The 144,179-nt window shown below is 42.4% G+C and overlaps 1 protein-coding gene and 1 non-coding gene across 2 annotated transcripts; one reads left to right on the top strand and one right to left on the bottom strand.

Annotated features, from left to right (window-relative positions):
* Window positions 1–24,395: 24,395 nt before the first annotated feature.
* Window positions 24,396–133,843, top strand: LOC124798808 (lachesin-like). Its single transcript, XM_047262338.1, has 9 exons — window positions 24,396–24,481; window positions 53,448–53,563; window positions 62,538–62,723; window positions 71,471–71,657; window positions 78,208–78,339; window positions 86,132–86,251; window positions 107,151–107,327; window positions 118,954–119,228; window positions 133,805–133,843. Exons 1-9 carry the CDS (start codon window positions 24,433–24,435, stop codon window positions 133,841–133,843), a joined length of 1,281 nt encoding a protein of 426 aa, XP_047118294.1. The 5' UTR covers window positions 24,396–24,432.
* Window positions 76,998–77,069, bottom strand: Trnap-ugg. Its single transcript has one exon. It is a non-coding gene; the product is annotated as a tRNA-Pro (tRNA).
* Window positions 133,844–144,179: the final 10,336 nt, after the last annotated feature.

The following is a 144,179-nucleotide window of genomic DNA, read 5'->3' as shown; positions in this document are numbered from 1 at the left end:
AAAGATAAAAAGCTTATACAATATTACGAATATTTTGAGTAAGTGCTGATGACGAATTGTATTTGGAAATGTACTGAAACTGAATAGCTTGGACGATATTTATTCCTCCTCAGCGAAATATTTGCTGCGATGAACTCTTTTGAAAAGTTGAAAGAGTTCCAGCACTGGGATTAAGACCCGGAACCTTGCCTTTCACGTACTGTCTGAAAGCTTCAACTCTCAACTCATGACCGTGGCATTCCATTTACGGACTTTGCTGCTACTTCCAATAACAGTTCCTGGTCTTTGCTTTAACATTTTCATAAATCTATAAAGGAGGTTTAGACGTACCCAGATGAACTGTTTACTCATATGTCTACCATCCGCTAGACTCGGAAAGCAAACGTACAGTATTAGAGAAACAAACACAAATTTCCACAAAGTTGTTCTCATCACTATGACGGTTATGAGAAAATGTATACTTGTTATGTACCACATCAGCTTTAATTAGCGAAGGTACGACTACATAGTACCAAATAAAATTTGTGAATGGTTTGAGGATTTCTTGTAGGTGAGGACGTAATATGTTGTTTTAGATGAGGAGTCAAATGACATGGAAGTAACTTCAAGCGTGCGTCGAAACGTTGGTTGCGGCCCTTGTTGTATGCAAATGACTTGTTACACAATATTGACAGGAACCATAGACTTTTAACGGGTGATGTAGTCTCTACCCGTATATACAAACGTAAATGTCCTGACTGATTTATTGACTCTTCTTCGCCAGCCCAAACCGCTGAAGATAGAAACTTGAAATTTGGAGACGGTGTTGATCTTATACTGTATGGGGGTGAAACAGGGGATGACAGATTTTTTGAAAATATGTCATTATTGACGCAATTTTGAAGCTAAAAGTATCAAAAATTATTTTTAGTTTCTGGTCACATATAAAAAGAGTGTTTCAGCATTTTTTGGAATCTGAATGGGGATGAAACAGTAACTAAAAGTTCCTCTTTTTTTTTAAACTAATTCATTGTTTTATAAAACTACTAAAGCATTTTGAAAGCTGTATCTATGAAAAATGGTATTCGACGTCTGAGTTAAAAGTGACAAATACTTGTTTCAGTGTTTGTGGAAATGCAAAAGGGAATGAAAAGTTTTATGAAAATATTTTAATATCAAAGCATTTTTACAATTACATATATGAAAATTTGTATTTGGTTTCTCGATTACAAATTTTAAAAAATATGTCCTCCTGTGGTTTTGTAAATTCAGCCCCTAAGGAGGTGAAACAGGGGATGAAAGATTTTTTTGGAATCATTTGATTATAAAAGGTTTTTCAAACCTAAATTGAAGAAAATTTGTATTTGGCTTGTCGCTTAGAAACAAATTACATGTGTTTCAGTGTTTTTAGAAATTCAACTCCGGATGGGGTGACATAGGATATGAAAATTTTTATGAAAATATTTCATTAATTTCAAAACTTTTTTAAAGCCAAATCTATGAAAATTGGCCTCTGACAAGTTACATTTTAATGTAAGAAATGAAAAGTTTCGATTTTCATTCTGACAGATTCAAGAAACACAGAATCAAAATTTTAAATTAAATAAGCAACTAAATTAGTACTTTGCCCGTCCACCGTTCTCTGCTTTTGTCGAAAAGTGATAAATGGTTCAATAGTGTCCAAAATCACAAGTATTCTGCTATCAATTCTCATTTTTTGAGATTCTGCTCAAAAATCATGTTGCAATCGGAGACCGTAACTTTATTTTGGCATTACGAATAGTTACTGCTAAAGGGTGAAAACTGAAGTTGAAGACTCTGTTTTTCGTGTTAATTTGTGCGTTTTCGAGGGCTACAGGCAGATAGAGGCATATTACGTAGACACAGGCAGCAGATCAGGTACTTTCTATTTTTATTGCATACTATGAAAACATTGTTGTCAATTTTTTAATTTATTACTGTTACCATTATTTCATACGAATGGCGGACAAATCTTTAATCTTTTAAAGCAAATGAAGCGCTGAACTTCATTGCTAAGTTACTTCTTAAAAATGTTTCCACACTAGGGTTGGTACCATTGTGCTGTACAACGGTTGTCCGGCGACGACGGCGAGTAACTACCGTATACACCAGGAGCGGCAACCCTTGCACATTGCACGTGCAGGGTTACCTTAAGCCACGACACACAGCAACGAGGACATTGTCTCAACACTGCTGCACTAGTTCTTATGCCATGTGTTTGTTTCTCTTTTCTGTCGGAATAGTTACTGAAAAAGCAGCGATCGCTTTTGTCGTTTTCTATAATAACGCAGTATTTCGAAACAATACGAATTTGAGGAATAAAAATTACTCCTTTTGTAAAAAAAATTGTTTAAAAGCAAAAATTTAACTCTACCGCATTGGCTAATTGGTATTTTGATTGTTTTACTCGGTTATTATTAAAACAAAATAAGTACCGAAAAATACCAGTTATTCAGAACTGAAATACCGGTATCAGTTTTAACCGGCTGCTTTTTCCCATCCCTAATTTGGACTCTCAAACTACACCATTAAGCTAGCTAGAGGGCCATTTACAAAAGGTAAGCCACATTGAGTAAGTTTTGTAGCGGACGATTCAGTTTTAAGCCGGTACACGGAATTATACCGGTGAAAAATGGCATAAATATACCTTTTGTAGTGCTAACCATCTTATTTTATACTGACAAATTGGCAGGATCGCTGTCATACATTAAACGGGCCACACAAACAATATCGGAAAAATCGGCCATTGTCCAATTGGCTGTTTACTGACAGCTGTCACGGTACGTATCATATCCATATCGACTTGTGACTGGAGATCCACTGTAGCGTTGGATAATTGCGCACGAGTGCCATATACACAAGATTTCGCATGACTTGAAGTTGTTACAAGCAAATTTCTCTATTTCTCTTCTGTCCAGGTCTTGAAGGAAGTTGGCATACTGTGTCACACTCCTATTGCGAGTGGGGGGGGGGGGGGAGGTTGGAGGGGGCGAAGGGGGGTGGGGGGAGGGCGGCTGCCCGCCTTCTACCATTCTTGATAGCAACCCAGTAAAGGGTAAACTTACAAACAATAGAAGGTTGGCCATTAAACTGCACTACCACGAAGACAGAACCTAAAAACTGGAAATTAACATGAAGTGCAAATCATTATTCAGCACAACCATACAAAGGAGGTGGGAGAATAACGCCTCTAGATACGTTACACAGTTATTTCCTGATTCGAATTTTGGACGTCGATTGTTTGTGAGAAGATTGTGATAAGCCTCTTGCAATAAAAGAAATGTCGACGTAGAAATTCCGACAGTGGCGGATGGCGGATCGGCAGAAATGCGGTATACAATTTCGCCATACTGCTGCTCACGTTGGTCAATATCGAATGAGATCGTACAGCCACGTCAGCTATATGGAAACTGCCTTGTTTACAACAAAACCAGCACCCTAGTGGGTAGTGCAACATGCTCTGGAGCATCACATCGGTAGACACAGCCATTGTAAGTAGGCTGTTTAGGTTCTTATATCGGTAACGCCACCTCCACGTAGCGCTCTGTATGAAAATCACTGGCTGTGCTCCGTGTAGTCTGTGGTTGGTTTGCATTGTTGTTGGCTATTGTAGTGTTGGGCAGTTGGAGGTGAGCCGCCAGCAGTGGTGCATGTGGGGAGAGAGATGGCGGAATTTTGAGAGTGGATGATCTGGACATGTGTCCATCAGAGACAGTACATTTGTAAGACTGGATGTTATGAACTGCTATATATATTACGACTTTCGAACACTATTAAGGTAAATACATTGTTTGTTCTCGATCAAAATCTTTCATTTTCTAACTATGCCTATCAGTAGTTAGTGCCTTCAGTAGTTAGAATCTTTTATTTAGCTGGCAGTAGTGGCGCTCGCTGTATTGCAGTAGTTCGAGTAACGAAGATTTTTGTGAGGTAAGTGATTTGTGAAACGTATAGGTTAATGTTAGTCAGGGCCATTCTTTTGTAGGGATTTTTGAGAGTCAGATTGCGTAGCGCTAAATATATTGTGTGTCAGTTTAGTGTTGATCAGAATAAGTAAAGAGAGTAATGTCTGAGTACGTTCAGTTTTGCTCAGCTGTTTGAAAAGCAAATAATGTAAGAGGTTAATCAGCACAGTCATTCATTAATTTTTCTAAAGGGACGTTTCACCATCTTAGACGACACATCCTTTAACCCAGCAGCAGATAGAGACACGTCACAGGCTGCGCCCGTGGACAGCACTGCCTTCAGGGGTAACACCACGTTCTCTTTCCAGACGATTCATGGGTCTGCTTACTGAAGCACAGTGGGCATTTTCCTGGGAAGAGGCACCGCGGACGACGATCGTTGCAGACTGAATTCATCATCATTATACTGGCCTCGCACATGGCGGGATACGTACACTTAAACTTATAAATCTAGCGGCATTACCGTTTGGGATAGGAAAAGTCAGTTATGGTGCAATATTTCTGAGCACACAAGTTACAGCCAGTCGTGGGCCTGTTGGCAGTGAGTTACGCCACTAGCGGTTGCGAAGTAGAATAGAGGCCACAGGGCCATAGACCCACTGAAAAAAGTAAACACAGTGGTTTGCATGGCGCAAGTTACAGGCAGAAGCGGCCAGCTGGCCTACCTAGGTGTTATAAGTACATGGCTCAGAGTGGCGTGTTAGCAAAACAGAGGAGCACAGCTGCGTATAAATAGGCGCTGCTTCACTAACAAAGCTTTCAAGTGTGGCAGCTCTCCTGGATGGTGGGGTGTGTCACACCACCAGCTACACGCAGCAGGAAATGTGGCGCTAGCATTTCAGTCCACGGCAGATCGCAGGTTCGACACTCTGAGGCCAATGCAGGGTCCGCAGCCAGCCAGCAGCTAGCCATGCCAAGGCTCGCTACTGCGGGCAATCTTGTTGGCTCCCAACTAACGCCATAGGCATCCAGAGGCGAGGGCCGCAGATTTGGACGCCGGATCGCGAGTGCTCGATGTCGCCGCAATCTTAGCTATGCCGGTGAGGAAGCACGCCATGGGCGGCGTTGAGGCAACAGGGGTGAAGACCGCTGAGTCGACTACAGACGCATCCTGACATCGTCACAACTCTGAGGCCATACAATTCCAACACACAGCTGTGGGTTACACAGGTCGCTGAGGTAGCCATTCTGCGCCAAGCCATTTTGCAGACGGTGAAGTGGTGTGTCCTCAGCATTGTGGGACCCGGTGACACAGACCGAGAAGAATAGGGGTACTGTAGCTGGAAATAATAAAGCACTTGCTAAACTCGGAATAGTTTTAATACGGCGCATCCTGACAGCCCATCCTCATCCAACATTCCCTCTACATAAAGAAGGGGCAGCAGTATCACGAGGAAGAGTGATACCTGATGTGTTTGGAAGCGATACACAACAGGGTTGTGTATTGCTCTGCCTGGTTGTTAGTAAACCGTATTCATGTCATAAAACTACCTACAAGGGACGTCTCTCGTCTAGAATAGGAATTTGTATCCAAACATTCGTACACAGAGCCATCTCACATTTCTAACCACTGCTACGACGGCGTGTGACTGTATTTCTCTTGGTATGTCCACAACAGCGCTTGCAGTCTTGGAGGGGAGCACCTCAACAAGCCAGTCACCTCAGCGAATAGTTGACGTGTTTAGTATACGTGCGTCAGTATTGTCATACAGCAAAAATGAACGAAACCAGTGATGTTTGGAACGTTTCAAATATTATCGAATCCAAGCTAAGAAAGCGTTAACCACCATAAGACACTGAGCGAGGTGGCGCAGTTGTTAGCACACTGGAATCGTATTAGGGAGGATGACGGTTCAAACCCACGTCTGCGCATCCAGATTTAGGATTTCCGTCATTCACCTAAATCGATCTCGACTAATTTCGGGATAGTTCCTTGGCACAGCCGTTTTCCCTCCCCACAATCCGAGCTTATGCTCCGCCTCTAATGACCTCGATGTCGACAGGACCTTCAACCATATTATTCCTCCCTTTCCCAACGTAAGACGGTGTGGGAAAGGATAACGATACTTTCACAATGTTTTTGGTGGATTTGCTCAACTAAAGTTAGATTAGATAGCATAGTGAATGGAGAAAACGACTTTCTAGACGATAACGTGAGTAATAATGTCTAAGATTGAAATGCTAGTGGCAATGGCGGGAATAGTGACTATGATCTTCCACCAGAAAAAAAATGTAATACAGTTAGAATTTTAACATCATTTTCGGAAGAACGTCTTGAACTTGTTTATGATGATTATGGTACACGTCCATGTAAAGATGCAGCCTACAGCTCTTTATTATTGAGAAATAATCTATAAAAAGCACACCTAACATCAAAGTCATATTTTATTATGTGGAGAAAAATAGATGTAATAAACATACATTACGAGGAAAATAGGCAGTCAAAGAACTAGAGGCAAAGCAACATTCTATCCCAATTTCACATAGCAAGGAATGCAGGAAAATATGTTTATTACTGGCACCTAAAATTTTGGGCAATTCAAAAAGCAAGAGAAATTAGGCACACAAAGTTTACATGTTATACAGCTTTCACAGTGCATGTAAAGAACGAATAAAATTGTGCCGTAGACCCATCACTACGTTTGTGACTGGCAGACATGGACGGGAAGACAAAAATATTCGCCAATCTGGTGCCTGTTATGTAGAAGAAGTAAACCAGAAAACCGCACGATTCCAGGTACAGCCGTACTGCATTTGAAACAATGATCAGAATGAATTTAATTATGAACTAACCTCTGGCGTGACATTACATAAAAAGCAGAAAAATTAACATTTGCCTTTGTCCAGTCTGCACACAATATAACTTACAGAATAAGTGTTGGACTTCCAATGAGTGGCCACTAACAAAAAGCTGTATGGAATTACATTTTCTTGGAGAAATATGAGTCTCAACTCGATAAGGATAGAAGCTGAAGCAATGACTATATTCCTTCCGACAATATAAAATATGTGCAAGAAGTATACCAGACTCCATGAGAACGCTCTGCAGTGACTTCGACATCAAATTAGAAAACACAATTTTCAAAATGAAAATACGTTCTATTGTTCACAACCAGCTATCTGCTCCAGTGCATCAGCCTATGCTTCATTATTTCAGGCAGACAGCTGGCTACAAAACTCCCGCACATACTACTGAATTCAAGAATGTAATTCAAGTGCCGTTTGATTTTGAAGCTCAAGAATGTGACTCTCAGCACTCTTCGGATATTGATTTTGCCAAGTGTGCGTATTGTGATTCTGTATACTGTTACATATATTTGGCTGAGGAACCTCTTATACACTTTTAAAGTCCGATAACGCGCAAACTAACAGTATCATAATGAAATGCTTTCACCGTCCTAGTCACTGTGGTATGTAAAGCTTCTAAGTCTAGCTGGAGCACCAAATTCCTCTATGGAGCTGCAAACTTCGCTTTTTAGTGAGAAATTCGTAAATCTATCTTGTTTCGATCTTAAATTGAACAGAATCACAGCAGTAATGCAGCGTAATTGTTATTAACTAACTGAACCAAAGTAACTCGCAAAAGAGACTCTGAAGAAATCTACATCTACATCTACATCTACATTGATACTCCGCAAGCCACCCAACGGCGTGTGGCGGAGGGCACTTTACGTGCCACTGTCATTACCTCCCTTTCCTGTTCCAGTCGCGTATGGTTCGCGGGAAGAACGACTGTCTGAAAGCCTCCGTGCGCGCTCTAATCTCTCTAATTTTACATTCGTGATCTCCTCGGGAGGTATAAATAGGGGGAAGCAATATATTCGATACCTCATCCAGAAACGCACCCTCTCGAAACCTGGCGAGCAAGCTACACCGCGATGCAGAGCGCCTCTCTTGCAGAGTCTGCCACTTGAGTTTGTTAAACATCTCCGTAACGCTATCACGGTTACCAAATAACCCTGTGACGAAACGCGCCGCTCTTCTTTGGATCTTCTCTATCTCCTCCGTCAGACCGATCTGATACGGATCCCACACTGATGAGCAATACTCAAGTATAGGTCGAACGAGTGTTTTGTAAGCCACCTCCTTTGTTGATGGACTACATTTTCTAAGCACTCTCCCAATGAATCTCAACCTGGTACCCGCCTTACCAACAATTAATTTTATATGATCATTCCACTTCAAATCGTTCCGCACGCATACTCCCAGATATTTTACAGAAGTAACTGCTACCAGTGTTTGTTCCGCTATCATATAATCATACAATAAAGGATCCTTCTTTCTATGTATTCGCAATACATTACATTTGTCTATGTTAAGGGTCAGTTGCCACTCCCTGCACCAAGTGCCTATCCGCTGCAGATCTTCCTGCATTTCGCTACAATTTTCTAATGCTGCAACTTCTCTGTATACTACAGCATCATCCGCGAAAAGCCGCATGGAACTTCCGACACTATCTACTAAGTCATTTATATATATTGTGAAAAGCAATGGTCCCATAACACTCCCCTGTGGCACGCCAGAGGTTACTTTAGCGGTTGTAGACGTCTCTCCATTGATAACAACATGCTGTGTTCTGTTTGCTAAAAACTCTTCAATCCAGCCACACAGCTGGTCTGATATTCCGTAGGCTCTTACTTTGTTTATCAGGCGACAGTGCGGAACTGTATCGAACGCCTTCCGGAAGTCAAGAAAAATAGCATCTACCTGGGAGCCTGTATCTAATATTTTCTGGGTCTCATGAACAAATAAGGCGAGTTGGGTCTCACACGATCGCTGTTTCCGGAATCCATGTTGATTCCTACATAGTAGATTCTGGGTTTCCAGAAATGACATGATACGCGAGCAAAAAACATGTTCTAAAATTCTACAAGAGATCGACGTAGGATTGTTATTTCTCGTCCTGTTCTTTCGAACTAAAATGATTCTGATGAATGAGGAGGACTTTAGAAGAATGGAAACCTACTTCGACAATAAGAGAAAAATTAAATGGATTAAATTATGTGTTCAAGTATTATATTTGCAAGCAGAAACACATCCCTTGAAATTTATCTTATCTGGTATATTTATATATTTGCGATACGGTATGCCTAAAAGTCCCGTATTCTTACAGCAGGCAGTACCGATCAGAAGTAGAAACTAAGTCCTTCAAACATATGTCCAGTACCAAATATCTGGTCCCATTTCTAAATCGTAGGATTCACATTGTTGCTAAAATTTTATTCTACTTAAACAAAAAATCTCTTTGAGCTTTACCGCAGTCATCAGATCTATTACAGGAAAATATAAATAAAGATGTTTCAGAAATAGTGAAACATGAAGTTTATCCTATTACATAGAAACAAAGCTAAGTTCGTTAGATTAAAAAGCAACCACACAGAGGTCACACTGTCGTTAGAATATATATACTTAAATAACGAATAAAAGTTACAAATCTTCGAGCTGATGGAAAGACTGGTGACAGATCTTTAACATACAAATATTAATTTAGAGTACGTAGATATCAGAAAGTGTAAGTTCACACAGTTCTGGGTTACATGTAACAGTAATTTTAGTAAAATTATATGAGAACATATAGTGCAATTGTTAGCGTCTAAATACAAAACAGCATAAAATAATTTTGCTTTCGATGTAACAAGAACATCATGTTTCACTCTTACTTCTGATTTCCTCTTAAGCGGCCGCAGTTTACTGTGTGATGTAACTGTGTGCAGACGTTCTTTGCTCATTTCTTGTTGGCTTTTTTTGTCTCTGTACTTAGTCCTCTCACAATGATGCTCTTGTCATATATGGTACAGCTGTGTCCTATATTAGCCATTGCGTACACAACACCGACAATGAATAGTCGTAGGCTTGGCAGAGTTGGGCTGGGTTGTTTTGAGGGAGGGGAAGAGACAGCGAGGTCATTGGTCTCATCGGATTAGGGAAGAACGGGGAAGAAAGACGGCCGTACCCTTTCAAAGGAACCATCCCGGTATTTGCCTGGAGCGAGTTAGGGAAATCACGTTAAACCTAAATCAGGGTGGCCGGACGCGGGATTGAACCGTCGTCCTCCCGAATGCTAGTCCAGTGTGTTAACCACTGTGCCGCCTCGCACGGTCCTGGCAGAGTTCTTACGTCGGAGGAGCGAGGGGTGCAACAAATTGATGATCCTGACACAACGGTGCGGCGAACAGGACCCGCTAAAGGCACAAACCACGCTCTTGGGTGGTCATTGCTGCATTACCTTACAGCGAGCGGAAGCTCTGAGGCCATAAAACGACAAACAAGGTTGCAATTTTGCCAGTGGATTCTAAGACGGAGAGCTGAACTTCCACGGTTTACAGCTTGCTTATTATTTACGTATTTGGTGGAATTCAGACAGATCTTTATGCCACAGTTATTTTGTTCATCATCAATTTACGCTTTTCAGTGCGTTCACTATTTTCAGAAAATGTCATACGTTGAAATAACAGTACGAAGTAACTAAGTGAGAATCGAAATGTCATAAACATTAACGTAAGCAGCCCTAGAAACGTACATCGACATGAAAGATCCACAGACTAAACACAGTGGCTTTACATTGGTACACCCATCTCTAGGCAAGTCAGAAGATAGTTGACTTATTACAGGCTGAAACAGTTTACCGAACACAACTTCGATGTCAGCACTTAATATAAAGTAACACCCGAAACCATTACTTCTCAAAATTTATGACAATTCAGCAAGGTACATAAGACACTGTCAAATTGTTATTTCTCATATACCATGCGTATTGTAAAATTGTTCTGTCAAGCAGAGCATGAGCGAGCATACAGAACTGCTTACGAGCATCGGAAGGAATTGTAGAATGAGAGATTTATATATTGAAGCACTATACCTTGTAAATCTAGAATTACTATTTTTTGTTAACTACTTATAACTATAAAATTTTGTCAGCCCACTAGGCCAAGTTTTTATAAAGCAAGACATATTTTGGTAATCAGGTAAGTTGTGATAAATCTATTCTCACGTCGCCAACAATAACTTGGAGCCAACGAAGCTGCTGTAAAGCGATATAAGTAGAATATATCAGTTCCGTGAAGGATTGAACTACGCTATTAGCATTAACATTTTTCATTGTAACTTTTATATGGGAGTCTGAAGTTGACTGGGCAAGAGTATTATGTAACAGTCTCCATTCATTTGTTTACGAGCAATACAAACCCGTGTACCCTCGCGTATTTCTCCTCACGCAGAAGCTGCTGTGGCATTTTCATAAGTTCTTCACGCTCATTCTACATAGCCAATGTTAAGGACTGACTTACGTGGACTATAAATGAATACCAGAACAAATTTTAACTCTGCAGCATAATGTATTCTGTTTTGTAAGCTATTGGCAGATGTCAAAACTATGTACCAGACAGGAATTCGATCCCGGGACCAATGGCTTTCACGCTCAAAACCTCTTAAGTGATTTAATTATCCAAGCACTTCTTATGACCCTCCTCCCCGATCTCACCTCTCACAGGTTTACTTCCACAGATACGAGGGTCGTTCAATAAGTAATCTGGAAATTTGTCGTAAGTTCCTATGGAACCAAACTGCTGAGGGCATCGGTCCCTAGGCTTACACACTATTTAACTACTACTAATTTGCGCTAAGGACAACAGCCCCCCCCCCCCCCACCCACACACACACACACCCAAGACCGAGGGAAGACTCGAACCTCTGGCGGTGGAAGCCGAGCGAACCGTGTCAAGACACCCTAGACTGCACGGCTACCCCGTGCGGCCAGTAAGTAAAGCCCCACATTAAAAAAAAAGCCATTAATATACATAGAAGAATGTCCTTGTTTGTGCTTCACATTTGATGTTTATTCTGTGGGCCGGTGAAGTTTCGAACCGTTCTGACGGATGGCAGAGTCGTAGTAAAGCGTCAAAATGGCGCCTAGAAACGACTCACATTATAAGCTGCGTGCTATTATTCAACTCTTGTATGCAGAAAAAGAAACCGTGGTGAAGATCCATAAACGTTTATGTGTAGTGTATGCCGATGCTGCTGTTGATAGGAATACAACTGGGCGGTGATTAAAAAAATTACAGCCTCAGGAAATACAGAAATATATCTCCATGATCAGCCAGGGTCGGGAAGTCCTGTCACAGCCACTGCTCCAGACATGCTGAATCGCACAGATACAATTATTCGTGCCGACCGGCGCATCACAACTCGACAAATGGCTCTACAGTTGTCGGTCAGCATTGGACGTGCGTCTGCAATGATCGACAATCTCGGATATTCACGCCCACACACAAGTCTGAGAACTCGGGAAAACATCGCGATCGCCATATTGGGTTGGCCATCATTGCCTCATACACCCTACAGTCCAGACCTGGCACCCTCTGACATCCATCCCATTGGGCCGCTTCTCTATGGGGAACACACTTTGAAGATGACGAGAGTGTCAGTCATGCAATGAAAACATGGCTACACCTACAGGACAAGAGCTTTTACCAGCAGGGAATACATGCTCTTCCACAACGTTGGCGTACGGCCATAGAAGATGATGGAGACTACGTAAAAATTAGGACATGGACAAGACAAGTTGATGTATAATGTCACCAAATTCTGACTCTTAACAATAAATATTTTCTGAGAAAAAAATATGGGGCATTAGTTATTGAACGACCCTCGTACATCTTCTCGCACATTCCAAATTTCACACAAGTTCTCCTACACTCATTGCAGCATTATCATATCCGAAATACAGATTACTACGGAGGAATTGTATTCAAAACGAATTTTCACTCTGTCTAGGTTTTCATGTTGATTTGCTCTTCTTGAAAGATTAAAACTCTGTGCCGGCCTGAGACTGAGACGTTAGCTTTTCACGGGAAATGCCCAACGGACTGAGATTTCAATATTCGCATGTAGTCATGGGTTACAGTGCATCGTATAAAGACCGTCATTCCGCCACCTCTTACTTCCGGTACTTGTTGATAGAGGCTTCTTCATTTTACACGAAGAAGAAACCGGACTTTTTAAGCGTTTTTTTTTTTTTTTTTTTTTTTGCTTTGAACTTGTGACTGGTTTGATGCAGCCCGCCACGAATTATTCTCTCGTGCGAACCTTTTCTTCTCAGAGTGGCCCTCGCATCCTACGTCCTCAATTATTTGCTGGCTGTATGGCAACCTCTCTCTTCCTCTGCATTTTTTGGCTTCTACAGCTCCCTCTTGTACCATGGAAGTCAGTCCCTGATGTTTTAACAGATGTCTCACCATCCTGTCCCTTATTCTTATCAGTGTTTTCCGTGTATTCCTTATCTCACCGATTCCCCGGATAACCTCCTCATTTTTACCTCACCAATCCACCTACTTTTCAACATTCTTCTGTAGCACCACATCTCAAATGCTGCGATTCTCTTCCGTTCCGGTTTTTCTACAGTCTACGTTTCCCTACCATAGAACGATGTGCTGCAAACGTACGTTCTCAAAAATTTCTTTCTGAAATTGTCGCCTATGTTAGATACCAGTAGACTTCTCTTGACCAGGAATGCCGTTTTTGTAAGTGCTACTCTGTTTTTTACGTCAACCGCTCTCCGCTCGGTAGCCTAGGTAGCAGAATTTCTTAACTTCATCTTCATCCTGATCACCAATTCTAATGTTAATTTTGTCGTTGTTCTCATTTCTGCCACTTCTCTTTATTTTCATTTTTTTTTTTTTTTAGTTACACTCAGTCCACATCCTGTACGCATTAGATTGTTCATCCCATCCAACAGATCCTCTAATCCTCGTTCACTTTCACTGTGAATAGAAATGTCGTCAGCAGATCTTAACATTGACATCCTTTCACCTTGAATTTTATTTCCTCTCTTGAACATTTCTTTTATTTCTGCCGTTGCTTCTTCGATGTATAGATTGAACAGTAGGCGTGAAAGCCTGCATCTCTATTTTACACCCTTTTTAATCAGAGAACGTCGTTCTTGGTCTTCTACTCTTATTCTCCCCTCTTGGCTCTTCTAGATATTGCACATTACTCGTCTTTCCCTGTTTCTCTGAATTTCGTACATCTTGCACAATTTGACACTATCGAACGCTTTTTGCAGGTCGACAAGTCCTATGAACGTGTTTTGATTTTTCTTTACTCCTACTTCCATTATCAATCGCAACCTCAGAAATGCCTCTCTGGGTTCTTTACCTTTCCAAAGGCCAAATTAACACGTCCTCAAATTTCTTTACCATTCTGCTGCATATTATTCTCGTCAGCAACTTGTATGAGCTGTTAAGCTGATTGTGCGATAATTCTCGCACTTGTTGGCTCTTGTTTATTCGGAATTGTATGAATGATGTTTCTTTCGAAAGTCAGATGTATACTGCCAGACTCACATTCTATACAACACTGAGAGCAGCAGCCGACTGTACTCCTCTAACTAAAACGTAAAAACAGTATCGAATCATAATGTTGTGCTGTTGCACTGTGCTACGACAGCAAATTCTAGAAAAATATGAAACCTGATACATAAAACTTCGTAGGCCCCGGGATGTAGAGGGACCCTCTGAAAACAAAACATGCGAACATTCTGTAAAAATATGGACTTTCGTATGGTGCTTAAAGCCCCTGGATGTGTTTTTAAAATTCGGTGCTGATGAATTCTTCTGAGAGCTCGGGTAGTGTTCCCATAATGTGTTTAGTGCTCCTATATTTCGTTCATTTCTTCAGGATTAACATTTGAAACCTGATACATAAAACTTCGTAGGCCCCGGAATGTAGAGGGACCCTCTGAAAACAAAACATGCAAACATTCTGTAAAAATATGGACCTTCGTACGGTGCTTAAAGCGCCTGGATGTGTTTTTAAAATTCGGTGCTGATGAATTCTTCTGAGAGCTCGTGTAGGGCTCCTATAATGAGTTTAGAGCTCCTACATTTCGTATGTTTCTTCAGGATTAACATTAGGCGTACCTGGTACCTGATTCTATGTGGCACCTGAGTAATCTAATAAAACTCTTTTGTTCGTGCAAAGACTGCGGGATAATGTTCCGTATTTACCCTGCAGAATCCTTTGTCATTGAATAGGTCACATTCCTGGGATGTATGTTCATTCATATGAAGGAGAAATTTTCGTGAAGTGGGACAGTGCCATATCAAACAGAGATGGCTCATTCAACAATAATATATATTTAGCAATAGCATCAGAGTTACACGTCATTCCACTTGGGCGGGGTAAGTTCAGACCTCATAGTTGGAAACATTCTTCCGTTTAAGTTATTTGATCGTTTCTTAACCTTATGTGTTTGTGCCTGTCTTCGTTGCACTGGCTGTGGTGCTAATGTTAGCCATAGCAGTTACAGATGCCTCCTACATCAGCTATACCAATCGTATAGATATCGATTATTGATTTCGTGCAATGTGGACGATGTAAACATTGAGATGGAGTCCTGCTATTCGACGCAGGATGTGGACAGACACGGTATTTTCTCATGCTTTAGGCAGTGGCGGTAATCAACAGCCCTGTGATATATAAGCAGGACATTATTCACAGAGTCACTTTGGTTCTGAGTAATGTTTTATTTGCTTTTAGTGAGAACAACTGTTTTACAATTAAAATTTGTGTACAGATCTAAGCATAACAACAACTTCTTTGCATATTACGTAATATAAATTTAATTATAAATCCAAAAATTCGGATATGTTTACAAAATGATGATGATAGTAAAGTAATAAAATTGTTAATGTATCTTTGTCCCTGCAAGAATACACGACATACTATCATGTGCTTACTGTCATTGAGAAGGCTACATTTATGGCTTCACGACGTGATTTGCTTACCATAGTTTAACCATTGCATATAGTTTTTTGTTCAGTACAATTTTTATAAAAAATTAAAAAATTGCATAGCTTTACTATTCTTTAAATATTCACCGACACTTCGACAGAGAGAACCGCACGACTCTGATGTCACATTTTCTTCCCGTTCAGCCATGTAGGACATGGCTTCAGTTCATGTTGGACTCCTGTATGCCCTACACCAACCAATATTGTGTATTGGGTGAAACTTTGGTCTAATGTCACCTGTTATATGGCATGCAACTGTATGGTGCATATGTTTGAACCTACAATAAGTTCTAGGATATGTTATATTTGTTCCTGATTTTCCTATTTTGTAATTTTTAGCTCTGAAGATAACTATGTAATATATCTGCGATAGTAAAACGACGAATTTTGTGAACGATTAATGTTCTTTTCTTCATTGTCAATAATTAAATACACAATCAAAATAAATTCCACAGCTTGCGATCATCATTCTATGCCAAGATTTTAAGTAGTTTGCTACGATCTCAAAGATGCTGATATAATTTGCCCATAAGTGAGTTGTAATGAATTTTTGTAATAAAGCTTTTAATTTCAGGTATGAATTTTGTTGCTATTTCTGTCATTTAGTGCATGCTAGTATTAAGTGGTTTAAAACATCTTCTTCTTTATTTCCTACACTCGTTTGAATCCTGAAACTTTGGTACCTTTGACTTATTTTGTCCACGAAATCACGCTTACCTGTAAAGGTATTCTGTACACAAGCATATACGCATCTTCCACTTTTATCGGATGTGGCCTAGATCTTTTTTGCACGCTTCCAGTAATTGCTCACATGGCAGTATAATTGTACTTCTACAGAAGTATTTGCTGTTTATTGGCTCATGACGTTCACATGCCTTTTAATGTACATGTTTTACTTCAATGCTGACGTTTCTTGCAGTATGTACAGAGTATCTTATGCCTAATTAATAGTTTCCATTTCCTGTTATAGTGTTTATATCCACTATACGGCATATGTTAGAGTCTCTTAATAAAAGTTTTCAGTGAAAAGCTTTTTAATGCCAAAAGGAACAGCTTATTGCCAAAAGGAATAGCAAATAGTATTGGTAATACACTGATGTCCAAAATCAAAGCAACAAACCGAAGTTTTGCAGGGTTGCGTTTATTTTGCTACGATACAGTGTAATCAGGTGATAGTAGAAACAAGATAAAGAATACAAAAAGTAAACAACTGCAACAGGCATAAGTGTAGACAAAAATGTTCTTCGTTTTTTTGAACTTAACGGATTTACACACACATTCCGGCTACTGGTTAATACGCTCAGCATGGGGTGTGATCACCTCTGGCAGCAATGGAGACCTGACAAACGACGGGGCGTGCTATGAATGATGTCATCAATCTCATGTTGCGGCAATAACGCCCATTCTTCCTGCAGCGTTGCTTCCTAGTCTTGGAGAGTGGTTGGTGGATGCTAACGTAATGCAACCCGTGTCGCTAGTCCATCCCAGGTGTGCTATATGGGATTGAAATCGGAAGAGCGAGCAGGCCATGCCATGAGTGCAATATCTTCCTTTTCAAAGAAAACATCAACTACGCGTGCTCTATGAGGTTGAGCATTATCGTCCAGCAATACGAAATCTCGGCCCACAGCATCTCGCAACAACCGCACATTAGGTTCCAAGATCTCGTCACGATAACTGACAAATCTTAAACATTGCCGATCCACCCGTACAATTTCATGAAGAGGTGTTCGAGTGCTCAACATAATCCCTGCCCACACCATTAGGTATCATCCTCGATATCTGTATCTTACCACAGTGGTTGGGCCCCGAAGTCATGTACCACGTTCCCTCCAGATGCAAATCCGTAGAACAACTGTGTAGACCGAATCGGGACTCATCTGTGAAAAGATCATTGGACCACCGCTCGACTGTCCAGGTGGCCACGTTGACAGCTCCACTGTAGACGTTCCCTTACGTGAAGACGCGTCAGAGCTACGTATACAGCAGCTCTCCGACAATAAAGGCCACTCTGCCAAAGCCTCCTGTATACCATTTGCTTTGCTGCAACGCGTCCGGTGAATGCTGTGACGTCAGATGCAAGCTGCCGTGCAATACTAAGGCGGTACCGTCATGCCATTACAGCCAAACAATCGTTCTCTCGTTCTGATGTTACACGTGGTCGGCCCCGTCTGGTCTTCGGGATTCGGTTTCGATCTCTACAAACTGTCGCCACATCCGAAAAACAACAGAACGATTCACATTAAGCCATCGTGTCTCATGAGTTTGCGACTGACCTTCCATTCTTCCCATGGCCCTCTACCGCAGAGAGCCTGGTTGGCGTCTTCTCTGTGCCATACTGCACCGTCTGTGAAAGTGTACACAGCGACTGTAGATGTGCGACTATCCGGCAAACACTACCCCGATTGGCAGGTATCCTGACGTCATCGTTGGTGTGGTTGCCTGCTGACCAGAATGCCATCTTCAGTGCAGGCCACGATCGTACGGACATTTGTTGACAGTTTGCATGATTATATCGTGAATTAGACACAGGACAGGATGATATAGTACTTTGTTGCTTTACTTTTGGACTCCAGTGTATTCAGCTGCTGCATCTGACCCTCGCATACACACAATGTATCTTCCTTTAACGTTCATCAGGGGGGAATAGAAATCATAACCCGTTTCTTCAGGAAACATGGAATAGTCTGCGTATATTTGAACATAATATGCCCAGTCGAGTTCTATCACACCCATAACTGTCTGATTGTCCTATTCAGTGTTCGCCATTAAGGGTGTATGAGAGACATTGTTTACAAGCTAGCCCACAGGGATAATTTTATTCTTGTACACCGTTTTCTAGAAGAGCTAGAGCTAAGAAGTGTTTTGAGCTGTTATGCATGCGTGCAACTTATTTTGCGCTGGAATAGTTCATAAAACTGCTGGATTCTCCTGGTAATCAAGTGGCGATTATCTGTGTCCTGATGTATGGTAGTGAGAAACTCCATGCCAACAGCTATCATTATCAGCATATCCTCTGGACATCCTCTAGTGGATGCAATCTTTCGATGCAGTACGTCCTTCATCTATAGGCATACATCTCGCCTCTGCATCTTTTCATAGTTTATCTGGTATAGTTCCAAAGTAAGGTCTACCCACCTCGAATGTGGAAGCAGCATGTCATTTTCTTCTACAAGGGTCATATCAGTTGGCGATGGTGACATTGAGCCCAATACAGTTCTCACTGATCAATAACTTACACTGTAGCTTGTCCAATTTCTGTAGAATATTTTTCGAAACACTCCCAAATAATAGGAGTCCACAGCGAAGTTCCGACTTGCAGAGGATCAGAAGGAATTCTGGTTTAACTCCGCACCATGTGTTTGTGACAGATTGAAGTAAAATTTGCTTCTAGTATTATACTACAGACCTAAATGACAAGAGTCATGGGATACTTCTCAATATCTTGTCGAACACTCTTTTGCCTGGCGTAGTACAGAAACTCGACGTGACGTAAATTCAACAAGTCGTTGGAAGTCCCCTACAGATATACTGAGCCATGCTGCCATAATTGCGAAAGTGATGCAGTGCAGGATTTTGTGCACGAACTGGCCTATCGATTATGTGCCATAAAAGATCGTTTTGGATTCATGTCGGGTGATCTGGATGGCCAAATCATTCGCTCGAACTGTCCAGAACATTCTTCAGAACAATCGTGAACAATAGTAGCCCCATGAGGTAGCGCATAGTCGTCAATGAATGACACACTTGAATGACTGCAAATAACCTCCAGGGAGCCGAACATTATCATTTTCAGTCAATGATCAGTTCAGTTGGACCAGTCCATTCCCCATAAACACAGTTCACATCATAACGGAGCTACCAATAGCTTGTGCAGTGCCTTGTTGACAGCTTGAGTCCATGGCTTCGTGGTGTCTGCGCCACGCTTGAACCCTACCATGAGCTCTTACCAACCGACCCCGGCAGTCATCTGATCTGGATGGCCAAATCATTCGCTCGAACTGTCCAGAACATTCTTCAGAACAATCGTGAACAATAGTAGCCCCGTGAGGTGGCGCATAGTCGTCAATGAATGACACACTTGAATGACTGCAAATGACCTCCAGGGAGCCGAACATTATCATTTTCAGTCAATGATCAGTTCAGTTGGACCAGTCCATTCCCCATAAACACAGTTCATATCATAACGGAGCTACCAATAGCTTGTGCAGTGTCTTGTTGACAGCTTGAGTCCATGGGTTCGTGGTGTCTGTGCCACACTTGAACCCTACCATGAGCTCTTACCAACCGAAACCGGCATTCATCTGACGAGGCCACAATTTTTCAAGTCTGGTGTCCACACCGATATGGTCACGAGCCCAGGAGGCCACTGCAGGCGATGTCGCGTAGGTCGTCTGATGCCATAGACTATTAACGCCAAATTTCGGCGCACTGTCCTTACGCATATGTTGGCCATAGCTTGCACATCGATTTCTGCGGTTATTTCACGCAGTGTTGTTTGTTGGCACTGAATATTCTAAGCAAACACCGCTGCACTCGTTGAAGGTCGGCGGCCACTGCTTTGTCTGTGGTGAGAGGTAATTCCTGATATTTGGTATTCTCGGCACAGTCTTTACACTGCGGATCTCGAAATACTCAATTCCGTAACGATTTCCTAAATCGAATGTCCCATGCATCTAGCTCAAACTACCATTCCGCTTTCAAAATCTTAACTTCCGCCTTCGCCCATAATCCATGTGAAGCTTTCCATGTGAATAACCTGAGCACAAATGACAGCTCCGCCTATGCACTACCGTTTTATGCCTTGTGCACGTTGTGCAAGCCTATCTGTATAAGTGCATATCACTATCCCATGACTTTTGTCACACACATGTAATCTGCTGTATATACTGGAATTTTACTGACGGTTTATTAGGATTTGGCAGGATAGTGCACCGACTTTCAGATAATTTATAGGAAAAGTAATGGATAGCAGGTGTTAAGCAGTGCTCGATTTTCATCGCTAATGAACAACATGTTGCAAAAATTTTAAAGCATAAAATCGGATGATAGCATAGCTGTGTCGAAATCGGTCATCCAGTGACATGTTTTTTTAGCATTCTTGGCTTGTGAAGTTTTCTTCAGTTATGTTCTGATTCACCTGTCCGCTGGAGGTCCACTCTGTAAATACACAAGAGCACGTATTACGATTGGAAATTTCATTAATAAGTGCCATTTTTCTCTACGCCTTGTGGTTTCCGCACAACCATTTTAAGAAACTCCGGAATTAATTATGAATAACACTGCACAGTAATGTAATTTTTGCGATCTGCCGGCCGAAGTGGCCGTGCGGTTAAAGGCGCTGCAGTCTGGAACCGCAAGACCGCTACGGTCGCAGGTTCGAATCCTGACTCGGGCATGGATGTTTGTGATGTCCTTAGTTAGGTTTAACTAGTTCTAAGTTCTAGGGGACTAATGACCTCAGCAGTTGAGTCCCATAGTGCTCAGAGCCATTTGAACCATTTTGCGATCTGTCCCTCAATTGCTAAAAATAGAACCCCTGTGGGATCACTTCGTCAGCCGTCCGTCTTCAGGAACGGGGAGAGGAATCAATTTAGAATTTATGGCAAGTCCTAAAGTGCACGATCCCTGTGCAGTATAAAACGTTTAAGCTTCTAAGTCAATATAGTCACAAAGTACGGCTGTTAATGTCACATATTTCGGTCATCACTAACTCACTCATCAAAACCAATAGTGTATATACCGTTGACCTAAAATCATAAAATTCGGAAGAAGCATGGTTTTACAGTACAAGTAAAGGAAATAAATCAGAAAACTGTTAGTTTATAATCACATCAAACAGAACTTATAATTTTTGCATTTTGTTGTCCATCTACTTGAGACCTGTGTAGAGGTATCAAGTTGAAATTCATGTCAAGTACTAATGTTTATGGTTCCCTGATGGCGTAGATACGCGTCTAAATCAATGCAATCAAAGATTCGGGCATATACATTATATGTTTTGATACTTGCAAACTCGCTCAGAAAAGCCTATAGATATCGTGTGACGAGGGCCTCCCGTTCGGCAGACCGTTTGCCGGGTGCAAGTCTTTAAATTTGACGCCACTTTGGCGACTTGCGCGTCGATGGGGATGAAATGATGATGATTAGGATAACACAACACCCAGTCCCTGAGCGGAGAAAATCTCCGACCCGACCGGGGATCAATCCCGGTCCCTTAGGATTAACTTTCTGTCGCGCTGACCACTCAGCTACCGCGGGCGGACAGCCTATAGATGAGCTAACTAGATAGAAGTTGCACCTGGTAGTCAAGTATGGAAAATAGTGTGGTTTTACGTTAGTCTTCCTATCCTTCCGATGGAACTCACCTCATCGTGGTATATGGTTGGTCATTCACAATCCGATCCCGACCACCAAACGCCTCCATCACATTGATTAGTCTTAGTGGTCTTTGCGACACATGTCATCAACGAGATACAGTACCACACAGAATAGTCTCTTGCGCACGTTAACACTGGCACCGGACTCGCCGACAGATGGCTTTCCTTACCCGATCAGCTGAAGCTTTTTTTTCGATAGACTTTCTTCTCTATTTGGGCTTTTTCGTTTTCCCTCGGATGAAGATTTATTCAATCGTATGGCTTCTCAGACACCACGCCCACTATAAAGTCGGGTGTGGCAACGATCCTGACCCCCGTGGTTTTCGCCAAGATGTGGTCAAAGCGCATTGGTGGCAGGGACTTCCACGTTATCGTGCTTTATTTGCAAATATGTTGCACCTTGTCTTCAATCATCAAGGTACTGGACAGTTTTCCCCCTTGCTCTGGAGCCTTCTCTCATTGTGTTCTTCCTAGCGAAAATAATAAAAATAAAGAAAAGAAATAGAAGAAATAGAAAAACCATGCCAATACCACGTGATGAACCAACGGGAGGGAAGGAGGGATCGTCACCAGGCACCGGATGCAACTCCTGCCTACCTTATCTTTAACCCAGACTGAAGCTGACTGTGTCTGTTCTTTCTGCAATGTAACATAACATAAAAACAAAACAAAACATCGACAGAAATAGAGCCTTAGCTAAAAACAAGTGGCAAAGCATACTTCGGGAAACAGAAAAGTTGACTTAAAAAAAAAAGAGGTAGAGCACTTGAACAGGAAGAGGTCCCTAGTCTGAGTCCAGTGTTAATCTGTCAGGATGTTTTAAGGCATGTTGTTGAAAGCTGACATTATTTTCAGTATACCCTGAAAGCCTACATATGGAGTTTCAAAAATGTGCTTTTATTGGCATTAACTGTCCAATTGAGATTATTTTTATTTATTTGCTGCTAGACTAGTATTGGACACATGCTGGCCATCAGCAGCATCTTATGTCTAGTGTATAGTGTTTCCTATTACTTAACGTGACAGCTACTTTTCTGTGTGACTGAACTTGCCTTATGTACTGAGATTTTCGAGAAGAAACCAAAGAAGTCTGTCAATGACAGTTGTATGATCATCAAATTATGTAGCTGTGTTAATCAGCATATTAATTTAGAAAAAAATGTACTTGGGTGCTTAACACCCAAAGATACTGAGTGAGTTGTTCATTTTATACATTACATAGTTTAATTTATACAACTATGCCAAGTAACAACAATTAAAGAAGCAATTTAGAAAAGCAATGAGGTACGTGCCTGGCAACTGAGAAGTCACGGGATCGAATGTTCGCCGGACAACAGATTTATTAGCTTTCTTTCTAACCTAGCACTTACATCTCAACTACGTGAGGTGTCGCCAGAAACAACTCATGGCTCTCATTTCACGTTACACTCTAGGTCCCGTTTCCACAGTTGTTTAACTGTTGTAGGTCAGGGACACGCAAGTCGTCGAAGTGGTGTTCGATATAAAAACCTGCACCAGGCCATTGATCCACACGAAATTATTATTATTATTATCTATATACATAATTTAGTTTGCATGAAACCGTCAGAGGTGCGTCCTACTCACACTCGTCCGTTTTTATTTCTATTAACTTACTTTTTGGCTCCGTAAGTGTTGTTCGTTTCTTTTTCCCTTAAACATAAGCTCCAACAACACATTCTAAAATTGGAATGTAAGTAAAACGTTTCCCTAATTTTGAGCTCTATCTGTAACAGAGACAACGGCCTTGTCGCAGGGGATACACCGGTTCCCGTCACATCACCGAAATTAAGTGCTGCCGGGCGTGGCCGGCACTTGGATGGGCGACCATCTGGGCCATCATGCGCTGTTGTCATTTCTCGGAGCGCACTCAGGCTCGTGATGCCAATTGGGGAACTACTCGACCGAATAGTAGCGGCTCCGGTCAAAAAGAAAACCATCATAACGACAGGGAGAGCGGTGTGCTGACCACACGCCCCTGCTATCCGCATCCTCAGTGAGGATGACACGGCGGTCGGATGGTCCCGATGGGTCACTTGTGGCCTGAAAACGGAGTGGTTTTTTTTATCTGTAACAGAAATATTGGACGCTTTTTATACACTCTTTTTATGTGATTTGCTGTGTTGTTATGTCCTGTCGTAACCAGACGAGATGATGTCGATGCTCATGACGGTCTCTCACGGAGTGAGCAGGTGCGCTGACTGGTTCGTTTGTCTGGTGTGTTCATAGCATGACCGGCGCGCCTCTGGTGGCCACTCCGCGGGGCCGCGAGCCGTGATGTGGGCGCTGCTCTTCCTGCTGGCCGCTGCCCTCGCCACAGTAGCAGGTGAGTGCACACAACTCCTTCCTTAACACTGTTTGGCAGCGAGGCTATACAGGCAGGAGGCGTGTCTGGCTTTGTGATCCAGAGCATCTCTTTTTCATAGCATTAATTCTGTTATCAAGGTCCCCGTTCTTATAAGGTAGTAAGTTAGTTACTGCGTCCATGTATGTGGCGTAAGCCCTTCATTAACTAATATATATCCTCGATACTTTGCACTTGACTCAAAAGAACATTTGTCGAGGCGAGAACGGAGCTCAAAGGTAACCATTGTAATTATCAACTCATCCAAATAATGTACCCAACTGGAGATAGCTGGGAAGAGTTGTTCATGGTACGAGGTGTGTGAGAAAAGTAATGAGACTTACAACACTACGAGTAATCTGGCAAAAGTGTGTTGTTCTACTTGTGCGTTCATCCCTTCTAGATGATCAGTCCGAGTTTGAGCTCCGTACGGGCATCGCGTGATTTTTGAGAGCACCGTCAGTGAAGTTGTGTTTTTGTTGTGTATTACGAAAATGAAACAGCAAAATTTACAGGATCGTTATGCCATCAAGTTTGTGCTGTCACTGACAATTCGCAATTTTTCACAAACACCACTTTTATTAATTTCGAGTCTCGGTCCGGCACACAGTTTTAATTTGCCAGGAAGTTTCATATCAGCGCACACTCCGTTGCAGAGTGAAAATCTCATTCCGACAACTTTTATTGACGTAAGTTCACAAGGTTGATCACAGAACAACAAACGAAAGATAGCAATAACGATGCCAGTACAAGTCTCTTAATGCAGGCAAACTAAAGCTCACGCCTAATTTTCCACGAAGGCTCGTGGTAACACCCACACACCCTAGTAACAGTCCGATTCAGAGACGAAGACGTAATCTTCAATGGTTGCAGTACACCAGATCGGCATCCGGCGTGAACTGAACTTCAGGGCTGTTCTAGCCCCTAAATAGATCTCTCCAGCCAGTCAGCTTTTGGTGTAGTGATACTTCCTGCAGACCGTGGCTCGAGCTCCCCCTGCAGGAGGTAGTGCTCAGAATGTCTGTTTCCATTATCATGTATGTAAATAGCCATTGTTTACCATGGTGCTTTCGGTACGCCTCGGGCATAGACAACCTCGTCCTCTGTGGTGTAATATGGATTGCCAGCCCTCAGGAGCTACCTAGGCTCCGGTATAACAGTTTCTGTGTCAGACTTGGGGATCACTAACTCTGACCTTCGAAAAATTGAAACTGGTGTATGGGGAACATTCCTTATCAAGAGCAGAGGTTTTGGAAGGCCGAGAATACATTGAACATGAACCTCCCTCAGGCAGATCTCTCCTTTCAAGACCGGCGAAAATGTCGAACGTGAGCGTGTTCTTGTGAGATCAGACGGACGTTTAACAATAATAATAATGGGCGACCTGTTAAACAGTTTCACCGTATATCAAATTTTCACAGAAGTTCTGCACACGCAGAAGATTTGTGCCAAAATTGTGCCAGAAAACCTTACAACTGAGCAAAAGGACAATCGAAAAAACGTGTGGGTCGATTTTCTTGAGAGGATTGCCAATGACCATGAATGGTTCAGTCGTGTGAAGGCAGGTGATGAATACTGGATTTCTAGGTGCCATTACGAGACAAAACGGCAAAGTGAGACATCTCGACAGAAAAAAGCTCGAATGTGTAAGTCAAATATCAAAACAAAGCTGATTTGCTTCTTTGACTGTAGGGCCATCGTTCATAATGAATTTATTCATACAGGACCAACTGTCAACCAAGTGTTTTACGAAGATGTCCTTGAATGGCGCGGGAAAAGCTTGAATTCACTGAGACCGGACGTAGCACACAAGTGGATGCTGCATCATGACAACGGAAATTTTTCAACTCAAAAGGCACTCCTACTGTTCCACAGCCGCCCTTTTCAAGTGATCGGAGTCCTTGTGACCTTTACGACTCCGGAGAAAGTGATCGACGCGTTAAAAGCCCTACCAGCACTGCGAGAAGACTGGGAACAACGACACCGCCTGTTTGTAGCTGCCGAAGGGAACTACTTTGAAGGGGACAAAATTGTTGTTTGAAAAAAATTAAAAATTTTATGGCTAGAAGATCAGTCTCATGACTTTTTTCACGCACCTCATATGACTTAAATACTGTGGGAGCACTGCCTACTCAAAATGACAGTCTAATGATACGTCAAGAATGGGCTGTTAGTCACTAAAAACAGTTATGTCTGATAATCTACATGTAATTTAAAATAGGACTCTGCGAGCTCTGTCTTGGAAAAATAATGGCCCCAAGCCATTTTTGCGAACAATTCCTGTGCCTAGGAATTGGATACACATCCTCGAGGGCGTGCTGAAAAGTAATTCCTCCGAATTTTTTGTGTGAAAACTGATAAAGCTTTTTAAACAAAATAAAACTGTTAACAATCTACATGTTTACGTCCTTCATGTACACAAATTTATTTCTCAACATAGTCGCCGCGATGGCGAAAACATTTCTCCGAACGAGAGACCAGTTTGTTGATTCCGTCACCGAAGAATATTTTTGTCGGTGGATCTGCGACCACACCTGTGCTTGCACCGCTTCATCACTATCCAGGTGAACTCCTCGAAAGCCTGGAAACAGTTGAAAATCGGATGTAGCCACGTCGATAAAGTATGGAAGATAATCGATGACAGTGAACCCCACGCGTCGGATTGTTTCACAGTCGCTGCGCCCGTGGTTGATCTGGTATTGTCATGCTGAAGGAAATGGTACCCCATTTGTGGACAAAGTTTCCCAATTCGAAACTCGATTACAACAAGCAGTTTCTCTTGCGCCCTCTTCGTTACGCTACACACCGCCATGTTACACGCTGTACTTCGCAACACTCTAGGTACACATGAATTATAAGGATGTTGGATGTTAATACGATTTGTTTTATTTGAAAAGCTTTAAGAGATTTCAAATACAAAATTCGGAGGCATTGTTTTTCAGCACGCCCGTCTACAAAGGAATTAAGGTACAGAATGAAAAATACCTGAATGTGTTTTTGCTTGCAGATTCTTTTTCTAAAGAATGAAGGTGATCTCCGAAGATCGGTACAACATCTGATCGAAATATGCAAGAAATATTAATTACAAGTATCTACTAATAAAAGCCAAATTATGACATTTCGAGGAAAAAAAACTTTTGGACATTTCAGGTTTAGAACAAATCTCTAAATCTCTTACTTATGCTGTGCTACAAATTTTTGATTTTGAGTCTGATATTGAAAATGAAATGCGCAAAGTCCAAGCTGTATGTGGTGTCATTAGGGGAAAAAATAGTCAAGCAGCAGAGATGGAGTGTATGTGGAGGAGGCAGTATTACTGAAGACGAGACTTGACTAGAAATGAAGATTTTAGAACAAAAATAAATATTTTCAAGATAAACGAAAAATTCAACAATATCGTGAAAATTAGAGATGCCGCATGAAAATGCCAGGTCACGGAATTCGCCGAAAGATCCTGGACTACAGCCCAAATGAAAGAAGAGGAAAGACTCAAAAAAGATGGGGATCATTTTAGTATTGGTTAAAAGCAGTCTTGGTTGCAAATTTAGTTCAAATGTCATTCGGTTTGGCACCACTTCGGCAACTTGCGCGACAGTGGGGATTAAATGATGATGATTAGGACAACACAACACCCAGTCCCTGAGCGGAGAAAATCTCCGACTCAGCCGGGAATCGAACCCTAGCCCTTTTTGTCGCGCTGTTTTGTTCGATATAGTTCGTTGCGTTTGTTCTAGGCGGACGTCACAAGACATTCGTTCAAGTTGATCGATGATGCATTGACTCAGTTTTTCTTATTACAGAGAGCTCGCAGCCCTCTGACCGAACACGCAGAGCTACCGTGCCGGCGGCCACTCAGCTACCGCGTCCGGACAAGATGATGCTGATATGTTAATACGTAAACTTGAGCATTGATGTTAGACTCAAAATTACTGTAAAGTGATCCACTTGGCTTCTTAACTACTACCATGAGACCCAATGGCTAGAAGATATAGGGGACATCAGTCCCATACCTTGCAAACTGTCTAGCTCCTCTTTAATTTGACCTTTCATGACGAAAGGCACTAGATGTACTCTACAGAACTTAGAGGTTACTGATTGCTCTGAGGATACGTGGGCTTGGAACCTTGTTGCACAACCCAAAGCAGGTTCTAGCATATGCTGCACTGCGTGTATAACGTATTAAGTCCCTTGAACGGAGTCGCAGTTGAAACTAGATTTATTTTGTCTTGAATTTGGAAGCCAAAAAGTGCAAAAGTGTTTAAGCTAAAAATGTTGGTAGTTGTCTAAGGATTTACTACCAGCAGGACTGGTTGGTGATCTATGTTATTATATTTAGCTTGACTACGAGCTGACCCCGCAACGGGGTCGACTGTCTCTTGTCCGTCACCACGCTGCACTGAGGATACGGCAGCTCTGGGGAGCCGACGCTCCAGCCGGTCCGTGTCAACATTAATAAGAGACAAGGACGCCTCTGTGTCCAAATGGAATTCTGCCGTCGCTCCATTAATTTCCAGCTGGAACATGAGTTTCTGCATCCCGTCTGCTGCTGCTGCTACTGGCACCGGCAAATTAGCGTGCGGTGTGCCCGTCGGCGCTCGTCGTTTTCTCCCGCCGCCAAGGCACTCTTGTGAGATGCCCCAATTTCCGGCAGCAAAAGAGTAACGGCACGGAACGGGAACGGACAGTGACATCGGACTGAAATCTTCATATGATTTGCTTTCACTAACTTTTCTCGGACTATTTGACAACGACAGGGAGTAAAATTTTGTATGAGCTTCCGATCGCTTTGGAACACGCTAACGGCGAACACAGTGCTTCTTTTCGTGCATGCCTACCTGTGATGGGGGGGGGGGGGGGGGCAGCTGATCGCTAACTACTGTTGTAACTACGGAATTCCGCTTTGCAAGACAATTGGACAATCAGATGCTCGATAAATTGGCTGTCATCAGTTGATCCTAGAACACGACGGTTCTAGTACTACTAAGAAAGTCGACACGGAAGTATCGTGAAACATAACTTACTCTGACGCCGTTACTTCGTAAGTTTTGACAGATATTAGCATATTAGTGTTGAGATTCGCTGATGGTATTGCTATCCTCAATGAAAGTGCTGAAGAATTACAGGATATGTGTAATGGAATGAACAGTGTAATGAGTACAGCATATGAACTGAGAGTAAATCGAAGAAAGACGAAAGTAATGAGAAGAAGCAGAAATGGGAACAGCGAGAAACAGAACATCAGAATTGGGGATCACCAAGTAGATGAAGTTAAGAAATTCTGATACCTTGACAGCAAAATAATCCATGAAGGACAAGCAACGAGGATATTAAAAGCAGACTAACAACGGCAAAATGAGAAACCCTGGACAAGAGAAGTCCATCAATATCAAACGCAAGTCATAATTTGAGGAAGAAATTTCTGGGAGTGTACCTTTTGGGCGTAGCATTGTGTTGCAGTGGGATATGGACTGTGGGAAAACTGGAAGAAGAGAGAATCGAAGCATGTGGGAGGTGGTGTTACAGAAGGATGTTGAAAATTAGGTGGATTAATAAGGGAAGGAATGAAGAGGTTCTGCGCAGAATCGACGAGGAAAGAAAGATATGGAAAACAATGACAAGATGAAGGTACAGGATGGTAGGACGTCCGTTATGATATCACTGAATAACTTACTTGTGGTACTAGAGGGCGCTATATAGTATAAAGCCAATCGCGGTGGTCTCGCGGTTCTAGGCGCGCAGTCCGGAACCGCGCGACTGCTACGGTCGCAGGTTCGAATCCTGCTTCGGGTATGGATGTGTGTGATGTCCTTAGGTTAGTTAGGTTTAATTAGTTCTAAGTTCTAGGGGACTGATGACCACAGCTGTTAAGTCCCATAGTGCTCAGAGCCATTTGAAACATTTTATATAGTATAAAACTGTAGAGGAAGACAGAGATTGGGATACATCCAACAAATAATTGAGGACGTAGGTTGAAATTGCTACTTTGACATGAAAAGATTGGCACAGGAGAGGAGGTCTTGGTGGGCCCCCACCCTGTAGTTGTAAAAGTAATTTCTGCTGCTGCTATTGGCATTCCCACTCTGTTCTTTCTGTCGCCATAGTTGCTGCTACTGCTGCTCGAACAGCTTTAGAAACGCAGAATTCATGCTTCACATTGAATACCTGCACTGGGAGAAAGTCCTCATCACTGCATATCTATCGTGCTCTGCGTAGATAGAAAACTGTATGATTTCACGAAGTGAACGCCTAGCCAGAAGCACAATCCAAAGCACAGAAAAAGTCGTCTTAAGCGTGCGCTCACAGTTAATGGAGCAATGCTAACCAAAAAACATAGACGCAGCCAAGGTCAGTCGCTCTACTACGAATGGTGCGTATCGAAGTCTCAGACCAAGTGAGGTAGTGCAGTGGCCAGCACACTAGACTCGCATTCGGGAGGACGACAGTTCAAATCCTCATCTGGCCACCTAATTTAGGTTTTTCAAGATTTCCTTAAATTGCATGGGACAAATGGTGGGTTGGCCCTTTGAATGGATAGGGCTGATCTCCTTTCCCGTCCTTTCCTAATCGGTGCTAGCGCTCCATCTCTAATGAGCTCATTGTCGATGGGATTTTAAACTCTAATCTTCCTTCCTTCGAAGGCTTTGAAGAATAGAGACAACCATCGTAAAAGAGCGGAGCCACGATATTTATAGGCACTCTCGCGTCAGTTCACTCTCCTACGTGACATACCCACAACTGCGGCGGCGTCATCCAGTGGCGCAAGCTGCGGCCGTAGTATCAATGATCTATGTACTGCCTGGATGTGGAACTGTAGTTGTTTGAGCGTGCTGGATGAAGATCGTCTTGCTGCGAGGCCGCCATATTGAAATTTCGCAAGAAAGGAAGTGTCATAATGCATAAGAAAGTACTTTTCTATCTGGTGCCCTTTTCAGATTGTGACACTGTATAGTCCAGACATCTGCAGAGGAACACTACGAACTATAGAGTAAAAACAGTGTGGGATACATATAGCGAGTATTATTTGTGAGTTTGACAAGTTGCTCAGAAAATTGCTCCGGACTTATTTTCTCAATGTTTTACTTTTTCATTCCACTGTTGTTCAAAATAACGATATAAAATTTATTATATTAGCCAAACTTTTAAGTAAGTGTAATTTGTAAAGTCAAGTGTGACAGAAACTGCAGATGCCTATTGTACATCGTTTGCTTAGGCGTACCACTACGAAAAAAGTCAGGAATGTAATATTTAAGGGCTCTTTACGAATAAATCGAAATAGGAATGAGCACCTATTTCTCAGCCTAAAATGTACCTTTTTATATAATTTCTTAGTGATGCATTCGCCTATCCTCATTAATTACACTCACAATATACGTTGTAACCTCCCCACAAAAATTTTACACGACATAAATATTATTTAGGAATGCCAATGGACATTGCGCTAAGTGCAACCTCTCCACTGAAATTTTAAAGACAGAAATAATAAATGAATAGGAGCCAAACGTAACCTCCCTGCAATTAAATTTAATGACAAGAAAAGTGATAATCGCGATCTGACTCAAGTATAAGTTCTTCATAAAAAAATTAAGGTCCATTCAGTGATAATGATTATTCAATTAAACCGAAATATCGGTCTTTGGCCCTGTGCAAAAAAACAAAATTAAATTCTTACCTCATTGCAACACCTGGTCAAATTTCTGCTCTTGTTGTTGCGCACCGCTTGGAGGAACTGCATTGCAAATAATAATATTCCTTTTTTTTTTTTTTTTTTTTTTTTTTTTTTTTGTAATCTAATTGAAACTGAAACTTTTGTTTAGGGGAAGTGGAACGAAATAGTTACTTCAATTAAATGAAAATTTTATGTAAAATTGCTTTTGAAATCAAAGTTATTATTGGGGGCACTTGTTGAAAATTAGTTACAATAATTAAACTTTACATTATCCGTTGATTATCTTAATTAACAGTATACCTCATTCAGCATCTTGACCAGTGTTGTCGCCAGACCACATCACGCAATCCCACTGGACTGCTACCACTGACCGACCGCTCTGCATGACGACTACTAGCGTACTGCACGCCACTGAACAGAGCTACTGCTCGCGACGACTACTGACAGAGTACTGCTCTGCATAGCGACAACTAGCGAACTCCTCTACATGACGACTACTAGCGCATTGCTGGACGCAACTGAACAGAGCTACTGCTCGCAACGACTACTGACAGAGTACTGCCCTCAACTAGACAGAGCTACAGACTCGCAACGACTGACTGACAGACTGAGAACCGCTCGCAACACTCGCGCGGTCAAGCGCATACTCTCTGGTCACAGATGCTACAATGCCTCGCCGTCGCTGCTATGTTACATACGTGTTTCATAACCCTCCACTGGGGGGGCAAAAATTTGGCAGCGATGGTGAGTCATTTGGACTTGCCAAGCGCGGCAAAATTTTTCTTTAATTAACAAAATTCTACAACTTACAGAATATTTAAATGTTGTGCACACGCACTAAGTACAAAATATATCAGACAAAGACAAAATGTGAGTACAAAACATAGTAGCAAATCAGAAAAATGTATATACAAATTATTTGACAGATAACAAAGTGCACAGGCACTGAAAAAAAATTCTTTAGCATATTCAGAACAAATAAACAGACTGGCAAAATATTATGTTGACAAGTGACATGAGTGCCCATGCACTGCAGTTGAGAACATATCAGTAATTGATGAAATGTATGTACAATTAGTAACAAATGACATAAGTGCATTCGCATTAAAGTATTGAATATACATAATAGTAGAAATCATATTGAAAAATGCGAAAAGTGTACAGGCACCGAAGTTCAGTAGAAAACATATTAACACCTAACAGAAGTGCACATGCACTGTAGTTCAGAAAATAAAAAATGTATATACAATATAAAAGACAAAAGTGCACATATAGTGTACTTCAGAACAAATCAAAAAAATGTCTTTAGCATTTTGGCAATAAATAAACATAATAGCAAAAAATCATGTCGACCAGTGACATAAGTGTACTCGCACTGGAGTTCAGCGAATTGAAAAAAATGTATAGCCATGAACATAAATAATGTTAGCAAAAAATGATTTTCACTATGTGACAAGAATTAGGATAGGAAAGGGAAGGATTGCATCATAGTTGTAGCACTTTAGATTGCACACAGCTGTTCTGAAAGTCCATATCTTTCCACAGAAGTACAACACCAAGTGACACAACTTGAAGTTCTTTTCCCCTCAGAATTTATCAGCGTAGCCAAGACACTGAACTGTCGTAGTAATATTCCATTTTTTTCATTTTGGCAGTATATTAGGTACACCAAACAGTGGGACCATCATAACGTCTTCATCGCTCACGGTGATGGACAGCATGTCGTGTCAACACCACGCTCTTACAAGGCACGCCAACGTAGAATTAGTGCAAAACCAAAGATAGTGCTCCATGATCACTAGGATAAACAGGACAAATGGACATTGCAGTAATTCAGGGTAGTTAGCTCATAAGGTGAAGGACATTAAGTCACATAATATTGCCAATTACAGTAGTAGTTTGCGGCATTCATAGCCCAGTTATTGAACATTTCTGTACCATGTATGTAGTATTACAGAAAAATGTTCATTAATTATTTTACATAGAATCAGTAATCTTCTTTTCCTAGTTACAAAGCATTATTAAATAATCGCATTCTTTTCCAGTTACAAAGTATAGCATAGTTAATTAATTATTTATCATTCCAATATAGTATTAATCATTAACCTTCTCCTAATTACAAAGCATCATGAAACAATCGCATTCTTTTCCAGTTACAAAGTATGGCATAGTTAATTAATCATTTGTCATTTCAATAGTAATAATCATTAACTTTTTCCTAATTACAAAGCATTATGAAACTGTCACATTCCTTTCCAGTTACAAAGTATAATTAAGAATCATTAGCCTTCTTCTAATTACAGTTAATTAATCATTTGTCATTCCAATATAGTAAGAATCATTAGCCTTCTCCTAATTACAAAGCATTATTAAACAGTAATTAAGATTCATTAGCCTTCTAATTACAAAGCATAGCATCATTTGTCATTTCAATATAGCAAGAATCATATTCTTTTCCAGTTACAAAGTATAGCATAGTTAATTAATTATGTGTCAGTTAATTAATCATTTGTCATTTCAATAGTAATAATCATTAGCTTTTTCCTAATTACAAAACATTATGAAACACTCATTCTTTTCCAGTTACAAAGTATGGCATAGTTAATTAATTATTTGTCATTCCAATAGTAATAATCATTAGCTGGCATCATGGGTAATCGTATTACAATAAACAGTGGCAGTCCTTGGCCAGTTACAAAGTATATTTAGTATGACAGAATAATGTTCATCAGAAGTCTTAATTGAAAAGGAGAGTCAATTATTGGCCTAGCCTTAACATAATACATTGAGTGATACAAATTATTGGCACTCATTGGCCATTAACCAAAACATGAAAACTCAACATGGAAAACAAGAGCTAATTAATGGCATAATTAATAACATAATTCATTGACTGACATTAATTATTGGCACTCAGTGGCCAGCAAGTATTGAATAGAATAAAACATAGTTCATCATTCAGTATTATTCAGATCATTATGAAGTCATTATTAGAAATCAGTTAATTGCAATCAAAGCATTAATAATCACAGGCATTATACGTAGTCTCATTACAATAAACAGTGGCAGTTATTAGCCAGTTACAAAGCATTATTTTATATATATATATATTTTTTGTATCATTAAGAAGTCATTACTCAAGTGACATACTATTCAGAGCTAATCAGCATTACTCAGAACTTTCTCAAACTGGTATCACTATTTGGGACTGGTAATACATTTTTTTTTTTTTGTTAGCAATGCATTGCGTTGGGATCGATAATTAATTGCTGAGGCATAACACTATTTGCTTTTGACCTATTGCTGCAAATGAGGATAGGTAATGTCATTCATCATGAGTCAGCTGTAGCAAGTTTATGTAATAAGGCAATATATGTGATTACATTTATAAATGGTAAACACAAATGGGTAAAAAAAAAATAAAAATGCAAGTACTAGAACAGGTATAATAAGTAACAGTTTTAGTAAGTATCATGACAAGCATCTCCTGGAAAAAATACAAAATGGATTATTGACCTGAAAGAAGAAACGCACACTATGCTGAAAAGTAGTGAACTTCGAGTTAACAAGTAGTGAAATGTGTATAAAATGTGTTCCATAGCTGTCCTTTCCAAGACTTTCCGTCATCCTACTATGCAATATAACACCTGCTGTCAAAACAAACTGCAACAAATACTTAAATAACTACATAGCATAAATACATAACTTTAACATTATCCTCATCTGTAAAGAAAAAACTTCATTCTCCCTCACTTCATTATCCATATTATCATAACTTCATTATTATCATCACCTGTAAAGAGAAACTTCATTATTCATAATACCATATCCTTCATCATTATTCGTCAGCATTCATTATCATCTGCAAAAATATCACTTCATTATTCATTACACAACTATTCCTTATCTCTAGCATATTTCATCACTAAAACTAAGATGTGTAGTTCTGTCTGACAGCCTGCATCAATCACCTTGTATTCTGAAAGAAAAAATTAGTTAAGACTGCTATTCTACGATGAGTATAGTATATTCTTGTTAATGCTTGTTAATCCTGATCCATTTACTCTCCCTCATAAAGTTATCGCATCTCCTTTCGTTTATTCCGTGGGTGAAATTCCCATTTCTGTTGAATTTATTTCTTACACGCACCATTTCTTACTGAAATTGATGAACAGAGATTAATGTCTTGCATTTAAATCATATACTCACTAAATAATGACTGGTTTATGGTAACATAATTAACCATACAGCATAACATGACAGAAAACGTAATATGTCAAAGGCATTGACAGTGTTCAGAGGCAAAATGTACAGATAATATCACAATGCAGCAGCAAAAAATGTGAAACAGTCACGATGTTGAGATGTCATAAGGCAAAAAATGTCAAAGTCAACAGGTGTGTTATGTCTTAACTATTTCACAGTGCATACAAACAAAACTAGAGTACAATCATATACATAAAAAGTGGAAAATGTGCACGGTCTGATGTGTAACGACAAGAAAAGCGACCTGCTAACCTTACCTTGCCGGGCACTTGCCAAGAAAAATACGATAATCATCAGTAATTAGTCAGGTGAATATAATTGCATTAGTAAATGGCATCATAGTGTGTTGAATCATAAAGTGTCTTCACTCAATAAACGGTTTAATGTTTGAGATATGGTGGTTGCCTTTCGATTTTCTGGTTCTCAAAGTTTCGACGTGTACAACATTGGGGTGAGGGATGCTGCGAATCCGATATGGACCTGCGTATAGAAGTTCAAATTTACTGCACTTACCTTTTAATTTGCTGGATAAATAGTGTGTACGTATTAATATCTTCTGTCCAACGTGAAAGTCGCGGCGTGTACAAACCTGTTTTTGCTGTCTTCTCCGGCGCTCTGCGGCACGTTTGACGTTGTTCAGCGCAATGTCAATTATTTCATGGTGTCTTAGTCGACGACATTTAGGGAAGTTTACTAATTCTTTAATTTTGTTTGGTGGTTCAACGTTTTTCAATATAACAGACGGAGATAGCATAGTGGATTCATTTGGAATGGAATTAATTACATCTTGGAATGAGAGTATGTGTGTATCCCAATCAATATGTCTTTTGTGGCAGTATATTCGGCACAGCTTACCAATTTCTTTCATTAATCTTTCACAGGGGTTCGAAGAAGCGTGGTACTTGGATATATAAATCGGAGAAATGTTTCTGGCTCGTAACATGCGTGTCCATACGCTACTACAAAATTGAGATCCATTGTCAGAAATTACTTTCATCACATGCCCTACATGAAATAGAAAATGTTTTACAAATGCTTTCGAAACAGTTTTAGCAGTAGCTTTGCGTAATGGAGTGAAAGTAACAAATTTCGAAGTGAGTTCGACAGCGACAAAGATGTAGCAAAAACCTCTGTTAGTTCTCGGAATCGGACCAAAAATATCTACTGCGGCCATGTGTCTTAATTTAACAGGTATAATGGGATATAATGGAGGAATATGTGAAGTGGTGTCTGATTTAGCTTTCTGGCAAATTTTACAAGACGCTAAAACTCGTCGTATACGTTTCTCCATGTTAGTAAAATAAGAGTTCTGTCTCAGTATAAGAAAACATTTTCGTGCTCCGTAATGTGCGTAACTTAAATGAGTGTACCAAATTAATTTGTTAACCAGTTCGTCAGGAATGCATAATAACCAATTGTTGCTGTCAGGATGAGAGCGGCGAAACAGAATGTCATTGCGTACAGTGTAGTGGTTCCTAATCGTAACATTTTTCCTATCTTGCCAAAGGTGTTTAATTTCTTTCCACACATTGTCTTTATTTTGCTCCTTTGCTATGTCCTGTAATGACGATGAAATAAAATTTTCAAATGCAACTTGCTGAATGTACATGACACTGAAATTTGTTTTGCAGAAGTTGGTTGCTACGTCTTGCTGATTGTTGCCGAGAGAACGCGATAGTGCGTCTGCTATAACATTTTGTGTGCCGGGAATGTGAACAATCGTAAAATTAAATTCTTGCAAATAAAGTTTCCATCTGCTTAACCTGTCGTGAGTGAATTTAGCCGAAAGTAAAAATTGTATTGCTCTGTGGTCTGTGTAGACGGTGGTGTGTCTGCCATAAAGATAGTGCCTAAATCTCGTAAAAGCCCATACAACACATAATGTTTCAAGTTCTGTGACGGAATAATTTCGTTCAGCAGGTGACAGAATGCGGCTTGCAAATGCGATGTTTTTAATTACTATAGAACCATCTTCTTCAATTTCCTGGAAAATATGTACGCCTAAAGCGGTGTTAGAACTGTCGGTGGCAATGGAAAAATTTCTAGTAAGATCTGGGTGCGATAAAAGTGGAGCATTCAACAAAGCATGTTTCAGGTTCATGAACTCAGAGTGTGCTTGCTTATCCCAAGACCAAATACTGTTTTTACCTGTTAATTGACATAATCTGGGTGTGTCTAAAGCAGAACGATGAATAAATTTACGAAAAAAAGTTAATTAAGCCCAAAAAACTGCGTAATTGCTTTTTTGTTGAAGGAACAGTAATGTCACGTAGAGCTTGAATTTTTTCCGGCTCTGGTGCAATGCCTTCTGCTGAAATCACGTGTCCAAGAAATTTTATGGAAGTTTTGCCAAAGTGCGATTTACTAAGATTAACTGTAAGTCCTTGTGCATGGAAAGTTTGTAACAGTTGTTCAAGAATCAGATTGTGTTCAGACCAGTTAGCTTCTGCGATAAGAATATCGTCTACATACGTCGTAATTCTGTCCTTAAGTTCTGTCGGAAGTACTGTGTTCAAACCGCGAATAAAAGCTGCTGAAGAAATAGTTAAGCCGAACGGTAATTTGCAAAATTGATAACAGTCGCCAAAACAGAGAAAAGCTGTATATTTTCTACAATTCGGATGAAGTTGAATTTGCCAAAATCCCGATTTCAAATCTAGTGTAGAATAAATAGCTGTACCGTGAAATTTCTGTAAAAGTTCCTCTAGTGTCTGTGGTCGATCTGTTTCATTAATAATAATGTCATTAATGTGACGTGAATCAAGTACAAGGCGAAGTGAGCCATCCTTTTTCTTAACAATATGTAGCGGGTTTATGTACGGACTAACTGCTGGTTCAATAATTCCTTGATCAAGCATATCTTGCAGCTCTTTTTTAACCTGTTCTCTGTGGATATATGGAATGGGATAATGCTTTGCTTTAAATGTGTCGTGCTGTTTCACTTGAAATTCATACATAAAGCCGGACATAGTACCAGGAACATTGTCAAAAACTGGAGCTTGCTGTAAGAGAATTTCGTGTAATTGCGTTCGTTCGTCGTCTGTAGTTGCACTGCTCTCTTTAACCTTATCAGAAATCATCTGTATTACGTCGTAGTCAACTTCGTCTGGAGTATTATTGTTGTGTACGTACGTATCTGTGAACAATGTGGGATTACAGGCTATGTCACGTGTTGCGGAAATGACCTCTGTGCGGTTAATTGTTTGCTCTTCCGCAGACAATGAATGCTGAAACTCTAAAGCCAATTTCACATTTTCATCCTTTAACATTAAATAAGAATTGTGAAAATCAACCACTGCATCGTGTTGTACGAGAAAATTAGTACCTAAAATTACGTCTGTTGTCAATAAAGGAACAATCCAAAAATTTGAGTGGAAAGTATGACCTCCAATACAAAATGATAAATGCGTCTGTAATTTAACGTCTACACCTTTACTCGATACTGCTCCCTTCACTTTGGTTTTGCCTAAAGGTAATGTCGGATAAGTATTCTCTTTGTTACACTCGTTAAAAGTCTCCTCATTTATTACTGATATAGGTGAGCCGGAATCAATTACTGCTGAGAATTTCGATGAACCAATCTTAATTTCGATAACAGGATGTGAAATGGTTTTCTGAATAACTGGTCTTTCCTGCAAGAGAGTGTCTCTGATATCGTCAAAAGTAATTACATTTTCGTGAATAACATTTTGCGTGTCAAAGGTAGTGCTTGTGTTATTAGAAGATGCGTCCTGTGCAGTATTTAGTCATATTCTATCTGACGTATTATTATTATTAGGAGGATTCTGTGGCATTTCGACTATTTCAGCTGTCCTATTACTTCTTCCAGACGTGTTACGCTCTGGATGGTACCTACTGTCGGGTTCATTCATGAGAATATGTTCTTGCGTATGATCTCGCTGTTGGTATGACCGACTGTTGTTAGATGTTCGCTGAAAATTGTCCTCATTATTTTTACGTCTGTCGTAATAGTCATTCCTATACGGTGCATTACGATAGGAATTGAAATACTGCCTTCTTTGTATGTAGTTGTTTCCTTGCTGCCGTACGTTACCATTTGTTGTATCAGGGACTATATGCGCACGCGGCGAAACATTAAAGCCTGGTTGACCTTGTGCATTGCATTGTTGGTTACGTATGCTAACCGGTTGACTTTCATGCTGTTGTGGTGGAAAACGTCTATTGTTACCAAAATGTGCTTCCTGTTGCTGAAAATTTTGACGATATTGATAACCTGAATTTTGTCTGTGATTTAAGTTCTGGTAGTTGTCTTTCCTAATGCGTCTGTTATCTCTCCTATTGAAATTACGTGTCTGATCATAATTGCTGTACTTTTGTTGACCTTGGTTATTATAAGAAAAGTTTTTGTTTACAAAAGAATAATCAGATTGCTGTACTTCCAAGAGCTGTAATAGATCTCTGAACGCTGAAATATTTTCTTTTTGTTGACCTGTTAGAAGTGACACTCGTAATGACCGTGGTAATTTGGAAATGCATAATTGTATAAGTGCGGATTCACTGTACGGTTCACTTAGGTACTGGTTTTGTTGTACCATGTGCTCAAAAAATTGCGTCACACTGGAAAAATTTGAGTTCTCGTAATTCGGCAAACTAATTAACTGATCTTTAATTCCGCGCTGTGTCGTCTTCGACCAGTACGCTGACAGAAAAGCATTCTGAAACTCTTCTACTGAATAGCATTGCCTCGCGATCGGTCTCATACGAGTTGCCGGTTCGCCTTCCAAAAAACTGCAAATAAATTCAAGTTTATGTGTTACAGGCCAAGTCGGTGGAAGAGCAAAGCTAAATTGTTGAATCCAATCCAGTGGGTGAATCTGCGTTCTATCGTTTTTGAAAACCTTAAACTTTCTCACTGACAGAAAATGTTTGTAGTCGAAATTATCATCTCTGTGTGATGGAACAGGTTCAGGATCGTAAGAGAATCTATTGAACTGTGGTTGATCGGAGTCTAAGTCCCGTACTCTCTGTAGATTACCCAAATTATACGCACTGCGTGAGTCTGACACATGTTCATGAAGTGGCGTCTGTTGTAGCATGTTATTAACTGAAATGTTTTTCATCTCTGTTACTTCTTGTTGTAAATTTGACAACTTCCTACGTAACGTGTTGTTAGATGAATCGATCTCATTAATAGTCTCCTGTAAATTTTGAAATTCAGGTGTTTGGTTAAATGAAACCGGTGCAGTATCGTCTGATTTATTGTCATTAGTATTTCCGATAACATCAATACGACTGGCCAATTCATCACATTTTTCAGTCAGTATTTTAACCTGATCATCGGTTTTAGAATCAGACGCATTAATCTGTTTTTGCAACTTACGCGTAGTTTCGCTCAGTTTTTTAACATCAGCTTTGATGACATCGCAATCCTGTGTTAGATCTAATTGTTCGAATCTGTCTGTCACTGTTTGAATATTCACTGTGTGTGTATCTGTTTTTAATTTAAGATCAGAAATTTCATCCCGTAATTCCGCGTTCAACTGTTCTATGGTATTAATTTTGTCGGACACTGTAGTAATATTATTGTCTACATACGTTTTTGCTTTCGCAAACATTTTACGTTTGTCTTCCTGTCTTTGTGCAGTGATTGTTTCCATGACTTGTCGTTTTACTTTGTTTTGATCTTGAATAAATTTGCGGAAACGCGTATCACTGTTTTGTATGTGCTGATTAAAGCGCTCGTTAATCTGAGTGTTCTGCTGTTCGAATTTCGCGTCTATCTTTGCGTTCATTGTGCGCGAAAGTTCTACCGTCATTGCTTTAAACTCATCCCGTAATTGTGTAGCTTTTTCAGAGCATTGTTTAGCGACTCCGCTAATTTCGTCTCTGAGTGTTTCTGTTGCGGCTGTCTGCATTTCCCTTAATTCTTGCGCAACAGACTTAATTTCTTCGCTATTTTTTTGAGAACAAGCCTCAATTTCCACGCGCAACTGTTCCTTAGTGTCATGGCACTGCGCGGCAACGTCTCTAATTTGTTCACTAAGCTGTCTGTTCTGTTCCCTAAGTTGTTTAAAATCTTCACTCTGTCGTCTGAAATTGTTGTCTGTTTTCTCACTCTGTTGTTTGATATTTACGTCATTATTGTCAAGTTTTTCATTAATTTTATTAAATTTTTTGTCCTGTTCACTAAGTTGTTTGCTCATTTGTCGCAACAAAGCCATAATTGGATTCGACTCAAGGTCAGCATTTCTATTCTCTGTACTGTTCAATAGTGGATCTGGAATTGTTTCACTTTCTGTAACCATTTGGTCATTTTGAAATTTACAAAAAGGTTTGTCAGTCAAATGTATACTATCAGTCATTGTTTCGGAATTAAATAAATCTGTCCTACTTTGTGTGATCTGTTCATTTTCATTAGACAAATTTGTCTGTACATTACTTGAGTTTTCCGAATCGGGTGTGTTAAGCTGGGCAGCGCTCATTACAATAGAGCGTTCTGCGTCATCAATTGTCGTCAAATTAACAGACGAGACAATTGAGTTTGTTTGTTCATTATCAGGGTAAAAGTCATCACTAATGGTTGGAATGCATTGATTGTCAGTGAACGCAGGATTGTAATCATTACACTGCGTGTCACAATTACTATTGGTCACGTTGTTTAAGTCGGTAATTTCGTTCATAATACCTCGCGATACACTATTCACAGTCTTTCGCGGCATTTTTACAATAGTCACAATTATTCAAAAACAAATAAGCACAAATGCAAAAGCAACACACAAATACAATAGAGCAACGAATTGCCGTTGACCTGTAGAAAGAAAGTCACAAGTTAATAAAAGCGTTGCGCCAAATCCTAATTATATCTAAGCAAATAAGAGCAGATATCTGACTGTTGCTCAAAAGACTCTCAACGAAATACGATCCTGGACTGGGTGTCGCCAAGTGTAACCTCCCCACAAAAATTTTACACGACATAAATATTATTTAGGAATGCCAATGGACATTGCGCTAAGTGTAACCTCTCCACTGAAATTTTAAAGACAGAAATAATAAATGAATAGGAGCCAAACGTAACCTCCCTGCAATTAAATTTAATGACAATAAAAGTGATAATCGCGATCTGACTCAAGTATAAGTTCTTCATAAAAAAATTAAGGTCCATTCAGTGATAATGATTATTCAATTAAACCGAAATATCGGTCTTTGGCCCTGTGCAAAAAAACAAAATTAAATTCTTACCTCATTGCAACACCTGGTCAAATTTCTGCTCTTGTTGTTGCGCACCGCTTGGAGGAACTGTATTGCAAATAATAATATTCCTTTTTTTTTTTTTTGTAATCTAATTGAAACTGAAACTTTTGTTTAGGGGAAGTGGAACGAAATAGTTACTTCAATTAAATGAAAATTTTATGTAAAATTGCTTTTGAAATCAAAGTTATTATTGGGGGCACTTGTTGAAAATTAGTTACAATAATTAAACTTTACATTATCCGTTGATTATCTTAATTAACAGTATACCTTATTCAGCATCTTGACCAGTGTTGTCGCCAGACCACATCACGCAATCCCACTGGACTGCTACCACTGACCGACTGCTCTGCATGACGACTACTAGCGTACTGCACGCCACTGAACAGAGCTACTGCTCGCGACGACTACTGACAGAGTACTGCTCTGCATAGCGACAACTAGCGAACTCCTCTACATGACGACTACTAGCGCATTGCTGGACGCAACTGAACAGAGCTACTGCTCGCAACGACTACTGACAGAGTACTGCCCTCAACTAGACAGAGCTACAGACTCGCAACGACTGACTGACAGACTGAGAACCGCTCGCAACACTCGCGCGGTCAAGCGCATACTCTCTGGTCACAGATGCTACAATGCCTCGCCATCGCTGCTATGTTACATACGTGTTTCAACGTGCAACATGTACTGCAAATTCGAGTATGTATCTCTATGAACAGATCATTTAATGTCATGGTTTTATTACGAAAACCTTCAATTCTGCGTAATAATTGTGGTTTGTTGTATTTTGAGTATATACAAAATGATATAATGATATAGTAGATTCTCGGAATAAGGAGCGTTGCAAGTCATTGTCAATTTCATGCTGTATACAGGTTGTTTGTTTCAAGTAAAGACATTGGAATATCTCGAAAGCTACACTTCGAATCAAAAAAGGTTATAACTCCAGTTTGTTTGTCTTGGAGGGAACATTCAAAGACACCGCACTCGATCCGCCACCCCACCCCGTGCGTGGGTGGCGGGGGGGAAGGGGGGGGGGGGAACTCTGAAACCTTCAACTGGAACTCCCGTTTTGTGTTTCAGATTACGATTCGACGGCAAAATCTGAATACTTTTTTTCTGAAGCATTTTCTTCGTTTCGCCACAGATTGCGCTGGAATTAGAGGAACAGAAATGGCTACACAATCGTAATTTACGACATGCTACTCAATGAACCTTGAATATCCAGTGGCACGTGGGAACCCACCTCCAAGCTGAGAGGGTAGGACAGGCCGGTATTTCATAACTTCTAATACGAAACCCCATTCGCAACGCTGTATTCCTCCGACATACTGGACAGGGTACTACGCAACGCGCCACTATGGTCGTGGTTCGAAGCGAACGCTACACTACTTTTCCAATTGGAGTAAGGGTTCAAACGTAGAACTGGCAACTTCAGTATACTTCCTGATTCACATTTCAAATGACCGTTCACAGGACAGAAGCATATCTGCGAGAATGTGAGCAAAAGCGTTTCTGATGCGGTCGACCATGTCTTCACGGCCTCTTGGAACTTGATGATATACCTTAGCTTTTTAATGTCCTCACCGAAAGAAATCAGGTGATGTCAAATCCGGCGATCTAGCATACTAATACTTTCCGTGTTTCAATAACGAAATGCTCTGGGCTACCGTCATGCTGAAACCATATATATATAACGTCCAGGGATACATCCTGGAGTACTATCGGCAGTTCCTGCTCTGAAAACGTTCAATATTTGCGTTAATTTAATGCGCCGTCGAAAAACTATGGCCCAATGAGTTTCTTCTCAATGATGTCACAGCATACATTAACCAATCAAGACGTTGACGGTCAACTTGCCGTAACCAGTGAGGATTGTCTACACTCCAGTAATGCATGTTAAACCGGTTAACGCTACGTTGGTTTGTGAATGTAGACTCATGGGAAAATACTACATCGTCAATGAACGTGGGGATCGTCTGCATTTGTCGACGTCCCCATTCACAAAACACTACCCGGTTATGGTAATCGCCGCCATGAATTTTTTGATGCAGTGACACGTGGTATAGATGATACTTATGACGATGCAGTATTGTGACAAGGCAACTTACGGAAATACCGGAATCACGGTGTAATTTCCGGACGCTTACCCGTGGGTTGTGGTGCACTGCCGCCAGTACAGCTATTTCATTTGCTTTTACTGAAAGACGTTTGTTTTGTTTCCTTTTGCTTGACTTTATGCTGCCATCAGACATAAAGGCGTTCACGATCATTCCATAAATAAGGTTCATTTCAATTTTTCATTCTGTGGTTGCAACATTCATCGTCCACTTGAACGTATGTTCTCCAAATGACAGGTAGGTGTACAGGCAATAAACACTGTGCAAGTATTGTAATGTTTAGAGCCGGTAGCTGTTCCACGTCCGCACGATGCGTCACCTCCAGTCACAGTGTACTACCTCTTATGATACGTCGTAGTTCGCTAAGCCGCCACGGCGGGACTTCGAGTAGTCTCCTGTTCGACATGTTGGAGTAATACAACGTTGCTAATAAGGTTTCCTATTAGAAGTTATGAAATACTGGCCTTTCCTACCCTCGTAGCATGGAGGTGAGGTCCCATGTGCCACTGGATGTTCAAGAGCCATTGAGAAGCACGTCGTAAATTACATTGTGTACCCATTTCCATTCCTCCGAATCCAGCGCCATCTGTAGCGAAACTAAGAAAATGCTTCAGATAAAACACAAGTAGATTTTTCTGTAGAACCGTGATGTGCAATAAAGAACAGGGATTCCCACGGAAGATTTCAAAGTTTTCGCCCCCACCCGCGCACGGTGTGCATTGGCGGAACGAATGTGGTATCGTTGGACGTCCCCCACCGAGACAAACAAACTGGAATTATAACTTTTTTTGATCGCATGTGTAGTTTTCGAAGTGTTTTAATATTTTCAGTTAAAATGATACCCTATATACTAAATAATTGCACATTCATAATTACTAAGTTAGTTGATATCCTGTTACCATTTACAGGAGCAAAGACAGATTATAAAGTTCTTATATTATGAGGAAGAGAAATCATTCTCGATTTGTGGAGGTCAGTCAAAGAAGTACTCCTATCTTGTACTAGTTCGATAGTTCACTGCTTCACATTATCATTCAGTCAATGAGGGATTTATAATCGGAAATAGATAAGCAGTTACAGATATTGCACTCAATCTCCTCATCTGAATACAAATTTCAGTCACGTTGCAGGACACTCTTCTGGGGTGATTAAAATCAATTCCGCACAATTTTTTTGTAAGAGAGCAGTGCCATTGATAACGAAGGGAACCATGAAAACATTCTTTCAATGTTTTTGGTGGTTTTCCCAATCTGTTATATCATTAATGGGTAACATTAATAATCGTTAATATTAACAACAGTTATGGTGAAACAGGTTTCCAAACAAACAGCAGTGTTTACGTTTAGCAGTAGAGCTGTGTTTGCTGACACATATTTCATACTCAACCCAGAACCAGAGCACAAAACGAACACCTAATAAAAGTAAACTTACCTGTAAAAGTAATACTTGTCCGTTTCTAACTTTTAAATTCAAGTACATTATAAGTCACTACTGCAAATTATCTGTTTATATGGACGCTAGTATTACATATTCTTATTTATATTGAACATAATAAAGTAGTTCTTAATACTTTTAATACACTGTCCTAAATCAGTCAAGAGCAGTAACACATCTGTTATTGTACCAAGTGTTTGGTAAATCTGAGTTGTACTGGCTGAGTGATTTATTTGTACATTTCACAGAGGCCCGATATTTTTTTCATACTGTTATTCATTAATCAATGATAATATGAGAGCGTGTTGAAAAATTAATGCCCCCGAATTTTTTATATGAAAACTATTAAGGCTTTCTAAATAAAACAAATGTTATTAATATCCTACATTTTTGTTCTTCACGTCTGCCCTTTTATTTGTCATCATAGTTATACTGTCAACGAACACATTTCTCTCAAAGACCAATCTGTTGGTAAGGTCACTTTAGAAACTTGGTTGACGAGCCAAAACCTCACCTCTACTTGCCCCGCTTCGTCACTATCAAAGTGAAGCCCACGAAGACGCTTGTTTTTTGAAACAGATGAAAATCGGATGGGACCATGTTGGTACTGTATTCAGGCTAATCGTTTACAGTGAATCCAAGGCGTCGGATTGTTGCAGATGTCGCAGCTTTCGTGTGTGGTCTGACATTGTTGTGGTGAATAACAAGGTGCTCGATATGTCGAGCAACTCTTCGAATTAGAAAAGGGATTACAGCTGGGTGTTTTTTCACCATCGACATAGTTATGTTACACAACACCATGTTTCACATTACAGTTCGGAGTCCTCTAGCGGCAGAGGGCTGCAAATACTTCAATATGAAGGAAAGAGATGTTCAATATTAATAACGGTTGGTTTATTTATACAGCTTCAAGGGTTTTCACACCCGAAAATCGTATACCTTACTCTATTGCACGCCGTCGTACACAAAAGACAAGACAAAAATATTAGGTTCATTCTAGGAAATACTAAAACAACAGTTAACAGAAATTAGGAATTGCTCTTATACTGTGAAATTGAAAACAATATTCATCAGAAGTGAAGAGTATCTGAATACAAGCCCAGTTAAATTTCAACATTATACAAGCCACACACACACACACACACACACACACACACACACACTGGAATGCAAGAAAATAACATGCAACGCAGCAGTACTAAGTTAAAATCCTAACAACATTTCGCCGTGATTTTTATTTGTCGACGTAAAATATGCTATAAATTCAGGAAGTATTGGCATCGTTTCTGGTTCGAGGTATTCATTGAAGTTCCGGGTCTTAATAATTAATCTTCTTGTCTGAAATGGTTTCCACAAAGCAAACTGCTTGAAGTAAGGTTAAATCTGCTGCACAATTTTGGTAAACATTTTTGGAATTCAGTGATCAATTAATTGTTATATTTAGATTAAAGTTCAGTCTTGACATAACGTGATCAAGACTGAACTTTAAATATAAATCTGCTGCGTTTCACAGCAATTATCCATTTCTTTAAAATCTCTTTGCTCTGTGAAGGGAACCTACTCAAACACAACAGTGAATTGGCAGATACTCGAAGTCACGTAGAATTTGCGCAAGATTCTTTTCATACATAGTCTTATTAACTGTGAAATGTTAATCACTTTCATTATTTCGCCTATTCGTACAGTGATTGCAGGATAACAAAACACCATTTGGAAAATACTCAGTTACGTACTGATCGATAGAAACTTTTTGTCAACTGCTAGATGGGGAACGATACAGTCGGTAGTAATACGCTGGCGCGTAGAAACTTCATGTTTCATGACCATACTTCGGCATCCACGTAGTATAGGGATCACTGCGTAGTATACAGCCCGAGTTTCTCTGATGTTTCCTCCATATCGTTGCTCGATCTGGGTCGGTAAACATGATCACTGTCGTATACTGAAGGGAGGATTTCTTCTTCTTCTTCTTCTTCTTCTTCTTGCGTTACGGCCTCTGTAGGACCACGGGTTGTCCCTTCGTGGACTGCATTTTCCTCTTCTTCCCCCAGAACCTCTTCATTCTTTCTCTTCTTCTTTCCCGCTCCTCTTCCAAGATCTTGAGTGTCCTTTTCTCCTTTCCGCTCCACTTGTGTCGCTCATCTTTTCCTGTATTCTTCTCTGCCGTTGATCTCCGGAATATTGGTCGGTGTATATTTGTTCCTCCAATTTTCCTTTCTTCGACCTTGGTCTCCAATTCCAACTAGTCCTTCCGAAGTTCAACAACCCACTAGGTTCCTGTCTTTCCCCTTGTCCTCCTTGTTGCTTCCCACACTCTCTTCGACATTCTGTCCATACTACATGTCCAGCAAACCTTGCCCTTGTGAGTCTCATTTCCCCGGATATTGTTCTCATGTACCGGTACAGTTCTTCCGTTGGTCTTCGCTTCCATCTCTCCCCGCCTATTTTAGGACCTAGTATTTTTCACAGTATTTTTCTCTCTTTTTTCTCTAGTTGTTCTGCCCCATTTCTTCCTAGTGTCATCGCCCCAGCAGCATATAATACTACATTCCTCACGGTTGCCTTGCAGTGGCTTATCTTTGCCTCTGTGGATATATTATTTTTATTGTATATCTGTCTCGTCACACAGAAGGCTGACCTCATCTTCTGTATCCTCTCTGTTATTCCCTCGTTGCTCCTGTTCCTTTCTGTTATAAATTCTCCCAGGTATTTAAATTTGTCCGCCATTTGCGTAGTGTCTTCCGGTGTTTCCCAGTCTGCAGTGGTGTTTGAGTCTTTGTCTTACAGGCGATATTCAGTCCCACCTTTCTGGCTACCTTACTTAAGTTGTCGAGATGTGTCTTTGCGTCTTCTTCCGTCTCACTTAACTATTGCTATGTCGCCTGGAAAGGCTAGGCAGTCCAATTGAGCTCCAATTGTCAAATTGTCCCCCACATGGGTCTTTGGTATTCCCATTTCCTCGTTTATTGCTCTCCACTGCCTGATCAGTACGTCCAGTGCTATACTGAACAACAATGGTGACAATCCGTCTTTCTGTTTAACACCAGTCTTGATCTCAAATTCTTCCGACAGTTTTCCTCCGAATATCACCCTTGCTTTTGTGTCCGTCAGAATTTCTTTTATGAGTTCTTGTGTAGTTCCATCTAGTCCTCTGTTTTTCAGGATCCTAACAAGGGTCTATCTGTTGATAGAGTGATATGCCTTTGTGAAGTCCACGAAGGTTATTACTGCCTTTTCGTTTTTTAAGGCCCTATGTTCGATCAGTTGCTTCAGGATAAATATCTGTTCTACACATCCTCTTCCTTCCTGAATCCCGCTTGGTAGTCGCCAAATATACTTTCTACCTGTTCTTCTACTCTCTTGAGCAAGATTTTTGACAACACCTTGTATCCGACCTCTAGTAGCGATATTCCTCTGTAGTTGTTTGCATCTCTCTTGTCCCCCTTCTTATGTATTGGTACTACAATTGCATTCTTCCACCCTTCTGGCAACTTCTTTGCTCTCCATATCTGGTGAATAATGTTGGTCCAGTTGTCTATTGCTTTGTTGCCTCCCCACTTTATCATCTCGGCCACTATATCATCTTCTCTAGTTGCCTTATTATTCTTTAGATCTCTTACGGCATGGGCGACTTCATCCCTGGTTGGAGGGCGTGACTCTCTCTTCTGTGTCAGCCCCCAATTCCAACTCGTCTGGTGGTTCACAGTTCAGCAGGTCGTAAAAGTACTCTGCAAAAATCCGTCCTCGGTTATTAGTTGGATATATTCCAATGTCTACCTTGCCCTACAATTTTTGCCCGCTGCTACTCATCACTTCCGTTTCTCCTTCCTTTACTCTCAATCCATTGTGGTGTTATTTAGTTTAATTCATCTAATATATCCTGAAATTTTCGTCATGTCCACTGAGCATACCAGCGGTATCTGCGAATTTTACGAGTATCATTGATATTTTTTCTCCCTGGGTTGTAATTCGTTCTGTTTCTGTCGTCCTGCTTCGACATATAGATTGAGCAGTAGAGACGACACACTACATCCTTCTCGTTTACCTTTTGTAACCCGAGCACTTTTATATTGCTTAGCCATCTTTCCCTATCGCTTAGAGCTCTTTTCCTGCGAATTTCGAACATTTTACATTATTTTACATTTACAGTTTCTCTTGGTCTTCAGTTTTCTTGGTCTTTGGTTTCTTATGTCTTGCTTCTATTATCGAACGCTTCGTCAGAACTGGCTCTCTTTTGCGTTTTATCTTTCCTGAAGCCAATCTGATCGTCTACTAACAAATTTTCAATTTTCTCTTCCATTAAAGGAAATTTTTATAGCCGAGATCGCGTTCAAACTGTTTTTTATTGACGGGTTTCGAAAGGCAGGATTGTCATCTTCAGATCTTTAGAAACTCTTTTGCCTATACGTCATGTTCCATTGTGCGTTTACTATTTATGCCTTGTTAAAAATTTTAATGGAGCGTATACTGCACATTCCACATATGTTTGTTAAAACATTACAAACCGGTTTGTCGCAACTAAAAATATAAAATATACACGGCTGAGTTGCTCCTTGTGGAACCTGACGTGTCTGTATGTGTAGCTCTCCCTTGACACTTATGATTTGTTAAAATACACAATATACAGTAAAAGCGCACTTTTACATGACAATTGAAGCACATATTGGGAGTTCCTCACTCGTGTTGTACTATGCATTTCGAGTGAGAAGGTTTCAAGATGTGTTTCATTCGCACTGTAAATGTAAACATTACCATAAATGTGCACTTTTACTATATAATGTGGATTTTAACAAATGGCAAGCATCGAAGGAGTGCTACATATGTAGACATTGCAATTTCCACAAGGTGCGTTTTAGCTGGGTATATTTTGACTTGTGACAAACCGGGTTGTAATTATATTTTTGACAAACCTGTGTAGAATGTGCAACATATTCTGAAAGAAAATATTAACATGGCCTGAGTAATGAACGCAATATGGAACACGACGTGCAACCAAAAACTTTTAAAGATCTTGAGATGGCAGTCTTACCTCTCGAAAGTGGACGATAAAAAACAGTTTTGAGTGCGATTTCTGCTACGAAATATTTCTTTAAAGTAGATACATATCGCTCCTTCTAGTTTCTCATTATGAGGAACTTCAATCAAATCCTTTTTCATTCTTCTGTGCAATATTTTTTATCATCAACTTGAGTATTCAAGATGTTAAGCTGAGTGTGAGATACTTCCCGCCTTTATCAACTACCCTCGCTATCTTTGGCACTGTGTATACAAAACTGTTCCGAAAGTCTGGTGGTACATTTGCAGGCTCACGGTTTTTACGAACCAGCTTAACTAACTTACTCCGCCCGTACAGGATATAAAGGCCCAACTATACCGACCGGCCGTCGTGTCATCCTCAGCCCACAGGCATCACTGAATGCGGATATGTAGAGGCATGTGGTCAGCACATCGCTCTTCCGGCCGCATATCAATTTATGAGACCGGAGTCGCTATTTTTGCATCAAGTAGCTCCTCAGTTTGCCTCACAAGGGCTGAGTGCACCTCGCTTGCCAACAGCGCTCGGCTTATTGCCAATTCAGCCATTGATTTTGCAAATTCCGAAGGTATGTTATGTATCTCATCCGGATTATTTGCTAACAAGACTTGTTTTATTACACTGTGTCTGTATAACTTGATCCCCCATGTCTTACATATCGACAAGTCCTCCCCCTCATTCGGGTCGCTGTGGCCGAGCGGTTTAGGTGAGTTAGGTTTAAGTAGTTCTACGTCTAGAGGACTGATGACCTCAGACGTTAAGTCCCATAGTGCTTAGAGCCATTTGAGCCATTTGAACCTCCCTCTCATTGACGACTTCAGTGCACGTGTTCCACCTATCAGCTGTATATTCTGGATTTAACAGTGAGATTCCACTGGACTTTTTTTACAAAACGTGTTTTGTAATTTTCATATGCTGAATTTGTCGAAGCGACAATTTCTTTCTCTACTAAGTAGCTGGAGCCCCCACTACTTCTATTAGTCTAACTATTGGCTTGATGTAGCAGTCCCATCATCTAGACCACAAAGGATGCCATCCATAAATTCGAGAACAGTTCAAGGTTTCTGTGCCCTTCACGTGCCAACAAAGCAATGAGTTTATAATTATGCTTGATGTAACGGAGATACTGGTCTGAAAACGGCAGAGAACGGACCAAACGCGCCACTGACATGGACTTTGTTGTGGATTTGGTCACGGATTTTGTTGTGTTTACAGGGCAGGTCGCGGAGGAGCCAGCCCCGGTGTTCCTGGCGCCACTGGACAACGTGACGGCCACGCAGGGCAGAGACGTCAGCTTCACCTGCGTCGTGGACCACCTGGGAGAGTACAAGGCAAGTACGCGTTCTGCCGTCTCAGGACTGCTGTCACCAGAGTAAGCCGTTCAGAAGGGATACGTAATGCCCTTGTACACAAACCAGAATGCAGCTACGAGAGTCGAAGGACGTGACAGGGTGTGGTAACTGCGAAGGGAGTGAGACAGAGAGAAATTGGAAGAGTTGAATGTTATGAAAAACGGGATGAAGTTGAGGAAGGAGTGCGACACGTGATTCCACCTGTACATTAAACAAACTGTAAATGAAACCGGGAGATCTGTAGGAAAAAGAATGAAAGTTCAGGAAAAACAAATAAAAGTATTTGAAGTGTGGTGATAACATTGTACTGTCAGAGACGGCAAAGGACTTTGTCCGTCAGTTGTACAAAATGGAGACCGTCGTGAAAAGAGGCAATAGGGCGAACATCAGCCCAAGTAAAATATGGGTAGTGGAGCATAGTCGAATTACGTCTGGTGGTTGTGAAGGAAATATATTAGGAAGTGAGACACTACAATTTTGGCAGTAAGAGAGACTTAAAACGCTTGTTAATAGCAAGAAAAACCTCTCTGAAAAAGAGAGAGACGTTAAAATATCATATACATTTAAGTCTTAGTGAGTCTTTTCTGCAGGTAATTGTCACGAGTGTAGCCTTGTATAAAATATGTGGTCTTTTAGCGAATAGGAACGTGGGCTATGAATAGTAGACACAAGAAGACGAATAGGAGCTTTTGAAGCGTGTTGTAACAGAATAGCGTTGCAGTGTAGATAGGTAAATAGGATAACTTATAAGGAATAATGAACCAGGAGAAAAGACACGTACGGTACAACTATACTAAAAGATAGACTGATAATTAATTTCGATATGTGAAAGGTAAATTGTAGGGGGGGGGGGGGGGAGAAAGAGAGAGAGAGAGAGAGTGACCAAGTCTTGAATGAATATGTTAAGCAGTTTCAAATAGACACAGGTTACAGTGTGACTCACCTAACCTGTCCACTTCAGATATTGCTCGAACCGTTTAAGATATCCTATTTCCGTTTCCACCCAAATGAATTGTGAAGAAACTCTCACTGAATAACGTACAATTTCAGCTGCGAGAACATCTATTTTGTTCGCTCCGTTCGTCGCAGGCTTGCCCCTTATCCTTTGCGTAGTATTTCATTGTCCTACTAACACTAATATCGGGGGCATTCACTGTATTTTCATTCATGGCGTACACGTCTGTCGGGATACCTTTCTGCTTACAACTCTTTTGTGTTGTTCTACGTACTCAGTGAAGAAGTAGTATATCTAGTTTCTCTCAGTTTTTTTCAAACTTAAAAGCTGTCAACACACGTGAATAACGAAGAACGATTGGAAGCTTCATTACTTCAGTACCCTTTTAAATCTTTACCATGACGGCGCAAAATGTTCTCTCTTACTTCCGTACGAAATCACGAACTTCCTCATACGACAGCAGTAGGTTCCATGTGCAATACATACAAATCCTAGGATTTGGTATCGGATTTTGAAGAGTGAAGCGACATTTAATTTGTCTGTCGTACTATTAAGAGAAGTTACTATAGCCATATTTGAATAAGCGAAGTTGATTCTGGTATCTCTGTGTTTAACATAGCTATTTCACAGTTCATTTCGGTGAAAATTGAATTACGGAATCTTTAGCAGTTCAGAAAATATCTGAGATGAGCGGCTATGGTAAATGAACCTGTATATCCAAAGAACATTTTTTGTTTGTTCCTCCATCAGTTTTCAGCACATGGTGCTCTGTTGCCGCTTAGCTCGTAGCCCTCACTCCGTCTGTGCCCATGCGTGTGCCATGACATCCAACATACTGAAAGAGGTGCATGCGTAACATACCTGTCCCACGAGCAGTCGCAGGAGCTTGTAATCATGCCAGCAAGAGCCGACGCTACAGCCTGAACAATCAGCTTAGATGCAAATAACCACACTAACAATGAGACGGCTGACGTTTGCCGCTTGGACTATCGGTGCTCATGCGCACGGGAATGTGATACTGCAAGCCCTTCCGATAGCAGACAACTAATGGCATGACCATAGTATATTCCTGCTCATTTACTTTGAAGCTACAGTGTAAATGAGGTGTGAACCACCCAAGACTCCTTGCCATATGGTCTATCGATTTGCTTCATTTATTTTGTGAGAGCCGCCGTTTAAGCCTATAATATTCTCTCTACCACATGACATTAATTTCACTACTTTTTGATTACGCATATGTATTCGATACTGATGTATACGAATTTTTTGTAGGCTTTGTACTGTTCTACAGTATGTCCGAGACGAAAGCGACCTTGCTCTGTAAGCGACAGGTTTAGATTTCAATGTTTCTGGTATTACGATAGCGTGGCGGGCGCTATTAATTTCACAGGTACAGTTGATGCTTGAAAGTGCTATGAGTGTCTTTTTGTCGTTCTCTCACTTACTCAAATAAAGTATAGATGAAGTGTGGAAACACTCAAAAACTTCAGAACGCTACTTTAAAAAGTATGGCAATTTTTTAAGCCAATGCAAACGATCTGAAACGTAGCAACTCGTTTGTGTTTATGAGTCGTCTTCATGTGTCATTTTCATACTGGCGATGCCTACCAGAATAACCTATATTTTATATAGGTTTTCCGTGCGACCATGCGAATTTTCAGAGATCTAAAATATAATCATTTTTGTGAGAAATGAAATAAGTAGTATGTAAGGTAATTAAAACAGGACGCCAATGTAATGACGCAGAAGGACGCAGGGCAAATCATTTGTTTTCGCTCTTGGCAGGGAACAGCATTCAACGCTGTGTGAAACGATTATGCAACATCCGTGGACCTCAAGGTAGCGAGTTAGTGCGGGGGTGACACCAAAAGACTCTGTACTGTACGCCAAGAGGGTAAATTATATAAATGTAGTTGATAAAGAATCAATCCATTTGAATGATGACAGGGGATTGCCTCCCCTTTCAGCCAGTCATCTAGAAATTAAAAACGATTTTCAGCCTCTGTAGTGGCTGTGCAAGAAAATAAATTTCGGCGCTACTTGCGGGAGGTTATAAATGGATAAATACGAAACTGAGGAGGGGGAAGGGGGGTATTATAACACATAATGAAAAAATGTATAAAAATTACATCTTAAAAATCTCTCATGTTGCCAAGAGCAGGCTTCACAAAATTACTTACGACCAACCACAAGCACTACCATGACATTTAAAAGGAAAAAGCGATACTGATACATTACTAAACAGGTAGTGGTTACAGTGTGATTGACAACTTGATGTTACTACACTGATCAGTGTGAACATTGTGACCACCTATCTGATAGCCAGTACGTCCACCTTTGGCACGGGTAACAACGGCGGCAAGTCGTGCGATGGTAGCAACAAGTCCTTGGTACGTCGTTGAAGGAGTTGGCATCACATCCGCACACACAACTCACCAAATCCCTGTAAATTCGGGGGAGGGGGACGATGGGCTTCGACTCCACGTTCAATCACGTCCCACATGTGTTCGATCACGTTCAGATCTGGCCAGCTGGAGGGCCAGCACTTCAACTGGAACTCACTACTGTGTTCCTCGAACCACTGCATTATAATCCTGGCCGTGTGGCATGGCACATTATGTTAATGAAAGTTACCACTGTCGTCGGGAAACATGACCATCATGCAGGGGTGTACGTGGTCTGCAACTAGTGTACGATACTCCTTGGCCGTCATAGTGCCTTGAACGATCTCCACGGCACTCACTGATGCCCACGTGAATGTTCCCCAGAGCATAATGGAGCCGCCACCAGCTTGTCTCCGTCCCGCAGTATAGGTGTCAAGGGGCTGTTTCCCTGGAAGACACTGGATTCGAGCCCTCCCATTGGCGTGATGGAGGTATTGGTGTTCCTCAGAAGATGCAACGCTCTGACAGTGTGCCAACGTCCAGTGCCGATGGTCATGTGCCCATTTCAGTCGTAGTTGCCGATGTCGTGGTGTTAACATTGGCACATGCATGCATTGTCGGCTGCGGGGGCCCATCGCTAGGGGTGTTCGGTGCGCTGTGTGTTCAGACTCACTTGTACTCTGCCCAGAATTAAAGTCTGATATAGTTTCGCCACAGTTCGGCCGCCTGTCATGTTTTATCAGTCTGCCCAGTCTACAACTTCTGACATCTGTAATGAGGCGTAGCCGCCTAATCCCATGACGTCTGGACGTGGTTTCACCTCAGTTTCATCACGGGTTGAAGACACTCACCACAGCAATCCTCGACACCCGACAAGTCAGCCAGTTTCCTAAATGCTCCTGCCGAGCCTCCGGCCCATCTGTCCTCGATCAAACTCAGATGGATCGCGCGCCTTCCGCACCTGCCGCTGGTCGGTGGTCATAATGTTCTGACTGATCCGTGTATATAAGCTACATTTAACCTCTGCACTGCAGATACTATTGGAGAGAAGCTTTTCGTGTAAATCAGAGACATAGATATACCATTTCGCTAATAAGAATGGGTTAAACCGACTGAGTGAGTTGGGGAAGATGGTGGTGGCAGGCTTGCGGCGTCTTCTTATCACACGGCAATTTCCAAATTTCCAAGCTGGCTTGCAGCATCCAGCAGGCAGCTACAATGCACTTGTGCACCTACTCGAGACAGTGACTCGTGCCGCATTAATTCGGTGGTGCCTTACAACAGATGTGATAACTGTTGTGTTTTGTTGTTGTTGTGGTCTTCAGTCCTGAGACTGGTTTGATGCAGCTCTCCATGCTACTCTATCCTGTGCAAGCTTCTTCATCTCCCAGTACCTACTGCAACCTACATCCTTCTGAATCTGCTTAGTGTATTCATCTCTTGGTCACCCTCTACGATTTTTACCCTCCACGCTACCCTCCAATGCTAAATTTGTGATCCCTTGATGCCTCAAAACATGTCCTACCAACCGATCCCTTCTTCTAGTCAAATTGTGCCACAAACTTCTCTTCTCCCCAATCCTATTCAATACCTCCTCATTAGTTACGTGGTCTACCCACCTTATCTTCAGCATTCTTCTGTAGCACCACATTTCGAAAGCTTCTATTCTCTTCTTGTCCAAACTGGTTATCGTCCATGTTTCACTTCCATACATCGCTACACTCCATACAAATACTTTCAGAAACGACTTCCTGACACTTAAATCTATACTCGATGTTAACAAATTTCCCTTCTTCAGAAACGATTTTCTTGCCATTGCCAGTCTACATTTTATATCCTCTCTACTTCGACCATCATCAGTTATTTTACTCCCTAAATACCAAAACTCCTTTACTACTTTAAGTGTCTCATTTCCTAATCTAATCCCCTCAGCGTCACACGATTTAATTTGACTATATTCCATTATCCTCGTTTTGCTTTTGTTGATGTTCATCTTATATCCTCCTTTCAAGACACTGTGATGTGATAACTAGCCTAGGTCAAAGTTAATGGGCCGGAAAGCTGTACTTGGCTCAATGCGGCGAGCACCTCGAGTCGAATGCATGCAACCACTGATTTCTGAGCAAGGAGAGTGGAGTTGGGACTCGATAATAAATTATCTTCCTGGAGTTTTATGACTTCGAAGTGATCAACACTAGTAAAATTTTGAACTCAAAAGAACAGGATTCTCTACCAACACATGTTACAGATAGCATAGGTGGACATCCGATCTCCAAAAAAATTAAAACACCATATATGTGGGAAGATATCCCTTAGCCTACAGAATAGGTATGTGCACTGGAGATGAGTGGGGATGGAGGAAAAATAGTGCAGCTTTCACAGAGAAAGAGCGGCAGTCGTTGACTACCACACGTTATTGACGCAGTTTGGTCTCACTTGCATTAGCGTGGGCGTGCACTCCGACAGTTCGCAGCTTGAGGTGCAGAGGAAGCGCATCGAGTCTGGGGAAACTTCTGGCTCTATGTCGATCTGCGTGAGTTTAGCATGACCACACAATGGGCACAGACCCCCCCCCCCCCCCCCTCTCTCGGTCGCCAGACGATCAGGGGGATATCAGGGGGATCGGGGCGCGCCTGATGTGAGAGAATACAGCGGCTGATGGGGATGCTGGATGTATCCTCATATGGTGAGACGTGGGAGCACGTAAAGCAACCTGAATACTGTTGAACATGACCGTTTTGTTGATCCTAGTGTTATTATTTGGGAGGCGCAGCGCTGCATAGGCGTAGGTCTACCACATCCAAATCCTTGAGCACGGTATACTCACCAGTCAAAGTTATTGTGGCACTGTATTTCTTCTTCACGTGCGTCTTTTCAGGATTGCGTTCGTTACTGACATTTTTATGGATGACAATGCACGACCGCATTGTATTAGAGTAGGTGGAGGAGCTCTTTCGACGAGAGGATATTCGGCGAACAGACTGACTTGCCATTCTGATGACTTAAACTCCATCGAGCACGTGTGTGATGGGTTGGAAAGACGTGCTGGAAGACATCCACATGCACCGACGACCATCTAGCAGTTGTTAACCACGCTGGTAGATCAAGAGAACATCCTACCACAGGCATTCCTTATCAGCATTGTGGCCAGCATGGAAGCACATTGCAAAGCATTGATTTCTGTCCGTGGTGATGGCACACACTATTGCGAACCATGTCCAGCCTGTTCAGGGGACCACCACGAATCCCAGTGAGTTCGGTGTAATGATTGTCTTTGAGTAAAAGTGTAATTGCTCTACTATACAGTAGCAGTTCTTTAAGTGTATTGTAGATTTGTTATTAGACTGTGATACATCATGCAAAGCTTACTTTCTTTCCTTAAGGCGATGTTCTCATTGATACGGGCAAAAATATATATGAAGTTTAGAAATTTTTGTTGAGACAATAAAAAGACACACAAATTATCTGATTGGGGATTATGATTGATCATACCTCGAACATTATTTTAGATTTTAAACACAAAACAAAAAAATGGTGCCTAAAACCAAACATGGATGACATCAGTCGATACTACATTAAATTTACGGGAGATTGTACCTAACCACAATGAAATAACAATAAATATTACGAAATGGTGCTGAAGTCTGATTTCGTTGTCTGGGTTTTTTCACGGCTTTACAAAAAATAGTTAATTTTAACAAATTTCATATATTATAGGTGTAAGCTCTCAAGAATTGTCTTAACTTTTAGGGGATTCAAAGGTAGAAGTTAATAGGTCGAAACGTTTTCATTTTAAGCTGCACCCGGTTTTAAAAAATTGTCCTTCGAATAAAACTTGTTTAAAGCTTAGGGCGACGTTCTTTATGTATTCCTAGTTCAATCTGCATAAAAACTACGTGTTCTGAACACAAATCTGAAGTTATATTTTCGAGATTCGAAACGGCTAATCCAATATGGTTGATTAAAAATTATGTTTTATCAACTGTGACAAAAATTTGACCAAAAAATGTATTTTCGTTATTTACGTTTAGTCTGCAATTCCAGAACCGTATACCGACCCCTCCTCCAACTCGTATTGTTCCTGGAGAGCAATACCCTCGTTCTTCTTGGCGAGAAAAGCCGACGTGGCTAAGTTGAATATGCTTCATTTTGCAGCCTGCGTTGGATGTCCGTTAGCTTTTTCGACGAACATGTTTGCAAGCATATTGCAATGTAAATCATTTTGCGAACTCGTCTCACGGCACGACAGGTTTTCTGCCTGAGCCGGGCGTCTCCGACTAAGAGCGTCCCATGGTGGTCGTGACGGTGCTTCGAATGATGGGCTGTAGACACATTAGAAACACACGAATTAAAAAACCGTATCGTCCCAACATTCTAGACAAATATACCTTTAGAAAAGTGCAACAAAAACATTAGTTTACGACGGTGTTGAATGAGAACTTACCGTAAGTAGCTTTAGATTTTAAAATATGTTTTTGTTACTAAATGTGAATGTTATTGACACGGGTCGCTTTTACCGTAGATATGTTGTATGTTGTTGTTGTGGTCCTCGTTTTGCTTTCGTTGATGTTCATCTTATGTCCTCCTTTCAAGACACTGTCCATTCCGTTCAACTGCTCTTCCAAGTGCTTTGCTGCCTCAGACAGAATTACACTGTCATCGGCGAACCTCAAAGTTTTTATTTATTCTCCATAGAAATTGAGTTTTGCTATTTGGGGAGCAAAATAACTGATGATGGTCGAAGTAGAGAGGATATAAAATGTAGACTGGCAATGGTAAGGAAAGCGTTTCTGAAGAAGAGAAATTTGTTATCGAGTATTGATTTAAGTGTCAGGAAGTCATTTCTGAAAGTATTTGTATGGAGTGTAGCCATGTATGGAAGTGAAACATGGACGATAAATAGTTTATACAAGAAGAAAATAGAAGCTTTAGAAATGTGGTGCTACAGAAGAATGCTGAAGATTAGATGGGTAGATCACATAACTAATGAGGAAGTATTGAATAGGATTGGGGAGAAGAGAAGTTTGTGGCACACCTGGACCAGAAGAAGGGATCGGTTGGTAGGACATGTTCTGAGGCATCAAGTGATCACCAATTTAGTACTGGATTGCAGCGTGGAGGGTAAAAATCGTAGAGGGAGACCAAGAGATGAATACACTAAGCAGATTCAGAAGGATGTAGGCTGCAATAGGTACTGGGAGATGAAGAAGCTTGCACAGGATAGAGTAGCATGGAGAGCTCCATCAAACCAGTCTCGGGACTGATGACCACAACAGCAGCAACAACGACAACATGGATTTTAATACCAACTCCAAATTTTTCTTTTGTTTCCTCTACTGCTTGCTCAATGTAAAGATTGAATAACGTCGGGGATAGGCTAGAACCCTGTCTCACTCCCTTCCTAACCATTGCTTCCCTTTCACACCCCTCGACTCTTATAGCTGCCTTCTGGTTTCTGTACAAATTGTAAATAGGTTTTCGCTCCCTGTAGTTTACCCCTGCCACCTTCAGAATTTGAAAGACAGTGTTCCAGATAATAGTTCTGATATCTTTTTCAGGATGTACACTGTTTCAGCAGCAGAAGTTGCAAGTGTGCTGTTGCTTTGTGCGGCAGGTGGCGTGGATCAAGTCTGACTCGAAGGCGATCCTGGCGATCCACACGCACATGGTGGCGCACAACCCGCGGCTGGCCGTCACGCACAACGGCCACAACACGTGGAGGCTGCACGTGAGCAACGTGCAGCGTGCAGACTCCGGCTCCTACATGTGCCAGGTCAACACCGACCCCATGAAGTACATGGTCAGTTCAGCTCCCGTCACTCGCACGCAATACGTAGTCTGCCTAAGAATTCTGTGGTCTTCATGAGATGAATTTCAGTCTGCTTTACATCATGGATTGTATATCTAAACGAAAAAAACGCTGTAAAACAAAACTAAATCCAGCTCACGATGACGATGGAATTGTCGCTGTGTCACTGACAAATCTAGCAGGCGCCAATGGAGAAGTAGTAAATTTCCAATTTTATCTACGGTTGTTTGAGCATCAGCAGACCTCGAAAAACAAAAAGGTAAAATGAATACGCCGAAATTTGTTGCTCTTTCCACAATTCCCGAGTGAAGTGGTTTTCGAGGACATAGACAAGCGCAAACAAACTTAACTGTACCTTAGTTAAAACTTGATATTATAATTTAAATAAACATTTGCCCACTACTGTGTGTCCAAGCTTCCCTATGGCGCTGTAGCTAAAATAAGGTAAAAACAAATAAATTTATCCATTATGGAGATGTACAATCTAGTGATAACATGTAGAATGAAATGTAAATACAGACAGCTCTGACCAGTTACGAATGAAATATTATTTTTGTTACATCTTGGGTTGTCGGGTGTTCTGCCGGATATCAGCGTCGTACTTGCACGATGTTTCGATCACGTAGCTCGTAACCTTCATCAGGTACTACATTGGCCAGACGACAAGAACTGTGGAGATCAGGTGCAAAGAACATCAGAGGCACACTAGATTAAGACAGGTGACTAAGTCAGCCATTGCTGAACACTGTCTAGAACTAGATCATGCCATGAAGTATGAGGATACCAGGATTCTAGCACAAACACCCAGATTTTGGGACAGTGTTATAAGAGAATCGATAGAAATTAAAATGGCTGACGATCTTATGAACCGTGACACAGGGTACCAGCTAAGCAGAGCCTGGGATCCGGCTCTGGAATTGTTAAAGCAGCAACGGGGCCAGCTGCAACACTACACAAACAGAAGAACCAGAGACATGGAGACGGAAAACCAGCGCCTGACGGACTGCCAGGCGCACCAGACCGAAGATGGAACACCCAGAAGTGGGACTGGTGGGCGCGGACCGCAGAGGGAACATCCAGAGTCGCAGCGGACGAAAAAAGGAGCGGCAACGCTCCAACAGGTCGTGGTGAGCGGGCGCGGACCGCAGGGGGAACGCTTGGTACCCCAGACCGTAGATGAAACCCCCAGGAGCGGGGTTGGTGGGCGCGGACCGCAGGGGGAACACCTAGAACCGCAGCGGACGGAAAACGGAGCAGCAACGCTCCAGCAGGTCGCAGGGAATGGGCGAGGACCACAGAGGAAGCGCCTGCAGCCGTTGGTGGAGGGGGAAGGCCATAGGCATAAATACTGGACCAGGTCCACTCGAGGAGCAGTCTCAGGTCGCACCTGATGAAGGTTACGAGCTACGTGACCGAAATATCGTGCTAGTGCGAAGCTGATATCCGGCAGAACACCCGACAACCCAAGATGTCATTAGATCGCCGGGAAAGCCTGAAGAGTTACATTATTTTTGTTCATGAACTCATTCTCCAGCGTTTTCAGGTTCATCTTCATAAGTTTACTTGTCTTATCTGTAGCATTGTACTAGGCGGTAGACGTTACTTTATGTGACACTAAGCTTTTGTCTTCATTATTTATCAGCCATTGAGTTAAGCACTCTTCACTATACTTCCAACTTTGTTGGTTTTTTGTCTGTTTTTTGTTTTGTAGATCGGTTCCTTGTGACACTCAAGAGCTTACACAATGTGATAACATGTAGTAGATGATAACACAATGACAATCAAACCTGTAAGTTGTTTGTTGACACAAATACCGCTCACACTGCTGCAGGAAGCAGCAAGGTGCTGCAACTACGAACACGTAAACGTCTGCATTCAATCTGAAAATGAGTCTGAGAATAGCTCGAGAAAAAGTAAATAGTGAAAAGAAATTAATATTATTCAAGCGAATAGTCACAGATACCTATATTTATATTTCACTGAGTAGAAGGTTTGCTCATCAAACCAGTATTACGATCTTCTGTCATATTCAGATGACATCAGACTGTATCAAAATGCCAGACCTACAACTACTGTTTTTGTCGTTGCGACACGAATGGTTTCGTTTATTTAGCATCAAAATTGCTACAAAACGTACGTATCAATCTAAGCCATAACAAGACACAGTTAATCTAAATATTATACCGATAGCTTTTTAAGACTTGAGATATTGTCATACGATAAGCATGTGACCTTTTAAATCTTCATATAATTATTTATTACATCTAGATCGCCTGATTACTGAAATATTTACAATAACAGTTTCGCCCAGTTACTGATAGCTTCAGATGTGATATGTAATCCACGAAGAATTTCGTCAAGATATACAGAAATTCAAATTATGCACAATGAACGTCATGAAATGGTACAAAATGCGTAATTAAATTATATGTCAAGTTGTCACTTGGGCAGAGAGCCTCCTGATTTTCAATAATCAGGTGATTCTGACATAGTATATCCTTACACCGAAAGCTGAACAGAGAATAATTTCGTCAAGTAGTTAGTCTCATACTTGCAGATGGTACTCAGTTAGTAGTGGTTGAATTCGATTTCCAGAACATTTTCCAGTCTACATCAGTGTCATCAACTCTGACTCTTTCCCTGTCCTCCTGCTAATCATCCACCAAGGTCACCACTCCCATTCTCCCTCAATGTTCCATCCCCACCCCTAATGGTCTCCCCATCCTGTTTCCCATCAAGGATAACACCCTTCTCACACTCTCATTCTCTTACAATTACCCTATCTTCCACTTCATTTCCCCTCACAATTACCCTATCTCCCACTTCATTTCCCCTCCCTAGCAATGTGTTCTCAAGTGTTTCGTTTAAACAGTCTTTTAGTACAGGAACAGCATGTTAACGGTGGAATAGCATCTGTCCATACAGCGTACGGTATGAGAGATGTCAGCCCTCTAAAAATGAACAACACTCATGGGAACAGACAGACAGGAGGGGGGGACACAGGGGGTGCAGAGGAATTTGAGAGGGAATGGAAAGAGGAGGATGGGGTGACCTTGAGAGCGAGCAGGTGACCTTGATGGTGACTGAGAGGGTGTGAACTTGAGGGGTGAAGGAGAGGTATAATCTTGGAATGCTACAAATATCTGTTTAGACTACTCCAGCAATTAAAAGTGCCTAGGATGTTTGATTAGTTGCAACTGAGGACCTTAATTCCCTAAATCTCATAGGAAAATGAATGGATAAATAAAATAAACAAATAAGTAACATATCATTGCATTTACAGTGTTTTGTAGTCGAACATTACGTTGCACACAAATTCTGTGATATCATTGACAGTATGAGGATCAGTTAGTTCTCATGAGAAATTCACCAATAGTTATGATAGAATTAGTAACTAATAGGCACAGTATTTAATATTTACCTTCAGCTGTATTCTACACTGAAAGCAGTTGTATATCAATGAACACATAAGCCATTAACTATGTTATTCCTGTTCCAACAATTAATTTTTAGAATTTGTCTGTTGGGTGAAAAAAAAAGGATATGCTGCTTCTGCACTAATATCTTCAAGGAAAGAAGTAGCTGGAACATCCAATTATTTGAACTATACTTTGATGAAATTAACCATCGTTAACACTTGGTTTAAGAATCACGAAAGAAGGTTGTATATGCAGAAGAGGCCTGCAGACTCTGGAAGGTTTCAGATAAAGTATATAATGGTAAGACAAAGATGTTTTCAGGTACATTATATAATGGTAAGACAAAGATCGTTTCAGGTAGATTATATAATGGTAAGCCAGAGATTTAGGAACCAGGTTTTAAACTGTAAGACATTTCCAGGGGCAGATGTGGATTCTGACCACAATTTATTGGTTATGAACTGTACATTAAAACTCAAGAGACTGCAAAAAAAATTAGGAATTTAATAAGATGGAACTTAGATAAACTGAAAGAACCAGATTTTGTAGAGAGTTTCAGAGAGAGCGCTAGGGAAAGATTGACAAGAACAGGGGAAAGAAATACAGTAGAAGAAGAATGGGTAGCTCTGAGAGATGAAGTAGTGAAGGCAGCAGAGGATCAAGTAGGTAAAAAGACTATCAGTTTAATAACTGACGGTTAGAAAATACTAATACAAATTCCTTACAGGCGAACGGAAAAACTGGTAGAAGCCGACCTCGGGGAGGATCAGTTTGGATTGCATAGAAATGTTGGGACACGCGAGGCTATGCTGACACTACGGCTTATCTTAGAAGATATGTTAAGCAAAGGCAAACTTACGTTTCTAGCATTGGTAGACTTACAGAAAGCTTTTGACAGTGTTGACTGGAATACTCTTTTAAATTCTGAAGGTTGCACGGGTAAAATACATGGAGCGAAACGCTATTTACAAAATGTACAGAAATCAGATGGCAATTATATGAGTCGAGGGGAGCAGTGATTGAGAAGGGAGTGAGGTACAGTTGTAGACTGTCCACGATGTTATTCGACCTGTATACTGAGCAAGCAATAAACGAAAGAAAATAAAAATTTGGAGGAATAATTAAAATCCATGGAGAAGAAATAAAAACTTTGAGGTTCAACGACGACATTGTAATTATGTCTGAGACAGAAAAGGAACTGGAAGAGCAGTTGAACGGAATGGATTTGAACGGAATGGACAGTGTCTTGAGAAGAGGATATAAGATGAAAATCAACAAAAGCAAGACGAGGATAATGGAATGTAGTCGAATTCAATCAGATGGCACTGAAGGAATTAGATTATGAAATGAGACACTTAAAGTAGTGGGCGAGTTTTGCCATTTGGGAAGCTAAATAACACGATAACCGAAGCAGACAGGAAATAAAATGTGGGCTAGCTATGGCAAGGAAAGCGTTTCTGAAGAACAGAAAAGTATTAACATTGAGATTAGATTTAAGTGACAGGAAGTCCTTCCTGAGAGTATTTTTTTGGAGTGTAAACATCTATGGAAGTGAAACATGGACGATAAATATTTAGACAAGTAGAGAATAGAAGCTTTTGAAATGTGGTGCTACAGAAGAATGCTGAAGAACAGATGAGTAGATCACGTAACTAATGAGGTGGGACTGAATGGAGTTGGGGAGGAGAGGAATTTGTGGCACAACTTGGCTAGAAAATGGGGTCGGTTTGTAGGACATTTTGTGTGGCATCAAGGGATCACCACTTTAGTATTGGAGGGTAGCGTGGATGGTAAAAACCATATAGGGTGACCAAGAGATGAATAAACGAAGCAGGTTCAGAACGATGTAGGTTGCAGTAGTTACTCGGAGATGAAGAGGCTTGCACCACAGGATAGAGTAGCATGCAGAGTTGCATCAAACCAGTCTCTGGACTGAAGAGCACGACAACAACTCTTTTCTCAAAACGGAACTATTTCGCATTATATACCATTTGGCTTTCATAAATTTTGCTTGGATCGAGCAGCAACGCCAAAATATCACGTCATTTGTCATTAATGTTATGAAATGAAGCGCTGAGGTTTTTCTTTCGTTTTATGTACATTTGAAAATGTAAAGGTTCGTTTGAGCGTTTGTGTAGTTCTGAATATATGGTCAAGTTGTGATCATAGAAATATAACGTTGTCAACCCTTACATCTTTCCTACAGCGAGTATTTCCGAAAAATTAATGAGAAGGAACTGCGTGAATACCGTTCATTAATGTACACTGAAATTTCTGTAACAACTTATTGTAAAAATGATCATGATTTTATATTCATTGCAATATTTCTATCATTTGAAACGAAGAACCTCCTTAATATCTAGAAATTTTACTGATAAAATGTCATTAATAGACAAGAAGTGGAACAAGTGCTCCGAGATGTAACACTGAGCGACAGCTGTCGTAACTGCTTCCTAGACGGTTTATGTATGCCGTCTTAGCTATCGAAACGTTTTGTTTTCTGTTAGAAAGATAAGATTTGAAAGATTTTGCTTCATTTCACACAACATCGTAATTTTCTTATTTTAGTAGTCGAGATATTATATCGTCGAGAAATACCTTTCTGCGTTATTTTTCAACAAATGTAGTTATTGGACACTGTGATCACAATTGCGTTTGTTAGTAATTGCCGTTTCCAGGTTACTGAAACAAAAGAAAGAGGAGCACAGCCACAATCTGTATACGCAACGTTTTTATATTTTCATAGCTAGAAAGGCACCTGGATTTTAGATACAGAAAAATAAATAAAGTAAACTGAAGCAGCGACTGGAGTGTAAATTAACGGCACAAAGTAAATATGTAAAATATAGGTTCTAGTTAGTACGAGAAACTTTTGGTAGTTCATTTCCTCAATATTGGCAGAGATGTTCGGAAGTCATAGGGAAAAACAATTCAAGACGCTACTTCATGTGCCTTCGTGTGCAGGGACGAAATTCAAGTATGGGGTACGGTTGAATCAAAATTCATCTAGGGATGGGTGCTACGGCATAACACGTCTTGGTTTGCAGTCCCCAAAAAGAGCAGTTTCATTCAGGTATTTGGCAGTTGCATAAGCACTGTAGTGAAAGTAATACCTCTTCAGCAACTTTGAAAAGGAGGTGTTTTTAGTGATTATGTAGAGTTCACATTCAATCTTGGAACACCTTCGTCTGATGGAACAAAATAGTGGTAAAACACTGTTGTGAAATGAAAAAGACAATAGATTTAAGGTGTAGAATGTTTTGAAAATACATTTGAAAATTAGGCTAAGTCATGAGCTTTTTTATGTCTTTAGACTATAGTGATGATGATAAATTTGGTCTCAAAATTCTTAAAACAGTGTAGCCCAAAGTAAGGAAAGTAAGCGGGGCTGAGCTTATGGTCCTCGTCTCAGGGGGTGGATTGGAGTTCTGATTCTGGCAAAATTTTAATGCCTTCACACCCACTCAGAACAAAGAAGGCTATAATGTCTACAACAGATCTTTGACGAGGAGTGTGGAGCTCTCAAAACCAGCGCAGTAAACTGAAGGGACTAGTTTTTGTCCTTGTATGTGGTAACTGCTCTTCACACGCAGTTCACAGCTACATTTATGGCCAGAGAACAACTATTTTACATTAGTGTTCCAATTTTAGTGGCATTAGTGTCCTGGCTCAAGACATATTTTCATGTTCATGCAGTAATAGTGTGACATTATCCAGAAAATAAAACAACTGTACCAATGAATCGCAATAAAGACGAAACTTCATCAGTGTTAAAATCATTTTTAAACTACTGTTTACTAAACGCAGGTAATCTTGATGCGAGTTTCGGTCTGGCACAAATTTTTAATTCTCGCTATATGTTCATATTGGCTATTCAAAAGAGTTGAGAAGTTTAATTAATTTTTATTTCATGAATTATGAACTGGATGTGAGTAATCGAGATGCATATGGGAAGAGGTAATAAATGTTCATTGTGTCCTTCTCCAGCTGCGCGGCAAACATCTAAACTGTAGCCGAATTTGTTCTTTTGATTTTGCAGAGACGTCTAGTTTGTTTGACTTTCTTCAACCGTTGGCTTACTCGTTTAGTAATTAGGTGTTGAGCCCGCCCGGTTAGCCGTGCGGTTTAACACACGTCTTTCCGGACTGGGAAGGAGCGCCTGGTCCCCGGCACGAATCCGCCCGGCGGACTTGTATCGAGGTCTGGTGAGCCGGCCAGTCTGTGGATAGTTTTCAGGCGGTTATCCATCTGCCTCGGCGAATGCTGGATGGTTCCCCTTATTCCGCCTTAGCTCCACTATGTCGGCGATTGCTGCGCAAACAAGTTCTCCACGTACGCGTACGCCACCATAGATCTACCACGCAAACGTAGGGGTTACACTCGTCTGGAGTTAGACGTTCCCTTGGGGGGGGGGGGGGGGGCACCGAGGGCAGAATCGCACAGTAACCTTGAAAGAGTGGTTCAGCGTGGGACGGTGGAGTGGTGAAGTGGACTGCGGTGGTCGTCGTGGGGTTGCGGACCATTGCGGCTGTGGCGGGGAAGGAGTCTCTCCGTCATTTCTTGGCCCCCGGTTAACATACCATACAATACAATACAATTAGGTGTTCAATGCATTGGAAGCCGGCACTTGTGGCCGAGCGGTTCTAGGCGCTCCAAAAAATGGTTCAAATGGCTCTGAGCACTATGGGACTTAACTTCTGAGGTCATCAGTCCGCTAGAACTTAGAACTACTTAAGCCTAACTAACCTAAGGACATCACACACATCCAAGCCCGAGGCAGGATTCGAACCTGCGACCGCAGGGGTCGCGCGGTTCCAGACTGTAGTGCCTAGAACCACTCGGCCACCCCGGCCGGCCTAGCGCTTCAGTCCAGAATCGCGTTGCTGCTATGGTCTCAGATTCGAATCTGCATGGATGTGCGTGATGTCTTTAGGTTAGTCTAGGAGACTGATAACCTCAGATGTTGAGTCCCATAGTGCTCAGAGCCATTTGAATTAATGCATTGGAGAGACTGACCACTGCACTTTGTGCAAACTCAAGAACGCAAAAATCCTGATCTTACATGATAACCATCTTACTCAAAACCGACGGAAAGTGTCCGTCTGTTTGTGCGAGCACTCTAGTAGTGTTTTTCTTAACTATCTGCGTGCTAGTGGTGGAAATTGAAACCTTAGATTCTCGTCTTTGCAACACGAAAAAGAATGTTAACATTATAAGACTTTACTGTACCTCTCCTAGATTAAATATCACGAGCAGCAGAAGCAGGCGCAGTGTCTTGCCACTGCAGTGTTGGGACTGAGGCAGTGTTTGGATGCGCAGACGGGCCACCTGGAGGTGGTGGTGCCGCCGGACATCGTGGACGACGGCGCCAGCGCAGCCTCCGCGGCGCCCGAGGGCGGCTCTGTGCGCATGCGCTGCACGGCCACCGGCGACCCGCCGCCGTCAGTCATCTGGAAGCGCGAGGACGGCCGCGACATCGTGCTCCGGCTGCCCGACGGCCGGCAAGGTGAGCTCGCTGCGCGCTGCCCTGTCCGCTTCGAAAGCTTGTTTTTGGCAATACTAGTATTCCTGTGCTAGGAAGGAGAGTAGCGAATTGTTTACCCCCCAAATTGTGTGCCATAGAATAATGGAGCAAGTAAAAGAATTCTCCTGCCCCTGAATTAAAATTACACAGGACTTATAAACCAATGAGGTAAACAGATGTAAACTGACACAGACACAGTCGAAGACCATTTTACTCAGTAAAATAACTCAATACAAGAGCGATTCTGCCTACTCTCGATTCGAAAAGCATTGCAGATTTTCTTACAAAAACTGCTACTAACAGCTAACTTAAAGGTGTTATCCTTTAATGCATTTTCTTGCTCCTTGCCATTACTAGTTTCGAACTGTCGTTCATAATGAGATGGGAACGCTACAGGATGAACTGCTAATCAGATGTTGTTTGTTTTGCTTTTCATGGTGCCCTATTGTGAAAATATTCGTAAAGGCAATGAACAATTTGTAAATTTCATCGTACCAGTTTAGCACTACTACACACATCAAAAAAGGTACTGCAACACTCCAGTTCCCAGAACTCCTGAGGGAAGACGTTGACTGTAGATATTGTATCACACATACAGGCCCTTTGACTGTTGAGAGATTCCACTAAACCCATCCAAAGATGAACACAAATTTGCACGAGCAGCGCCTATTAGATGGAGGGGGTCCAACACCCGATCAGTCCCAGTCATTCCACCAGGAAGGAGGTACACGGCTCGTGTTGTCTGTAGTTCAACCATTCCTAGACGGTCAGTACCGTCCGCATTGTTACTTTGTGCCAGGAAGGGCGCTCAACAAGCGAAGTGTCCAGGCGCCTCACAGTGAACCAAATAGAGATCATCTTCGTTGATCCATTACGGATCGTGGGACGACGGCTGGCATGAACTTCTTGATGCAACAATTTAACAACAGCCGTATGTATTGTATAAATTTATTTTATTTTATGAACTTCTATGTGCTACCACTTTCGGCATTACATTGATGCCATCTTCAGGCCCCACTCGTCGTAGTCGTAAAATCGCTATACACGGAAGGATCCGTGAATCAAATCGTCCTGCAACAGTTATTGGTGGCCAGGCGACCATAGATATGGTCGGACATGGAGGAGATATAGAGAGAGAGGAACTGTCGATGATATGCTTCGCTCAGCCCACCAAAGGGCCACTACTGTATTGGATGATCGCTACCTACGGATTATGGCTCGGAGGAACTCTGAAACAACGCCATCAAGTTCAATAATGCTTTTCGTGCAGCCACTGGACGTCGTGTTACGACGAAAACTGTGCGCAATAAGTTGCATGATGAGCAACTTGACTCCCGACGTCCATGGCGAGGTCCATTTTTGCAACCACGACACCATGCAGCGCGGTACAGATGGGCCCAACAACATGCTGAATGGACCGCTCAGGACTGACCGATCGGTGTTGCATATGCCTTCAACCAGACAATCGTCGGAAATTCGTTTGGAGGCAACCCAGTCAAGCTCATTGTGTTAGACCCACTGTACAGTGAGTGCAGCAAGGTGAAGATTCGCTGATGTTTTGGGGTGACATTATGTGGGGCCAACGTGCACCGCTGGTGGTCATGAAAGGCGCCGTAACGGCTGTACGATACGTCAATGCCATCCTCCGACTGATAGTGCAACCATATCGGCAGCATTTTGGCGAGGCAGTCGTCTTCATTGACGACAGTTCTCACCCACATCGTGCACGTCTTGTGAATCGCTTCCTTCATCAACGTCGCTCGACTAGAGTGGCCAGCATGTCCTCCAGACATGGACGCTATCGAACATGCCTCGGACAGATTGAAAAGCCCTATTTATAGACGACGTGACCCACCAACCACTCTTGAGGGATCTACGCCGCATAGCCGTTGAGGAGTGGCACAATCTGGACCAACCTTGATGAACTTTTGGATAGAATTCCGCGACGAAAACAGGCGTTCATCAATGCAAGAGGACGTGCTATTGGGTTATTAGAGGTAACGGTGTGTACAACAGTCTGGACTACCACCTGTGAAGGTGTGATGACATGCAGTGTGTGGTTTTCACGAGCAATAAAAAGGGCAGAAATGATGTTTATGTTGATCTCTATTGCAATTTTCTGTACAGGTTTTGGGACTCCTGGAACCGAGGTAATGCGAACCTTTTCTTGATGTGTGTACTTAAAGTGAACGTGTGTTGATAGTGCTGAAGGCTTATGTATCCCTATAACACACATCAACATCGTGATAAACGTATCCCAGTGTTTCAGACACAATCACGAAGAAACAAAATGAAAGATGAGTATTCACTAGCACTTTTACAACAAACATTCTATTGTTGATTAACTTAGTGTGTTACATATACCGATAGCGTACGCAAACACTACAAAGCAAAGATATACACGTTCAAGTCACATTAACGCAACCACCGGCTGTGATCGACGTCAACTGGCAATAACCATCCACAGACGGAGGTGTAGGACGTGAAAAGCGCGACTGACACGGAAAACAATAGCTCTCGTAATGCGAAAACGAAGCGATTTATCTGACGCCCAAGAGGGCATGCTCATTGGTGTTCCATCCAAAAGTAGAAGCATTTATGAAGCGATTAAGTTTGTAAACGGTTCGCGTGCCATCGTGGTTAAAGTGTCCTGTGCGTGGCAAAATGGTGCTATCCAATATCGGCGTCGAGGCAGCTGAGGTGCATCACGGGCTATGGATGACAGGGGTAAACGACAGCTGCAGAGATGTGCCAGGGTAAATAGACGTGCAACTGCTAAGCAACTGAATATCCAGATGAACTAAGGAACTATTAACAGTGTCTCCTCAATGACAGTTCAGCGAAAGTTGCTTCTTATGTGTCTACATTGCTCGTGCCTGGATCATGCACCCATGCTGACTGCTATTCATCGGCGACGAAGGCTGGAATTTGAACGCCAATACCGCAAACAGACGTGAGTGGCGACAGTTGGATGTTACATATGAATAACGTTATATGCTGCATCGGACAGTTGGCTGTTGGCGTGTACGGCGTGAAACTTCTGAAAGAAAACACCCTGTAACAATCGTCAGAAAGCTCCAGGCAGTAGGGCTGATCTTGTTATTCCTGTAGGCACAATCGATCAACGGAAGCACGCCTCTATCCTTGAGAACCTTCTCCACCCGTACATGCAGTTTATTTTTGCTTGGCATTATGGTGTCTATCACCAAAACAATGCAACTTGTCACACAGGTCGCTGTGTACGTGCTTGGTTCGAAGAGCACCACAATACCTCAACTGTATTCCCCTGGCCACCAAACTCCCCGCCGGCCGCTGTGGCCGAGAGGTTCTAGGCGCTTCAATCCGGGACCCCGCTACTGCTACGGTCGCAGGTTCTGATCCTGCCTCGGGCATGGATGTGTGTGATGTCCTTAGGTTAGTTAGGTTTAAGTAGTTCTAAGTTCTAGGGGACTGATGACCTCATGTGTTAAGTCCCATAGTGCTTGGAGCCATTTGAACCAAACTCACTGGATTTAAACCGGATGAAATCTGTGGACCACCTCTATCGGGCTGTACGAGCCATGGATCCTAAACCGAGAAACCCATCGCAACTGGCGACAGCATTGGAATTGGCATGTCTCCACATCCATATCGGTACCTTCCAGTACCTCACTGACTCTCTTTCTGCAAGTGTGGCAGCAGTCTGCGCTGCAAAAGGCTTTTGACAGGTGGTCACATTAATGTGACTGGACAGTGTACATTATTTACTGTGGGTGTCATAGGTTTATGTATTCGCCAAAAATAGATAAATGGTCTGTGTGCAGCAGAAAACAACTAAACACTGTTGTTATTTTGGCATTATGTTGCTAGAGTACCTGTTCACCATGCGTACATTTCCCTGTTTTTTTTTCCAAAGCAGTCTGCTCCCAGCTGGTTGGCACATGATAATGAATTGCCTTGTATATGAATGACGGATGAAACCTGGTGTCGGCACATGGCCCACTCCTCTCGAATAGCACCAACGGGATCGCCGAGCTTTACGTTCCCATCAGACGGATGTATCACCATCATCAACAGAGTCGCATTCCTTCACTTCACGAGATCCTGCGGAGACGTTTGGAATTTAATCCATGAGATTGACGAAAAAATAGGTGCTTACGGAGTTCATGGTACCACTCCTTCTGTCCTCTCTGCTGCAAGGACAAAGGGAATACAGTCCATAGGTCATCCGTCCAAGTACTGGCAGCGCACGACGATGCTTATATTCGTGCTCCGATGGAAACAGAACTCGTAATACTCTGCGTTCATTGCCAACCGCCGCGCCGCTATATGTACACAGTGTTCTACACTGAAGCGCAAAGAAACTCGTATAGGCATGCGTATTCAAATACAGAGATATATAAACAGTCAGAATACGGTGCAGCGGTCGGCAGGGCCAATACAAGACAAAAAGTGTCTGTTGCAGTTGTTAGATTGGTTACTGCTGGTACAACAGCAGGTTATCAAGATTTAAATGAGTTCAGCGTGTTGTTAGAGTCGGGGCACGAGCGATGGGACACAGCATCTCCGAGGTAGCGATGAAATGGGAATTTTCCCGTACGACCATTTCACGAGTTTACCGTGAACATCTCCAACATCGCTGCGGCCGTAAGAACGTCCGGCAACGACTGGACAAACTACGGCTGAAGAGAATCGTTCAGCATGACGCAAGTGTAACCCTTCCGCAACTTGCTGCAGACTTCAATGCTGGGCCATCAACAAGTGCCATCGTGCGAACCGTTCAACGAAACATCATCGATATGGGCTTTCGGAGCCGAGGGCGCGCTCGTGTACACTTGATGACTGCACGACAGGGGGCTTTATGCCTGGACTGTTGTTAATGGCGGGCCACACGTGAATGGGGGGGCGCTCCAAATGATGCCTGGACTGTTGTTAATAGCAGAACACACGTGAATGGGGAACGCTCCAAATGCTTATGCTTTTGCTACTGGGATTAATAACGGAACGAAAGGGGTTCAACTGCGAGAAGACGACCTCAGCTTTTTCTCCCAGCAGGAAAGACATCTCTCCGTTTTGGGTGCTGCATGCGCATGCATTTAACAAACGTGCATGCGATATACTAGTTCCTGGGAAACGAATAGAATGGTTGTACGTGCCAGTTCTTAGGTATAGATATGAGTAAGCGAAGACGGCTTAATCCTGCCACGTAGATTGCTTTCCACACGACGCACTTGCCTGTCTCATGGGCCGGTAGCCCGACATGCAGTTTGTCCTGTCGCATGGCTTACTTTCAGAGACTCGCGAGTTTATCGAAGTGCTTGGTTGTCGCGAAAGTGAAAAGTAGGGCCTGTCCGGGATTTGAACCCGGGACCTCCTGCACCCAAAGCAGGAATCATACCCCTAGACCAACAGGCCGCACAAGGAAGCATGTCTGCACCCCGCCACCTACTGGTCTGACGAGTCTTGTTTCAAATTGTATAGAGCGGATGGACGTATACGGGTATGGAGACAGCCTCATGAATCCATGGGCCCTCCATGTCACCCTGGGACTGTTCATGCTCGTGGAGTCTCTGTAATGGTGTGGAGAGTGTGGAGTGGAAGTGATATGGGACCCCTGATACGTCTAGATACGATTCTGAGAGTTGACACGTACGTAAACATCCTATCTGATCACTTGCATTCATTCATTTCCATTATGAATTCCGACTGACTTGGACAATTCCAGCAGGACAATGCGACACCCCAAACTTCCAGAATTGCTACACAGTGTTTCAAAGGGCTCTTAACTGCTGTGGTCATCAGTGCCCTTGAACATAGAACTACTTAAACCTGACTAACCTAAGGACATCACACACATCCATGCCCGAGGCAGGATTCGAACCTGCGACTTAGCGGTCGCGCGGTTCCATACTGTAGCGCCTAGAACCGCTCGGCCACTCCGGCTGGCTGCTATACAGTGGCTCCACGAACAATCTTTTGAGATTAAACACTTCCGCTGGCTTCCAAACACCCCAGACATGAACACTATTGAGCATGGTTCAAATGGCTCTGAGCACTATGGGACTCAACTGCTGTGGTCATAAGTCCCCTAGAACTTAGAACTACTTAAACCTAACTAACCTAAGGACATCACACACATCCATGCCCGAGGCAGGATTCGAACCTGCGACTTAGTGGTCGTGCGGTTCCAGACTGTAGCGCCTTTAACCGCTCGGCCACTCCGGCCGGCTATTGAGCATGTCTGGGATGCCTTGCAACGTGCTGTTCAGAAGAGATGCCACCCCGTCGTACTCTTACGGGATTTATGGACAGCTCTACAGCATTCATGGTGTCAGTACCGTCCTGCACTACCTCAGACATCAGTCGAGTCCACGACACGTGGTGTTGCGGCATTTCTGCCTGCTAGCCGTGGCCCTACACGATATTAGGCAGGTGTACTAGTTTCTTTGGCGTCTCAGTGTAATTCGGTAATGCTTGTGTGTTCTGACACAGTTGTAGTTTCAGACCTGGCAGTGACGATAGTGTTTTTTGTTTTCCTGCACTGTGTTCGCAGCGCAGCACCAGGTGGAGGGTGACACGCTGCTGCTGAGCGGCGTGACGCGCGCCGACATGGGCGTCTACCTGTGCGTCGCCTCCAACGGCGTCCCGCCGGCCGTCAGCAAGCGCTTCCCCGTCAGCGTCCACTGTGAGTGCTGACACTTACTGTACTGTCCTAGCTCTGTATTCACTGTCTCCAGTGCTGCCCGCTGCTGACTTTATTACTCGTAGCGGTTGCCATTACAATGGGGTATCTTTCACCGGAAACGTTGTCTGAAATACAGGGCTGATTATTAATCCTTGTGAGGTAACGGGTGAGTTGTGGCGCCCGGGATATACACCAAACTTGCGTGAATCCTCTGAAAAGCTAATCATTTGCACATCACAGCAACTTCTTCCTGTCGGTTAAATTTCGCATCTGTATACGTCATTTTCTTGGTGTAGCAATTTTAATGGCCAGTGGTGTAGTTAGCACATAATGGGCCTTATTACCTCGACCCAGAAGGAAACAGTGCTATTGTAATACCCGAATAGGAGTATTATTTTTGGTTTTGCACTTATCCACTTGATACTAAAGGTGAATCAACTATTATTCCGATGATGACAGGTACAATCTCTGTCATGCCGAACATTAGAAATCAGCCTTCGACAGCACACGGAGTATAAAATGCACAAATTGCTCACCATGCGACCTTCTCTCGGCGACAACCATCCCACATTCGTTACCGAAGTTTACCAACATTAGTAAGTCCAAACTGCCTTCCTTTCAGAGACACAACTCCTTATAACTAGTGCTGCTTGAATGTTAACACCAACGTAGATCCAAGTCCTCCGGGAGGTCTCACACACAGCCATCGGCCAAGCCGACTCCCGTTGTTGTGGGGGACCAGCCGCGAGAAAAAAAAATGGTTCAAATGGCTCTGAGCACTATGGGACTCAACTGCTGAGGTCATTAGTCCCCTAGAACTTAGAACTAGTTAAACCTAACTAACTTAAGGACATCACAAACATCCATGCCCGAGGCAGGATTCGAACCTGCGACCGTAGCGGTCTTGCGGTTCCAGACTGCAGCGCCTTTAACCGCACGGCCACTTCGGCCGGAGCCGTGCGGTTAAAGGCGCTGCAGTCTGGAACCGCAAGACCGCTACGGTCGCAGGTTCGAATCCTGCCTCGGGCATGGATGTTTGTGATGTCCTTAGGTTAGTTAGGTTTAACTAGTTCTAAGTTCTAGGGGACTAATGACCTCAGCAGTTGAGTCCCATAGTGCTCAGAGCCATTTGAACCATTTGAACTTCGGCCGGCAGCCGCGAGAAAAACTGCACTTTGCAGCCGGCAGTTACCCTCTATTGCTCTGCCGCCCGGAGAAGCTATAGAATTCTCTGGGCAAAGACAGGGGAGTGTAATAACCATCCCATGAGTATGATGAATGTGGACTTCGGATTTGGATTGTTTTCTTATTTATCCAGCTGTTTGGTTTCATCTATAGAGGCCGCTTACGCAACGAGGAGATGCAGTTATCTTGTCAAGTTTCTGAACTGTTGTGTCTTTGAATAAAAGGTAGGAGCAATCTTTTGGAAACCATCTTGCAGGCGTGAGAATTCCCGATGTCTTGGTAGGGGCAGAGCCAGGCAGAGAGCGCGATTCTGCAAAGACGGTAACTTCTTCATGTGTTCATTGGTTACTTGCCCCCAGACGGCAGCGGTGTACGCAATGACAGGGCTGAGTAGCGCCTGTTACAATGTGACACCGAGACGTGGAGGAAGCGTGGAAGTCCGGTCCAACAGTGGCAGAGCTTGCGTAAACGATTTAGGAGGTTTATTAAAAAACTAGAAACCCGCCTCGACTGAGAAAAAAGCACCTAGTGTTTACCTAGGTTTGGGCGTAGATAACTACACCTTCTTCAGAACAATAAAACCCACAAGTGCCTAAGAAGACCTTTGTCAATGATTAAAAGAACACCATGGCTATACATTTATAAACGAAAAAAGGGGAAACACAAGCAGTACATATGTACAAAGTGTGTTGTCACCGACAGACACCACAATTGCTAGGTGGTAGCCTTCAAATCGGCCGCGGTCCGTTAGTATACGTCGGACCCGCGTGTCGCCACTGTCAGTGATTGCAGACCGAGCGCCGCCACACGGCAGGTCTAGAGAGACTTCCTAGCACTCGCCCAGTTGTACAGTCGACTTTGCTAGCGATGGTTCACTGACAAATTACGCTCTCATTTGCCGAGACGATAGTTAGCATAGCCTTCAGCTACGTCATTTGCTACGACCTAGCAAGGCGCCATTATCAATTGCTATTTATCTTGTGATGCATGTACCGTCAGACCGATGTTCACCAATTATGGATTAATGTTAAGTATTCCAACAGCTACGTACTTTATTCGCTAGACTCAAATCCTTTAACTGTTCCAGACCTCACGCCAGCCTGCGTGAGCTTAAACGCGTGCCTTTCGGCTTCACCTCCTAGTGGCTTGGCTGTCTTGCCAAGTCACAACACAAAGTCTAAACCGTTACTTAACTTTGTACATATGTAACACAAGTAGAGTCTTCCACGGCCAAGTTTACAGCCTCTTTCTGTTTATGGTAATCGTCCTCAATCATGATTTTTCGATTTGGTATCGAGTATTGTGGATCCAACAGTGAAACAAATCGTCGATTGAAAGCGGTTGAAAATCGTCTGTTATCATGGCCACTAGCGCTTCATCTAGCTGCTGTTGCCGTTTACTTCCCTCTATGAAGAGGAACGTAAGATTTAGATCAGTGCTCCTGCAAGGGGATACGTTATACTCGACAACTAGTACAATATAATTACATATCATATCGTGCAAAAGCTAGGATAGTATAGGTTTGATTTTGGGGTATGTTGTATGTTATCAGAGTACGATTAAAAAATCTGTGTTTTTTAAGCGTGGCGGACTGCTTCCGGCACTATCTGAACTTTTGCACAGAATTCACCTTTTGTACCATACGTACCTGGATATTATGTCTGCCTCGCACTATTGGAAGAATGAGTATCTGTATCCACGGACGTCGCTGTTTTATTGCTCGATAAATTGTGCAGTTTAAGATGTCTAATCATGCCCGTTGTATTTTTCGATTAATTACGGAGATTTTTACGACAAATGTTGCAAGTAACGTTATCTCCATCCTCCGTAAAGTATTGAAGTATTGCCAGCACCCTGGTGTTCGTTTTCGAGTGTCCATATTGATTTAAATAACAACTTTACTCGAACGAAACCTGAGACATACTTGTTACGAGCACAGCGAGCAGCGAGCGTGTTTGTCTAGCGGCGGCATTCAATTCATAAAACAACAACGGCGCGGCGTATGTTGTCGCAGCCAACTGGCGCGCAGCGGCACACGCCGATTCTCGTGAGCTTCTCGAGAATTGCTTGAGAACTAGAGGCTCCAGGAATTCTCTGTGCGCTCGAGTCGCCGCGCTTCGCCATCCCATCACTGAATCAAATGCTTTTGGGAAATAAAGAAACACAGCAACTACCTGACTGTTTTGATTCGTAGCGCTCATGATTACATGTGAGAAGAGCCCAATTTGAGTTTCACATTAACGATGGTTTCGTTTTTTTTTTTTTTTTTTCCATCAGTCTGCTGACCGGTTCGGAGTACAAGACCATTACAACCTGGTATGGGCTATGGACGGTATTCTCTTTCAAAAGTTTCCTGTCACAGGTATACGGTATTACATCACTATCCGCAACAATGTCACATTTGAAAGCTTTGATGCGGCCCGCCACGAATTCCTTTCCTGTGCTAACCTCTTCATCTCAGAGTAGCACTTGCAACCTACGTCCTCAATTATTTGCTTGATGTATTCCAATCTCTGTCTTCCTCTACAGTTTTTGCCCCCTACAGCTCCCTCTAGTACCATGGAAGTCATTCCCTCATGTCTTAGCAGATGTCCTATCATCCTGTCCCTTCTCCTTATCAGTGTTTTCCACATATTCCTTTCCTCTCCGATTCTGCGTTGAACCTCCTCATTCCTTACTTTATCAGTCCACCTAATTTTCAACGTTCGTCTATAGCATCACATCTCAAATGCTTCGATTCTCTTCTGTTCCGGTTTTCCCACAGTCCATGTTTCACTACTATACAATGCTGTACTCCAGACGTACATCCTCAGAAATTTCTTCCTCAAATTAAGGCCGGTATTTGATATTAGTAGACTTCTCTTGGCCAGAAATGCCTTTTTTGCCATAGCGAATCTGTTTTTGATGTCCTCCTTGCTCCGTCCGTCATTGGGTATTTTACTGCCTAGGTAGCGGAATTCCTTAACTTCATTGAGTTCGTGACCATCAATCCTGATGTTAAGTTTCTCGCTGTTCTCATTTCTACTACTTCTCATTACCTTCGTCTTTCTCCGATTTACTCTCAAACCATACTGTGTACTCATTAGACTGTTCATTCCGTTCAGCAGATCATTTAATTCTTCTTCACTTTCACTCGGGATAGCAATGTCATCAGCGAATCGTATCATTGATATCCTTTCACCTTGTATTTTAATTCCACTCCTGAACCTTTCTTTTATTTCCATCATTGCTTCCTCGATGTACAGATTGAAGAGTAGGGGTGAAAGGCTACAGCCTTGTCTTACACCCTTCTTAATATGAGCACTTCGTTCTTGATCGTCCACTCTTATTATTCCCTCTTGGTTGTTGTACATATTGTATATGACCCGTCTCTCCCTATAGCTTACCCCTACTTTTTTCAGAATCTCGAACAGCTTGCACCATTTTATATTGTCGAACGCTTTTTCCAGGTCAACAAATCCTATGAAAGTGTCATGATTTTTATTTAGCCTTGCTTCCATTATTAGCCGTAACGTCAGAATTGCCTCTCTCTACTTTTCCTAAAGCCATACTGATCGTCACCTAGCGCATTCTCAATTTCTTTTCCGTTCTTCTGTATATTATTCTTGTAAGCAGCTTCGATGCATGAGCTGTTAAGCTGATTGCGCGATAATTCTCGTACTTGTCAGCTCTTGCCGTCTTCGGAATTGTGTGGATGATGCTTTTCCGAAAGTCAGATGGTATGTTTCCAGACTCATATATTCTACACACCAACGTGAATAGTCGTTTTGTTGCCACTTCCCCCAATGATTTTAGAAATTATGATGGAATGTTATCTATCCCTTCTGTCTTATTTGGCCGTAAGTCCTCCAAAGCTCTTTTAAATTCCGATTCTAATACTGGATCCCTTATCTCTTCTAACTCGACTCCTGTTTCTTCTTCTATCACATTAGACAAATCTTCACCCTCATAGAGGCTTTCAATGTATTCTTTCCACCTATCTGCTCTCTCCTCTGCATTTAACAGTGGAATTCCCGTTGCACCCTTAATGTTACCACCGTTGCTTTTAATGTCACCAAAGGTTGTTTTGACTTTCCTCTATGCTGAGTCTGTCCTTCCGACAATCATATCTTTTTCGATGTCTTCACATTTTTCCTGCAGCCATTTCGTCTTAGCTTCCCTGCACTTCCTATTTATTTCATTCCTCGGCGACTTGTATTTCTGTATTCCTGATTTTCCCGGAACATGTTTATACTTCCTCCTTTCATCAATCAACTGAAGTATTTTTTCTGTTAACCATGGTTTCTTCGCAGCTACCTTCTTTGTACCTATGTTTTCCTTCTCAACTTCAGTGATGGCCCTTTTTAGAGATGTCCATTCCTCTTCAACTGTATTGCCTGCTGCTGTATCTATAGCCTTAGAGAACTTCAAACGTATCTCGTCATTCCTTAGTACTTCCGTATCCCACTTCTTTGCGTATTGATTCTTCCTGACTAATGTCTTGAACTTCAGCCTACTCTTCATCACTACTATACTGTGATCTGAGTCTATATCTGCTCCTGGGTACGCCTTACAATCCAGTATCTGATTTCGGAATCTCTGTCTGACCATGATGTAATCTAATTGAAATCTTCCCGTATCTCCCAGCCTTTTCCAAGTATCCCTCCTCCTCTTGTGATTCTTGAACAGGATATTCGCTATTACTAGCTAAAAATTGTTACAGAACTCAATTAGTCTTTCTCCTCTTTCATTCCTTGTCCCAAGCCCATATTCTCCTGTAACCTTTTCTTCTACTCCTTCCCCTACAACTGCATTCCAGTCGCCCATGACTATTAGATTTTCGTCCCCCTTTACATACTGCATTACCCTTTCAATATCCTCATACACTTTCTCTATCTGTTCATCTTCAGCTTGCGACGTCGGCATGTATACCTCAACTATCGTTGTCGGTGTTGGTCTGCTGTCGATTCTGAATAGAACAACCCGGTCACTGAACTGTTCACAGTAACACACCCTCTGCCCAACCTTCCTATTCATAACGAATCCTACACCTGTTATACCATTTTCTGCTGCTGTTGATATTACCCGATACTCATCTGACCAGAAATCCTTGTCTTCCTTCTACTTCACTTCACTGACCCCTACTATATCTAGATTGTGCCTTTACATTTCCCTTTTCAGATTTTCTAGTTTCCCTACCACGTTCAAGCTTCTGACATTCCACGCCCCGACTCGTACAACGTTATCCTTTCGTTGATTATTCAATCTTTTTCTCATGGTAACCTCCCTCTTGGCAGTCCCCTCCCGGAGATCCGAATGGGGGACTATTCCGGAATCTTTTGCCAATGGGGAGATCATCATGACACTTCTTCAATTACAGGCCACATGTCCTGTGGATACACGTTACGTGTCTTTAATGCAGTTGCCTTCTGCATCCTCATGCCGTTGATCATTGCTGATTCTTCCGCCTTTAGGGGCAATTTCCCACCCCTAGGACAAGAGAGTGCCCTGAACCTCTATCCGCTCCTCCGCCCTCTTTGACAAGGTCGTTGGCAGAATGAGGCTGACTTCTTATGCTGGAAGTCTTCGGCCGCCAATGCTGATTATTTATCAAAATTTAGGCAGTGGTGGGGATCGATCCCAGGACCGAAGACGTTTTGATTATGAATCAAAGACGCTACCCCTAGACCACGGGTACTGTTTTCGTAACAGTGTTAATTGGCATGGAGGAGGACTTTCTGTTCGAAATACCTCATTACGTTTCAGCTCAGAAAATATTCTAACAGACTAGAACAAATGGTTTTCAAGATAGTTGTGTTGTGTCGGTAGCTGGGCCGACACCGTGAAGTTGAGATTGCTGAAAATGAACTCTAGACTAACGCTGTAGCCGATAGGGCACGCAAGGCTAACGCCGACGGGCGTGAAGTCTGGAACATGAGAACTTATAAATGAATAAGAAGAAAAGTATGTAGATGCTTATTACTTATCTTTTTATTAGTCCTTGGAATACATCTCTCTTGAATACTCGTAAGCTATAGGCACTGATACAAATGGCTCCTTGCTAGTTCGTAGCCATTAGCTTAGCTGATGGCTATTCTGTCTCTCGGCTAATGAGAGAGAAAGGCTTCGTACAACTGGTCGGTAGCTAGGTTCTCGTACAACTGGGCGGTAGCTAGGTTCTCGTACAACTGGGCGGTAGCTAGGTTCTCGTACAACTGGGCTGTAGCTAGGTTCTCGTACAACTGGGGCGAGTGCTCTCTCGTATCACGAGACCTGCCTTGGTGGTGGCGCTAGGTCTGCGATTACTCAGTGGCGACACGCGGGTCCGACATGTACTAAATGGACCGCGGCCGATTTAAGCTACCACCTAGCAAGTGTGGTGTCTGGCGGTGACACCACAAGTTGTGCATCACTTCTGCTGCGCTTCTTGTAGATGGGTGTTGCCTCTGCTTTCTTCCAACTGCTAGCCACATATCTTATTCTGTTTATCTACGGTATACAACCATAATGCTCAAAGCATAGGGAAACTCAAGTCCAAGTCCTGTAGAGAGTATGTTAGCAAATGTTGACTGTAAAGGAAAGTATCTAGGGACAGCACCTGTGACACGGTTTTTGTGTGTGTTTTCAGTTCATCCGCTGATCAAAGTGACCAACCAGCTGGTGCTGGCTCCACAGGGCAGCGACGTGGTGCTCCAGTGCTACGTGGAGGCCTCTCCCAGAGCGCTCAACTCCTGGCACCGTGAAACAGGTAATGTGCAGGTCTTTCTCTCTCTTTCTCTCTCTCTCTCTCTCTCTCGCTCTCTCTCTCTCTTTCTTTCTTTCTCCATCTACAGAGCACGTGCTTATCCTTCCATATTTCACTTTATAGCCATTTTTGTAGCCCCTTTAGCTATACTTTTAATGTCTGATCGTTAGTATATTGTTGAGGCCTTAGTAAAATATCAAGTTGTAACCTAAGAACTGAACACTATCAGTTTCTCCCATTTCATACATATTATGAGTGGAAGTGGCTGACAAGTATTGAATTGCATATGGTACGCGTGTTCGACGCTCTGTGCGAAAGAACTGGGTCGAAACCACTTGTTAATGTCCAACTCTTTGTAAGGATATACTTGGTTACCTACGTATCGCACAATTTTTGACATCTGTATAAAAAACGGAACATACCTTCTGACATTGTTGCTGATGAACGGTGATTAATAAGCACAAGAATTAGCCCCTAGTTGGATTACGACTTACACTGATGTGACGAAAGTCATGGGCTATCGATTTTCACTTACACAGAATGTCCCAAAAAGAATGACCCGATTTTAAATAGAATTATTTATTAGGAAGAAGGGCTTAACACCAACAAATAGCATACTAAATTACTCAGAAAAGACAGAATTTTATAAAAATCCATCATAAATGTTCAACATGTCCTCCACTGGCTGCATGGACGACATCTAGCCAATAGCCGAATTCATCCTAAACTGAGCGTAAGGTGTCTTCTGTCACTGAAGCTGCAGCGGCTGGTATTCTAGTTTTTAGTTCATCAATGTCACGAGGTAAGGGAGGAACGTGAACACATTGTTTAACATATCCCCACAGGAAGAAATCATATTGTGTTAAGTCAGGAGACCTGGGAGGCCAAGACTGTAAAGCCTGGTCTCGCAGTCCTGTATGCCCTATCCAACATTGAGGCACGTTGGCATTGAGGAAACTGCACACGTTGTTGTTCCAGTGTAGTGGTGCTCCATTTCGCTTATAAAGTTGTGGGAATAACCATTTCCAGAGCATTGCAAGATATGATTCTCCTGTTACAGCTCCTCCCTTAAAAAAAAATAAATAAATAAAAAAAAGGGTCCATAAACCTTGATTTGCGACACAGCACAAAAAAATTCACTTTTGGTGAATCACTTTCGTGTTCAATTGTTTTATGAGAATTTTCGAGCCCCCATACACGCACATTATAACAGTGAACCTTACTGCTAATATGGAAAGTTACCTTACCGCTGAATATCAACCGTGACGTAATAGTGTCATTTTCCATGTCCTCTAGAATAGTGTTGCTGAAGTCCACTCGCTTCACTTTGTCAGTATCTCGAAGAGCTTGTAGCAGTTGTATTCAGTATAGCTTGAGGGCTAAACGACGCCGTAACACACGTCACACTCTCATGCGTGGTAACGCAAGTTCAATGGTAGCAGGACGCGTAGACCTGCGGGGGCTCCGCTCAAATACTCGTCGGATTTGTTCCATTGTTTGTTTAGGAACACGTGGCTGGCCAGGACATTTGCCTTTACAGAGGCATCTTGTTTCTTCAAACTGTTTATACCACCGTCGAATATTCTTTGGTGGTGGTGGTTTAGCACGAAATCGAATATGAAACGCCCGGTAAACTGCGATCACTGACTGAGTACGACTACATTCAATAACACGATACACCATCTGTTGCGCGGACGCCACATTGCGCGAGACTGGATGCACACTCCGGGTCAGCGGTCGTAGCGACATCTAGCGGAATTTTTCTGAATCTCTAGACCATGCTGATTACATCTAGCGTTGTTTCAATTACCTAGTGACATTTGCCTCAATATTATTACAAGTTAAAATCAGGTCATTCCTTTTGGGACGCCCTGTATCTCGTACACAAGGTATAAAAGGGCAGTTCATTGGCGGAGCTGTCATTTATACTCAGGTGATTCGTCTGAAAAGGTGTCCAACGTGATTATGGCCGCGCAACGGGAATTAAGAGACTTTGAACGCTGAATGGTAGTTGGAGTTAGATGCATGGGATTTTCCATTTAGGAAATCGTTAGGGAATGCGATATTCCGAGATCAACACTTTCAAAACTGCGCCAAGAATATAAAATTTCAGGCATCACCTCTCACACGGACAACGCAATGGCGAACGGCATTCACTTAACGACCGAGAACAGCGGCGTTTGCGTAGAGTTGTTGAGACGTATGACGAACATGTCTTTTAGGACAGTGTGGTGAAATCTGGCGTTAATAGGCTGTGTCAGTAGACGACCGACGCCAATGACCTTTGATAGTATGACATCACTTCCTGCGATTCTCCTGCGCTCGTGACTATATTGGCTGGACTCTAGATGACTGGATCAGATGACTTCCAATTTCAGTTAGTAAGAGCTGACGGTAGGGTTCGAATGTGGCGCAGTCCCACGTAGCCATGGAGCCAGGTTGTCAACAAGGCACTGTGCAAGCTCACGGTGGCTCCGACTGGGTCCTCTTGTCCGACTGAGCCAATCATTGACTGGCTGACTTCTCACCACCGGAAACTTTTACAGAATCCAAACTGTGATTTTGACAACATATTTTTTGTAGGCAGATGGTTAAGAAGAATTTTGTACATTACCTTCTCTAAAGTTTTCGTGATTGTCTAGAAAAGTGCAATAAGACGAGAGTTTAATATTATTTCCTTATCTGCTATCTTGAGTAGATCTTTAACATCAGACTATTTCAACCGGTAGGGGGAAGAGGGAATGCTGAGTCGGGACAAAATCCACGAAAGGAATTAATAAGTCCCTATTGGTCCGTTACGGCCAGGGGACATCGGCTAGTACGTACTTTTCAATGTCAATAAACTTTACCAACAGCCGTACAGTTTAAGATATTTTATTTTAATCTGAAAGCAACCAGTTTCGGCAATTCTTTTTGCCATCTTCAGGCCCCATGCGTCTCTTCCAAATCAACGAACTTATCGTATAGCGTCATAAAACTGGATATCGTGAATTCCAACCGTTGTGCAGCTGCTTCATACGAAAGCTTGAGTTGATGCACAACGGTTGGAATTCACGATATCCAGTTTCATGGCTCTATACGATAAGTTCGTTGATTTGGAAGAGACGCATGGGGCCTGAAGATGGCAACAAGAATTGCCGAAACTGGTTGCTTTCAGAATAAAATAAAATATCTAAAAGCGCACGGCTGTTGATAAGGTTTATTGACATTGAAAAGGAATTAATGAGTGTTGGCCTGATGCACTCATCAGCCTGAGTTTCACTTTAACGCTTCTTTTCACCCCTGCACGGGGATAAACGAGTTAGTTATCCTTTTGTTCCACAAAAAACGCAACACAAAAATAATTAGAGAAAGAAGCACACAAAACACAGCTTTAACGATTAACAAACAAGACGACCTCGTAACTTCCATCAACTTGGTTAATGCGACGTTAAAGATAACACTGTCCACCAGAAAGAAGAGTGGCGACGAACGAAATAAGATCAAATGCGGATATTGTCATACAGGACAATTGCAGTAGATACACTAATTAAGTAAGTAACATAAAATCAGAAAAGACATAAAAAATGTCGCCTGTGGTGGACTAATGCAAATTCATGTACAACTTATAAATCTCGGTTTGCGGTAGTCAAAACTGATACCGCTCGATGAGGAACGTAGAGAGGTCCTTATTGCCTTTCACTGGGAATAAGTCTATGTGTCCAAACGTAATGAGAAATGTCCGTCACGATGAGAACCTGTACACGTTCCCCTGACAGACATTATTATCTTGGTATCTACAGGAATCCGCCACACGTACAGTACGCAGCTAATTGCATTTTAGTGTCCTCGACCATCACCCCGAGGCATCTGTCAAGTCCTGTCCCCGATGTCGTTTCTACAGGGGGAGCCTCTGCGCGCAATATTAAGGATCGGAACTGGTCCTACTGCTGTTGGAGCGTTATTTGACCTTAGGAATCACGCACAAGGAATGTGCGGAACCGCAACAGTGACTCTAGTATTTCTATGGGTTTCGCGCTGAAATTAACGTAATTTACCATTATTTCCGACTAACTAGCTATTAAATTGTAATCCGACCGACGTCCATAGTACAGGGTGATTCAAAAAGAATACCACAACTTTAAAAAAGTGTATTTAATGAAAGAAACATAATATAACCTTCTGTTATACATCATTACAAAGAGTATTTAAAAAGGTTTTTTTTTCACTCAAAAACAAGTTCAGAGATGTTCAATATGGCCCCCTCCAGACACTCGAGCAATATCAACCCGATACTCCAACTCGTTCCACACTCTCTGTAGCATATCAGGCGTAACAGTTTGGATAGCTGCTGTTATTTCTCGTTTCAAATCATCAATGGTGGCTGGGAGAGGTGGCCGAAACACCATATCCTTAACACAATCTTTGAAACGAAAGATTCATCTGTTTCCATTTGAGCAAGGATAAAATCACAGAAATCGATTCGTTTAATCTTTTTAGCTGCAGACAGTGCTTGAACCAATTTCAGACGATAAGGTTTCATAACTAACCTTTTTCGTAGGACTCTCCATACAGTTGATTGTGGAATTTGCAGCTCTCTGCTAGCTCTGCGAGTCGATTTTCTTGGGCTGCGAACAAATGCTTGCTGGATGCGTGCTACATTTTCATCACTCGTTCTCGGCCGTCCAGAACTTTTCCCTTTGCACAAACACCCATTCTCTGTAAACTGTTTATACCAGCGTTTAATACACCACCTATCAGGAGGTTTAACACCATACTTCGTTCGAAATACACGCTGAACAACTGTCGTCGATTCACTTCTGCCGTACTCAATAACACAAAAAGCTTTCTGTTGAGCGGTCGCCATCTTAGCATCAACTGACGCTGACGCCTAGTCAACAGCGCCTCAAGCGAACAAATGTACAACTAAATGAAACTTTATAGCCCCCTTAATTCGCCGACAGATAGTGCTTAGCTCTGCCTTTTGTCGTTGCAGAGTTATAAATTCCTAAAGTTGTGGTATTCTTTTTGAATCACCCTGTATACTTCCGAATAACATGTTTTAAATTAAATTGTACCTCGGAAAAAATGTACCAACGGAAAAAAATCGCAACATCAAGAAATAATTAATGTAAGTAATTACATTCCGGGAATCCATTTGTCTAGTTAACGTATTTAAGTGATTAACATTGCAAGATCCCATATTAATGTAAGCGCGAGATAAGCCAGTGCAAATGTGAAATGCTGTTACATTAATAACCGGTATAACCGCCAGAATGTTGAATGCAAGTATGTGCTTGCACTGTGGTGTACAGGTCCCAGATGTCAGTTTGCGGAATAGGGTTCCATGCCTGTTGCCCTTTTTCGGTGAACAGGAACCGTTAATATGCTATGTGGATGACGCTGGAGCTGTTGTACGATTGTGTCCCATATGTGCTCGACTGGATGCAGATATGATGATCGAGCAAGCCAAGGCAACTTGTCGACACTCAGTAGAGAAAGTTGAGTTACAACATCGATATGTGGACGAGCGTTATCCAGTTGGAAAACAGCCCAAGGAATGCCATTCGCCCGCATCTCGTGGTCGTGCGGTAGCGTTCTCGCTTCCCACGCCCGGGTTCCCGGGTTCGATTCCCGGCGGGGTCAGGGATTTTCTCTGCCTCGTGATGGCTGGGTGTTGTGTGATGTCCTTAGGTTAGTTAGGTTTAAGTAGTTCTAAATTCTAGGGGACTGATGACCATAGATGTTAAGTCCCATAGTGCTCAGAGCCATTTGAAACATTTTTGAATGCCATTCACGAATGGCCAGACGGACGGACAAATCAGCAGTCAGGGTGCGTGGGATAACCACGAAAGTGCTACTGCACCCGAGGCCGTAACCCCAGTTGTAGCAGTGTGTCTAGCATGCACACAAGTCGGTTGCAGGCCCTCAACTGACACCCTAATAACCAACACACGGCCGTCACGGGCAACGAGGCAGCAGGCTTTCATCATAAAACATTGAACGGAATGGAGAATGTCATGAAAGGAGGGTATAAGATGAACGTCAACAAAAGCAAAACGAGGATAATAGAATGTAGTCGAATTAAGTCGGGTGATGCTGAGGGAACTAGATTAGGAAATGAGACACTGAAAGTAGTAAAGGAGTTTTGCTATTTGGGGAGCAAAATAACTGATGATGATCGAAGTAGAGAGGATATCAAATGTGGACTGGCAATGGCGAGGAAAGAGTTTCTGAAGAAGAGAAATTTGTTAACATCGAGTATTGATTTAAGTGTCAGGAAGTCGTTTCTGAAAGTATTTGTATGGAGCGTAGCCATGTATGGAAGTGAAACATGGACGATAACTAGTTCGGACAAGAAGAGAATAGAAGCTTTAGAAATGTGGTGCTACAGAAGAATGCTGAAGATTAGATGGATAGATCATGTAACTAATGAGGAGGTATTGAATAGGATTGGGGAGAAGAGAATTTTGTGGCACAACTTAACTAGAAGAAGGGATCGGTTGGTAGGACATGTTCTGAGGCATCAAGGGATCACCAATTCAGTATTGGAGGGCATCGTGGAGGGTAAAAGTCGTAGAGGGAGACCAAGAGATGAATACACTAAACAGATTCAGAAGGATGTAGGTTGCAGTAGGTACTGGGAGATGAAGAAACTTGCACAGGATAGAGTAGCATGGAGAGCTGCATCAAACCAGTCTCAGGACTGAAGACCACAACAACAACAACATCTATCCTACGCCGAACACAGTAGTCTCCTCTTTCGATAGTGCCACGTCGCCATTGTGAGTCCGGTCTCCTTTAAACCTACATTCTCGTGACCACCACCGTCAGCAGTCGTGTGCAGTGCTACATTCCTGCCATGTCTTCCTGCGTTATCGTAGATGGAACATCCAGCTTCTCGCAGCCCTACTACAAGACCTCGTCTAAGCTCAGTGAGGTGCTGATAATAACGTCTTTGTGGCCCTACATACATTCGTGACCAACATCAACTCACCACGCCAAATCTCAAAGGTAACAAATGCCCATGAAAGCTACAGAACATATTTAAAGTAAACCTGCTTTGCATCCTCGTAGTGGAGCTTCTAGCGCCACTCTTATGCGACTGGCGCGAAATTGGAATAGACGTCATCTTTCAGGTGTAGAAACATGCCTACGAACCTCCGTTTATATTGCACAATTTCTCCTTGGTATTTCGATTTTTTCCCGTCGTTCTATTCATCTGTACGATGCCATGTGACATGCCCGCTTATCAATGAACATAGATCTCTATGTTACACTATTATTCTCTCAGTAACATCATCCTTACAGTAACTTAAAAGGCACTTTTACTTTACACACTGTGCATTTTCTTAGAATAGGGTTAGGTATTAGTTGTTTTCACAGTGGCGTTCAGAGATCGAATTCGAAACTGTGAGAAATGTAAATCCTCAAGTTTAGTATACTATTTCGACTTTGCATGTGCCTTATCACATAAGATATCGGAAAGCATAAGGTTTCTACTCGATCGATGTCCAGTAAAGGAGTTTGGCTCGCACCATCTCTATAGTAGCAGAGACGAATTGGGAATCATTCTGCGACTGAATGTGCCGCAAGTGATGAAATTCACTGACATAAGCGACTTTGACACAGGCCATATTCTTATAGTCCGGCGACTGGGAATGTTCACCACGGCAGGTGGTAGGTGGTGTTTTTGTCCTGTTTTTCTTCATCCATGATGTGTAAGTTTTCTTCCGAGGTTCCTTAACTTCACGTACTTCATGATCACCAACCCTTGTGTTAAATTTCTCACTTTTCTCATTTCTGTTACTTCTCAATACTTTCGTCTTTCTTCGATTTACTCTCAGTACACGTACTGTACTCATTAGGCTGTTCAAGGAAGGAGAAAAATTGGGTTTAACGTCTCGTCGACATCAAGGTCGTTAGAGACGGAGCACAAGCTCGGATGTGTCGAGGCTGGAGAAGAAAATCGGCCGTGCCGTTTCAAAGGAATCATCCCAGAATTTACCTAGAGTGATTTACAGAAATCGCGGAAAACCTAAATCTCGATTGCTGGACAAGGGTTTGAACAGTACAGAACATAGGTACATACAGCAGATCCTGTAATTCTTCCTCGCTGTTACCGAGGATAGCAATGTCATCAGCGAATGTTACCATTGATTTCATTCACTCTAAATTATAGTCCTATTCCTTAACATTTCGTTTATTTCCGTCATCGCTGTTTATATTGAACAATAGAAGCAAAACTCTTACTCCCTATCCAATATCCTTTCTAATTCCCAGTCTAATATCCTTCAAAAAAGAAATTGTTCAAATGGCTCTGAGCTCTATGAGACTTAACATCTGGGGTCATCAGTCCCCAAGAACTTAGAACTACTTAAACCTAACTGACTTAAGGACAACACACACACATCCATGCCCGAGGGTCCGCAGCTCGTGGTCGTGCGGTAGCGTTCTCGCTTCCCGCGCCCGGGTTCCCGGGTTCGATTCCCGGCGGGGTCAGGGATTTTCTCTGCCTCGTGATGACTGGGTGTTGTGTGCTGTCCTTAGGTTAGTTAGGTTTAAGTAGTTCTAAGTTGTAGGGGAATGATGACCATAGATGTTAAGTCCCATAGTGCTTTGAACCATTTGAACATGCCCGAGGCAGGATTTGAACCTGCGACCGTAGCAGTCGCGCAGTTCCAGACTGAAGCGCCTAGAACCGCTCGGCCACAACGGCCGGCTAATATCCTTCCTTCTACATTTTGTTTATTACTCGTTGTCTCCATATCGTACACCTACATTCCTGAAAATTTCGAGCCTCTTGCACCATTTGAAATTGTCAACGCTTTTCTACAATCCTGTCTCAACTTTTCTTGAATTCTGCTTCCATTATGAAGCACAATGTCAGAACTTCCTATCTGGAGCTTTTACCTTTTCTAAAGCAGAAGTTATAGTCAACCACAAAATCCTCAATTTTGTCTTCCATTCTTATGTACATTGTTCTCGTCAGCAAGTAGGATACATGAGGTGTTAAGCTTATTATGCAGTATTTCTCGCACTTATCTGGCCTCTCTAGCTTCGTGATTGTCTGGATGATACTATTTAGAAAGTATGATACTATTCCTGAGTACTGGTATGTTGTACTAACGACAATGAAAAGCTGTTTAGTTGCCTTCCAGCAACAATTTTCGAAATTCCGCAGGTATGTCAATGCTTTCCGTCTTATTTTATGTCAAGTATTTCAGAACTGTAGTACTGGATGCCCCAAGTCTTCCGTATCGACTCCCATTTGTCATTCTATCACGTCATCAGACAGTTTCTCCCACTGGTAGAGACCTTCAGCGTACCCTTTCAACCATTCTCTCACTTCTGTGATTTTAACAGTGGAATTCCTCTCCTACTATTAAAGTTGGAACCTTTTCTTTTAATTTCACCAATGATTGTTTTGACTTTCCTAGAGGCTGAATAAGCCCTTCCGATAACAATTTCTTTTTCGAGTTTTCGCACTTTTCCTGCAATCATTCCGCCCTAAATTCCCTGCGTTTCCTGTTTATTTCATTCTAAGTGACTTATAATGCTGTATTTTCCACTTTTCCTGAATATCATCTTACCTATATTTTTCGTCCATCAAATGAAGTATTTCTTCTGATACACTAGGTTTGTACATCCACACTACATCCACATACGTGCACAGTAAGCCACCGTACGGTGCTTGGCGGTGGGTACCCTTTATCACTAGTAATCATTTCCTTTCCCGTTCCACTGGCAAGAGAGCGAGTGAAAAACGACTGTCAGTACTCTCCCCATGGCCTTTAATGTCTCCTCTCTGAGCCTTATTGTCCTTAGGCGATATGTATGTTGGCACCAGTAGAATTGTTTGGCAGTCAGCTTGAAATGCTCCTTCTCTAAATTTTTTTAGCGTTCGTCGAAAAGTAAGTCGTCTTCCCTCCAGGGATTTCCATTTGAGTTCTCGAAGTATCTCCAAAATACTTGCATATTGTTTGTACCTACCGGTGGCAAATATAATCGACCGCCTCTGTTGCTTTAATCCGGCCTAATGCGTTGCCAAACACTCAAGTAGTACTCACGAATAGATCATACTAGCATCCTACATACAGTCTCCTTTGTAGATGGACCACACATTCCCGAAATCGACCATTCGCCTTCCTTCCACAACCGTCAGATGCTCGTTCCATTTCATATCGCTTTGCAAAGTTACGCCCAGATATTTAAACGACATGACTGTGTCAAGCAGGACACTACTAATGCTGTATCTGAACATTACGAGTTAGTTTTTCCTACCCATCCGCATTAACTTACATTTGGAGCTAGCCACCATTCATGACACCAATTAGAAATTCAAAGTGTTCTCGTATCATCCGACAGTCACTCAACTGAGACACCTTCCCATATACAGCAGGGCAATCAGCAAACAACTAGAGATTGCCACCCATCTTGTCCACCTGGTCATTTACGTGTATAGAAAATTGAGTGCCTGTCATATGATGATGAATTGGGATTTACGAAAGGTAAAGAGACCAGACAGGCAGTTTTGACGTTGCGGCTGATAATGGAACAAGACGGAAGAAAAAACAATACACTTTCATAGGATGCGTCGACCTGCTAAAGGCTTTTCGGCAGTATCAAACGGTGCAAGACGTTCGAAATTCGAGAAAAACAAAGGTAAGCTGTATGTAAAGATGGGTAATATACAATATATACAAGAATCAAGAGAGGAACAATAAGGCTGGAGGACCAAGAACAAAGTGCTCGAATTAAAAAGGGTGTAAGACAGGGTTGCAGTATTTCGCCACTGCTGGTGAACGTACACACCGAAGAAGCACTGACGGAAATAAAATAAAGGTTGAATAATGGGATAAACATTGAAGGTGAAATGATATGAATGATAAGGTTCCCTGATGCCTTTGCTATACTAAGAGGAAGTGAAGAAGAATTACAGGGTCTGTTGAATGGAATGAACAGTCTAATGAGTACAGAATTGAGAGTAAATCGAAGAAAGGTGAAAGAAATGAGAAGTAACAGAAGAGAGAGCAGCGAGAAACTTAATATCAAAATTGGTGGTCACAAAGTACGTGAAGTTTCGGAACTCTGATACCTAGACAGCAAAATAATCCATGATGGACGGAAAAAGGAGGACATAAAAAGTCGACTAGCGTAGGTAAAAAGAGAATTCTACTAGTATCTAAAACAGGGCTTCACTTTAGGAAGAAATTTCTGAGAACGTACCTTCGGGATAAAGCATTGTTTGATAGTGAAACATGGACTGTGGAGAAACGGGAACAGAAGAAAATCGAAGCATTTGAGATGTGGCACAGAACAGAGCTGAAAAATAGGTGGGTTGATGTGTAAGGAATGAGGAGGCTCTCCTCAAAAATTGGCGAGGGAAGGAATATCTGGAAAACTCTGACAAAAAGAAGGGACAGGATGATAGGAAATCTGTTACGACATCAGGGAATAACTTCCATAGTACTAGAGGAAGCTGCAGTGGGTAAAAACTGTAGAGGAAAACAAAGATTGGAATACATCCAGTAAGTAATTGAGGACGTAGGTTGCAGTTGCTATTCTGAAACGAAAGGGTTCACACAGCAGTGGAATTCGTGGAGGGGAGCCTATTCCATACGATCGTATCTTCGTTATCACTCTGCAGTAGGCACCGTGTCAAATGCTTTTCGGGAATAAGGAGATATGGAACCTGTCTATCGCTCTTCATACTCAGTTTGCAGTATATCATGTAAGAAAAGAGCAAAGTTAGTTATTTGCAATTAACCTTTCTTGCAGCTACTTTCCGTTGACTGTCCTTTTTGGAGATGTCAATGCCTCTTCAAGTGAAATATCTATTGTGGTATTTACTGTATAACCGTATCTAAAGAATCTGAGAATTTCAAACGCGTTTAACCATTCCTATGTACTTCAGCATCCTGCTTCTTCCATAGTGATCCATCTGGACGTTTCTGTATAACTTAGTGTCCTACGAGCCGATGAATATAATCAATGAATTTATTCAGCAAACAAGTATGTCCAAAATATCCTGGTCTCACAACTCTGCCTGCAAAGGATGGTACTGGTGGTTTCCTTCTGCTGAGTATCTAGGCAGAAGGTAATTCAGGGAAATGAATTACCGCGTGTGGCAAACAAGGAAGAGAGTACCATAATCAGGTTATATCATAGGTGCCATGCACTATTGGGAAGAAGAGTGTCTCCCAGTGACAGACAGTGAGCTGCACTTGGTAAAAACAACTACTCGATCGGGACGTATTTCCTCCCGGCTGATAATGCAAGTTGAAGTACTTTTCACCCATGTTTGGATAGGGCATAGACCTATTACACATGTCGTAACGCTCGTGCGGTGGACTCTCCAATGTGTGGTCCTTGTGGCACACGGATTTCAGTAGGCCACGTTTTATGTGAATGTATTTTGTGTTCAGACAAGGGGGCAGGGATTCGTTTGCCAGCAGAGCAGTCCATTTCAGATTCTGTAAAATGTCTGAAGCGCTCCGTAAAGTATTAAGGAGAAGGTATCAATGTGTAATAAGGACTGTTGGCTCATTAGAGTTTTTTGTGAGTAATCAGTCAGTCTTGTTCCATAATTCATTTAGGATTTACGTAGCACTTTTTGACAGAGGCAGAAATGACGATTTTACGTGGTTCGTGACTCACTATGGAAAGTTGGATGAGTAAAAATAGGATATATTGATAGTGTGACGTAATTCTATTCAGCTCGCCGCTCTTTTCAGGAACTGGAGATCGGTTTCGACCATCTGATCAGTTCCAGATCTATTAGGCAGATTAAAACTGCTTTGTTCGTCATTACCTAAATTCTGTTTTGTAAAAGTTGGTTCTGATGTAACGTAACATACACTTTCAGCCTCCCGAAAAAATTGCTTGAAATTTCCGTCCCTTTCCATATAGCTGTTTATGTTTAATTTTGCTCTTTCGGGATTCGTCCTGTCGTTCAAATTTTGTTATTTGGCAAGCCCCGTAAAATTTTTCCCAGATTTACAGACGTGTGTTGCAAATCAGAGACACCTGTTCTGTACGATGACAGAACACAATTTCTATCAACTTGATACGAGAACAACAATTATCTCAATTTTGAGACACTATTTTCGAAACGCCTTTTGATGGAATTGAAGTTTTTCAGACGAAGCAACAGGTCAAAATGCCTGGTAACTAATTTTACTTAGAAGACGATATTTTACGAGTAATTACTGTTAGTTATTATAGACATTGATAAAGATAGATCTATAGCTTTCGTATTATTGTTCCTAGACAAAATGCAGTTACAGTTTCCTAATACCCTGATAAACCGGAATCGTTTGCCACGCATCACAATGATAGTGTGTTTGCTGTTTTATTTTGGGATTTTTCTGATGATTTCTTTTTATGTTTTTAGCCCTTCCTCCCCTTGACAACCTAGTTGATCCATTTATTTTAAACAAGAGTTTCATGCGGAAATAACCAGTGGTTTATGAGATACTGTCATTTGTTCATCATAATTATGACATATGGCTTGTTTGACTTCGTAGGAACGACTTCATAAGGCACTAAAATACACTTAGACAACAAAAGTTAGGGGATAGCTATTAATATCGCGTTGGGTCTTCTTTTGCACAGCGTAATGCAGCAGCTCACGTGGCATGGACTCAACAAGTCACTGGAAATCCGTTGCAGAAATATTGAGCCATGCTGCCTTTATAGCCGTTCATAGCTACGAAGTCCGCCCCTGGTAGCTGAGTGGTCAGCGCGACGGAATGTCATACCTAATGGCCCGGGTTCGATTCCCGGCTGGGTCGGAGATTTTCTCAGCTCAGGGACTGGGTGTTGTGGTGTACTTATCATCATCATTTCATCCGCATCGACAAGCAAGTCGCCGAAGTGGTGTTAACTCAAAAGACTTGCACCAGGTGACCGGTCTACCTCACGGGAAGCCTTAGACACACAACATTTCCATAGCTACGAAAGTGTTGCCGTTACAGGATTTTGTGCATGAACTTACTTCTCCATTATGTACTATAAATTTTAGATGGGATTCATGACGGTCGATCTGTGTGGCCAAATCATTGTCCACATTATTCCTCAAACAAGAGTTGTCGCCTGGTGACATGGAGCACTGTCATCCATAAAAATTCCTTCGTTGTTTGAGTACATGAAGTCCATTAATGGAAGGAAACGGTCTCTAGGTAGCCGAAAATAACAATTTGCAGTCAATAATTGGTTCAGTTGGATCACAGGACCCAGTCCATTACATGTAAACGTAGCCTACACCATTATGGAGCAACCATCAGCTTGCACAGTGCTTCATTTACAACTTGGATCCATGGTTTCATGGGTCTGTACCACACTCGAGACCTACCGTCAGACATTACCAACTGAAATCGGGATTTATCTGACCAGGCTACGGTTTTCCAGTCGTCGAGGGTCCAACCGATATGGTCAGGAGCCCAGAAGAGGCGCGGTAGGCGATGTAGCGCTGGTAGCAAAGGCGCTAGCAACTGTCGTCTGCTACCACAGCCAATTAATACCAGATTTCGCCGCACTGTCCTAACGAATACGTTTGTGATGCGTCCAATACGGATTTCTTCGGTTGTTTCAAGTAGTGTTGCCTGTCTGTCAGCACTGACATCTCTACACAAACGCCGCTGCTCTCGATTGTTAAGTGAAAGCCGTCGGCCACTGCGATATCTGTGTTGAGAGGTAACGCCCGAAATCTGGTATTCTTGGCAAACTCTTGACACCGTGGATCTCGGAATATTGAATTCCCTAACGTTTTCAGAAACGGAATGTGCAGTGCGCCTAGCTCCAACTGCCATTACACGTATAAAATCTGTTAATTCCCGTTGTGCGGCGATGATCACGTCGGAAACCTTTTCACACGAAACACCGGAGTACAAATGACAGCTCTGTCAATGCACTGCCCTTTTATAACTAGTATACGTGATACATTTGCATATAGCTACCCCATGACTTCTGTCTAGTCAATGTAAAAGCAACAGGCTCAGTTGTACGTGGGCTTTTGGGCATTTGCTTTGACAGTCTTGTCATGCTATCGACGAGTGTAGCTAGCAAACATTTTGACAGCTGCATGTGTTCAGGTTCTCAAGATTGCACTGTACTGTTTTTGCCCAGGGTGAAGACGGCGACACGGAGGCAGCGAAATGTTTCAATTAATCGTACTAGTGTTGTTGTTTTTGTACTGAGGAATAACAAAAACAGTACTCGTACTTTCCGTTTGTTATTTATAATGTTAAGAAGCACCTGAATCAAAACATGAAGTCGAGAAGATGCAGCCCTGCATAAAACACAACCACAAGTTAAATGTGCGCGAGTTGTCATGGGTGATGATGGTGGTAAGCTACAAATCCTCTGCAATTAAGCTGGAGAAAATTTATATGATAATCGCTTTCTTCGACCGCAAAGCTCCTCTATGCGCACATCGCATCTGCCACTTGTAACTGACAGCAATGCCACCCACGTCTGTGGCCCGACCTGCGCTGATTTCCATCGCTCGTGGATCGGACTTACAGTGGAGGTCTCTCATTAATGTCATATCAAATAAGCTTTGCGTAGACCTTAACTGTCACTTAGGATTCGGATCTCCGGGAGGAGACTGCCAAGGTGATGGTGACATTGAGAAAAAGATTGGATAATCTACGAAAGGATAATGTCTCTACGAATCGGGGCGTGGAATCTCAGAAGCTTGAATGTGGTAGACAAACTAGAAAATGCAAAGGGTTAGTCAACAGATAGCAGGGATCAGTGAAGTGAAATGGAAAGAAGACAAGGATTTCTGGTCAGATGAGTATAGGGTAATATCAACAACAGCAGAAAATGGTATAACGGGAGTAGGACTCGTTATGAATAGGGAGGTAGGGCAAGAGTATGTTACTGTGGACAGTTCAGTGATAGGGTTGCTCTTTTCAGAATCGACAGCAAACCAACACCGACAACTATAGTAGAGGTATATATGTCGACGTCGGAAGCTGAAGATGAAGAGATAGAGAAATTATATGAGGTTATTGAAAGTAATACAGTACGTAAAGGGAGACGAAAATCTCATAGTCAAGGTTGGGTGGAATACAGAACAAATGTTTACAGGAGAATGTGGGATTGGGACAAGGAACGAGAGAGGAGGAAGACTAATTGAGTTCTGTAACAAGTTTCACCTAGTGACAGCGAATACTCTGTTCAAGAATCACAAGAGGATGAGGTATACTTGGAAAAGACCGCGTGATACTGAATGATTTCAGTTAGATTACATGATCGTCAGACAGTGATTCCGAAATCAGGTACTGGATTTTAAGGGGTATCCAGGAGCACATATAGACTCAAATCACAATGTAGTCGTGATTAAGAGTTGGCTGAAGTTTAAACATTAGCCAGGAAGAGTCGATACGCAAAGAAGTGGGATACAGATGTACTAAAGAATGACGAGATACGCTTGAAGCTCTCTAAGGCTATATATAATAAGGAATAGCTCAGTTGGCAGTACAGTAGAAGAGGAATGGACAACTCTAAAAAGGGCCATCACAGAAGCTGGAAAGAAAAACATAGCTACAAAAAAAGTAACTGCGAAGAAACAATGGGTAACAGAAGAAATACTTCAGTTGATCGATGAAAGGAGGAAGTACAAACATTTTCCGGGAAACACAGGAATACAGAAATACAGGTCGCTGAGGAATGAAATAAATAGCATGTGCAGGGAAGCAAAGACGAAATGGCATGAAAAATGTGAAGAAATCGAAAAATAAATGATTGTCGGAAGGACAGACTCAGCATACAGGAAAGTTAAAACAACTTTCAGTGACATTAAAAACAAGGGTGGTAACATTAACAGAGCAACGGGAATTCCATTGCTAAAAAAGAGGAGAGAGCGGACACGTGAAAAGAATACACTGGAGACCTCTATGAGAGGGAAGATTTATAAGATGTCATAGAACAGGAAACAGGAGATTTAGAAGAGAGATCCAGTATTAGAACTGAATTTAAGAGAGCTTTGGAGAATTTAAGATCAAATAAGGCAGAATGGATCGATAACACTCCATCAGAATTTCTAAAGTCGTTGGGGGGAGTGGCAACAAAACGACTATTCACGTTGTTGTGTAGAATGTATGAATCGGCGACATATCATCAGACTTCCGGAAAATATCATTCACACAATTCCGAATACTGCAAGAGGAGACAAGTGTAAGAATTATCGCACAACCAGCTGAAACATCCCCTTAGAAAAATTTATGAATTATTGTGCTGATAAACCTCTTACGTTATTTGATTTTCAAACAACTGAGCAGAACTGAACCTACTCAGACATTTCTCTCTTTACTTATTCTGATCAACACTAAACTGACACACAATATTTTTAGCGCAACGCAATCTCACTTTCAGTAATCCCTACAAAAGAATGGCCCTGACTAACATTAACCTATACCTTTCACAATTCACTTACCTCACAAAAATCTTCGTTACTCAAACTACTGCAATACAGCGAGCGCCACTACTGCCAGCTAAATAAAAGATTCTAACTGCTGAAGGCACTAACTACTGATAAGCATAGTTAGCAAATGAAAGGTTTTGATACAGAATAAACAATGTATTTACCTTAATAGTATATACACTCCTGGAAATGGATAAAAGAACACATTGACACCGGTGTGTCAGACCCACCATACTTGCTCCGGACACTGCGAGAGGGCTGTACAAGCAATGATCACACGCACGGCACAGCGGACACACCAGGAACCGCGGTGTTGGCCGTCGAATGGCGCTAGCTGCGCAGCATTTGTGCACCGCCGCCGTCAGTGTCAGCCAGTTTGCCATGGCATACGGAGCTCCATCGCAGTCTTTAACACTGGTAGCATGCCGCGACAGCGTGGACGTGAACCGTATGTGCAGTTGACGGACTTTGAGCGAGGGCGTATAGTGGGCATGCGGGAGGCCGGGTGGACGTACCGCCGAATTGCTCAACACGTGGGGCGTGAGGTCTCCACAGTACATCGATGTTGTCGCCAGTGGTCGGCGGAAGGTGCACGTGCCCGTCGACCTGGGACCAGACCGCAGCGACGCACGGATGCACACCAAGACCGTAGGATCCTGCGCAGTGCCGTAGGGGACCGCACCGCCACTTCCCAGCAAATTAGGGACCCTGTTGCTCCTGGGGTATCGGCGAGGACCATTCGCAACCGTCTCCATGAAGCTGGGCTACGGTCCCGCACACCGTTAGGCCGTCTTCCGCTCACGCCCCAACATCGTGCAGCCCGCCTCCACTGGTGTCGCGACAGGCGTGAATGGAGGGACGAATGGAGACGTGTCGTCTTCAGCGATGAGAGTCGCTTCTGCCTTGGTGCCAATGATGGTCGTATGCGTGTTTGGCGCCGTGCAGCTGAGCGCCACAATCAGGACTGCATACGACCGAGGCACACAGGGCCAACACCCGGCATCATGGTGTGGGGAGCGATCTCCTACACTGGCCGTACACCACTGGTGATCGTCGAGGGGACACTGAATAGTGCACGGTACATCCAAACCGTCATCGAACCCATCGTTCTACCATTCCTAGACCGGCAAGGGAACTTGCTGTTCCAACAGGACAATGCACGTCCGCATGTATCCCGTGCCACCCAACGTGCTCTAGAAGGTGTAAGTCAACTACCCTGGCCAGCAAGATCTCCGGATCTGTCCTCCATTGAGCATGTTTGGGACTGGATGAAGCGTCGTCTCACGCGGTCTGCACGTCCAGCACGAACGCTGGTCCAACTGAGGCGCCAGGTGGAAATGGCATGGCAAGCCGTTCCACAGGACTACATCCAGCATCTCTACGATCGTCTCCATGGGAGAACAGCAGCCTGCAGTGCTGCGAAAGGTGGATATACACTGTACTAGTGCCGACATTGTGCATGCTCTGTTGCCTGTGTCTATGTGCCTGTGGTTCTGTCAGTGTGATCATGTGATGTATATGACCCCAGGAATGTGTCAATAAAGTTCCCCCTTCCTGGGACAATGAATTCACGGTGTTCTTATTTCAATTTCCAGGAGTATATATATATAATTTCATGACATCTAGTCTTACAAATTTACTGTCTCTGATGGACACACGTCTAGATCATCCGCTCTCAGAACTCCGCCATCTCTCTCCCCACATCCACCACTGTTGGCGGTTCACCTCCAACTGCGCAACACTACGCGCTGTTCACATGCAACTGCCCAACACTACAATGGCAAATATTCCAACAATGCCAACTAGCCGCAGACTGCACACAGCACAGTCAGTGATTTTCATACAGAGCGATACGTGGCGTTACCAACATAGAAACCTAAATAGACTACTTACACAGATAAACAGCTCATGTATCAAAGTTGCTGACAAGAATAATATACAGGAGAGTGGAAAAGAAAATTGAGGATGTGCTAGATGATGATCAGTTTGGCTTTAGAAAACGTAAAGTCACGAGAGAGGCAATTCAGACTTACCGGTTGGTAATGGAAGCAAGACCAAAGAAAAATCAAGGCACGTTCATAGAATTTGTCGACCTGGAAAAAGCATTCGACAATGTAATATGGGGTAAGATGCTCTAAATTCAGAGAAAAATACGGATTAGCTATAGGGAGGGAGTGGTAATATACAATATGTACACGAGCCAAGAGGGAATAATAAGAGTGGACGACCAAGAACGAAGTGGTCGATTTAAAAAGGGTGTAAGACAGGGATGTATCTTTCCCCCTACTGTTCAATCTGTACATCGAAGAAGCAATAATAGAAAGGTTCAGGCCTGGAATTAAAAGTCAAGGTGAAAAGACATCAGTGATACGATTCGCTGATGATATTGCTATCCTGTGTGAAAGTGAAGAAGAATTACATGATCTGTTGAACGGAGTGAACAATCTAATGAGTGCAGAATACGGACTGAGAGTAAATCGAAGAAAGATGAAAGTAATGAGATGTAGAAGAAATTATAACAGCGAGAAACTTAACATCAGGATTGATGGTCGCGAAGCAAATGCAGTTAAAGACTGGGGCTACCTAGGCAGTAAAATAACCAATGACGGACGGAGCAAGGAGGACATCAAAAGCAGACTAGCAATGGCAAAAAGGTCATTCCTGGCCAGGAAGCAAACATAGGAGTTAATTTGAGGCATAAATTTCTCAGACTGTGGGAAAACCGAAAGAGAAGAGAATCGAAGCAATTCAGATGTGATGCTACAAACGAATGATGAAAATCAACTGGGATGATTAGGTAAGGAATGAGGAGGTTCCGCGCAGAATCTGAAAGAAATATGTGGAAAACACTGATAAGGAGAAGGGACAGTATGATAGTACATCTGTTAAGACATGAGGGAATGACTCCCATGATACTAGAGGGAGCCGTAGAGGGCAAAAACTGTAGAGGAAGGCAGAGACTGGAATACATCCAGCTAATAAAAATGGCTTGGTTCAAATGGCTCTGAACACTATGGGACTTTACATCTGAGGTCATCAGTCCCCTAGAACTTAGAACTACTTAAACCTAACTAACCTAAGGACATCACACACATCCATGCCCCAGGCAGGATTCGAACCTGTGACCGTAGCGCTCGCACGGTTCCAGACTGAAGCGTCGAGAACCGCTTGGCCACAACAGCCGGCTCCAGCTAATAATTGAGGACGTAGGTTGCAATTGCTACTCTGAGGTGAGGAGATTGGCACAGGAGAGGAATTCCTGGCGGGCCGCATCAAACCAATCAGAGGACTGATGACCCAAAAAAAAATTCCTTTTTAGCATGAGCTCAACCTTGTGGCTGAATTCCCCAAACACGCGTACACACACGAGCTTAGGTCATGTTTCCAAGCCTACTTCGCCCCCCCCCTACAGATATCGCCCTTCCTTGTCAGCTTTGCTGAAGGAGCGTCACATACGACACTGACACCTTTACTTCTGCGTGTCCGCAGGTGAGAAGCTGATGGCGAACACGGGCGGCAAGTACGTGATCCGCGAGACGCAGCTGAACGAGTACGCGGTGCTGATGAACCTGACGGTGCGCGACGTGCATGCCGCGGACTTCGGCAGCTACACCTGCAGCTCCGTCAACGCGCTCGGCCGCGTCGAGGGCAGCGTGCGTCTCCAAGGTATTGTCTGACGGGTTCCTTGTAGGCGCAAGCCACAAGCAGTGACCGGCAGTCTGCACCAGTGTTTTCTACAATCCGAATTAAAACTGCATCTGCTCAGAATTCCTCATATGCCATCAACTGCCTCAGACAGTTAAATGGTCCAATGATTCTCAGGTTCTCAACCATTTTCAGCTCAGCGCCCCCTCCCTGTCTTCGTTTCATATCCAGTGACATCAACCCCTTCCCCTCCCCACCATACCACCAACTTCATTAGTATATATGAAGACGTATGATCTTTCAGCTCTCGAAGAATGAAATTACAATGAAATCCAGACCATTAGCTGCTTACGGGCGTTGATAAATATCAGCGGGTACAGCTGAAACTGTGTGCTCCGACCGGGACTCGAAGCCGGGACCTCTTGCTTACATGGCAGACGCTCTATCCGACTGAGCCACCGGGGACACAGAGGATAGTAACAGTGCAGGGACTTCTCTCTGGCACGCCCCCGTGAGTCCCTCATTTCCAACTTACTGTCCACTCGCTACATTTGCAGTGCCCCTGCCCACTATACTCATTACTCGTGGCGGTCGATCTACCGATTCCCGTAAGAGGTTGAGTAATACGAGTGCATCCGCACTGAAGAAGATCATCTTCATGTAGATCACGCTTACCGGCCAGTGATCTTCAATGCGGATCCACTCGCATTGCTCAAACTGTTACGGGAGTCGGTAGATTGACTTCTGAGAATGGTGAGTATAGTGGGCAGGGGCAGTAGAAATGTAGTGTGTGGACAGTAAACTGGAAATTTGGGTCTCACGGGGAGCGTGCCGCAGATAAGTCCCTGCAGTCGTACTCGCCTATGTGTCCTCGGTGGCTCAGTCGGATAGAGCGTCTGTCATGTAAGCAGGAGGCCCCGGGTTCGAGTCATGGTCGAGGCGCACATTTTCAACTGTAAGCAGCTAATGGTCTGGATTTCATTGCAATTTCATAACTTGCTACGATCCCCTCAAGTCTTCCGAAACTATACGAAGTGAAGCACCTTATATGTTCAAAGCATTTCAAAACATTGCATAATCACAGCTGAAGGAATGCCGAAGATATTATTCATAAAAAAATCAAGAATAATCAAATATTTTTAAAATTACAATTAAATGTTTAAAACTTTAGACCTTCGAGCTACATAATAGACTGAATTTTTCTGTATGTCTTGTTTTCATACTCTCGTCTTCAGAAATCTTAGATGTACTTATTAATAACCCTTTCTCTCTACATGTAGGGAAACCCTGGGAGTCGGTGGGCGAGGGGCAGCGAGAATCTTTGACGCGATATGGAATAAGATCAGCGCTTTATTATGTCTCCGAACTAATGCAGTCTAGAGTGACAGCATGGTTTACTGATAACGGTTCAACGTCGCCGCGTAGAGTCATAGCTACCAGAGCGCCATCTGTGTCTACTCCTTAATAGGGAATGCTCACAGGCAGAGGGCTCAGGTGTGGTGTAAACTTGTGAAGCAAGCAGGCTACCATGCCACGGAGACGTACTCATGCTTCCTACAGCCAACTGAGTTAGTTTCAAAGGGATCAAATTGTGGCGTCCCGAGTGGTGGGATGGAGAACTGCCACGCAGGTTGGACGTGCTGCGTCAGTTGCGCAACATTGTCACACCCGTACACGAGGTTTTGGACGTCCAAGCAGCACACACGCACCGGTGGCACATCGTATGTCTAAGAGAGGTTGTGGACCTAGACAGGTCAACAGGAACTGTTGCGAACGGATTATTAGCAGTGGGACTATGGGTACGCTCTCCTCTAGTCCATCTTCCACTCACGTCACAGCATCGACGTGCGCACCTCGTAAGGTGACCTCAGAGGATCGCTTAGAATGACGCGCCATGGTCTTCAGCGATATTTCTGCACGCAAATGCTGGTAGTTTCGGTGTACGATTGGGGAGGGATGGGGGGAAGGTGGTGTGCTGTTCCAACAGGATATTGTTCGCCCACATAGTGCCGGGAAACTCAACGCGCTCTGCAAAACTTGCAGCACCTTCCCCAGTCGGCACAATCTCTGAACTTGTCTCCAGTCGAGCACGTGTGAGATATGCTGGAACGAGAAGGGACTCGTGCAATTTATCAACCAACAACTGTTAGAGATTAACGCGAACAGGTCGAGCAGGCGTGGCGTAACCTATCTCAGGACAGTAAAAAAAAATTGGTTCAAATGGCTCTGAGCACTATGGGACTTAACTTCTGAGGTCATTGGTCCCCTAGGACTTAGAACTACTTAAACCTAACTAACCTAGGGACATCACACACATCCATGCCCGAGGAAGGATTCGAACCTGCGACCGCAGCGGTCGCGCGGTTCCAGACTGTAGCGCCTAGAACTGCTCGGCCACTCCGGCCGGCTCAGGACAGTATTCGCTGTTTGTACGATCGACTGGATGCCGGAGTCAGCGCCTTATTACCGCCAAGAAGTCTACCCCACGTACTAATAAGGGTTTTTTAGCATTGATCTGTACCTGGTACCTCACAACCACTTATACTATTGATCTGTAAATGTAATCGCTTGATTTACTCCTGATGTAGTATTGCACCTGGAAACCTCTAAGATGGTGTGCTTTCTTTCGAGCAGCGTAGTTTGACTTTGAGTGTTGTACCAATAACTCGTTGGTCCTCGTTTTTATTGCGTTCGTATTGCAAATTTAATAACACTATATTTATAAGTTAAAGTGATTATTTACTAGTTTACTTGTCGGTGAAGTCTGGCAACACAACTAGGCTCTAAATTTGAGTGGAGGTAGTTGACTTTTATTTGTCAAAAGGCTTTGTGGATTTTGACCCACACCAAATCTCACATTTTGAGGTGCAACGTTCCGGAGAGAGATAATCCGATATTCTGTTCTACCCTATCATCATTTGCTAGTGTTTACTTTTTGTTATTCATTTTTATTCTTACACTTTTAAGATACGTTAGCATATATTCAGTGATATGAAGACAGTGAAACTTAACTCATCTACGAATCTGGTTCCCACTGTCACTAATACTGGCTCCGCTAGAAATTTTACGTGTTGTTATATTTCTGTAGATTAAATACCGAAGATAAATTTGTAAGAAAACGTAAATCAATAACAGTACGTACACTGTATTGATGTTATGAATGTGGTTCCTTTCTCCCGAGGCCTCTGGCACAAATGACCCTGCATCAAATTTTAGTTATTTAGCTATTTCGTTCGTCTGTGAGTCATTACTTCAGAGTTGTGTGTTTGTTTTAAGTTCATATTTAAGTTAGGCTGATGTTTTTTGTTTTTTATTTTCCTTTCTAGCGGTCATTCTAATGTTAGCAGTTTCGTTTTGTATCAGATTCCCCAGTGATCCTCTCTGCTGTAAATTGTTGTACAGATCGTTTCAGGACCTCGCAGACAAACTGTGAGGAATGATAGATCACTGTAAATCGATCATTTTTTGTTAGGAATGTATATATATTGGTCCACCCCTCACGAGTTAAGCGCATGGCCATGATGCCTCCCGTTACGTGGCGACCTGTTGTGCAGCTGCTAGTGAGACTGTTGTTCTGTGAAGTCATACCCGTCCTGTCATTCAGTTTGTGTTGTTGTTATATTGTATCCTCCGTGCCGTACATGTAACCAGTGCTACAGTCAGCTTCCGTTGTAATAATATGTCTGCAGTTGCGTGGATCATACTAATGCTGCATTCGGCTTGTATTCTGATACCGTATGTAACGTGTTGTGCATATAACTAGATCTGAATTCAAGTGATCTTTCTGTTAATACTGAATGCAACGTAGAGTGCGGATTTGATGAGCACACTGACACCACTATGTGTTACAGTGGGAGCTGGGAAAATGAAAGAACGGCTCTTCATACCAACGGAAACCGGTCCCCTAACAGAAGACAACAACATCGTGGTACATTTGCCGTAATTCAAGGACACTTACAAGAAACAGGGAATTTACCTCGTCAGCCGTTCTGGTAGCCGTGACGTAAGAACGCCACATTTTGAGCGTGAAGCGAAAGGTACATTTAGCACTTGCTACAGCCCGTGCCATGGGAACAGTTCACGTATCTATTTGGAGAGCATTGCAGAAGTACAACCTACATGCATACAATCTTCAAACATTGCTGGTTATCGACGTTGTATGCAGTTCGTGCATTGGTTCGTGGTCTTCCATAAACACGTTTTGTTTGGGAATGAGGTCTCCTTTACACGTGATAGGTATTTTAACAGCAGGAATAACCATATCTGGGACTACGAAAACCCTCTGCGATTGCTGTTAGAAAGCACAAACGAAAGTTCTCCTTAAGCACCTCGCCGGGAACTGTGGATAATCATTTTCTACGATATTCAGTACTTCCACCTAAGTTAACTACATTAGCTTCCGTATAGTTCCTACAGTCCACAGTTCCAGGATCTGCTGGGCAATTACCGCTTATTGTGCGTAGAGACCTTTGGTTCCAGCATGATAATCTCCCAGTACACTGTGAGTGTTGATACTCGAGCATAACTAACTTTTAAACTTGAGGAACATTGGATTGGACGTGGAGGACATGTTGCGTGACCAACGCGTTCGAAAAATTGATTCAGATGGCTCTGAGCACTATGGGACTTAACATATGAGGTCATCAGTCCACTGGAACTTAGAACTACTTAAACCTAACTAACCGAAGGACATCACACACATCCGTGTCCGAGGCAGGATTCGAACTTGCGACCGTAACTGTCGCGCGGTTCCAGACTGAAGGGCCTAGAACCGCTCGGCCACTCCGGCCGGCCAACGCGTTCGCCTGACTCGACACCCCCTGATTACTTTGTTTGGGGCCACAACAAGAAGGCAAAAAGCTGAGTTGATAGCACTCCACGAAACCCGACACAACCCAGACGTGCTCTCCAGACGTGGACGGGCATAGATACGGAGATGTGCAGCGTATATTGAGGTACAGAGGGACTGTTTCACTCATTCGTGCAAATTACTGTCACACCATGTCTAATAATAATAATCGGTAATATATGTGCAATTGTGGTTATTCGTTATTATAACAAAGACGCGTTTAAGGTAATATTCTGAGGTTACAAATGTCATATACCGAGCGAGGTGGCGCAGTGGTTAGCACACTGGACTCGCATTCGGAAGGACGACGGTTCAATCCCGCGTCCGGCCATCCTGATTTAGGTTTTCTGTGATTTCCCTAAATCGCTCCAGGCAAATGCCGGGATGGTTCCTTTCAAAGGGCACGGCCGACTTCCTTCCTTAATCCGATGAGACCGATGACCTCCTCGTGATGGCTGGGTGTTGTGTGTTGTCCTTAGGTTAGTTAGGTTTAATTAGTTCTAAGTTCTAGGCGACTGATGACCTCAGCAGTTGAGTCGCATAGTGCTCAGAGCCATTTGAACCATTTTGAACCGATGACCTCGCTGTCTGGTCTCCTTCCCCCCAAAAACAACAACAACAACAAATGTCATATCGTATCAGACCTCATTTTATCAAAATTACCAAATATGCAGCAACAAGTCGCAAATCATGTTTTATTTATTCACTTTCGCAAATCGATTTCAATTGATTAACAGCCATCATCGGTCCTTTCAACCAATATGTGGCTTGAATAGTAGTACTGTTTGACCTCTGCTTAAGACATTATTACTAAGCAGTCCCAGGGCACTACTACTCAGCGCACATATTGGTTGAAAGCACCGATGATGTCTGTTAATCAGTTGAAATCGATTTGCAAAAGTGAATAAATAAAACATGATTTTGCGATTGGTTGCTTCATATCTGGTAATTTTATGGTTTACGGCCGCTGCACGACTTGGGAACCACATGGAGCCCACCATTCATATGACCTTATTTTGTCTGGCGTGGTGCAGCAGCTCGACGTGGCATCGACTCAACAAGTCGTTGGAAGTCCGCTACAGAAATACTGTGACAAGCTGCCTCTTTAGCCGTCCATGTCAATACTGTCTTTCAGAAAATTACTAAGTGGTTCCTTGTAAACGGACTCTCACTGAATGTTGATAAGACACAGTACATACAGTTCCGTACAGCGAATGGTATGACGCCGTTAATAAATATAGACCTTAATCAGAAGCATATAGCTAAGGTAGAATATTCCAAATTTTTAGGTGTGTCCATTGATGAGAGATTAAATTGGAAGAAACACATTGATGATCTGCTGAAAAGTTTGAGTTCAGCTACTTATGCAATAAGGGTCATTGCAAATTTTGGTGATAAACATCTTAGTAAATTAGCTTACTACGCCTATTTTCACTCATTGCTTTCATATGGCATCATATTTTTGGGTAATTCATCACTGAGGAATAAAGTATTTATTGCACAAAAGCGTGTAATCAGAATAATAGCTGGAGTCCACCCAAGATCATCCTGCAGACATTTATTTAAGGATCTAGGGGTATTCACAGTAGCTTCTCAGTATATATACTCTTATGAAATTTGTTATTAACAACCAAACCCAATTCAAAAGTAATAGCAGTGTGCATAACTAAAATACTAGGAGAAAGGATGATCTTCACTATTCAAGATTAAATCTAACTTTGGCACAGAAAGGGGTGAATTATACTGGCACTAAAGTCTTTGGTCACTTACCAAATAGTATCAAAAGTCTCTCAGATAACCAACAAGTATGTAAGAAGAAATTAAAAGAATTTCTGAATGACAACTCCTTCTACTCCATAGAGGAATTTTTAGATATAAATTAAGAAAAAAAGAAAAAAAAAGAAAAAAAGAAACAAAAATATTAAAAAAATAAAAAATAAAAATATAAATATAAATAAAAAATAAAGGAAAACAAAAATACACAAAAAATACAAAAGTTGTTATATTAACTTAAGTATGTTGTTAAATTAACCTAATTATGTCATGTATTGGAAAATTCGACTCGTTCCACATCATTACGAAATATCGTATTCATGATCCATGGAACTAGTATTAATCTAATCTAATCTAACCATGATTGCGAAAGTGTAGCCATTGTAGCACTTTGTGTACGAGCTGACCTCTCATTTATGTCTCATAAAAGTTCAATGAGATTCATGTACGGCGATCTGGGTGCCCAAATCATTCCATCAAACTGCCCAGAATGTTTTTCAACTAACTCGTGGCCATTTTTTGGCTGGTGACATTGCGCTTTGTGATACATGAAAATTCCATCGTTCTTTGGGAACATGAAGTCCATGAATGGCTGCAAATGGGCGCCAAGTAGCCGAACACAACCATTTCCAGTCACTGATGTGTTCAGTTGGACCAGAAGACCCAGTCCATTCCATGTAAACACAGCCCACACCATTTTGGGGCCACCATCAGCTTGCACAGTGCCTTGTTGACAACTGAGGTCCATGGCTTCGTGGGACTTGCGCCACGTTCGAACCGTACCATCAGCTCTTTCATAGTGAAATCAGGTCACGTTTACCTGTCATATAGAGTCGACGCAGTATGACCACGAGCCCAGGAGAGGCGCTACAAGTGATATCGTACTGTCAGCAAAGGCACTTGCGTCGGTCATCTGTACCCATAGTCAGTTAACACCAGATCCCGCCGGACTGTCGTAACGGATACAACGTCTCTGATTTCTGCGGTTATTTCACGCAATGTTGTGACCGCTGCTCTCTGTCGTTAAGTGATAGGCAATATCTGGAATTTGGTATTCTCGGGGCACTCTTGACACTGCTTATCTCGGAATTTCGAATTCGCTAACGATTTCCGAAATGCAGTGTCTCATGCGTCTAGTGGCAATTACCATAACACGTTCAAAATCAGTTAATTTCCGTCGTGCGCCCGTAATCAAGTTGGAGACATTTTGACATGAAACAGCTGAGCACAAATGACAGCTCCGCCAATGCGCTGCCCTTTTATACCTTGTGTGCGCTGTACCCCCGCCATCTGTATATGTACATAACGCTATCCCATGACTTTGTCACCTCAGTGTATACAACGGTAACACTGAACACAGTCCTTGAGAGTGCTGCGTTTTCTTTTCGGCAGTATAGTGTCGTAACCGGACCTGAGTCGCATCATGCTTATGTGAATCCGTCAGTCGAAGAGGGAGCGATGTGGGGTTTTTCAGGTCTACCAACTATTTGGGACGCGAGCGGATTCGAGTAAATCAATAAGTAGGCGGCAGGTCTAGGTCTGTCAGGGCTCTGTGGATGCAGACAGTACAGAAAGACTCGGGTATCGGGGTAGGGAGGTAGAAATGAAGAAACGAACTTCCTGTCGATACCTTGGTCTAATTTTATTGCTTTTTCCCGAGTTCACACGGACATGTCGAAGAGCACAGATACTGGGTCATAGTTTCAATGAGCGTAGAAAATAGGTGAGGCTTCTTATACGCCCAGATTACTAGAACAAATAGCCTGCCTGGCCTATCACTGTCACTCGAACCATGAAGAGGAGATTGTATCTTATTACTCGAATCGAACCCTCAGGTCCGCTACACGTCACATTGTAAGTTCAAATGGTTCAAATGGCTCTGAGCACTATGGGACTTAACTTCTGAGGTCATCAGTCCCCTAGAACTTAGAAGTACTTAAACCTAACTAACCTAAGGACATCACACACATCCATGCCCGAGGGAGGATTGGAACCTGCGATCGTGGCGGGCGAGGTACCAGGCTGTAGCGCCTAGAACCGCTCGGTCACTCTGGGCGGCACATTGTAAGTGGCATTCGGTCATAGGTACAAGTAAGCCATGATAGACGTACTAACCACAGTCCAGAGGCACTGACAGGTAAGAATGCAAGTCCTTCATAGTGTGCAAACTTACTTTTATAAATTCTTTCACCCACATAGTTTTCTGCTGTCGGCTGACGGACCCCCGAACCTCGTCTGCTGGAAGGAACTCCCTAACTGTTTCACTCTGCTCTGCTGAACAACTGGCGGCCTCTTTATAGCGTGTTGGGCCTGTTTACTCACAGATCCTACGCGACTGCGTCGCATTTTTACCTGCAATTCGCATCAGTCAGCTTGAAATCGGCGGTTTCTTAATGCTCGCGGCCTTATGTTGGTCTGTCGAAAGCGTCAAGCACTGTACGCCTCCATCTAGATTTCCAGGCTGCACTTCTTGTAATTCTTACCTAGATGACTTACTATTCTTATCTTGGGAGAAGAAAAACTTCCTATCCAATGTCGCAATAAAACACTGTATTGTGGAAGACTGGTTTCATTAAAGCTGCGTTACCATCATAAGATCTTCGTACAGCTTATTATAAACATCTTGTGCCAGATGCACACAATATCTTTCTATTAATCTCCATATGCACAACATATGACATGAATGATGTGTTGGCACGTCAAAAGTAAAACTTAAAATTACTATGTACACAAATCACCACAACACTGCAGCCATTTAATCATATGTCATGCCTGCTAGGGCGCCACAAGACCGACTGTCAACAGCCAGTGCATGAGATGAACTGACAGCACGGGATCTTATTGCGTTCTTGGCTAAGGAGGTTTTCTTATCCTAAGAAAATAAATAGAGATCGCCCTTTTATACTCAGTATGAGTAAACTAACGATTATTATTATTATTGTTCGATGGGATTTCAGGATCATGTTGAATCCTTGCCACGATATTTCGGCTGGCAATCGTCCAGCCATCTTCAGGTGAGTGTCCGTCACTGGAGACTGTAAGTTCCCGGAGTCAACTTTATAGCAAAAAATTGGCGCGAAAACGCATGTGCATTGGCCTCCGTCACAGGAGCGTCCTCTATCGAAATCCGCTCCCTCTGGAGCTACTGTTCTATCTGCGGAGCGCAGGCGCCGGTGTAAAGGTGAAAACTACATGTCCGCCCACTCTCGGAATGCGCGCCCGCGTCGCTAAAAAGGGGCGTCAGATGTCACCAGACGTGTCATTATGAATAAACTGTCTTCTCTCAGAGGAAATTAGAGAGATCACCGGGTCCCAAGCGTTGTCCAGTTGAAAACCGCCATCACGATTTATAAGATTTTGCGTTAGACGTATCTCCACAGATTCTTTAATGACTGAATCCCAGAAAGTTTTCGCTGGGACCAAGATTTTCGTGGCAGAAAAATCCATTGCGTGTTCTGTGGTAATACAGTGCTTAGCTACGGCCGACTTACTGGGCTGCGAAAGGCGAGTGTGGCGTTCGTGTTCAACGCAACTTTCATGTACTGTGCGTGTCGTCTGACCGATGTAAGCTTTGTCACACTGGCAAGGAATTTTATAGACCCCTGCCTTCCGGAGACCCAGATCGTCCTTTACTGAATCGAGAATGGCACTAATCTTCGCCGGTGGCCGGAAGATTACTTTAAATTGATATTTCCTTAGAATCCTACCTATTGTAGATGAGACAATGCCGACGTATAGAAGGAACGGCCTGGACTTGAACAGCACGTTATCTTCTTGATTTTGTAGGTGATCACGTTTCTTCTTTCTTAGCGCTGTTCTAATCTGTGGAGAGTAACCATTACATCTGAACATCGACTCTAAATGTTCCAGCTCCTTTGTAAGGCTGTCTCCATCAGAAACAAAATGAGCCCAGTGCACCAACGTTCTAAGGACGCCGGTACTTTGTGCAGGATGATGACAACTCGACGCTTGGAGGTAAAGGTCCGTATGTGTTGGCTTACGCTAGAGAGAATGCCCTAATGACCCATCCACTCTCTTAGTAACCAAGACGTCCAGAAACGGCAAGCAACCATCCTTCTCTATTTCCATCGTAAACTGGATGTTCTTGTGGACTGCATTCGGATGTTGCAAGAACCCTGACAGTTTCCAGAATGAGATTTTCACTCTGCAGCGGAGTTCTTCTTCACCATGGGGCCACACTACAAAAGTGTCATCTGATTCAGTATTTAAAGAAACTGTGGAGATACGCATAGGGCAAAATCTTATAAATCGTGATGGCGGTTTCCAACTGAACAAGGCTTGAGACGTGGTGATCTCTCTAATTTCCTCTCAGAGTTAATTCATAATGACACATCTGGTGACATCTGACGTCTCTTTTCAGCGACGCGGGCGCGCATTGCGACAGAGGGCGGACATGTAGTTTTCACCTTTACGCATGCGCCTGCGCGCCACAGATAGAACAGTAGCTCCAGAGGGCGCGGATTTCCATAGAGGACGCTCCTGTGACGGAGGCCAATGCGCATGCGTTTTCGCGCCAATTTTTTGCTATGAAGTTCACTCCGGGAACTTGCAGTCTCCAGTGACGGACACTCACCTGATGATGGCTGGACGATTGACAGCCGAAATATCGTGGCAAGAAGTCAACTTGATCCGGCTGCAATACCGAAATCTCATCGAACATTCAGTTCGCCGGGAAAACTTCAAGAATCATTATAATTATTGTTTTGTTGGCAATTGGTTCAAATGGTTCAAATGACTCTTAGCACTATGGGACTTAACTTCTCAGGTGATCAGTCCCCTAGAACTAGTTAAACCTAAGTAACCTAAGGACATCACACACATCCATGCCCGAGGCAGGATTCGAACCTGCGACCGCACCGGTCGCGCGGTTCCAGACTGGAGCGCCTAGAACCGTTCGGCCACTCTGCCGGGTGTTGGCAATTCCTTCATGTTTCGGTTATTACAGTAGGCAGCTTATCAGTGTTCACGTTATAGTTGAAATGTATTCGTTTTTCTAACCACCAGAGCTGTACCTGCCGCGATCGACGTCGCGGCCGGACCAGCACGCGGCAGGCGGCAAAGGGCTGTCGCGGCCCAAGGCTCCGCCGCCGCACACCAAGGCGGAGGCGGCAGGCGGCGGCCGCGGCGCCCACAAGCACCACCACGCGGGCAAGCGCAACCGCCAGCAGCAGCTGCCGTACCGACACCACGACCTCGGCCCGGAGGACGACGAGGAGCTCGGCCTGTACGGCGCGCTGGGCGGCGGCGCGGGACACGACCACGACCGCGACCGCGACCGCGTGCGCGACCCGCTGCTGGAACGCGCCGCGCCCGCGCGCGCCTCCACGGCGGCGCCTCCAGGGCTGGCCAACTCGCTGGACGCCGGCGCCGCGGCCGTCGGCTGTCCCCGCTTCACCACACTGCTGGCGTCCCTCCTGGTCGCCGCCTTACCGGCACTCTTCAGCCACTGAACCGCGTCCACGGTCTGGCTGCCACTCGAGGCTCCTCCATCGGACACCCGAGATGGTCCGAGCGCGGCCTCATTCGAAGCATTTGTTATGTTGCTGTCTCGGCTGTCCTGGGGCGCTGAAGAGTGACGAATATGTTTAATATAGATTCGCACTCGATGCAAATCGGATAAATCACTCTGAAGACAAGAAGGAGATGTGTGCTGAGATGTATCCCCGTATACTGTGCTGAGGGGGCTCTTATCTGTGTTTCGAAATATAGATGCATTATAGCTACTCTGCCTCGTCTGAGCTGTTCCATCGTATCCGTGGACACTGGAGGCATGGAAAAAGTATTTTATGACAAAAAATGCTTCACTCCGACTGTCACCAGTTTTGAAAAATGATGGACTATCTTTGGCGATTAATGGACTGAACTCTTTTATTCTTTATTATTGTGAAAACAGATGATAAACAGCTTCAGTTGTAAATCCGTTTACTTGTTCGATCAAAACCGGTTTAGGTCTATTACAAGGACATCTTCAGGCGAACAAGGACGATGGGCGCGCGGCTGCCGCCACTGGATACAGGCACGTCACAGCCGCACGTGAAGCCGAGATACGCTGAACAAATAAAATTCAAGCAATTTATTATCAGTTTCCACGATGCCCAGTTGCAGATGTCTTGTGATACAAATTTTCTTATTGTGATTATGACACACTCACATGAGCATTTCACACTATCAGTAGATATTAAATATATTCGCGATTTCGAGTATGGACAACCATCAGCTGTAGAATAGAATGACAACAGTGAAAATTCTGCCAGATCGGGATTCGAACCCTGATATCCCGCTTATGACAAGCGGTCGCCGGACCATTTGGCTATCCGTGCACGACTGACAGCCAGACCAAAATTTCCATTTGTCGTCAACCATGCGTCTACAGTCTGTACTTGTGCATCCAGTACCTATATTTCCATAGAGGTGAGACATTTTACTGGAAACTCGCTTGACCGGCTTCGGCGGGTAAATACTGTAGTGCCATGCCTGTGTCGTTTCGAATTACGATGCAAAGTTCCTTTAGACTTCGGAACTGTTATAATAGGTTCAAACAGCCTGTGGTTATCTTCCCACTCAAGGCACCTTCTACAAGCGGTTTCAGTTGTGCTGTCAACAACACTGAACGTTCTGTATTGTTGACGACGCAACGGAAACGGCTTACAACATGTGCATTTAGTAGGAAGACGACCACTGGCTACTAGCTGTCAAAAATCAGTTACTCAATGTGAAATGTTCATATGATACTGTCGTACAAATGTAGAGAAAATAAAGGACTAAGTCTTTAATTTTCGTTCCTGATCGGGTCCACTCCTTTAGGCGACATACCCTAGTCATCAGGCCATTTACATGACATTTTCGACGTATATGATTAAGTGTCATGTGGCTAATGCTACTTTATGGTAGTATACCTCAACGAAACCCCTTCAGAACAGTAAGATAAAACAATGACAGAGAGAGAAATTCATCTTCATAGTGTGTCCCATGTTTCCTGGGTTAATGCAATTGGTGTTACAGCCGAAAAAATCCAATTACGTATTTGTGAACTACTGTATCAATGTCATTTCTACCCTGTAAACTAGCTTCTGGTCCACTTCGTTTTGACGATAGCGCCCACAACCCTGATACTAGTATATTATGCTGTGGCTTACATAAACGACTGCTAAAATAAATAAATAAATAACCAATTACGGCTGAAGTGGAATACCCAAATATACTTTTCTAATTTTTAAGTAATTAATATTTATGTACAAATCGCAAATTTCTGGATTGTACCAATATGGTGTCACTGCGACTACATCTTTATAACAAATTCGCAACGATAAAACAAAAATGTTGGTGCAGTTCGGAGTTATTGAAATTCACAAAAAACTAGTTAATGACGGATTAAGGTCTACAGTTCTAGAAGAGCTGTGAAACGTACATATTAACAGTGAGTGAGAAAATTATCAAAAGGTGGGCTGTTCTAAATTATTGAATAATAACTTTGGGTTTATAGCTCAACTGGAGGTTTACAGATAAAATATAGAACGAAGGAGTAAAGAAGAGAGTGGAAAATGGTGTAGAGATGGAGAAGACAGAACGGTGTGGATACAAAATGGTAACATACTGAAAGAAGAGAGCAGAGAGAGAGAGAGAGCGAGTCTGGTAAGGAAAAAAGAGAAACAGCAGGACAAATGTAGTGTGGGAGGGGAAAAGACATAGAGAGGTAGGGAAGACACAGAACTGTTAAGAAACAAAGAGAGAAAGAAACTCATTAAGCAATTCTCGGCAATAGTCTATTAGTATGCTTCCTTTTTCGTGTTAACAAATAAAATCACTATTTCAATAACTGAGTGCTGATGAACGCTAAGTGCTCTTCAAGACTAACAGATATTTTAAAATTACAAACAGAAGATTTCTTCGTTCCATTAGCTTTATATAGATCCCTCTTTATAACAGAAGCAAATTGTGTTATTTCATTTAAATATCACATCCTGCTAGGATGCTACATTTTCCAGGGGAAGTATCAGTGACTTAAACAATATTTTTAGCAGCTTGTCAGTGAATACCTCATGTGTAGAACTCTTTTGTTTTATTGACAGTTGATCTTTTATCTTACATTAATGTCGCTCATACACGTTGTAATTAATATCACACGCTACAGTTAAGTCATCGATAGTAAATAGACAAGTGTGATAACGTGGTTGGGGCTAGAACCAAGATCTTGTGTCATTGTGGGTAACGTATGTGAGATGAACCCTCACAATATAATGTCGTGTGACGAGGGCCTCCCGTTGGGTAGACCGCTCGCCTGGTGCATGTCTTTCGATTTGACGCCACCTCGGCGACTTGCGCGTCGATGGGGATGAAATGATGATGATTAGGACAACACAATACCCAGTCCCTGAGCGGAGAAAATCTCCGACCCAGCTGGGAATAGAACCCGGGCCCTTAGGATTGACAGTCTGTCGCGCTGATCACTCAGCTACCGGGGGCGGACATGAGCCCTCATGGCAACCAAACTTTATTGCAGAAAGCATCTTCAGTGAACGGAGTGAGAAAAAATGGCGTCTTTCGCTTTCAAGCAAGCTCAAGACTAATTCAAAACAACAAAAAAGGATAATTATTACCTTATAAACTATGTTAGTACGTTGCTTCATGTGTTCATTCATGCTATAAAATAGAGTTTTTATCCCCATATGTAATGTTATTAATGACCATTATACTGTGCGTTGACCAGACTATATAGCTTATTGTGAATCACATTCTTTCTGGAGTTTCTACATTCATTTGATACATACTTTGGGGCTCTCTGAATTATTCTACAAAACCAGTACTGCAGCAGTTTTTACCGCTAATTTTAATTTAAATTTCATGTTTGGAGTTAATTGACTATCTATTATACAGATCGTTAATAACTGCAGTAACAACATGTGTTTAATAACAAATTTGAAAGTTCTGTAAAATACAGATATGGAACTTTCTATGCTACTTGTGGGAGAAGACTCTAAAGAACAGAGAAAAATGCAAAAACAGGCCCTATAACTTCTTTTCATTAGTCCCATTCACTGCATTTCATTTACCCAACAGCAGTATAGTAAACATTTTTGTGCAAATTTTAACTGTCCAGCTCCTATACACGTATTTGAATCTCCAAATTAAAAAGAAAGTGAGATAATGTTCTTGCAATTACACGTTGTGTTAATAATGTATTGTGACCTTTAAAACTGTCATCTAATCAATTACCATTATTATCTCACCGACAGCAATAACTCATCTTCCTACTCCCCCACAAAATAACTCAGAGGACCAGTAGCTATTTTGCTGCTGTATTGTCGCTACAACACATGTAATAACAGTGTTTTGTGCACAGAAGGTACTGTTGTGAAACGAACGAGTCTTCCTGCGTTAGTGGTTGGTGACTAATAACTAAAGAACAACGACAGTGTATTTGTATGGAACAGTATAGAAGGGTGGTGACTCAAAGACTTATTATTTTAAGCTTGGGTCAAACAGCGAAGTAAAAGATAAAACAAGGCATTTGGTGTTCTGATAGCTGTTTTTAAAAAAAACTAAAACTGTTTTTCCCTTAAGTGTTTACAACAAATATTCGCCCTGATTTCCAACGATTAAATGTTTATAACGAAAACATTTTGTGGTGTCTGTGTACAGATAAATGTAATACCACTCGGTGTTTCCAAAAACATAAGCTACCATCATTAGGAAGTTGTATACCGTCATAAACAGTTCATAAAAAATGTCTTCCAATATTATTGATATATAATAGTTAGCATTTTCTGAAAAAATTCCAAGTAAATTAGACGAAATTAAAAATGTGTGTTATAAAACAGTATAGAGGAAATGTTTCACAACTGCCTATTTTGATATATACCATAAAATTAATTTTAATTACTATTAAGTGGATAAAGTTGTATTTACTTTTACTGAAGCTTGTAGCATTTTGTATTTACGATTTGGAACTGGTGTTAAATTGTGCGTTCCCAAATAATTTGCTAGAGTGATATATATGTACACTTGAAAGTGTCACTTTGTTGTATTAATATTAAATATATTTTATTTAAATAAACGATACCTATCAATATCATGTTAAATATTTAGAAATCCACAGATTCTCCTGAGGAACTGGTTCACATGATATACGCTTACATGTCACAATCCGCAGTCACGGAACAGACTTGTGTTTCTACTTAGAAATCATTATTTAGTTGGTCCCCAGACAATGAAATCTTTTTATTGAAAATACGCCGTACTGATTCACATGATATGAAAAGTGTGATAACACTTTCAGAATAGGGAAGACAATGGCAGCAATTTGACTAGGACGAGAACAGCTTCTTTTGGAAAAAATAAACGTACCACTATGGAATATGGGCTTTCAGTCAAGGAAGAGACTTATGAAACTACGTGGATAGAATTACAAGGAAAATAAATACAGTAAAGACTTAGATGAATGATATGGAAACAATGGAATTGAGATGTTGAGCAGACTGTTAACAACTGAAGGAACAGTAAGAATAAAAAGTGAGTGTAGTTGGTAATTCTTAAGAAAATTTGTCTGTGCAGAGGAAAAGATGCCTCTCAGGAGAATATGTCCTAGTTAAAAGTGCAAGACATTCACCTGGGCAACGGTCTAGACCGACTAGTCCATTCGTTGCCAAATCATGCCATAAGACACTGTGGCGACTAACAAAAGGACATGCTCAGCTCGGATGTCAATAATATATAGATGTACAAAAAAACTATTCAATACTTATCGCAGAAATATAGCTATGGTGTCATCTGCCTACAAGAGTCCCACGGAAAAAACAGAAATGTCACACCGACAGTATTGTCGAGTCAACCATATAGGCCCACTCGAGAAACATACAAGACGCATATGACTCAGGTGCGTTGGCTGTTCGAATACCTCGACATACAAACCGTCGAAAGCAACTTTAACAGAAACAACGACGACTTTATCAGTGCAGACATAAATAGCAAGAGCATCTTATGAGGATACTCTGATGGCGATAACAATGGGAAGGTCGTTAGCAACTGCTGGACTGGAACAAGAAACTTACATCTGATGCATGGAAAAAATTTTACTGTGTCATTCAATAGTGGAAGACAGTAACAAGGATGCAAACGCATACGTCTTTAATATTCCAGCCTACGGATACCAAACACCACAAACGAGCACCAATCGTTTTCAGTATAACGCATGCTGTCCGTCATAATAAGTCCGATTTCAGCATAGGTATAACATCGAAAAAGCGAAAATTGAATAATTTCCAAAGCATTCTGGATAAAGCAGTAGGTGAAGTAATCCCAACACCAAAGTTCAACGACAGACTTGTCCAAGCAGCGACAACGAGCTACAGACAGTATATTGTAAAAGGCTGTGGGCGCAATTGTATCAAGAGCCTAACACAAGACGGAACCCTAGTTGAAAAGATATGTATCACTGTTGGAAGCCAAACCCTTCAGTGAGAATAGTATTACAGCTGACCAACAATAATTAAACTCAATATCAGCTGTCGAAACACAAAGTCAGATGAAGACAATCGCATAAATTGCTATGGGGAGAAACTTCCAAGTGAGTTGGAGACTTCTAAGATGACTTAATTGCGAACCACTGAACTTTTCAGGGAATATTCCTTCCACAGCCAATCAAACGGCCAGAGGTTCATAGAAAACGCAGATCCGAGATGAAAGCCTCCAAACTTAATAACAATAAAACTTGGAAAGAAGACGAAGTTTTCATGTCGGAAGAGCAAGGTAAGAATGGCCGCAGCATTAGGCGATATCCTAGTAGCACAAATTAAGCACGTTAGAACTGAAACAACTCTAGAAATAAGTTTTTGAAAACAGTCACAAGTAGCACTTAATACACTCCTGGAAATTGAAATAAGAACACCGTGAATTCATTGTCCCAGGAAGGGGGAACTTTATTGACACATTCCTGGGGTCAGATACATCACATGATCACACTGACAGAACCACAGGCACATAGACACAGGCAACAGAGCATGCACAATGTCGGCACTAGTACAGTGTATATCCACCTTTCGCAGCAATGCACGCTGCTATTCTCCCATGGAGACGATCGTAGAGATGCTGGATGTAGTCCTGTGGAACGGCTTGCCATGCCATTTCCACCTGGCGCCTCAGTTGGACCAGAGTTCGTGCTGGACGTGCAGACCGCGTGAGACGACGCTTCATCCAGTCCCAAACATGCTCAATGGGGGACAGATCCGGAGATCTTGCTGGCCAGGGTAGTTGGCTTACACCTTCTAGAGCACGTTGGGTGGCACGGGATACATGCGGACGTGCATTGTCCTGTTGGAACAGCAAGTTCCCTTGCCGGTCTAGGAATGGTAGAACGATGGGTTCGATGACGGTTTGGATGTACCGTGCACTATTCAGTGTCCCCTCGACGAACACCAGTGGTGTACGGCCAGTGTAGGAGATCGCTCCCCACACCATGATGCCGGGTGTTGGCCCTGTGTGCCTCGGTCGTATGCAGTCCTGATTGTGGCGCTCACCTGCACGGCGCCAAACACGCATACGACCATCATTGGCACCAAGGCAGAAGCGACTCTCATCGCTGAAGACGACACGTCTCCATTCGTCCCTCCATTCACACCTGTCGCGACACCACTGGAGGCGGGCTGCACGATGTTGGGGCGTGAGCGGAAGACGGCCTAACGGTGTGCGGGACCGTAGCCCAGCTTCATGGAGACGGTTGCGAATGGTCCTCGCCAATACCCCAGGAGCAACAGTGTCCCTAATTTGCTGGGAAGTGGCGGTGCGGTCCCCTACGACACTGCGTAGGATCCTACGGTCTTGGCGTGCATCCGTGCGTCGCTGCGGTCCGGTCCTAGGTCGACGGGCACGTGCACCTTCCGCCGACCACTGGCGACAACATCGATGTACTGTGGAGACCTCACGCCCCACGTTTTGAGCAATTCGGCGGTACGTCCACCCGGCCTCCCGCATGCCCACTATACGCCCTCGCTCAAAGTCCGTCAGCTGCACATACGGTTCACGTCCACGCTGTCGCGGCATGCCAGCAGTGTTAAAGACTGCGATGGAGCTCCGTATGCCACGGCAAACTGGCTGACACTGACGGCGGCGGTGCACAAATGCTGCGCAGCTAGCGCCATTCGACGGCCAACACCGCGGTTCCTGGTGTGTCCGCTGTGCCGTGCGTGTGATCATTGCTTGTACAGCCCTCTCGCAGTGTCCGGAGCAAGTATGGTGGGTCTGACACACCGGTGTCAATGTGTTCTTTTTTCCATTTCCAGGAGTGTATTTTTTATTTACCTGTTGAAATGCATAAGAGCAACAGCAGAATGTACACTTTAAAGTTAGCTCACGGCCTTAAGGATTAAACTGCCTATACTTCGCCGCTGCCAATGTCATCGTTTGTTACTCTACTTTAAACGTAGTTTAAACGTAAGTTGGAGTGCTGTAGTACAGCCAGTTTATCTTTTAGTTCTGTCAGCCAACTTATAACGCAGTTTTTAGTGTCGTCAGTCAACTTGAAACTGTATGTTCGGATGCTGTTCTTCATTTGAAGAGCTAAACCGGTAAATAAGAAACACTAAGTACGACTCGAGGCTGTTTTCAAAAACTTAGCTTTAATAGTCGCATCCCCTGCAGGCACAGTCTGGTCTTACTGAACTTTAGAACTTTTCAGCGGTTGCCTAATGAGGGGCCAGCTCTTTAACATCTGAAAGAAGTGAAAATTTTTTGTCATACCTTAAAACGCCTAAGGACCCTGAAAATTTCTTTCTCTCCTGTTGTCAGCTACTTGGTTGCATGAGTTGTTGAGCTTTTTGTAGGATAGGTGTCGCATTTCTCTGCCTTTGATATCTTTGGGGTAGTGTTTATGATATTCTTCCGTGAAACGGAAGCTTTATCTCTATTCTCCTAAGTTCTACACTCTAATTTCAGTAATTATTTCGTTGTTATTTTATCAATTAGTTCCGATATTACAAAGAAATGTATGGTTCTCTCGAGTTAGTTCGCAAAACTCTCCGAAATTCTGACTCCATAGTGGAGCTTCTATGTCTTTCAAATTCACTCCTTTTTCTTCCTCCGTCGCGTCAGCAGACAATTTTCCCAAGCAACAGCCCTCGTTGTACTGTTTCTTCCTACCCATTCTCTAGTCTGTGTTTAACAGTGACAGTCCTTTGGCACGTTTGATGTGGACGCTCTCGGTTTTAGTTTCAACGAAGCCTTCTTGAATTTCCTTTGTGCTGAATGAATCCTTTCGACCACCGTTTCTTTTTCAGTTTCTTTGCATTTTTCATACAGTAGTCATTACGCTCTGTCTTCCCTACACTGATTATTTATTTCGATCCTAGGTGACTCATATTGCTGTAGTTCTGTCTTTTCCTGAATATTTTCATACTTCGTTCTTTCACAGGTCAATCGAATTTTCTTCTGTTACCTAAAGTTTCATCGCAGTTACCTTCCTTGTAGCTATACTGTCTGGAGATAGAAAGAAGAAGATCCAAAACAAATCTTCTACAGCGGGGATACCCAGCGCCGGTTAATCTGTGTGGTGAGGTCCAGTCATGTTTTTCTGCCCCGATTGCTCTACCTAGTGCAGCCTCTATGCTCTGATGTCAGCAACTACTAACACAACTTACGTCGCTTCGTTCTGAGTTGTTCTAAAAAATGGTTCAAATGGCTTTGAGCACTATGGGACTTAACATCTGTGGTCATCGGTCCTAACTAACCTAAGGACATCACACACATCCATGCCCGAGGCAGGATTCGAACCTGCGACCGTAACATGAGCTGTTCTAGTCTAATGTTCTCTGTTCTGTGCACATTTACTTGCCTTTTTATTATCTTGTTTGCTGTAAGTCTGACTACCGCCATAAATCGCAATAAATGAACATGTTTGTTCTATTCCCATAATTTCTTTTTGTTCTTCCTCTTTGTATTATGATGATTCTGATATGAATATAAGAAAAAAGTTGATGAGAAGAAAGAACAGGTTGGTGGGCTATGGACGAACTTGAAAGTCTTTTTCTTCCATTGGTCCGCTCGAACACGAAATGGAAACAACACTGAAAGTCAAAAATGTTTTATTTGTGAGATTTAGCTACAACTTCCGGCTGCTTATGAACTTAGTCGCCGCTCCGACATATACGTTTGTCATAGCGTTGTACCAACCTTCCAACATCCTCGTCATGCAAGGCAGCCGCCTGTGCCTTATGCCAATTCTCTATGTCCGTCTGCAGCTCGTACTCTGCGCCAAAATGCTATCCTCATTGCCAGCGGTTCAAGTGGGCAAAGATATGAATATCAGTGGGGGCCAAGTCGGGGCTATATGATGGGTGATCAAACACCTCTAATCGAAAACGCAACAGGAGCGTCTTCGTTGCAGATCCATTGTACGGCCGAGCATTGTCATAAAGGAGGAAAATACCAGATGACAAAATTCCTCTTCGCGTGTTGTGATTTGCCCTTCACAGGCAGTTTTCTCGAATCGCTTGATCCTCTCGCTGAACAAGATCATCTGTTTGCACTCTTTTCCTGACCATACCTCGTGTATCATGAATGTTTGTACATAAAGTTGCTGCACCATCGTCGCGCTTAGCTGTCACGCGTGACAGTTATATTAGCTGCATGAAAGCAACTCAGCATGTAGAAATCGAATGAAAGCACGCACTTCACACTTGGTGGGAGACTCTGTTGCTCTGGGCATCTTTAAATACTGACCGTATACTCAGAACAGGAAAGGGCGACTTGAGATGATCGACGAACATAAAAGCAACACTGAGCAATATACCTGCGCAAAGCTTCATCGGATTCTCACAGATTTGAAAAATATAAAACTCGGTACCAGGGTAGTCGATTAACCATAACCAGTAAATGTTTGTAGCAAAGCAGCTTCAGTATTATGCGACATAAATAGTATCTTACTTACGTGGATAGTAACACTGTTTTAAAGCTTGTGACTAGTGCACACAGTTCGTAGTTGATAAGCCCCAGCAGGTCTTTCTTGGTAACTTTAGTGTTATGTCTAAGCAAAATGCCTATTCATGTTCACTGTAAAGGGGTAACAGCATCCGTGCTTTACCACCTCTTAGAATCGCAACGTGCAGTGCGTCTAATAGTGGTCCCAAGCAACAAATGACGACGCAGCTACGAATATCCAAATTTGTTCTTTCTTTTGTTACGGGCTAGTGGAAATTGAAAGGCATACAGGGAGAATTAGAACAGTAAAACACAAGCAGCACGGACTTCTTGCACAAGTAGTTTGGTCGAATGACACTGAAGGCATGGCAAAGCTATTCCAGTAATTTAGCGACCACGAGGAGAGGAAGACGGATTTCGTGGGAAGAGTTTCGGAAAAAAAAACGATTGTACTAAAGTGAAAATATTCGCAGGTAAAGTTGGAAACAGTTCGAAATAATTCAGGGAACTGTATTACTTTGACCGGAGTATTTCGAAACTTTTGAGCACCATTTATTACAACAAAAAATGGTTCAGATGGCTATGAGAACTATGGGACTTAACTTCTGAGGTCTTCAGTCCCCTAGAACTTAGAACCACTTAAACCTAACTAACCTAAGGGCATCACACACACACCCATGCCCGAGGCCGGATTCGAACCTGTGACCTTAGCAGGGGCGCGCTTCCAGACTGTAGTGCCTAGAACCGCTCGGCCACCCCAGCCGGCTTTATTAGAACAAGTGAGCCTCTAGAAACAGGTGCGTATTTGAGATCCTTAAAGAAGTCTTCCAAGAAAGCAGAGCTAATGAATATCCCAAGATATGGTTGAGGATTCTGAAAGAACTTCCTGTTCTGTTTGTCAAAGACTGTAGCTCCAAAAAGCACCTCCGTGAATGTGAAACCAAAATTTAGAATTTTTACAGAGACTTGATGACTAATAGTATCCTATGTCATCTGAGCGAACAAACCAATAAGAATTTGGAACATAGGAGATTCTTGTTCAGTTTTGTAGCTTGTGAGACAGTTGACGATTGATAACGATTAATAACGTGTTCGGAGTTTAGGACGGACGCAGACTACATGAAGTTTTCGCTGTTCGTTGATACATGAGAAAAACGGGTTTTCTTGAAGTGAAGGATCTACCGAACGCATCTTTTAAACAGGATGATGCTAATCATTTCCTCCTTACTGTAAGCCAGTACCTTCAAAGATGTCTTATGTCGAACTCTGGAACAAATTTGCGACGGATCTGTGCCTTTCAGTGTAGATTAATAACCGTCTACCTTTGATTTTTTAGAACCCGTCAAGTATGTATCTGTTCTCAACATCTGTGCTGCGATTACATGCCTACTGGAATTACAGCTCATCCATGGAGAGGTGTTCATATGTCACTTTGATTTGGGAGGCCTATGGGAAAGCTCGAAGAAGCCTAAGAACTTCGTATGCTTCATTGCGTTCACATGAAATATTTTTAATAGCTATATCTAACCAGTAAACGTCTTCTGTCGTGCTGAGACATTAAGCAAATGGTCATGCCATTTCGTTGAAGACTAGTTGATTCTGTGTGTGCCGTTGCATTAGAGTGCGAATGTAGCCTCATTTACAGTTCGATCAGGGTGTAAATCATTGATATGTTTATGTTGCATACCGCTTTCTTAGTATTATGGATCAATTTTGAATCCAAACCATTACAATCACCTGGGGTTGTAGAAGTAGTATACAAGCAATATGTCTCTAGAATGAAATTTTCATTCTACAGCGGAGTGTGCGCTGATATGAAACTTCCTGGTAGATTTAAACTGTGTGCCAGACCGAGACTCGAGCTCGGGACCTTTGCCTATCACGGGCAAGTGCTCTACCAACTGAGCTACCCAAGCACGATTCACGCCCCGTCCTCACAGCTTTACTTCTGCCAGTAAATTGTCTCCTACCTTCCAAACTTTACAGAAGCTCTCCTGCGAACCTTGCAGGACTAGCACTTCTGAAAGAAAGGACTGGCCGTGAGTCGTGCTTGGGTAGCTCAGATGGTAGAGCACTGGCCCGCGAAAGGCAAAGGTCCCGAGTTCGAGTCTCGGTCCGGCACACAGTTTTAATCTGCCAGGAAGTTTTAATATGTCTCTATTTGCACAGTCCCAAGTGAACGAAATGACACGTTGGAAGTCAGCTGTGATGTTCTGATACACATATTTAGTAGTTGCAGAGTGAAATCTTTTCGCAAGAGAATGAATATCGGACCTGTGTGCTGCATTCCGCCGGCCGGAGTGGCCGAGTGGTTCTAGGCGCTACAGTCTGGAATCGCGCGACTGCTACGGTCGCAGGTTCGAATCTTGCCTCGGGCATGGAAGTGTGTGATGTCCTTAGGTTAGTTAGGTTTAAGTAGTTCTGTTCTAGGGGACTGATGACCTCAGCAGTTATGTCCCACAGTGCTCAGAGCCATTTGAGCCACTTTTTTGCTGCATTCCAAGGCTGAAGTTGAAAACATATTTTATACATAGATTGCATCTGCTGCCACAGAAAATTTATATGTACATTTCATATATGAACTGCCAATATGGAGGAGAATTTCAATATACCTAAGTATATTGGAACTTTATTACACTGCATCTACTAGTCCCTGGAGTAACATGCCATTCCACAAGAAAAGTTGGACGATAAATAACACCTTCGACAGAAAAGAGAATAAAAGATTTAAAAACTTTCTGTATCCATTCGGCTCTGCATGGTAGCAAGCAGCAAAGGCTCCACCCTAGTATTACAGATATAAACCGATGAACAGGTGTAACAGCAGAAGTGGAGAGTGACTAATCATGTCTAAGGACTCAACAGTCTAAGGTTGTGGGCCTCCAAGGTAATTCTGGGGCATGACAAATCCATATCACTCTGAAGTTACAAAAGAGATGTACACAGGATAGATACGATGGTAACAGGCCAGGGTCGACTATGGGCACATATTTTGTTATGTCGGATATATAAATCTGCCTTCGTAGAATACTGGAACTCTGACTTGCAAGCAATCAACGCTACACAAACATTTGAACGACAAAGAAATTAACGTTACGGTGGTTACGGCAACACTGAGCTAAGTCAATTATGTACCATTACACGCCCTGGGATGCTGATACAAGTAGAATGCCTGAATTAAATTGAATTACATTACACGAATGTTTTATGAGCACACTTTCTCAGGGCTACATTGCCTAAAATAAAGAAAGAGTAACATGAGATCGGATGAGATACTTCGAGAAATTAGGAAAGTCGCCTAATCAGAGAGGCTTTTCTTCCTCTGCGCACAATAGACCATTTGCGTATTCTACATGAGATTTGAGTCATAAGTGCATCTGTTGAACGGACTGTAGTGGGTGTGTGGTGCTGTGTCGTATTTATGTAGTATGACGATGAGAGAAGCCACAGCATGAAATCCAGTGCCGGTACGTAACATATTCACCAGCGTTACTTGCCCTAACTACATGAGGTTTGGAATTGAAACCAGACTAAAGCCTGGTGACGAGATAATTTACACCACCTCTGATTGCTGACTAAATAAACGTGGCGAAAATTTCTTCTAGGACCGGGCCTAGCGCAACTAGACGTGTGTGCATTATCACCTGGGCTATGGATACGGGTTATATTGCCTTGTAGTATTACAGTAGATATTTCGTGCCTGCTAGCAGATTGTACCACAAGCTGAGCATTTTTCGTTTCAATAAGTTAACTAACATTCGAGAGACCAAATACATCATCTTTCCTAGTTTCGGTTCAATGAAGCCATATTCAGATCCGAAATTCTAACTTACACAAATAACGCATTACAACTATGAACATTAACCATGAGATGTAAAAAAACGAACTACAAAACGAAGTACGAATGTCTTCGTACTTCAATATAATATAATGTATTTCTTGTTTACAGCTATATCCCGTTACTTCTGTAACTGGACTTCAGATGTGAAGGTCAGTGTGCACTTGTGGTGTACGCCGTTAACGGTTTACCAAAATACGAGGGTCGTCCACAAAGTAAGTTCCGTTTCTATTTCTATCCGCGGCAGAGCTACGGTCGCAGTTCCGAACTTGCGCGGCAGTTACTCTGGCTGAAGGAGAAGACATTTACGCCATTTTCAGATCGCCAATGCCGACATGTACTTTGTAGTGCTTCTTTATAATGTCAGCCGTAATTGAAAATGCCGCTGAGTGTGAAATCAGATCTCTGATTCGTTTTCTAAATACAGTGAAAGTTAAACCATAGGAAATTCAGTGGAAAATATGCGAGGTTTTACAGACAAGATGCTATGAGTGATTCAGTGGTAGAAGACGGGTCAGACTGTTAAATGAAGGACGTGATCAAGTGCACGATGAAGAACTAAGTGGACGCCCATCTGTGGTTACTGATGAACCGGTTCACACAATTGAAGAGAAGATTAAGCACAACCATAAGTTTACACTTAGTGCACTTGCTATGTAAGTTCCGCAAATCTCAAAATCACGAATTCATGAAATTGTTACTGAAAAACTGAAATTTCGAGACTTTGCTCACGTTGGGTACCAAAAATTCTTACTGAACAACACAAAAAACAACGGATGGGCAATGCACTTCAGTTTTTGACACGCTACAATGAAGAAGGCGATATTTTTCCTTTTCGGATAGTCACGGGGCATGAAACTTGGGTATCGTACGACACCCCTGAGACAAAGCGGTAACAATGGAATGGAGGCACACTTCATCCCAATGAAGGTTAAATTTCCTACCACGAGACCATAAAGAAATTGTACCGTGCAATGCGGAACAAGCGCGGAGGATTACTGTCAAAAGGTGTTGTTTCTTTCTACGATAATGTCCGAAATCACACGGCGAATGTAACCAAACAACTCTTACGGGAATTTCGCTGTGCCGCGTTTGATCATCCTCCATACAGCCCGGACCTCGCGCCTAGCAAGTTTCATCTCTTCTTACACCTAATATCTGTCATTGGAGGTCAACACTTCAACGATGATGACGAGCTGAAAGAACATTTACCACATGGTTGAATGAATACACAGGCGGCAACCTTCTATGAAGAAGGCATACAAAAACTGGTGCCACACTATCACAAGTATCTACAAAATTTCGGAAGCTATGTAGTAAAATAGTTCAACAGTTGTGGATTTTTGTATAATAAATATTTTTTCTGTATCTGTACACGTTTGTTTTATATAACCAAACGAAACTTACTTTCTGGACATACCTCTTATTCTAGTGTTTGGAGACTTCCTATACCACCTACAGAACAGTTGCAATAACATTTCGCTTGAGTCAATGAATTTCCTGTGTTACAGAAAGATCTTTCTCTATTATCCGTGTCATGTTTTGGGATGGCCCTTGGGTTTGTAACTATTACATCCGCCCCTTTGTTCCAAAGACTGATTCTCCTGACTGGTTATACGACTGCCAATTTGGCAACCATCCACATTTATTGCCGTTATTCTTGCCCATTGCGGCAAAATAAGGTCTTTAATAATGATTACTGCACATTCATACGCCGGTAACTTTTCCTCAATCTTATTCAGTGTCATTATAAACCTCACGTGATTTTTCAGATAAATGCAGCGGCTGTATTTTTGAATCAGTCCACAGATTGAATAAGTAAGACCTGAAGGACATTAGTACCGTCAAGTGGATGTGCACGAACGTATTGTATAGCAAAAGCCAATTTGAATAAGTGTTTAGGATACCTAGAAACCATTAGGTACATTTACAATACAGTACATTGTACAATAAGTAAATTTAAATAAAATACGAAAATGCATTTTGTAATGCATGAATGGCGACGATTATCGTTCAGAATATTTGCGGATACTTAACTGTTATCATTGTTGTCACTACAAAGTGTATGAATGTTGTTATTCCACGTGTTCTCACTGTTAACGTAATGATGTAACTTCTCATTTTCCTGATCACTCATAACAAGATGTGCGAGCAGCGTTCAAAATTCTTCATTGTTTCGTGGAAGTGCCTTACTAACGTTCGTTTCCAACATTGGTCCTAATTGTGACAAATGCTATCAATTCTTCTCGCTTTATTTCTTATTCTGGCACAAATTATCACAAAAGTCGCATGTCGATGGTCTTCAACAATGGTTCAAATGGCTCTGAACACTATGGGACTTAACATCTTAGGTCATCAGTCCCCTAGAACTTAGAACTACTTAAACCTAACTAACCTAAGGACATCACACACATCCATGCCCGAGGCAGGATTCGAACCTGCGACCGTAGCAGTCCCGCGGTTCCGGACTGCAGCACCTAGAACCGCACGGCCACCGAGGCCGGCTGTCGATGGACTCGCAAGTGCTTCATCACATATTTTGAACAAACACAGTCAACGATGTAACGGGTCCTGCATTCCCTGCTATTGAGGTGGAGCATAAGTTCGTTGCGTTTTTTCACAAGTCTAATGAGCACAGCAGATACACATAACAGATACTTTAGACACCAATAACGTATTCTCCTCTAGTATTTAGAATTGTTTGCCTACACCGGGGTAGCTTTTCGATTCTGCGACGGTAAAAATCACTCAGTTTTGAGACGAAGAACTTGTCGAGCCACGTTCGTAGTGAATTAGAATACGGAAAGGAAGTTCATTAAGTGTTATTCGACAGAGAGGAGAAAGGTGAAAATCTGAGGACTGACTCCCCAGCCCCTGTGTGGGTCTTTTTTGTCCATTCAGCAGAAAGCCGGCGGGCGTTATCACGGAGTAGCCTCACTTCACGCTGTCTTCCTAATCATTGTTATGGACTGAGTCGGCGTAACGTCTCAGTTGTTGACAACAAATGTCAGCAGTGACGGTTACAACTCGTGGAAGCAATTGGTAATACACCACACCGTCACTGTATCACCAGATGCATAACATTAGCTTACGTGGACGGGCGCAGGACTTGCTACAGGGAGTTGCTGCTTTATTTGGACTCCACCATTTCTTTCTTTAAGGTAGTCGTGTAATACTGATTTATGTTCGTTAAATGTGCGCGTCAGAGAAAGAACACGCTCGTTACTGTTAAACAATCTTTGGTCTAGTCGCGGCACAGTCTTCGCCCTTGCGCAGTCCGATACATTCGTAGCTGAATTAGTGGAAGTGTGGTGGGTGATGGACGAATTCTGTAGTGCTGTATTGACTTGTGGTGGTACCTGTTAGATGAAGAATGATCTATTCTAAAGGGCGGTAAGAATGAGTATGATGTATATATTGGAAAACGAGAGGAATATAAATTTTGAATACCTGTTTTCTTTTTCCTTGAAGAGAAGAAGTTTGATGTAAGACGGCAGCACTGCGCAGCGCCAGATTTGTAGAAACGATGATTGGCAGCTAGTTAACTTTTCTCACTTGCTCAAAGTGAGAGAAAGCCATCCTTCCTCCCTCAGTCATGCATTAACATATCAACTGAATTGGCTGTTTGGTTCTTACAGAAATTCTCTTTTAACATTGTACCATTGTTCACTTTGTGAAGCGTAGTATTGTTCAGACAAATGTTATGTGTGAAGTTCACGCGAAGTTTTACTTCGTCTTTTTGAATACATACATCATTCTAAAATCGTTGTCCTGGAATATCATTTCATAGGAATATTTACTCTTCCATCCCACTGTTTATCATTACGCTTTACCACATTTCACCAAGCGGTACGCAACAGTTTGAATACACTTTGGAAATTTTATTTAGAAACAGAAATCTACCTTAGTCGCTTCGTGTTTGCTGTTTGCTGTCTCGAGAAAACTGCAACAATATTATTATCAGACGAAGTAAGTGGAAATTTGGATAAGGACTAGAGTCTTGTTTTACTTCAATTGCGCTTTCAATACGAAGATAATTTGTATTCAGACCAGCTACAGTTCAGTTTAAATTGGATTATGTTTTCTGGAAAATTAGCATACGAGTATAACTTGGATAAAAGTTTCTGGGTACATAGATTTGGTAATACGTAGATTTTTATAGAGTGGGCGGTAAAGTTGGGCTAAATTTCTTACAGAAACAAATTGGGGAGGTTACATGTTTACTTTCTGTTAGCATAAAAACACCATTACTCGTCACCAGTAACAATACAGGATAGGAATGATCAGTGTTGTTCACGAGACAATTGAAGACGAGCAAGCAGAGATGGACATGTGGCCAACAGCTGATTTCTATGATCTTCACTTATAGCATGCAGTGGTTATACGCCTGATTTTTGAACCTCCCCAACTGCATCAAATGTCGCACGATGGTGGAATGGTCACAGTTCATCAGAACTGCCTTTTCTCTAGTACAATGACGTGGATCATTGGAATTACACGTTCAAAGGATCTTCATGAGACATCGACATTCTTCCTGAACGTGGAGAGTTTAACGTGGAGTGTCACTAATGTCAAAACGATACTCCATAAAATGAGAAAACCATCAGCTCGCTGTGCTCTATTGAATGGTATTATCCCTATACACAGCACAAATATTTCCTGCTGCCTCCGCTACTGTCATCCTTATACTGAAATCAAACAGAAGAATATATCGGAGATGTTTCTATTTCTCCTGTTGACACTCTATTTTCTAGTGTCCATAACTCTACTCACTATCTTCAAATGACAAAATAACAGTAGGAAAAGTCAAATAGCTACAGTAAACAAGAAATGAAAAATAACAATCAATGAATAAGCCCATAGCAACCGGAATAACAACGTGCAAAACAAAACGGCTACAAACTTAGGCTCCAATATAATAGCATTTACACATTTACAACACTACACACAACATAGGTTCTGTTAGATCTCGAACAGTTCCAGTCACGAAAAGCAACTTTATACCAGCCCAAAATCTAGTGACTACTACTGATTAACACTGACTCCGACAAAGAATTGTGGTGCCTGTGGTTCGATAAACGTTGTCGGTGTCATGGCTTTAAACTCTAGGAGTGGTTTGATGTATCTCTTCCCGCTGCTCTGTCCCGTGCAAGACATCTTTGTGTAAATGCTTTGTCCCTATATCTATTTGTGCAAGTGTATTGCACTCAAGACCTGGTTTCTATACACCATTGTTGCCTACGAAAACAATAATTCGCTGATACCACAGTAATTATCGTACAAGCCTATATTTTCCAGAACGAGATTTTCACTCTGCAGCGGAGTGTGCGCTGATATGAAACTTCCCGGCAGATTAAAACTGTGTGCCCGACCGAGACTCGAACTTGGGACCTTTGCCTCACGCGGGCAAGCGCTCTACCATCTGAGCAACCGAAGCACGACTCACGCCCGGTACTCACAGCTTTACTTCTGCCAGTATCTCGTCTCCTACCTTCCAAACTTTACAGAAGCTCTTCTGCGAACCTTGCAGAACTAGCACTCCTGAAAGAAAGGATATAGCGGAGACATGGCTTAGCCACAGCCTGGGGGATGTTTCCAGAATGAGATTTTCACTCTGCAGCGGAGTGTGCGCTGATATGAAACTTCCCGGCAGATTAAAACTGTGTGCCCGACCGAGACTCGAACTTGGGACCTTTGCCTCACGCGGGCAAGCGCTCTACCATCTGAGCTACCGAAGCACGACTCACGCCCGGTCCTCACAGCTTTACTTCTGCCAGTATCTCGTCTCCTACCTTCCAAACTTTACAGAAGCTCTTCTGCGAACCTTGCAGAACTAGCACTCCTGAAAGAAAGGATATAGCGGAGACATGGCTTAGCCACAGCCTGGGGGATGTTTCCAGAATGAGATTTTCACTCTGCAGCGGAGTGTGCGCTGATATGAAACTTCCTGGCAGATTAAAACTGTGTGCCCGACCGAGACTCGAACTTGGGACCTTTGCAAAGGTCCCAAGTTCGAGTCTCGGTCGGGCACACAGTTTTAATCTGCCAGGAAGTTTCAAGCCTATATTTTCGTTTTGTCAGTTAGTGTCAATAGCCAATTTTTTAAAGGTTCCATCATGTGTTCTCCCAGCCGAGGGGATAATATACTTTTGAGCAAACCATAACGATGAAAGAAGCTTTCGCATGATGTTTCTCTGCCAAGTAACATAAGTCGATCAAACTTGGATAATACCTAGAAAGAACTGCTACAGTATAGTACAAAGGGTAAGTATGGGATATTCAAAAAGTCTCTCCGCCGTGCCGTATGATTGTTCGCCTGCCTGTGTTACTTCCCTTCAAGTGGACTCTCCCAACATTCCACTGTTTCGTTTATCTCAGCCAGCTTCAGTAGTATCGTTGGTGTGTGTCGTTACGTGTTGACGTGAACATTTAAGCTTAGTTCCTTTGTTCGTTTCGTTTTTGTCACTGTTAAAATGTTAACCATTGAAGAACGAGTGTTTTGGACGATCAACCCACATAGGAAGAACTGCTAAAGTACAGTGCGGGAGTAATTGAAAGAAATACGCAACGATGTGGATAGAAGTGACACTTTCATTCAAAGACAATACTTTCCCTGAAGTCACCGCAATTCAGGATCCTCCGCGGGACATTACGAAAGACGGAGCATTGTCTTGACAGTGCATCCTGCGTAAAGTTCTCCCATTCTGACTACAAAGTCCGTAACAAATATTTGTGGTAGGGCATTCCGTTCCTCCACCAGCACTGTAGACAGTTGTTAGATGATCACTGATGCACGTTGCAGTAATGAAATATGTCTCCCTGACGCATCCCACACGTGCACGACAGGATTTAAGTCTGGGAAACGGCAGACCAGCCCTTTCGCCGTATATCCTCTCGTTCGAAGAGCTGCTCCATCCTCGCAATTCGATGCGGTCACGCAATGTCATACATAAAATGAAATTACGACTGCACCCCTTAAAAGACTCACACGGGGAAGGAGACTGGCGCAAGCTTTAGAAAGTACCTCAGGCTTCCTTAGTGAAATAACTTACGTGTGTCGTTTCATGAAAGAAAAGAACCAGTCCTTACCAGCCACTTACGCATCTTCTCCTCAAGGAACCATAGTGTTACTGATTTTGGCATACTGGTGCAGTGCTATATTTGTTGTTGGACCATATGAATAGGATGAATGACGCAATTATAAATGCTAGGAATGAGTTTTTTATTGCGTATTTCATGTGGATTAAAATATTCAGTGATTTGTGTTTCAATATTCTTGACAAATGAAATGTTTTAAGTGATTTTCGTACCAGGCCGACACCAGGTAATGCAGTTCAGTGTCATGACTTGTTTCAAACATACATCGACTGTTGAAAATTGAAGAAATACCTATGGGTATTTGAGTGTAATATAGTCTGTGCACCAAATTTATATTATGAGAAAATAGAAAAAAGTCTTGCTGGAGCACAGTAATGAATATATTGAGAAGTGAATTAAAAACTTAAATACACAGTACTGACGTTCCACAACGGTACCTACTTAATAGTTCGCTATGTACCAGCTTTCGACTTTCTGGACCATCGTCAGATAATACTTAACAGTCAGTGCACACAAGATCAGCGAGAGTTAACAGCTGTACAAAGATTGTTTCTCAAAGATATATGACTTTTACGACTCTACAGAGTGTAACGGGAATAAGTGTTGATACTTTTATATGTGGTAACATAGACACATCACAAACTATACTACATAGTGTTTTCTGCGTGGTCGTAACCTTACCGCTAAGTGGACTACACTTATCAGTATAGATCAACCATTTTGTCCATGTGTCTACACCTCAGTATGTAACTGCTACCCAGGGGAAAATAATTATTAATGGCTTGCTGTTACCACATGTACGTGGAGGTACTAACCACAAACACAATACTCCTAACTGTTTTAATTAGTAATCTACAAATGAAATGAATGCTGATGTAATATTGGTCAGTAAACCATCCTCAGTCACCAGTCGAAATATCTGCACTTCTAACTCTTAACCCTTTATATCGATACAAAAGCTATGTTTTTGTATCGACAATTAAATTCATAAAGCAACTCTGAACACATAAATTTTGTGTTACTTTACATTCAAACATTAAAAGTATAGGAATGCATAAGCCAAAAACTCCGTACAAGTGACTAATGGCACAAATTATTATGTTACATGAATAGTTTAGTGAATGTGACGAACAGGCGGAAAAAATGGGGGCAGAGGGGAGAAAGGAGTCTATGGAATGTGGATGTGAAACATCTGTAACAAGCATATTATTTATAAAATATTAAATAGCTCCTACCCATGAACCATGGACCTTGCCGTTGGTGGGGAGGCTTTCGTGCCTCAGCGATACGGATGGCCGTACCGTAGGTGCAACCACAACGGAGGGGTATCTGTTGAGAGGCCAGATAAACGTGTGGTTCCTGAAGAGGGGCAGCAGCCTTTTCAGTAGTTGCAGGGGCAACAGTCTGGATGATCGACTGACCTGGGCTTCCAACATTAACCAAAACGGCTTTGCTGTGCTGGTACTGCAAATGGCTGAAAGCAAGGGGAAACTAAAGCCGTAATTTTTCCCGAGGACATGCAGCTTTACTCTATGGATAAATGATGATGACGTCCTCTTGGGTAAAATATTCCGGAGGTAAAATAGTCCCCCATTCGGATCTCCGGGCGGGGCTACTCAAGAGGACGTCGTTATCAGGAGAAAGAAAACTGGCGTTCTACGGATCGGAGCGTGGAATGTCAGATCCCTTAACTGGGCAGGTAAATTAGAAAATTTAAAAAGGGAAATGGATAGGTTAAAGTTAGATATAGTGGGAATTAGTGAAGTTCGGTGGCAGGAGGAACAAGACTTTTGGTCAGGTGAATACAGGGTTATAAATACAAAATCAAATAGGGGTAATGTAGGAGTAGGTTTAATAATGAATAAAAAAATAGGAGTTCGGGTAAGCTACTACAAACAGCATAGTGAACGCATTATTGTGGCCGAGACAGACACGAAGCCCACGCCTACTGCAGTAGTACAGGTTTATATGCCAACTAGCTCTGCAGATGATGAAAAAATTGGTGAAATGTATGATGAGATAAAAGAAATTATTCAGGTAGTGAAGGGAAACGAAAATTTAATAGTCATGGGTGACTGGAATTCGAGAGTAGGAAAAGGGAGAGAATGAAACATAGTAGGTGAATATGGATTGGGGCTAAGAAATGAAAGAGGAAGCCGCCTGGTAGAGTTTTGCACAGACCATAACTTAATCATAGCTAACACTTGGTTCAAGAATCATAAAAGAAGGTTGTATACCTGGAAGAATCCTGGAGATACTAAAAGGTATCAGATAGAATATATAATGGTAAGACAGAGATTAAGGAACCAGGTTTTAAATTGTAAGAGATTTCCATGGGCAGATGTGGACTCTGACCACAATCTATTAGTTATTAACTGTAGATTAAAACTGAAGAAACTGCAAAATGTGGGAATTTAAGGAGATGAGACCTGGAGAAACTGACTAAACCAGAGGTTGTACAGCGTTTCAGGGAGAGAATAAGGGAAGAACTGACAGGAATAGGGGACAGAAGTACAGTAGAAGAAGAATGGGTAGCTCTGAGAGATGAAGTAGTGAAGGCAGCAAAGGACCAAGTAGGTAAAAAGACGAGGGCTAGTAGAACTCCTTGGGTAACAGAAGAAATATTGAATTTAATTGATGAAAGGAGAAAATATAAAAATGCAGTAAATGAAGCAGGTAAAAAGGAATACAAACGTCTCAAAAATGAGATCGACAGGAAGTGCAAAATGGCTAAGCAGGGATGGCTAGAGGACAAATGTAAGGATGTAGAGGCCTATCTCACTAGGGGTAAGATAGATACTGCCTACAGGAAAATTAAAGAGACCTTTGGAGATAAGAGAACGACTTGTATGAATATCAAGAGCTCAGATGGAAACCCTGTTCCGAGCAAAGAAGGGAAAGCAGAAAGGTGGAAGGAGTATGTAGAGGGTCTATACAAGGGCGATGTACTTGAGGACAATATTATGGAAATGGAAGAGGATGTATATGAAGATGAAATGGGAGATACGATACTGCGAGAAGAGTTTGACACAGCACTGAAAGGCCTGAGTCTAAAAAAGGCCCCAGGAGTAGACAACATTCCATGAGAACTACTGATGGCCTTGGGAGAGCCAGTCCTGACAAAACTCTACCATCTGGTGAGCAAGATGTATGAGACAAGCGAAATACACTCAGACTTCAAGAAGAATATAATAATTCCAATCTCAAAGAAAGCAGGTGTTGACAGATGTGAAAATTACCGAACTATCAGTTTGATAAGTCACAGCTGCAAAATACTAACACGAATTCTTTACAGACGAATGGAAAAACTGGTAGAAGCCGACCTCGGCGAAGATCAGTTTGGATTCCGTACAAATATTGTAACACGTGAGGCAATACTGACCTTACG

The sequence above is a fragment of the Schistocerca piceifrons genome, chromosome 5 (assembly GCF_021461385.2).
Source record: "Schistocerca piceifrons isolate TAMUIC-IGC-003096 chromosome 5, iqSchPice1.1, whole genome shotgun sequence".
In the NCBI taxonomy this organism is placed as follows: Eukaryota; Metazoa; Arthropoda; class Insecta; order Orthoptera; family Acrididae; genus Schistocerca; species Schistocerca piceifrons.
This window is presented reverse-complemented; position numbering and strand designations above follow the sequence as displayed.

What these genes read in the sequence shown, in the direction of transcription:
- LOC124798808 (XM_047262338.1), top strand. Translation starts at nt 24,433, where the DNA reads ATGTGGGCGCTGCTCTTCCTGCTGGCCGCTGCCCTCGCCACAGTAGCA. An exon ending in TGCCCTCGCCACAGTAGCAG is followed by an intron (nt 24,482 to 53,447) that starts GTGAGTGCACAC and finishes TTGTGTTTACAG; the next exon opens with GGCAGGTCGCGGAGGAGCCA. An exon ending in CTCCTGGCACCGTGAAACAG is followed by an intron (nt 86,252 to 107,150) that starts GTAATGTGCAGG and finishes GCGTGTCCGCAG; the next exon opens with GTGAGAAGCTGATGGCGAAC.